Source organism: Lutra lutra, chromosome 7 (assembly GCF_902655055.1).
Source record: "Lutra lutra chromosome 7, mLutLut1.2, whole genome shotgun sequence".
NCBI classification, from domain to species: Eukaryota; Metazoa; Chordata; class Mammalia; order Carnivora; family Mustelidae; genus Lutra; species Lutra lutra.
The window spans coordinates 4,990,811-5,128,189 of record NC_062284.1 but is presented as its reverse complement, the minus strand read 5'-3'; the positions used below and the strand labels follow the sequence as shown (position 1 = coordinate 5,128,189).

The 137,379-nt window shown below is 45.7% G+C and overlaps 1 protein-coding gene and 2 long non-coding RNA genes across 5 annotated transcripts; 2 read left to right on the top strand and 1 right to left on the bottom strand.

Annotated features, from left to right (window-relative positions):
• Window positions 1–29,475: 29,475 nt before the first annotated feature.
• On the top strand, window positions 29,476–32,099 carry LOC125103776 (uncharacterized). Its single transcript, XR_007128493.1, has 3 exons — window positions 29,476–30,093; window positions 30,377–30,489; window positions 31,949–32,099. It is a non-coding gene; the product is annotated as an uncharacterized LOC125103776 (long non-coding RNA).
• Window positions 32,100–32,916: 817 nt separating this feature from the next.
• LOC125103777 (uncharacterized) lies at window positions 32,917–35,007 on the top strand. Its single transcript, XR_007128494.1, has 3 exons — window positions 32,917–32,993; window positions 33,784–33,789; window positions 34,375–35,007. It is a non-coding gene; the product is annotated as an uncharacterized LOC125103777 (long non-coding RNA).
• A 1,198-nt stretch (window positions 35,008–36,205) lies between these two features.
• Window positions 36,206–127,434, bottom strand: BLM (BLM RecQ like helicase). 3 transcript variants are annotated; one of them, XM_047735604.1, is made up of 22 exons: window positions 127,347–127,434; window positions 98,575–98,676; window positions 96,961–97,661; window positions 95,504–95,663; window positions 92,963–93,084; window positions 89,354–89,486; window positions 88,156–88,856; window positions 85,878–86,069; window positions 84,403–84,521; window positions 83,413–83,526; window positions 80,193–80,291; window positions 79,843–79,991; window positions 68,761–68,867; window positions 66,306–66,466; window positions 60,213–60,408; window positions 57,432–57,622; window positions 53,344–53,491; window positions 45,652–45,851; window positions 44,960–45,152; window positions 41,839–41,961; window positions 39,566–39,767; window positions 36,206–36,568 (listed from the first exon to the last, which is right to left on the bottom strand). In XM_047735604.1, the coding sequence occupies exons 2-22, from the start codon at window positions 98,670–98,672 to the stop codon at window positions 36,391–36,393; spliced, it is 4,287 nt and encodes a 1,428-aa protein (XP_047591560.1). In that variant the 5' UTR covers window positions 98,673–98,676; window positions 127,347–127,434; the 3' UTR covers window positions 36,206–36,390. The 3 variants fall into 3 exon arrangements, with proteins under 3 accessions (XP_047591560.1, XP_047591562.1, XP_047591563.1); XM_047735606.1 differs by lacking the exon at window positions 127,347–127,434 and adding an exon at window positions 126,823–127,329; XM_047735607.1 differs by lacking the exons at window positions 44,960–45,152; window positions 45,652–45,851; window positions 127,347–127,434.
• Between the last annotated feature and the right edge of the window lie 9,945 nt (window positions 127,435–137,379).

The window sequence follows — 137,379 nt, the reverse complement described above, 5'->3', positions numbered from 1 at the left end:
CAGAGACCAGAACTCGGAACCCTTGGCTCGGGCTGCCAAGGGCTTGAGGAGGTACTCCGAGCTCAGTGTCGGTTGCATTGCGTGGGAGCCGGCCCTCTCTTTCCCGAACCCTCACGACTGCCCCATTCCTGAGCCAGGAATTTGGGCATGACCCAGTTAAGTGTCCCGGGGTGACCGACCTGGGGCAGCTCCCCCTGAGGTCGGACCTCAGCGAGCGGGGCACACCTTCCCAAGGCCTACAGTTAGAGGAGTCACGACTGTTTGCATCTATATAGACAGGTGGATAAGCTGAACCAGCAGCCCACGCCTTTTCCTTTAAAAAAAAAACAAAAAAAAACCACCAACCACGGCCCCGCCCGGGGGCAATCACTTTAGGTTACCTCCTTCTTAAATACATTATTTAATTCACATAATCCTTCCAAGCCGACATTATTAATCCCATTTTACAGATAAGGAAACTGAGGAGCACAAAGTTAAATAATTTGCCCAAGGCCCCCCACCTAGCAGGCCTCAGAGCTGGAGAGATCTGGGGTTTTGGCAGAACCTGATCCAAGCTACTTGCTGTATACCAACGGGCTCCTCTCCCTCCCTGGGTCCCTGCCCTAGAAAACGTCTGTGCTACTTGGCTGAGGCCACCACTGCTTGAGCTGAGAAAGAAAAGAGGGGAAATGTGGCCAAGAGCTCCCGGGGTTCGGTTATTCCAAGGTCGTAGAGCAGTCTCTGCCCATCCTTTCCTGCGCCCCGTGAGACTACCTTGTGCACAGTCCTATCCTTGGCGTCCTTAAACGGAGGGGGAGGGGGGGTTGATGACAAAACCCGAACACCGCCCAGCGCTCACCAGGAGCCAGGAGCTATTCTCGGCTGTTTTCCACGTGTTATTTCTCCCTCCCCACAAACCCCACCAGGTGGGTACAATACATTCTCCTTTGGCACCTTTTATGTAGCACTGTCTACATTTTACAGAAGAAACGGAGGCCCAGAGAGGTCAAGTAATATCCCTAACGTCACTAGGTGGCAAGTCAGCTGGTAAGCCCGGTTCAGACCCCCGTGGCCCTATTTCACACCCCACCACCTTAGACAAGTTACTCCATTCTGAGAGCCTCCGCTGGCTCCTCAGTAAAGTGGAGATGGTCCTCATGGAATGCGACGAGGTACCACTGGGACACCCTTTCAGATGCTGCAGAAACTGGAAACTCTGGTTAGGATGCGGGGTCCCGAAAGTCGGGCTGGGAGCTAAGTCTGGTTTGTTCCCGCTTGGGGTGGGAACTTCCCTCATGAGAAGCTGAGACTCCTAGGGGCCACCCTGGGGTAGCCCCATTTGGGAGAACAATGCCTGTGCAGTCAGACTGAGGCAGGAAGTGAGTCATGGTTCTTCCTCAGTCTATGAGCAAGAGAACCCCATTGAGAGGAAATTGGGACAGGGCTAGCCCCACCTTAGGCTTGGAGTCCCCCACATGTCCTCTGGCCTAGACATAAGGCCAGCGCAGAAAGAGAGCAAGACTGGCAGCCTCCAGGTGCCCCACCCTTCCCGGAGGCTGGCCCCAGGGGTGCCACCGTGGTCTCAGGAGCGGGAGGGGCTCGCCCTGTCTCAGATGGCTGCCACCCCAGAGCGGCCGGCCTCTCCCATCCTGCCTTTGGCAGGAAGTGCGATTCCTTTAGCCGTGTGGCTCAGAGGTGCATCACTTGGGGGGAGGAGGGGGGAGAGGACCGATCGAGTGAGCAGCTGCCCTTGCTTTGCCCAGACCATCTTTACCTCTCTCCCTCTCCCACTGGGGAGTTTCACGTAAAATCAATCGTATTTTACAACAGGCCTCTTGGCGAAAACCAATATGGAAGCCACTCTCCTTGCGACGCCTCCCTCCGGAGAGGAGAGAATCCCACCTTGCCACAGCTGGGGACAAGTTAGCCAACTTCTTCCTTTATCTCCCCCAAACAAGGCCTGGGGGCATGTATTGTTCTCTTGATCCCGCCCAAACATTTCCCTGAGGCCTTAACGCCTGAGGGAGCGAAGTTGCCCCTGAAGCCCGGTCCCCCGCTGACCGAGGGCCTTTAGAGCCCAGGGCTCTCTGGAGCGGGTTATCAGTTTTACACAGCCGTGGGGAAGATGGTAGCAGCGCGTGACAGAAGCCCCGAGCAGGAAGGCCTGGGAGGGGCGGGTAAGAGCGGGGCCTGATGGGTAAGGCCTGAGGGATGAAGGGGCTGTGAAAGGGGGTTCCCACCTTCCCAGCAAGGCTCATGGAGGAAGGCTGCAGCCAGCCAGGCCTCTCTTTACCTTCAAATTGGGGGGCAAGGCTCCTGAGGGCAACCACCATCCTGTGGCTCCGTCCACCCCGGTGCTCCCATGTCCCGAGTGCTCCGGGTGGTCCACTTCTCCCCAAATCTCCTCCCCGCTTTCGGGCACCTCAGAGCCCTCCACAGCAGCACCCACACCTGGTTTTAATCAAACCCGTCCGTGCATGCACAGAAGGGCCCCTGACAAAATCTAACGGATACTTTCTCTGAGAGGGTGGGATTTGGAGAGTTTTAGTTTTCTTCCTTTTTGCTTACCTGTGTTTTCCGGAATGTCTACAGTAACTTTTCTAATAAAATAATTAAACCTTGAAGTCATGCAAAATTGAATAAAGCACGCCCATACTTCACCAGCTAGCGCCTGAACACCCGGGGTCCATCCTGAGCGCAGCCAGGCTCCTCCTATCTGGTCTCAGGGCAGGGCCTATCCAGTTCTGGCTAAACCACTTTGGGAAAACCTCCTTTATATGACAGTCAAACAGGGTGTCTGTGGGTGGGGGGAGGAGCCAGAAATGATTGGGTGCTGATATCTGGTCATGCTGGGACAGGATCGCAGCACAGCCAGCCCTCCTCATTTTCCCACTTATTGGGGTGGGTCTGTGCTTACCTTTGCCTTATGGCTCTGCCACGTCCCCAAGTCACTTACCGGTTTAATGGCTTCCCTCTGCCCACTTTGTGTCTTCTTCCTTGTCCTCAGTGCCCAGCCAGTGTCACCCATAGCTGGGCGCCTGACAGGTGCTTTGGGTGCAGTCTTGCCTGGCAGACATTCATTGAGCACCTGCTGTATGCGGGAGCCCTGGTGCCTAAGCGCGGAGTCCCTTAGAGCTTGTCCTCAGGAAGCCAGCGACTGCCTCTGCTGGGGTTGGAAGGACCTGCCTGTGAGGATACCAGTGTCCCTGGAAATCTGCACCCTCCCACGGCCTCGCAGCTCCAACAAACCCCCGCCCTTCCTTCTCCCTCTTGACCCAGAAAAGTAAGACAGTCCATTTTCATCTTTTTTTTTTTTTTTGAAAGATTTTATTTATTTGACGGAGAGAGAAAGAGAGAGCACAAGCAGGGAGAGCCGGAGAGGGAGAAGCAGGCTCCCTAGTGAGCAAGGAACCCCAAGCAGGGCTCCGTCCCAGGACCCTGGGATCATGACCCGAGCCGAATGCCCAGCGCTTCACCAACTGAGCCACCCCGGCGCCCCGAAAAAAGTCCATTTTCATGACTTCTTGTTGAGTTTTCCAATCAGTTTGTCAGCATCAGCACTATTGACCCCTCAGGCCACTGGATCATTCTTTTTTTGTGGAGCCTGTCCTGTGTATTGTAGGATATTTAGCACTACGTCCCAGGGGCACCACCACCCAACCGTGACAACCATAAAAAAAAATTCCCCAGACATTGCCTAATGTCCCCTGGGGGGCGGAGGCCAGAGTCACACCCAGCAGAGAGCCACTGGTCCGGAGTTCGGTAAGGGAATGGCGCAGGAGGCAGCAGGAATTGTCTGCTGGAACCATGCACCCAGACACCTGGCAGTGAGGGAGGAAACTGCCAAGCCCCGTGGCAAACAGCCCTCTGTGTCTCTACAGCATCTCCTCAGTAACACTCGGATAACACCGAACCCAGGTAAGGAACAATTCCAGGAATCGCACTAAGGTCAGGGAGACAGCTTTGCCTTAAATGTGTATTTAGAAAGCAGATTGGTAGCAGCTTGGGGAAGAGGGACCAGGAGGGGTGGGAGGAAGCGTTGGGAGTGACAGACAGCCTTCGTGATCTCGATGGGGTGGAGGGTTTCATGGGTGTGCACGGATGTCAAAACAGATCAGGTGGAACCCTTTAAACCCGAGCGGTTCAGAGTGCGTCAATCATATCTCGATTGATCTGTTTTTAAAATGTACTTGTTTAAACTCATAGTGCTTGGAAGGTATTATTTGGAAAACTTACGAACATGCGCTAGCCTATTTCTTGACTGTGACCGATACATGGGGGTCCTTAAGGTCAGTGTGGTACTTGAGAAGAAAACAGAAGAAGAGAAGATGATCATGGGCCTCATGGCTGGCCTCAGAAAGGAGGGAAAGCCGGCGTGAAGCCAGGAGCGCCCGGCCCCCCTCAGGGGAAGCACTGGAGTTCTGCCCTTGTACGATGCTATCAAAGCAATGTGTTTGGAACCGTATTATCAGGGGCTTGGGGAAACGAGATGACAAATGTGGTGCTGGCTGCCAGGAAGGAAATACATGATTCTGGACCTTACAGGCTCTTCCACTAACTTTAATCCCTAAAACAAACATCTCTGGGGAGAAAGTCAGTTAATACTGGAGGAGGGCGGGTGCTCTTGCTCCATGGCACGGTACACCCGGGGAGCAGAGAACCCTCACGGGGGCCACCTGCCCATTAAAGGCCCCAGCGCTAGTGCCTGGGGCAGGGGGTGCACTTGGCCGAGCAGGGTGCTGGAGAGGCCCAGGAGGGAGAGCCATTGCCAACAATGAGGGGCTTCAAGAGCTTTTCCGCTGGTGGAGACCTCCAACCATGGTTCTCGAGACCCGTGTGAGGTGGGGAGCACGGAGAGAACTCAGGGTGAGGCTAAGGTATTGGGACCATGAAACCCTGTTTGTGAAGGGTTGATTGTACACCTCATGCATCTGTTCCTTGGACCTTGACTGAGCACCTGGTGGGCACAGGACCTCCTCCAGTGCTCCTGTCGTGGTAAGAGAAGCCGATAGCAGGTGGGTAAGCCAGGTTACAAGAGAAGTTCAGATCACCATTAAGTACAGCATAAATAATAAAGAGGGTAATGTAGTGCTTGGGGGAGGGTGACAGCTGCTGTCCCTAGGGTAGTCAGGGAAGGCTTCTTGGAGGAGGTGATACTGGAACTGAAGCTAAGAAGGAGGCAGTGCTGTGGAGATCTGGAGAGAGGACGTCCCAGGCCAAGGAAACCAGGAGGTCACAGGTCTGGGCGTGAGCTCGTGTGCTTGGAAAGCAGACTCTTCTTGGTGTGGTGGGAGCAGCCAGAGCTGAAGAGATGGGATGGGAGTGTGGTCAGAGTTAGGCCATGGAGCACCGTGGCAGGCCAGTCAGGGTGTTGAACTGAATTCTCAGAGCATTGGACAGTTTTTGGAAAATGTTACTAATTTGACTTTTTGCAAGGTTCTCTGACTATGGTGGGGAGAAGATATGTAGGGGGTAAGAGGGGGAGCCCCACAAAAGCCCTATGCGGGAGGCATCGTTAGCGACCCTCCCATATTCCCTGTAGGTAGGAAACTGCTTTGGGGAAGCTGAGTATGTTCATCGCTTGGTCAGAGGGTCTGTAGGCTGGGAAAGATGGGGTGTCACTCATCACCTTGAGAAGCCACACCCCTGCAGGCCCAGAGTTGGCCAGAGTTGCCAGGCTGAGGGTCCCATGACCTCGCTGCTCGGGTGCACTCAGGTACGTCTTCCAAAACCTATGCGGCGTCCTACGCAGGCGTCCAAGCAAGTGACTGGGCAGCAAGGGTTGCTCTGAGCGAATGCCTGGAAGTCCCAGGGCACTCGTTCGCTGATTCCGTGACGGGGCTAAGCACCTTCTGCTGATTGCTTCATTTATGGCTCAGAACACGAGGCAGGCTCTGGGAGTAGCCCCGTTTTACAGATTCAGAAACTGAGCCCTGTTTTACAGATTCAGAAACTCCCGGCTTGCTGGGAGTCACAGTCAGGAAGAGGGAGACCCTCACTATGAAGCTGGGGACCCGTCATGGAAAGCCCACATGCTTAAACCACTCAGCTCTCTGCTTCTAGAAGAGGCTGAACCACGACTGCATTGCAAGCCAGTTCCCTCGGGCGACGTGGCACAGGCTGTTGGGCTGAGGTTCACGTTTGACTCTTCCCTGGACAAGGCCCGCTGGCCTGTATCCTCCCAGAAGTCCATGTTGCCGTTTCTGGAACGTGTGTCCCGTGGTGCCGCTGCCTCACCCCCACACACACCTTGCGAGAGGCCTTCCAGGTGTGCTGGTTGTCCGTCCAGATCCCGCTCTGCAGGCCCCCAGGGCAGATCACATCACCTCCTGGGGCCTCAGTTCCCTCCTCTGTAAAACAGGATAAAGATCTACCCCGCCGCGTCAGGTGATGCCTGAAAAGTTCTCGGCTGGCACCTGGCCTGAATCGATTGCCTCTGCGATTAAGTGGCTTCCTCCTTCCTTCCGAAGCAGGAATGCTTTCCCGATGCTCCCACACTGGCCTAAAACCAGGCTTTCCGGCACGAAATTTCTGTCCTCACTGCAGCTCACTGGGGTGGTCAGACTTTTTTTTTTCCTAGACAGGAGAGTTGCTAGCCTCCTTGCACTGCTGTCTGTGCTCAAAGCAGTCTTGGTGTGGCCTGGTCCCTAGGTGGTCCCCGAGGTGACTTGTACCTATTCTGCAAGCTACCTGCTCCTTTGACCTCTAATCTCTGAGGTCAGAGACTGGCAGGTCCTGACTTGTTCACATCATGACACACAGGAGACGTGGGCAGCCCGCCGTGGTGAATGGACCATGGACCGGGCTGGTTGGGGCTGGTGGGGCCTTGCTGGCAGGTGCTTCTCCGGATCCCTGCTTGGTGGCTGGGGGCTGCAGAGGCCATTTTAGGCACACTAGAGGACAGGGCTCTCTACAGGGCACCTGGCGGGCTGGCCACATGGGGGACAGGTGGGTACACCCCATCTCCCAGCACCAGCCACAGCATTGTGCTTTCTGGGCTCGCTCATCTGAGAGTCCTGCCAGGGCTAATCTTCCTGACCTTCTCATTGTTTAGACAGAAGAAATACTTCTAGATAGTATTCTAGGAAGAGAGTTCTCCCAGGAAGCAATAGGGCTGTTTATCAGCAACAATGAGCCTCCAGTCAGAGCTTCGTGCGTTCCCTCTACGGGAGAAAGACCCCCGCAGCCTCCCCAGTGCTGCTTGAGGAACACTACTGTTGTTCTGTTAGGTACACGTTCCTTGTCACACTTCTTACCCAGCCATCCACCCAGAATGATTGGAAGGTCAACACTATACGGAAAAAGATGCCTAAAGCCATCGTAGCTCTGCCCCTTCTGTTGGCCCCCTGCTACACCTGAGCACCAATTTTTACCAGATCTGACTTATCCTTCCAGAAAGAAAGAAAAAAATACATATATACATACACATAGACATTTATCTTTCTCTCCATGTATCTTCTTAAACTCCCCCTTCTTATCAAAAGGTAACATATAACAATTTGTTTTTGGCACCTGGGTGACTCAGTCCGTTAGGCCTCTGCCTTCGGCTCAGGTCATGATCCCGGGATCGTGGGATCGAGCCCCACATCGGGCTCTTTGCTCAGCGGGGAGTCTGCTTCTCCTCCTCCCTCTGCCTGCTGCTCCCCCTGCTTGCGCTCGCTCGCTGTCAAATAAATAAATACAATCTTAAAAAAAAAAAGAATTTGTCTTTTTACTTAGCAATACATTCTGGAGAAACTCACGTAATAAATACAAACAAAACTATGAACCCCCGTACAGTTCAAAATGAACATTCGTCTAAAGGGAAGGCTGATGCTGTTTGGCTGAAACCAATCACCGCTCGTGGGGTCGGGGGAACCCACCAATGGGAGCAGCGCTCCTTCGGCGTCTGAGATCCCGACGGGTGCACCGCGTGGATGACTCAGTGCTCCCACCACTTTTCTCTATTTGAATTACTGCAATACTTCTGTTTACACAGTGGGCTGTTACATCATTTGGCCTTCACTTGGCTTCAACGCATCATTTACGCATTAAATCCGCCTCTGTTCTTTTCTTGTTAGCCAGCAGCAATTAAAAAGGACTGCTTGATGCCAACACAATCATAAACACGAATGCAAACTCGGGCAGTGAAATCCTGTGTCAACAGGAGATTGTAAGGTGGTCAGGCCGACAGTAATGATGATGAAGATAACCGTAATGGCCAACCCTTGCCGAGTACTTGCATTGTGTTCGTGAAGCTGAATGCTTCACACGCGGGGTCAGACGTAATCCTCTTGAAAGGAAGCATACCCATTTCAGAGATGAGAACGTTTGGTCCTACAGGGCTGAGACAACTTGCTCAGGGTCACATACATGGACAGCAGACAGTGAACCCACATCACTGATCCCAGTGACCATTCTAAGGGCTGGTGGCTGGGGCAGGGACCTTACTGAGCTCTCTGACATCAGATCCTGGCCATAACTGGTCACCTTGGCCAGGACTTGCTGGGCTGGGCTAGGCAGGATATACAGGGGCTGGGGTAGAGGGCAAAGGGGGAACATGGAGGTCACAGTCCCTGGTGGGACCTGGACTCCCAAGGGACCCTCTTCCCGAAGTCCTGGGTGAAAAAAGTGTGCTGAGCCTGTGATCCGACCTCCTGGCTCTTGGTATCAAAGCAAATAAACACAAGCCAAAAATACCATTTAGAAGAAAACGATCTACGCCCGTGACTGTAACAATGACATGTTGTCAGGTCCTGGCAGACGACTGAGAGTTCTAAATGTTCCTGCAGAGTCCCTGGCCAGCTCTGCCAGGCTGGGGCCGGGCTCGCGCCGGGCAGGGGCTGGGCAGTACTTCAGATAAAAGTGCAGATTCTTGGCCATCACCTCCCCATGGCCTTCTCTTTACCCTGACTCCTGCTCTGCCTCGCTTCACCTCCTACCCCCTCTCCTGCCACACTGCGTGTTTGTTCTTTCCCTGTCCTGGGCCTGACCTTGCTCCCTGCAGCTCTGGGTCCAGGAGAGAGGGTGGTCAGGTGGGCCTGGAGCCAGAAGCCTCCGCCCAAGCCTAGGGACCAGACCACAGGGCATGTCTGAGCTGCACAGGCTTCCTGGCAATGGGCAGAGATAGTCTGATGCAGAAGAGGATGACCCAGGGCAGTCCCCTCCCCAGTGGCTACCCTGGGGTGGGTGGGGCTTTGGTCTTGAGGGATCAGGACAGTGTGGGACAAGCAGGCTTCTGGGGCTGACTCCCTGGAAGGTTCACATGACAAATGCTCGGGGCCTCTCCATGTCTAGGTATTTCCGCTGTCTCCTAAAAACTCTTCCCTGGTGAGGGGCCTGGGAGGCACTCCCAGGCCCAAGGCAGCCAGGGAGGGTACCATTCCATGCCCATCTTTGCACCTTTCCTCAGATCCAGGCCTGAGAACATAGACACCCTCTCCCAGCCCCAGCTAGGCCCAAGGAAGCCCAGCCTTATTTGGTTTCCATTTTCCTACATCAATACAATTGCTTATAAAAACTAAGTTACCCTGTCTCTTTGGCTCCATGTGATGTACCAAGCATTGCTGGAGTTCCAGAAATGCTGGTCCCGTTGTCAGTTCCCAGTGTGGTCTTCACTTGGTTCGCCATGATTGGATCTGGGTATTCTTTTTATCTGGGCTGGAGCTTCTACTAGAATCCAACCCATTCCTACTTACAAAAATTTGGCTTCCTGCATTACCAAAGCCATATGTCTGCAAGAACCATCTACTCTACCCCAGGGCCTTCCTGACCCCATCTCATCTCCCATAGTTCTCTACCTGGCTCATCTGACTCCAGCACTCTAGCCTCTCTATTTCTCGGTCCCTCCAATAGCATGCCTACCTCAGGACCTTTGCAGTGGCCATTCTACCTGGATTTCTCTGGCAAAACACCCATGTGACCTGGCTTGGTCATCTTGCTCAGGACTTGGCTCGAATGTCGCCTTTACTACCTATAGTATGTTAAAATGCAAATGTAACACTCCCATCCCCCTTTCCTTGCTTCATTTTTGCTTCATAGTACTTTTCACATGGGACAGACTCTGTGTTCTTTTTACATAATTGTTTGTTGCCTTTTCCCCCCTCTGGACTGTCAGATCTACGAGGGCGGGATTTTTGCCTGTTTTGTTCACTGCTTGTCCCCAGTGGCTACAACAGTACGGGCATGTAGTAGGCATATTAATTTGTTGAAGGAATGGGTTCACTGTAGGAAACTTAAATCTACATAAATACACAAGGAAGAAATAAAAGATGCCTAGAATTTCCAATCCTTCCAAAGGAGCTCCTCATCTTTGGAGGCATTTAAGTGGAAACTGGGCATCCATTTGGCGAGGAGTTGTAAAGGGATGTGGGCACTGGGTGGAGGTGGGACTCCTACTCTCAGGAATATTTTGGGGGATCCTGCAAAATGCTCTCCACCACTCGAAGGCATTCTCTCTGCAATTTAGAGCCACTGAGCAGCACAGGACTTTCCCTTCAGTCCTTCCTCAGCACTGGGTGGGGAGCCCTATGACCCAGAAGGCTTGGGGAACAGGGTGGAGTGGAATCACCTATCACAGCCAAACAAGACTATCACAGGAGGAAATGCAACAAAGACCTGTGAAACCGTGACAAAGGTGCAGCAAAGCCAACCTTTGTCGGGCCATATCCCCACATTGCCAGACACGTCCCAAACACCAGCCACAACATCTGGAGTTCCATCATTAGAGAGACCTAAGTCTCTGCTTTTAAAATGCACTCCTGGGGGGGCCTGGCTGGCTCAGTTGGTTATGTATCTGCCTTCGGCTCAGGTCATAATCCCAGGGTTCTGGGATCGAGCCCCACATCAGGCTCTCTGCTCAGTGGGGAGTCTGCTTCTCCCTCTCCCTCTCTCTGCCTCTATCAAATAAATAAAATCTTAAAAAAAAAATGCACTTCCTGGAGGGTCAGGCATTCCTCCACATCGGCCACGTAAACAAGGTCCGAGTTTGCATGTCAGCCCTGAACGGGTCCTAAGGCAGTGTGAGATTTGGCCATGTGGGTGTTTAGAAGCAGGGGCACTGCCAGGAAAGAGAGCAGACTGCAAGCCCTGTGCTCCAGGACAGGAGTCCCCAGAATCAAAGAGCTCAAAGACAGCAGCATGACCTCACAGGTCAACCCCAGTGCAGGTACTGGAGCAAGTTGTCTGGGGCAGGAAGTGGCTATGAGAGGCAGGAACCAGTGCAAAATCCCCTCTCAACAGCTGCGTAATTTCTCCAAGGAGCCTGTCTTCACAGAAATGGGGTTACTGGGGCACGTCACCTGTGGGGAGCGCTTGGGGAACTCCTTGAAGGCTCACTTGGGACAAGACACTTGGGGGACCACAGGTATGGCAAATGCACATCACGCGTGCTACCACTTCTTTATCCTTGCCCATGGCAGACATTACTAATCCATCACCACACAGCTGTGGAATCCTTCTCTCTGCGGTGTTCCAGACAGTCACTGCTAATCTATCGGCACTCACACGCGAGGTGAAATGTGATGGCTATCGCTGGTGGAAGGGCCATCTGGAAGGGGGTTGATGGGGGGCAAAAGAAATGTCTTCACCATTCCTGCCCTTCAAGAATCATGGGGTTAGGATTCCTCAGATGAGGAAATCAAGGCTCAGGGAGGGAGGGAGACCTGGCCAAGGTTATGTTGGACTTCAGTGGGGAGAGGTGGGTCTGGAGCTCCAGTCTCCCCGCTCCTCACCTGGAAGCTGTCACCTGTGACTGGACAGTTGGCTCAGGAGACAGAGACATGCATATGTCCCCAGTGCCCATGTGCCCAGTGGAAAAAGCCGTTCTACCTCTACATGTCAACAAGGGCAGAGAATGTGAAATCCCAGGGTGCTTGGGTTGACCTCATAAAATTTGGACTTTCTGGGCTCCATGAGTCAGCGGGGCAGCAGTGGGTAGATGTTGGGGAGGCCCTGTGCCCGGAACATGGCTGCTGTCCAGATAGGTCCATTGGAGCCTTAGTCCCTGGTCTGTATCCAGGGCAAACTCCCCAGTAGCCTCAGGCAGAAGGAGGGGGGCCCAGTCCAGGGGACAAGCCTGCTTTAGGACGATCCCCGTCCTGGGCAGGCCGTCTCTGCTCCCTTGGCCTCAGACACCTGATCCATCCGTGAGGAAGCTGACCCGTGACTTCACTTTGCTGAGGCTCAGTTTCCTCATCCATTAAATGGGGATAATGATACCTCTCTGATGGGATGTCACAAGAAAGGGATGAACTAACGCTGTAAAGTGCTTGGCTCAGTGCCCTGCACACAGCAGGTGCAGAGGGAGGGCCGCTGCCATCACCTGAGGACGTTTCTGGCTGCCAGAGTCCAGCCTGTGACCCACACCTGCCTGTGGGAAACAGGCCATCTCACGTCGGCTCTGCGCTCACCAGAACTCACACACCTTGGCCAAGCTTGGAGGGTGAGAAAATGGATTTCTCCTGCATTTTGAAAGGGCAAGAGGGAAGTCAGTGCCCTCTGTCTGCAGAGCAGCCCAGGAGTCCCCAAACAGCTGCCCCAGTTGCCCATGTTTTGTGGCGGGAGCTGTAGACAGGGGGCCCCTTTCATTCCCAGAGGGAACTCCCCATGGTGCCCATTGGCTGGGGACTAGGCAGGCAGATCAGTGACTCTCCTGCTTGGAAACCAGTTCTGGCAAAGAGAGGGTGTCACTCTGCCTACCTCTGGCTTCCCAAGAGCCCATCCTCAGTGACCTCAGCTCACCTGTTCCCACCCACATCACACAGGTGATGCTGGGGGACCGGGTCCTTGGTGCCAATGGGTGGGAGAAGGAAGAGCGGGCTTTGCCTTGTCTCTAATGTTTGAAAACACGAAAGTGGCCCATATTATAAAAGAAAAGGGCCTTGTTATAAAACAGCACGTGCCCATGGAGTTTACATGTGCACACTGAGCCACAACTAGAGGGAAAGACAAGGAGAGGCTGAGAGCGGTTGTCCAAGGTGGGGACTGGAGGATTTTTAGTTTCTTCCTTGGGCCTTTCAAGCTTTGTAACTATGAACACAATTACTTTTATCATCAGAACAGTAACAACAAACCCCATTCCTGTTAAATGATGACCACGAAGCCTATGGTTTAGGGCTCCGTGGCAAGCCGAGGGCAGACTTCCTCGAGCCACCCCACCCCGCCCCCACGTAGCTGGTGACCCTCAGGCAGGAGCAGGACTCCCCCCCCCCCCCCCCCCCCCCCCAGCAATAGTGAGATCTGGTCTGGCCCTCAGGCTGCTGGGAGGATACCTCCTCCCTCCTGCTCCGGAATCAGATCCAACCCTCTCAGGTCCCCCAGTCCTGAAGGTGGCAAAGGTCCTGCCAGCCGTTGGGGGTGGGAGTGGGTGGGCGGAGCTCTGGGTTTGGCCACACCCCCAGGGGGCCCGACTCCCTGCCTGCCGGGAACCAGGCCAGGCGGAAGGACCCGATGGCAGGCACCAGTGACGTTTCCTCCACTTCCTTTAACCTGCCCCACTGCGTGTGCTGCTGAGTCAGGGTCCCTTTGGGGACTGACCAAAGGATGTGACATGACACAGCAGGATGTGGCGATGCTCTGGGCCGTCCCCGGGGGCTGGGCAAGAAGGCCCAAGGAAAATGAGATTGAGAGCAGAGACATGAGGCGCCTGGGTGGCTCTGTCGTTGGGCGACTGCCTTCGCCTCAGGTCATGATCATGGGGTTCCTGGATGGAGCCCCGCGCCGGGCTCCCTGTTTAGCGAGAAGTCTGCTTCTCCTTCAGCCGCTCCCCTCCCCGCCCACTGCTCTCTCCCTCTCTAATACTTAAAATCTTAAAAAAAAAAAAAAAAAAAAAAAAAAAAGAGCAGAGATATTGTGTGTCCCCATCCATAGGACCACCTCCCCGTTCCAGAGCTGGATTTCTGCGGTGTCTCCTCTTGGACCTTGGCCACAGGCCTGCGTGCTTCCCATGCCCCTAGCAGCCCCCTGTGAGGTGTGGTAGTGGTAAACGCCAGCCCACGTCTCCAGCGCTCCCTGTTTCATCGCTTCTACTCTAGAGACCTCAAGAGCTTGGGAGGTTTTCAACGGGAGAAAGATGCTCTTGGCATTGTGGGGGATAATTCTTCATATACAATTGTTCCCTGTGTTGCAGCGGCCCCCTTCCACTAGATGCCCAATCACAGGGCCGTCCTGACATGTCCCCCTGACCCTACATTTCCAAACACCCCCTAGACGCTTAACCGACGGAGCCACCCAAGTGTCCCATGAAGAGATTTTCTGAGAAGGGACAAAGATCCTCTGTCCAAGCTCCCAAACCAACACCAGCAAGCACACACATCTGGGCTTTTCCAGGATCACGGTTTTCTGCAAGAACTACTGAGTGTTGGGTCCTTGGTTACCTGAAGACTAACGCATTCCTAACATCTACACGTGGGGAAGCAACGATACAGAGACTGAGTCACTCACCTGAGGTCCCTCGCCTGGTAAGGAGCAGAGGCAAGATTCACACCCGGACGGTCTGGGTCCAGAGGCCCCACACGTAACCACTGAGCTAGGTGGACTCTAAGTGCCCTGGGACTTTGACCTGAATGCACTTTCCTTCCCTTGAGGGGAAGTTTCATTCCCTCCATCAGATTCTCAAAGGGTTCACGATTGAATAAGAGCCCTCCTCCCTTTATGTTTTCATCCCACTCATTTTACAGGTAATAAAAGGTAACCCCCAGGGGCACCTGGGTGGCTCAGTGGGTTAAGCCTCTGCCTTTGGCTCAGGTCATGATCCCAGCGTCCTGGGATTGAGCCCCACATTGGGCTCTCTGCTCAGCAGGGAGCCTGCTTCCCGCCCCCCCTGCCTGCCTCTTTGCCTACTTGTGACCTCTGTCTGTCAAATAAATAAACAAAATCTTAAAAAAAAAAAAAGAAAAAAAAAGGTAACCCCCAAGAAGGAGAGTGTCTTGCCACATTGATGACCAAGCTGAGATGATCAGTGGGCCTCGCCCACTATTCTGTCCCCTCCCCCTGCTCCTTCCTTACAAAGGCTAGGACGGGTGCAGTAGCCTCCCCGTGGGCCTCCCTGCCTCTTGGCCCACGGCCTGACAAGCTCCTACTCAATGCTTGATGTTACTCTGCCCCAACTCATTCCAGCTCGAAATACTAGTATTTTCTTATGTCTACTGTCTAAAGATGGTCACAGAAGTCTTTTCAGTCCAATGTGGTATGAAACCTTGCTGTGTTCCCACAGAAGGTGGAGGCCATTTCCCCTCTCCTTGAACCTCAACAGGCCTTTGTGGCGGCCTTCCTGAAGCCGCTGTGGGTGGCAAGGGCTGCTAAGGCTACGGCCTCCCTCTCCCCTCCAGTCTCTCCTGACCTTTGAACCCACTGTCATGGTGCAAGGACGTCCCTGTCTGGGTCCTGCAGAAGCTCCGGCCAATGCCAATCCAAGATCTCTGCTGATCGATCAGCTCACGGTGGTGAACAGCCCTCTGGATTCCAGCCTCTGCCCTAAATCTTCCAGCTGAGTCCCCAGGTATGGTAGGGCAGGCACGGCTGTCCCCTCCGGTGGGCCCTGTCCAAATTCTTGAGGCCGGTTATAGTTGTTACTTCCTTGAATGGGAGAACCCTACCAACTTGGGCTCGGGAGCCATGGGGGCTGCTGGATGCTCTGGAGTAGGGGAGCACAGTAACCACCACCAAGCTGGCTGAGAGCGGAGAGGGGGCTTCCCGATCTCCTCCCCTAGCTATGTCTGAAGCTGGGGTCCGCATCTGGTAGGGGCAGTTTTTTTTTTTTTTTTGAAGGAGAAAGAAAGGCAGAGGCAGAGGGAGAGGGAGAAGCAGGCTCCCTGCCCAGCATGATCCCAGAACCCTGAGATCATGACCTGAGCCAAAGGCAGACATTTAACTGAGTGACCCAGGCGCCCCTTTTATTTGTTTCTTTTACCTTTTGCCAGTCTGATGGGGGAGACAGAATATTTTACTGTTGTTTTAATTTGCATTTCTCTGAAACCAGCAAGGGAGAGCCTCTTTTCTTACATGGTCCTTGGTCTTAAGTGTTTCTTTTCCTGTGAGGTGTTCGCTCACAACTTACACTGAATTTTCTGTTGGGTTGGTTCGTCTTTTTGATTTGCAAAAGTCCTTTACATATTCTGGAAGCTAATCTGCTACTGGTTGTATATATGGCAAATACCGCCTCCAAGACTGTGGACATATCTTATCGTCTCGGTTATAGTATATTTTGTTGAAGATTTGAATGTACATGTTATCAGGCTCATTAAATATTTTCCTTTACAGCTGTACCTGGGATAGTCTTCCTTATTAAGAGGCACCATGGGACTTTCCAAGTTGCTGGCTGTGTCCCATTTCTTGGCTTTAGTGCTGGGTGCAAAGCTGGGTTCGCTTTGGGAAATTTTATTGACCTTGGACATAGGACATGCACTTTCCTTTATTCATGTTGTAACTTACAAAAAGTTTATTTAAAAAGAGAAATCATGGGGCGCCTGGGTGGCTCAGATGGCTAAGTGTCTGCTTTCAACTCCAGTTGTGATCCCAGGGTCTTGGGATCGAGCCCCACATCGGGCTTCCTGGTCAGCGGGGAGCCTGCTTCTCCCTCTCCAGCTTCCTCGACTGTGCTTTCTCTTGCTATCAAATAAATAAATAAAACCTTAAAAAGAAAAGAAAAGAAAAGAATTCATTCCTTACCCTGAGGTGATAAAAACATTCTGCTAGATTTTCTTCCAAATGTATTACACTTTCGTTATTCACAGGTAAACCTTGAATCTACCCGCAGGTGTGCACGTGGTGTTAGGTGGGATCTAATTTTACTCTCTCCGTATGGATGACCACTTGTCCCGACGCCATTTATCAAACTCTCTTCCCCACGTGAGTGATGCCTCTCTGTCGCGTAGCGAGTTCTCCTTTACACACAGTTGTACTTCTGTGCCCTTCTTCAGTTCCCTTCATCTCTTCGTAGCCTGAAGCCAAAGCTGGTGGGCTTCTTTTCTTTAAAAAGCTTTGCTCTGGGGGCGCCTCGGTGGCTCAGTGGGTTAAAGCCTCTGCCTTCGGCCCAGGTCATGGTACCGAGGTCCTGGGATCGAGCCCCGCGTCGGGCTGTCTGCTCCGCAGGGAGCCTGCTTCATCTTCTCTCTCTCTCTCTCTGCCTGCCTCTCTGCCTACTTGTGATCTCTGTCTGTCAAATAAATAAATAAAATCTTTAAAAAAATAAATAAATAAATAAAAATAAAAAGCTTTGCTCTGCAGTAGGATCCAGAGGAGGACGGAGAAGGCAGGAGATGGTGTGGTCGGAAAGATGCCGTGACCACGTCCCCCTGAGGAGTGGAGCGTGGCTGCTATGGGAGCCAAGCCAGTGGTTGGGGGGGGGGCTGGGAAGTGGGCTGAGGTCAGCGTGCAGTGGAGATAAGGAGGACAGGATTTGCTGTGGATCAGAAAAATTAGAATGGAAGGGGACTCCTTGGTTTTCGGGCAGAGGCTGGCCGTGCCATTTGCCGAGCTGGGAAGGCCTGGGGTGAAGCTGACAGGTAGGCCCTCGAGAGAGAGTCCTGATAAGTGACTGAGTGAAGGCGGGAGGGGTGGGGGTAAGGGTCGTCCCGTCCCACTGACCTTTGCATCCTCCAGGAGGCTGAAGGACTGCCCTCCTGGGCAACTGCGGTAGGATCCCCAAGCAGGGCTGTCATTGCTGTGGGAGGAGAGGGACATCTTCCTTGCCCGGGTGCTGGTCCCTCCCCTACAAATCCTGGCTCAGGGCCAGGCCTTCCAGGCTTCTGGTCCCAGGACACTGGTTCTTGGAAGTCTTCCAGTCCCACGGGAGGCCTGGGGAAGGACAGAAGCAGGCCCTGTGGGGTTGGCTTTGTCACCTGCCTCCCTGCTCGGTTACACATGGCCTGGGTGCATCTCGTGGTATTTTGGGAGCCTGTGCTATTTGCCGGGACGGAGCAAGGATCCCTGGGCTTCACCTGGGTGTGATGGAAGCATGTTGGTGGAAAAGCTGATGGCCTCTGGCCTCCTCTGCTCCTGGGTGGGGGCTCAGACCTGGGCGTTTTCGACCAGATCATTGCTCTGTTTACAGTCTGCTGCTGGCTCATCAACCCCAGCTGTTATGAAAACACCTTTAGTTCATAGAACGTGGAAATTGCATCTGAGCGCTCCAGCTGAGTCATTTCTCTGAGCATGCCTTCAGCTTGGGCAACATTTTTGGCCAGGCCTGGGGCGGGGCTCTGTGTGGGTCTGGGTTAAGCCTGTGGACAGCCCCAGGTGGCCTGGAAGCTCCACTCAAACCCCAGAGCCCGAGCTTTGTTCAGCGAATTGAGGCCCATTTTAAGTCCCTTCTTTGTTTTGTCACCAGGGTGGCTGAGGAGGAGGAAGGGACCCCTGGGGTCTCAAGTCTCCAGACAACTGGTGGGGGGGTGGTATGCAGAGCGAGGAGGCCTGGCATGGAGGGGAGGGGTAGGGAGAAGCTAGGCTGGTGGGGGAGAAGGCCAGGCTGGGCCTGGAGCCGGTCTTGTCCGAGGGCCTGCGAGCCCTTGGCCTGAGGCACTGTCCCTCCAACCACAACCCTGGCCAGAGGTGACCTTCCAACTGGGGCCCAGCATGACTTTGGGACAGGAAGGAGGAAGGAGGGCGGTACAGAAGAAACCGGTGTTTACTAAGCACCTACTTCATGCCAAGCCCTTGGCTAGCTCATTCTTCAGCCTCGTGCCTGATCCAAGAACCTTGGCCCCTCGCCAGCTGCAGGCCCTTGGGCCCGAGTGTTCTGTCCTCATCTGCCTTATCTTCCTCATTCGGCCTCAGCTGTTGTGATGGTCAAGCGAGATGGTACAAAGACAAGTGAATAAATGGGTTTTTACAGTGACACGGCTCCCATTTACTGAGTAGGCGCTCTCTTGGGCTCCAAGCTGCAGGTTTTTCTTGCAGAAACTCATGGAACCCTCCCAGCAACCATGAGGGGAGTTCTTTTTTTAGTCCCATTTTACAGATGAGGAAATGGAGGTGCAGAAACATAGGGTCACCTATGGAAGGCCGCGGGCGCTCGGACACAGGCAATAGGAATTTATGTGACCCTGCAGAAACCCAGGCAGTTGGATTAAGCGGGTCTTTCTCAATGTGAATTCTCCAGAACCCTCATCTTTCCTTCATTTTTTTTTTTTTAAAGATTTTTTATTTATTTATTTGACAGAGATAGAGCACAAGCAGGCAGAGAGGCAGGCAGAGAGAGAGGAGGAAGCAGGCTCCCTGCTGAGCAGAGAGCCCGATGCGGGGCTCGATCCCAGGACCCTGAGATCATGACCTGAGCCGAAGGCAGCGGCTTAACCCACTGAGCCACCCAGGCGCCCCATCTTTCCTTCATTTTAAAAAAGTTACCTCACCGGGGTACCTTGGCAGCTCAGCCGGTAAAGCGTCTGCCTTCAGTGAAGGTTGTGATTCCGGAGTCCTGGGATCAAGTCCCGGGTTCAACTCCCAGCTTAGCGAGGAGCCTGGGTCTCCCTCTGCTCCGACCCCCCTGCTCGTTCTCTCGCTTCCTCCCAAATAAATAAAATCTTCTAAAAAACTAAAAAGTTGCTTCACTATCAGATAAGCATGAAAAACACTGGAACACTGCGTGCTCCTTCTAAGACATTCACTGGGAACGTTGATAGAGCAAAGGTTCTCGGAAGTGCTGCGGTTAAAAGGGAAAAAGACAACCGGTTTGTGTTTAACCCAACATTTCTGAGCTTGTTTGCTCTCAAAGCCTTATTTCTGAGGAGCCCTTATTAACCTCAGGCTTGAGGCCTACACATTCCGCCAGCCTGCATGCAGGCCTTGGGCTGTCTTATGGGGGCAGCCCACGGGCCACCCCGGTTCCAGAGCCCTGTGTCTCTCCTTTGTTCAATCATTTCGTTCACCTATGCCACATGCTTTCACTTCTTTTTATTTTTTTAAAGAGTTTATTTATTTGAGAGAGAAAGAATGAGCAGGGAGCCGGGGAGAGGGAGAAGCAGACTCCCCACTGAGCAAGGAGCCCAAAGCAGGACTCGATCCCAGGACCTGGGGATCATGACCTGGCTTAACTGACTGAGCCCCCCAGGCGCCCCCGCCTTGACTACGCACTGGCACGATGGGACATAAAGACGTGACTTTGGCTTTAAGAATCTTGTTAGACTGACAGGGGAGACAGGACAGTGTGATCAGAAGTTCAAGGGCCTGGGGAGCCCCAGTGGACGGCACCTACCTGCTATGGGAGCCAGGGGCGGGGGCACCTCCTGGACAGGAAGTGGGCTCAGTTTCCAGGTGAAGGACGTTGGGTGGTCAGGTCAGGGTTGCAGGAAAACGGTGTACATCCCTGGAAAAGCGAGGCGTTGGTTATCTAGACTCTAGGGGACACCTCTTGGATTATCTGATTCCATTCTAATCGGGCTATTTTACAACTCTGCAAGTTGTAGATAAGTAATGCAAAACCATTCTTATCTATAGACCTGCAGACTCCGAATTGTCCTGCAGAAGCCAGCGGGCCTCCCCCTCCCCGCTTTTGCCTTCATTTGCACATTCCTGATCAATAAATGCCTCTGTTCTTCAGATTCTCTTGTGAACTGGTGAGACCATGTGCCTGGTTCCCTCACTGATTTAGGGTTTAATAAACTTTTTTTTTTTTTTAAAGATTTTATTTATTTGACACAGGGAGAGAGGGACAGAGAGAGAGAGAGAGAGAGAGAGAGAGAGAGCGCACAAGCAGGGGGAGCTGCAGAGAGACAGAAGGAAAAGCAGGCTCCCCGCTGAGCAGGGAGCCCAACATGGGGCTCCCTCTGAGGACCCTGGGATCATGACTGGAGCCGAAGGTGGACACTTATTAACCAACTGAGCCCCCCAGGTGCCCCGGAGTTTCATCAACTTTACCACATGTTCATTCTTAAATGACAGTCATGATTCCACCTCTTAAGAGGGTAACAGTAAGGGGCGCCTGAGTGGCTCAGTTGTTAAGCAGCTGCCTTCAGCTCAGGTCATCATCGTAGGGTCCTGGGATGGAGCCCCGCATCGGAAGCCTGCTTCTCCCTCTCCCACTCCCTCTGCTTGTGTTCCCTCTCTCGCTGTCTCTGTCAAATAAATAAATAAAATCTTAAAAAAAAAAAAAAAAAAAAAAAGAGGAAGACAGTAAGAGGCTCCTGGGCAGAGAGACGCATAGGCTAAGACCTGGCTTTGCTCTCGGCACCAGGCCATGCGGAGCAGGTGCCCTGCGTCCTTGTCACAGCGGACCGCCACGAGCTGCCGAGATGGGCTAAGTTTTCAGGCCCCACTCGCAAAGGGTGGAGGCGAGGGGTGAGATGAAAGGCGCGGGGGTTTGGCTGTCAGGTGATGTGGGCATGCCACTGGGGGCTGCTGCACTTGGTGTCACCTTGACTGGTGTGTCTGCAATGGAGCTAGCACATCTCTGATGCTGCTGCTGAGGCCGGTGAGAAGCCCTGAGGGAGCCCCTCTGCTCCCCAAGATCTGCTTCCTTGTTGGGATTTGCACGACCACCTACCTGGCCAGCCCAGCTGTGTACCTTCTGCCGCTGGAGCTGGAGCCCAGCATGGGCCTCTGGCCCAAAACAAACAAACAAACAAACAAACAAAAAACAAAACCCCAAACAACCAACCCACCAGCCAAGCCCTGCAAAAGGTTGCCTGGTGGGGTTCCCGGGCAGTCCATGGGGGATCCACTCTGGGGAGCCTGCTGGCTCTGCAGGGAGTGTTTGCATCCATCCCCGGTGAGGGGCCCTCCTTGAACCCACACCCTCCTCATGTAAGGCCCAGCATCCCACCCGTGGGGCCTTGAAGAGCCCTTGGAGGGTTTCTCCTACACAAGGGCAGAGGGCGCCCTGCTTGGCTTAGCAAACGGCTGGAAGTAACGTGCGTGTCCAGCAGTGGGGGATCAGTGAGCCTGAGCACCCATTCAGTGGAGTCCCCGGAGCTCTTAAAAAGACGAGGTTCCCCGGAGGGTTCTCACAAGGGAGGGGCAGCTCCTGCGCCCCACTATGCAGGCACTAGCCCATCCCCCACCCCAGCCAGGCACCCCATGTTCTTCAGAGCACCCCTGCTTGGTGTCACTCCGGCCCTGGCCGGAGGAGTGAGGTGGAAGATGGAAGACTGCGAGCCTGCTGGGCCTACCAGTCCCGGCTGTGTGGCCTGGAGTGACCCCCACACCACTCTTGGCCTCAGTGTCCGCCTCTGTGCAGTGGAGACGACTTAATAACCTCCCAGGTGAGGCGAGCACCTGGCCTGCAAAGCGGGTGTTCAGTAAAGGGGACTATGACTTGAGTCTTGCCTAGTGGGAGCCCTACAGGGCTGCAGAGCAGGGGCAGAGCCAGGAGTCGTCTGCCGCGGAGCCATGCCCTGCCTGTCACATGCTCTGTGTGAGGGTTACGGGTGTTGAGCTGTGGCTCCCCAGCCGCCCACACAGCAGACGACGTGCCCCTGAGAGGAAGAGTTCATGCCAGTGTTTCTGAGGGAGGAGACGCATCAGGTGACATGGTGGTTGACAGCCGCAGCCCTCACCCTCGCCTGCCCTGAGATTCAGGGGGCCTGCCAGCGGTGGGGGTGACCTCAGCTCCCCCACTGGCGCTGCAGTCGCTCGCTCCGTGAAGGGATGGGGTGATCTGGGGCAGCTCTGCGGGAGCTGGTGGACACTGTGGGGGCGGCATCTCCCGAGGCTCTGGGGGACGTGGAGGTCCGGGTTGGAAGTGGTGGGGGGCTGAGAAGGGAGCTTCCCCCGGCTGTCCCGAATGCATGACCCCACGGCCCCCACAGACCTTTAGCTGGCTCCACAAAACCTAGACTTCCTTTCCAGCTAACATTTTAGTCCTTTCCTTCCCTTACTGACTTGGGTGATTCTTCTTTTCACTTCCCCCTCCTTCTTTACACTCTTTGTCATTCTTTTAAAAACCTTAAAAATGCAAACTATGTTCTTTATTTCTTTCAAGGACCCCATGAGGAAGACTCTACTGTGTCCCTATTTTTCAGATGAGGAAACAGCCAAGTGAGGACAAGGGCCCTGCTGGTAAGAGGTGAAGGGCCAGACTCACTCGTGTACCTTCCTGCCTCCAGTTGCCGGGCCCTCGCAGGTCACTGGGCTGCAGGAATGAGCAGAGCCACGTTGGCCCTTGGGGAGCTCACAGCTGGTGGCAGGGGCCTGAGCTGTGGGGTTGGGAGTATGTCAGGGAAGGCTTCCAGAGGAGGAGACCTGGGATCTGGGGTGAGGGAAGGAGGCTGGGAAAGGGATTCTGGTGATGGAGAAAGCATGTGCAAAGGCCCAGTGGTGTGGGAAAGGGAGCTTAGGCCAGTGGGGCTAGGGTGAGGGTGCAAGTGGAAAAGGGCAAGAGTCAGGGTTCCGCTCAGAGGAGGGGAGAGTAGATGAGGGTGATGGACTCAGATGGGGCTCAGGGGCCTCCAAGGCTGAATGGAGGCGGGCCTTGACTGGCAGGTGTGTCCCAGACACTTGTCAGGGCTGGGCTGAGCCCCCAGCTGCCTGGGTCCAGTGCCAGCTAGAATGAGCCTCTGTTAGGACATCTGGGTGACTCAGTCAGTTAAGCGTCTGCCTTCGGCTCAGGTCATGATCCCAGGGTCCTGGATGGAGTGCCACATCAGGCTCTTCGCTCAGCAGGGAACCTGTTTCTCCCTCTGCCCCTCCCCCATTTGGTGTCTCTCTCTCTCTCTCTCTCTCTCTATTCTCTCTGACAGATAAATAAAATCTAAAAAAAAAAAAAAAGAATGTTGATCTGTCTTATGGGCTTAGGATCCCACACCAGGGACAGGAAGACAAGCTCAAGGATTCTTCCAGGCAAGAGAGGCTGAATTCCTTGGGGAGTGGCTCCCCTTTTCAGCTCTTCGCAGGATTCAGCTGCCTGGGTTGGGACCTGCAGAGACCCTGGGTCGTCACATTGCTTCCTGAAAACCTTATTCATACTAAAGTGTCAATGGCTCCAATGAAAGGTAGCAGTGCTCGACTCTGGTTGTCTAGAATCATCTGATGTGCATGCGCTTTTACAAAAATAACACTTGCTCATTCTCAAAAAACCAAAATGAGTGATACAAGAAAGTAAAAAGGAAGCAGCAACCAGCGCATCCCCATTAGAAAGCCAGCTTCCTGAGGACAGGGTCGTGTGTGTTCTCTGCTGTCCTCCCAGCACCTAGAACTTCCTGGCACAGAGCGGCTGCTTAATACAGCCCACTGCCCAGGGTTCACATTGGGGGGATGTCATCTATACACAGAGAACTTTGGAGGGGTAAAGAGGGGCCAGTGGACGGACAGGTAAATAGGCCCAAATACTTTTTTTTTTTTTTTTAAGATTATTTATTTATTTATTTGACAGAGAGAGATCACAAGCAGGCAGAGAGGCAGGCAGAGAGAGAGGAGGAAGCAGGTTCTCCGCTGAGCAGAGAGCCCGATGCGGGGCTCGATCCCAGGACCCTGAGATCATGATCTGAGCCGAAGGCAGCGGCTTAACCCGCTGAGCCACCCAGGCGCCCCCCCCCCTTTTTTTTTTTAGGTCCAAATACTTTTAAAAGATGGGATTGTACCACACCTGCTAGATTTAAAACTAAAAGTAATTTTACTTGAAGGAAAAAACCCACTGCTGTAAAAACTGCTGAATCTTAGATAAATTTTTACTTTTCCCAGAGGTATTTGTTCATGATGAACTTGTTTCATGTTAAGAAAAAAGATGATGAGGGCGCCTGGGTGGCTCAGTGCCACCTGAAGCCTCTGCCTTCAGCTCGGGTCATGATCTCGGGGTCCTGGGATGGAGCCCCACATCTGGCTCTCTGCTCTGTGGGGAGCCTGTTTCCTCCTCTCACCCTGCCTGCCTCTCTGCCTACTTGTGATCTCTGTCAGATAAATAAAATAAAATCTTAAAAAAAAAATGATGAAATTCATCAAGAGACTGGAGTCTTGGGGGGAAAACAAGAAATGCTTCCCTTGGGCAGGTGCCCTCCTTCCTCGGGATGAGAAGGTGATCACCTGCCTTACCGGTCTTCACTCCGTTCCTGACTATGACTCTACTATTTTCTCTTTGGCATGGTTTCTAACACTTCGATTCTGCTCTGCAGCCACAGTTCTCCTAGTATCTCAACTTAGTCCTGTATTTCAATGGATTCCATCCCCCTTTTTTTAAAGCACATTTTGTCCTCGGGGTTTTGCATCAGGAGGTTATCTCCTGGTTATACCAGGAAAAGAGGAGAAAGACTTTGAAATGGCACCCCTGCCCCTGAAAACAGCCTACAGCGGGGAGGAGGTCCTGTAGTTAGGAACCTGTGCCTTTTGTCATTTTGGAGCAAGCTGAAGTTGTAGAAAACTTAGGACAATGCAAATGGTTCTTGTTCAGAGACACGAGGACAGATTCCGTGCGGGGGAATGCTGCGGACAGCTGCCCCATGGCTCGTCAGTTTCATTCACGGACGCACATTCATTTCCGGACCCCTTAGCTGCCTGTTTGCGTGTACTTGTTCTAATTATTTAACGAGTTAAATAAAGTTTTTGATATGTGTTCATTTTATATTGTAGGAGAGTCATGATTTTACCCTTAAAAAAAAATGGTTCCTTTTAACTTTCAGCTAGGTTTTCATTGCTGAATAGTTGTGTGTGTGTGTTTTCAAAAGAAGGCTCAAGGGTGCTGTTTTCTCTGATCCTTTCCATGTTGTCTATAAATCTGAACCACCTCAGTGGGTGCAATATTCTTGGTTTCCCCCTTTCCACACAACTTTGAAGACTAAGCTCCCTTGTCTTCTGGAATTGAATGTTGCTGGGGAAAAATGAAAGGCCAGATTGATTTTTTTCTCCCCTTGTTCATGAGTTGGGTTTTCCTCCTGGGTGCCTGAACACTTGTTTTCTCTGTTCTGAAAGTTCAGTAACTCAGCGCAAGTCGGTATGTTCCTGAGGGCGGTTACCCTGAATCCGTCTTGTGCCTTCTCCGTCTCTAAATATTCTTAGGCTTTAGCAGTTGGATCATCTACTTCAGGGAGCCAACCCCTCTCAGGCTGGAGGCTCTGGGCTCCATCATGACCATCTTCTCTGAGTTCACCTTTCTCTCTGTGCTATGGGTTTGCTTTTTAGATGTACGTGCTATGCTGTGACTCGGTTTCTCAGATGTGCCGTGGTGCTCCTTGGGTCCTCCCGCCTGCAAGCTCCATCGGCGTGTCCTGATGTGGTTTCTTGACTGTCTCTTCTCGGTGCTTTTCTTATATTGGGTTCGGATTCTCAAGAACTTTCCTCTGTCCTGGGGCTGCTGGTCTCAGGGAAGCTGCCTTTGATCGTCGGTGCCTGCTCTCTTTCAGCTTTCATGCCCTCATGTGATTTCCTTCCCCTTCCCGGCAGTTGGCAGGGTGGTCTGGCAAGTTTGTTTCATCTGTGTGGTTCGCTGAGCACGTCCTGCGGTCATCCTACTTGCAGCTGTAACACGGGAAGCAGCCTGCGTCCCCCCAGGACATCTGTGAGGGCTGAGTGGTTTTCAGCTCCCTTTTCAGGAGCCCGAGGGTGTGGGGACAGAGTCCTCTATGGAGGCTGCCTGGCTGGAGGCTACGCGCCTTGTCTCTGCTGCCGTCCCCTACGCTCTCTACACCCAGACCCCCGCTCTGCCCAGCTAGGATGGTGTCCTTGACCTACCACGGGGCAGCCCGGGGTCCCTGGAGGATCCTAGAGGCCATGGCTGTGGAGACTCTTCTTGGTTTGTTGGCCATTCTTTTCATAAACTATTTGTCCTGTTACTCATTTCATCTGTACAGCATAGGGGAGCCCGATCTGTCCCCTCGCTCTGCCCCCCAAGGACTGAGTTCCTCTCCTATGCAGTGTCCAAAAAAACGCCAGTGTCCAGGTCCTGCTGCACAGAGACCCTGAGAAAGGCTGCTCCTGTGGGTCTGCGTGGGACCTCTGCCCCCACCCGCTGTGGTGGGGGTGTCTAGACCTGGGAGCGAGAACTGCTGAGTTACCTACCAGGGTCATTTGCATTTTGGTCACATTAAAGGAAGACAGCTCAGATTATGTGAAATCACGTGGCTCTGAACGGTTCAGTTTTGGAATGTCTAAGTGGGCGGGCAAATTGGATCATTTGCTCTATTGGTGAGGCCTCGGAGGCCCAGAAAGCAGAAGTGACTGGCCCAAGGTCATACAGCAAGCCAGCGATAGACAGGTCTGAAGAACTGGAAATGGCAACCCCAGATGTGGGGCCTGGGGATCAGGGTAGCCCACCTCTGAGGGCAGGAAGGTCTTTGTCAGTGGGACGAGGAGGCCCCCCTTCCCAATTCCTGGCCTCGCAGAGAGGAAATGGTTATGGCCCTGGTCCTGGGGAACTGTGGTCACGACCTTCCTTGGGGGAGGGTGGCTGCCCCAGGAGGCCTGCTAGCAAATCCCAACCCTCCTGGAAGGAGTGGCCCTGCTTCCTCTCATACCTGCCCTCACCACATCCCCCATGCTGTCCTGACAGCTGTGCTTTCAGCGCAAGCCAAGGGCCCTGGTGAGGACCTGGGGCCAGATGGCAGGTAGAGTGGGCCTGGTAAGGAAGCAGTGACGGAAAAGGCAGGGAATCTGGGATTAGTGCCGGAGAGGGCTCGGGTCAGGCCCTTCTGAGAGAGTCCCCTATCTGCCAGGGGAAGGGGGTGCCAGAGCAGTCAGGGCCCTAATTGGGCCGTGCAGCTTAGTGTTCTGACCAGGGGCTGGGCCAGGACCCTCAGGGTGGTCAGACGGAGCCGCTCAGCGTATCCTGGCTATCTGACAGCCCCTGGCTCTGTGCTTGCCGCACCCCACCAGCCTGCTGGTGTCGGGCAGCCCAAGGAGAAGCCGGGGACCACCCCCTTACTCCTTCCGTGGCCCTCCACGGCTCAGCTGGCTCAGGAAAACAACAGGACCCTCTCCACAGGGTTGGGGCGAGGATTAATTCCTGCAAAGGCACACAGGAAGAAAGGCTCTCCGTAACGGAGCCACCGAGCCCAAAATAGATCCGTTCCACAAGGTAACAAGAAATATTTCACTGGAGTTTTTGTGAGGTGATGGGGAAAAGGAATCTCACTGTTCGCCACAGAGCTGCAATTTAATTTCTCTCTGGGGCCATTTCTGATCTTTCTCTGCTAAATCGCGCCCCTCCTCCTCCTTTCCTACCCCCCCACCTACTCCCAGCGGCCCTTCTTCCGTGCAGTCCCAGTGCTTTCACCGGGAGAAGGGAGCTGACGGCGGCCCCCCAACTGTGTCCCGGGGAGGGTGTGAATCATGACAATGGCTGCAGCTGGCGCCAGGCTCTGGCAAGTACACGGTGGGGACTCTTTGGGCCCCACCAGACACAGGAGGACCCGGGGAGGGAGTGCCAACTCTGGCCTCAAACTCAGGCGCCCAGGCCCCAGCTGCTTCCACAGCGGACTCTGAACACGTTCCACCCCCCACTCGTGGGCTTCTGGGCTCTTCACGGCAACCCCGGGAGGAAGACCGGCCAGGCAGCCACTGCCAATTCTGGCCCCAAGGAATCCCATTTTCGGATGAGGAAGCAAGACCAGGAGAAGCCGACGAACACAGGCCCCAAACACCCCCTTCACGTCTGAGGGTGCGGCCGCCCAGTCATCCCAGCTGCTGGGTCTGTGAGGGGAGCAGGCCCGGCCGCCTTCCGCAGGGCCCATCCCCCGGAGACGGCCGCAGCCCACCTTGTTATTAGAGCCAACTGTCTTCACACATTTTTGCCTGCGATTAACCTCCTTCTTTGCTCTCACCATTTTGCTGTGTTGCTGTCACCATTCTCCTCCCACTTTGGAGGAAGCCTGGCTCTCAGGGAAGGTCAGGCGGGGCTGAGGGGTTGGCTTGGGGGAGGCCCTGTGTGTTCCCCGAGTGGCGTAGTGTCCAGGCAGCCTGGCGAGGATGTCACCCTCTCCAAATCAGGTCTCTTAAACTGTCAGGCGTGCTGGCCCCTTGGACAACCTAATGAGAGTAGTGACCTCTTTCCCAGAAATCCACGCAGACTCCCAAATAAAAACTTACAAGTTGGGAGTCGATACGTCCTCTGCCATCTCTCCTCACGTTTCCCCGGGGCTCCTGGTCTAGATGAAGGCCCCCTACGTTACGGGGTGCTCTCTGCCAATCTTCAAAACCCCAGAATCTGGATGCTTATGATGCTTGGATGGCTGGGGGTGGCCATGCCTGAGGCAGACATCTCTGGGAGAGAACAATTTTATGAGAGGATTAGGCTGAGAATGGCTGACCCCACTGAGTGAGAACGAGGTCCACATATGTCGCCAGTCAACTCTGGCACGGAGAGGCCACATACAAGTAGATAGAGGGGATCTTTGCTGGAATGAGAACTACCCACATCCAGCGAGGGCCAGCCACCGGGCTGCACACGCTCACGTGTTTTTGCCATCTCCCTAACCACCAATACCACCGGGCCTCATTATTCTGATCTCTCTGAGGCAAAGGAAAGTTCAGTTAAGTTACTCGAGGTCATGCAATATATTGACCCAACCGGAGGCCTTTGACCTCAACTCCTCTGACCCAGGAAGCTGTGACAAGTTGTCCTTCCTGTGAGCTGGGGACGTGCACAGCCAGGGGAGGCCGGCGTGCTCTGTTCTGAGACAACTCTGTCCTCAGCTCTGCTGGATCCTCTTGGGTCTGGGCAAAGAGAGCAGGCGCCAAGTAAACACCCGAAATGGCGTTTCTGGAAAGCCTCTGTAACACACTGGCGCCCCGGCCCCCGTGTCTAAGAGTCCCCGATGGACCGTATCACGAAGTGGCATGAACTCCGCTCTCAGGCAAACTTGGCCAGTAATGTGATCCCAGTTGACCCCACAGGCTGGCAAGGCCTGGGAAATGTCAGCTTACACTTGTTCCCACCATTTCCGAGGGGGTTCCCTTTGCACCCGGTGCGCTCTGCACAGCGCCCACTGGGAATGGCGGGTCTGTGGCGGCTTCCCGGCTGTAGAGCCACAGGTGAAGGGGCACTTCGGCGTTGGAAGGGGCTGCAGAGGCTGGCTCTCTCGTGACCCCTGCAAAGGGCTCCCCCTGAGCAAGGCTGTCCCTCTGTCACCTTCTTAAACCCCCTCTGGACGGTTCTGTCCCACCTGATAGGCTCGCTCAGCATCGTAGATGGAGGGAGCTTCGTCATCGCCAGAAAGCAAGGGTGAAAGAGGAGAAGGCCCTGGCCAAGGCCCAGAACTCAAATTCGCAGCAGCCCAGGTTTATATCCACCCTGGGGACTGACCCTTTCCTCTACCTGAGGCCAGGGGATCTCAAAATGCGGGTTGCGGGGGAGGCTGGCGGCATCAGTGTCACGGGGGCGCTCGTCAGGACTGCAGACCTTCGGGCCCAGCCCTCATCTTCTGAAGCAGAAGCGCTTTGCACCAGCCGGTAGAGATGCCAGAGCCGAGAGCCACCACCCTAGGCCTCTGCCTTCTCGGCTACCCCGTGGAGCCCTACACAGGCGGGAAGGACTCAAGTTTGAATTCCCGCCCCTCCCCAGAACCTTCCCCACACGTCACAACTCCAGACACGTCGCAGAGAATAGGGAGCTGGAAACAGAGGCCGGTGATGGTACGAATCTTCGCACATGGCAGAGGAAGCATCTCCAGATCAGTAAACGTGGAAATCTGCTCGCTCTCGGATAACCAGAAACGTCGGCAAACACACACGACAGGGGACCCCCCCTAAGCAGGTGACCCAGCCCAGGGTGCTTGTCCCCTTGAAGTGAGGAGGGCAGTCAGGGGGAGAAGAAGGGTCACTTTCTTCTCAGAAGCAGGTTCGCGGGCTGGCTCTGTGATCCTCTCACCCTTCCCAGAAGGTGAGGAAAAGAGAGCCAGTGGGGCTGGAGGAGCCCTGGGACCCCTGGCCTGAGAGCTAGGCAGGTTTTCAGCCTCCCTCCCCGTCCAAGTCCAAAGCCACTGGCGCCAGCTGGCCCAGTGGGGCCCACTGCCTGTTCCTAGTCCACAGGGGTTCCTACCCCACAGCCCTTCTGGAGCAAAGCTAAACCCAAGGTGGCTGAGTGGCTGTGTCCTTGCTTTGATTATAAAAATGATACAGAGCTTGTTGTAAAAGTCAATCAGTTCAGCAAAGTAAAAATGACCACAGTCCTGCCACTTTTACTGTTTTGGTCAGCAACCTTCACACAATCTCTCTCTCTCTCTCTCTCTAGTAGCCGTGCTGTTCTTGTAGCCTGCTTTTAAGAAAAGGAAAGCTGACGTTTACAAGCTGCATGGCCACCGAGCCCTCCCCCTGGGGCCTGGGGTTCCGGGGAGGGTAGGTGGGGCAGCAGGGACTCACAGGGAGGTGGGGGCACCCTCATGCTCCCCAGCAACCGCTGTGGGTGACTCCCCAGGCCCATGAGCAGTGCGTTCACCACATGCTCTTCCATAAAACATAACTTAGCACAGAGCTAGATTTTTTTTTGTGCAGGGGTGTGTGTGGCCTTTGAGGGAACACTCGCCGAGCTTGGGGGAGGCGGCGTGGGCAACAGAGAGGACACAGGCGCACGCACATCCCTCACACCCCGCACAGCGGGGGAGATCCCGAGCCCAGGGGCCCTAAGCGGACCCTCCAGGCAACAGTGACCTCCTGCCGGGGAGCGGTGGGGACTGCTGGAGTCACGCACACATGTGACCATCTCTCTGGGGTGTCATCAGAGCATGTCAACAGCCTCTGCCCATTTCCCCGCCTTGGCTGGTGGGATCGGTCTGCTCCTGTCACCTGTGACCCTGAAAGTTGCCACGGTCTCCCCCTGTATGAGCAAAGGCCTACTGCCTGTCTGTGGGCGTCCAGCTCACCCGCTCTGATCTTTCCTAACCCCGTGGTCAGGGCTATTTTTCTAACACTCACATCAGATCATCGCTCTCTCCTGCTTCAGCACCTTGCCTGGGCTCAAGCCCGCACTCCTTGGCTGGGATTGTGTGGGCCGGCGTCTCTACCTCCCCCGGCCTGTCCTGAACCCCGGGGAGGCCCCCAAACCGCCGTGCTCTGTCACACCTCCAGCCCTCACCTTCATGGTTCCCTTTGGCCTGGGGTCTCCTTCTCTTGTTCTAAATTCTTCCTCATTTTTCAGGGCTTCAACTTCCCTTCTCGTGCTCCCAAAACTGGACTAGGCCTCCCTGGGGGCTCCCCCGGCACCCCACATACTGCTCTGTTCTCCTCCTCCTGGGGCACGAGGGATTTTGTCTCCCTCGATGACTGAAGTTTGCTGACGGCTGGGGCCATGCCCGAGTCTGGGGTTCCGGGCAGCTCGGGTTTGCGGAGTAGGGGACCACAGTGGAGCACATCGCCACTGTGGCACACAGGGACCCGGGGTTTCCTTTATTGTGTGGATGAGAAACGGAGGCTCAGAGAAGCCACGGAGCACACAAAGGTCACTCACCTAGCGTGGCAGGCGCTGGGTGGCTTTGGCTGGGTGCCGAGGAGCCGGCGGTGACAGAGGGACTGCAGTCCCCGTGTTCGCGGTGCACGTGCAGACAGTGAGTCGCAGCAGGGCTCGTGTGGGCGACTTCTCTCTGGCACTAACTGTTAAACCACAGCCGCCACAGACGTTCGCGCTTCTGTCTTGAGGTTAGAAGGGTTCCAGCCTCCCGAGGGTCACGAGAGGCGCGAGGTCCCTCACTGGGGAGGCCCAAGGGTGCTGGGTATGGGCAGCACTCCAGCCGGAGGTCTTGGTTTCCGAGACGCACTTCCTTCCTGGCTGGGATCAGTCTCATGGCTGTTCTTCAGACCCTTTCTAAATCTGCGAAGGTCAGCTGGGTCAGGGTTCTCAGCTCACTGCCCTGCCTTCCACTCTAGGGTTCGCTGCTCTGGCTTCTGCCCCATGGAGGGAGTTCTCTCTGCAGGAGGCAGGGACCTGCGTGCTCTGCTCTGACCCAGAGCTGGGCAAAGGGCCAGGGTCTGACCTTTGTGGGGCCTCAAGGCTCCTGGCAGGGACTGGGGACATGTGCTGGGACAGGCTGACGCCTGTGGCCTGTGTGTATGCCAGGCCCTGTGTGGGACCCAAAGGGATGGAGGCCCTGTGGGGTGAACTCCAGCATCCTGAGTAGCCCTAGGGGTCATCCGAGTCACCGATGGTCGCCAGTGGTCACTGAACCTTCTGTGGGATGGTGGAAGCTGTGAGGACACCAAGAAACCCAGCCTCAGGTCCCCATCCCTGCTTGAGGGATGCCTCCCCTCTCCAGGGTTCTGTGGCCTCAAGTCTGGACTTCTGTCTACTCTCTCACCCTGTCCTCCCCCAACAACTAGGAGAATAAGGACCCAGCAGCCACCCCAACCATGGTGGGGTCTTGTTCCCTCTCCCCTCTCCTCCCACTGCAGAGAACACAGGTCTGGTGAGGAAAGCCAGTCTGGGGGTGAGAAGAACAGAACGAGTGCTTTTTGGAAAGCAGGAGCTTTCTCAAAGCCAGGGGTGCAGCAGTTCTAGCGGTGCTGCCCAGCTGCAGATGCTGAAGCCATGCCTCCCAGCGAGAGAGTGTCTGGTCATGGCTGGATTCCCCTGAGCACGTCGCACCAGCTGGCTTGTCCAAACCATCTATGAGGCCACATGGGGGCTGTAGCAGCTGCACTGAGGGAGCAGTGGCCGCTGGAGGCTCTTGGGGACTCCACCCTGCCTTCACAATGGGCCCACAAGGCCATGGTCTCTCCGCCCAGATGTTTCTGCCAGGGTGGGAGCCCAAGGCTGGAGACCTATGAGACCCACCCGAGGGTAGGTGGGCCTCAGGGGCTGGGAGCAGCTCCAAGTCACAGGAAAACAGTTTCTTAAGAAGAGCAAGGGGGCCTGGACCACAGCCTCTACTTCCTCTTCTCCTGTTCTGGAGAAAAACCGCAGCTCAGCTGTGCTGGCTGATAATTCTGCAGCCCTATCCCTGGGGCTTGCCCCCAGGGGTCTGATGTTCCAGCTGGTAGTGGCAGGTGGCCCCTGGGGCTTTAGATGGAAAGATGGGGTTGAGAGAGGAGGCTGGATTGTCCAGGAAAAAGCACGGACCTGGATTCCTTACAGCCTATTACCTAAACTGGAGCACTTGCAGGAATGCAAGGGAGCGCTCTGGATTACTACACCAGGACGGCAAATACAGACAGGGACTTGTCAGGGCAAACCAGGATGGACCTTACCCTACTTATCACCACTTCCTAGCTGTGTGGATTTGGGCAATTACATAACCTCTCTGAATTGTGGTTTCTGCATAAAAAAGGCTAATATGTGCCTGCCTCCCAGGGCTGTTGGGAGGGATTAAAGGAATTAATTAAATTATGTGAAAATTCCTGGAACAGCCCTTGGCAGAGAGTGGGTTCTACAGGTCTGTTCTCTTTCTGTGAAGAAGTGGGGTCCCTGTCCTTAAAAGTAAGCAAGGACCGGTCAGCTTGTTGAGTCCTCATGGTGGGACAGGAGTCAGACTCTAATCCTTCCTGTGTCCTCCACGGGGCTGGTGGGGAAGGCGGTAGAGCCCCAGACCCCTCCCACGCCCCCCACCCCCAGGCCTTCCTGTACCTCGCGAGGATGGGCCAGCGAAAGGTCCTAGGCTGGAACTCTGGTAGACTCGTCTCCCACCTTCCTTCTGCGCCATGGTAATTTCTGTGCACGGAAACCCCAGGAGGGCCCGGTGGCTTTGCTGTCACTGGCTCTCTCTGGCTGCCAGGGGCACACAAAAAAAGTCCTTGTGCTTCTGTTGTCCTGAGATTACCCCACGTGGATGCCACAGCATTCTACCCCTAACCCCCTCCCCCCACCCCTCCGGCAGGGCCATCTGAGAAGGCTGGAGGCTGAGATGGAGGAGGCCACTTTTATTTTCTGTGCCTGTTCCTGGGGCCCGATGAACTGACCAGAACCTGTTCCAATCCAGAATTTCTAAAAAGAAGTGGCTGTGGGGCCCTGCTCTGCCACTGGACCCTGTGCTGGCCTCAGGTTCCCGCTGTGAGGTGGGGTTGGGGTTCGGGTTAGAGTTAGGGTCAGAGTCAGCTCTGTCCCCCTCAGCACCCCACTCCTGTGGCTCCTTGTGCACCACCCTTCTCTGCCCCCTGGCGCTGGAGGCCCCTGGAGATAGTGGTCTCCAGGATCTGGGCAGAAGAGGCCTCTCAGTAAAGGAACTACTGAGGCCAGAACCAGGAAATGATCCAATGTCTCTGGGCAGAGCCCCCCCCCCCCCCCGCCCCCCTGTGCCCCTAAGTCGAAGCTGCCACATGTTGAAGGATGTGACCTCCTGCCAGATGTCCTCATGCATCGCTAACACTCCCAGGTGACTCTGTGCCCGGGACACTGTCCCAGCAGCCTCAGCCACAGGCTACTTTGTCCTGTGTCCTTTCCTCACCCAGACAAGTTTCTTCTGGCGAGTCAGAGCTTGCTGGGAAGATGGGTTCTGTGAAAAGGTCAGCTCTGGAAGGTATCTTGAGAGAACAGGGCACAGCGCTCAGCAGACTCCCGTCCGGCCAGCCTCCTCCACTCAGTGTGGAGCCCAAAGCCCCAGGTGACAGACGTGGACATGGACAGAAGATGGTGTGCAGCTAAGGGCTGCCCCTCACGGTGGGTGCAGGCTCCACGCGGCACTGAGCCTGTGGGCAGAGGCCACAGGGCTTCCAGCCACATCCCACTGCGGGAACTTCCACCAGGGCAGGGCCTCCTGTGTTCCACTCTCCTGACTGAGGTCCAGGAGAGAAGTGGGACGCCAAACAGGTCACCAAGGTTACTTACAGCTAAGAGGCGACAGGTCTCAAAAAATGAGGTACTAGGGCTCCAAAAAGAGGTGCTAAAATCCCACGTTAAGACTCTCTGGCCCATCAGCCTATACGCGGAAGGTCTTCAAAAGTGAGGCCTCCCTAGTATTAACTGTAAACAGCTCCTATAGTCTCACCAGTCAAATGTTTGGCCATTCTCCTGTTGGCCCCAGATTTGGGGATATTATCCAGTGTTGACAACTTAAGAGACAGAAGAATGGCATCTCATTGTTCTAATTTATATTTGTAACTGGGGAGACTGGGCGTTTTTCACATATTTGTGGGCCATTTGTACTTCTTCTGGGAAGAGCCTGTCACAGCCTCTGTTCATTTTCTACCCAGCTCGTTTCTTCTTTTTCTTAAATGATTGATACAGGTACTCTGTATTATGGATATTAATTCTTTGTCAGATATTTTTCTGTTTTCTCTGTCATTTGTCTTTTAATTTTGTTTATGTCACCTTCTGCACAGTTTTACAGTTTCACCATGTCCCATGCGTGTCTCTTCCTGCGGCTTCTGTGTTTCATGTCGTGCTTAGAATTTCTCTCACTGAGATGATTCAGCTGCTGCTTCAGACGTTCTGAGAAACGACAGCCACAAGGCTTGCAGCGGCAGCAAATCATGCTTATTCAAAAGAAAACGTTTATTTTAAAAATAAGAACTGTCACCCTAAGCATTTATTTAAATATTAATAGTTACGGGTAAAAATTATAAATGGTCTAACAAAACTAACAGCTTTATGGTCACAGATGGTGAGATGCTGACAAACAAGAAATAAGATCTATGTACATTGAGATCTGGTTGTTATGAGAATGCATACGAAGGCTTAAGAAAAGGTCTATTTATAGGCTTTGGTGGAGCCATAATCCCCAATCTTCTAGGGGCTCCTGATGCTGCTTGAGAACCAGGCACAGATGAATAGGGTCCAAATACGTTGGAGGATCTACTTTTAGAAGATGTCCTTCTGCATGCGGCGGACCCCCTAAAAGGTGACAAAGAAAATCAAAAGGTTAAGTAAAATTAGAAGTGAACAATCTTCTTGCTCTCAACCTGCGCTGAACTCTATCATCAGTCTGTGATTTTCCTCGCTCTTCCGCATCTCTGTGCACTTCTGCCTACAAATGCCCCTAAGTTTCCTTTACGGTTCAAGGAATAAAGGACTGCTGCCCTTCGCACAATTTTGTTCTCAATTTGTCTCCTTAAAATGGCAAGGGCTGTTTCTTAATCTGGGGACTTGAGACGGACCCCCTGTTCCTGCTCTCCACCCCCACTGCTCACAGCTAATGATGAGACACTTCCCTCTGGACAACAGAGCCCAGATCCACAGTCCTCGATCTATTATGACCAGGTGAGGAGGTGAGAATACCTTGATTTAAGGTCCCAGATGCTCAGACAACAGACACTGTGGAATTACAGTGCTGGCGCAGCTAAGAGAAAGGTAGCTTTGTGGGTGAGTAGGGAGCAGTGGCAGAGCACAGGAGGAACCTCACAGCCAACCCCCTAGCGCAGGGAAGGTGGCCCACGTAGCTCAATGGAGAGGCACTCGGATCTGGCGCGTGTTGTAGGGCCACGCTGCCAGCAGCTCACTCTCTGGCCCACTCTCCTCTCCCAATTGCTGCCTTTAAAACCAGCTAAGAAGCCCGGCCACAGCCTGTGACAAAGTCCTGCCAGCACCTCACTTCCCTTACTGACCTGAAGATACCAGCTCTTTTCTCCCCGCTAAGGAAACGCAAGGGAAGAGCCACAGGGCCAGCATCTTACAAGGAAAATAGGAGAAGCCCCTCCAGACTGCGAGGGTTACTCCCCATGGTTTGTAACCAGCCAAGTCAGTGCCCAGAGGTAATCCCTGCAAGTGATCTTCCCCATCTCTGAATAGGGAGGCCAGGGTCTCAGGGCCACCGTCTGGTTAAAGGCATTCTGCTGGCCCACGGGGAAGAGCGCTTTTTCAACATTTTTATCTCCTGCTTGAGGGCAATACCAGGCAGAGAAGCAGCCTTCAATTTCCCTGCGCTGATTTCCTGCTGAGAAATTAAGCCCTGAGCGAAAACCTAATGTTTACGCCAGCAGCATCTGCCAGCAGCGGTCCCTGCCGCAGCCGGGCCATCCGAGAGCCCAGAACACAACAGGTTCATTGTGTGTTAGTGGGAAGATGTAAAGCTCAGAGGGCGGGTCGGGGAGTTAAGGTTTCTGGCACGCGGCCACGGAATTCTGGGGCTGAGCAGACTCTCAGCCAGGTGAGCAGCCTGGAAGCTGTGGGAAACCGTGCCCGTGGTTCAGTGGCAACGACGGGTAGAAGAGGCTGCTACAAGGGGTCAAAAAAAAAAAAAAAAAAAAAGGTTACAAAACCCCCTGGTTTTGGTCAGAAGGGATTAGGAAAGAATCTCATTGTAGACACGCAGGCTAATTAACAACCAGCATTCAAATTGGTACTGGCATTTGGAGAAGTGTGAGTTTTACTACTTCTTCCTAGATTAGGTTCTAACCCAGAGGGCGAAGTGCTTCACTCTGAAAAACAGAAGTTGGAAAAACTGCAAAGGGAGCCAAGGGCAATGAACACTGAAATATGGTGGGTTCTGCTCGAACAAGTAAGAATGGGAGGATCAGAACTGTGTGTGAGGGAGCTCCGTGGATAATGTGCAGAAATGAAAGGACTCCGGGCAGGTGTGGGTGAGCCAGAGGCTGGTCCTACCTGGGAAATTGAGACCCGGCTGGGAAAAGCCTCACAAAAGCCTTCCCCAGGCCAGGCCTCAGCTACCTCATCATAAACTCCAGGGGACTGGACCAGACGCCTTTTAAATCCCCCTCCCACTCTGTGAGCTCCTGACCAAGTGAGTATTTCCCAAAAGAGAGGAATAAATGAGGAAAATGAGAAAATGTCCCCACTGAAGAACATCTGCTGGTCACTTGCGCACTAAAAACCACAAAATGAAACTAACATTTACTAATGCCTTTAATTTCTGTACCCTGGCAGAAGGATTAGCACATACAAGATGCTTGTTTATGGACTTAACAAGAAAATGACAATTTGGTAACATTTGCCTTCCTTTTTCTTCCCCCACTCGATTTTTGTTTTTTATCACCCAGAAGGAAAAGAGGTAGAAAAACTGCGAAAGAAAAACACAATAGCTTGCAAAAGTTTGCTGAGGACTTGCTTCCTTTCTCCTGTAAGCATTTCCGTTACATTATGTGGTTACTTGGGGAGCCACATTCTCTAGGCTGACGGGGTGGTCCCGATCCTGCCAGACCTTGCTCACCTAAAGGGCACGGGCAGTGCAATTATGAAGACAAAAGAAGTTCTGCACAGATCATCGGCCAGGACCTGACAGGGCCTCGTGCCCCGCCAGCATGCAGGGAGCACCCCAAAGCCACCGCATCCCAGCCCTGCGGCCAGGCCAAGGTGGGAGACGGGAGGTGGGGGCCATTCACACAGCCCCTGGAGGCCTGGCTTAACTGACCTTCTCGTTTGGTCTTCGCAGCTACCCTGCACAGGCTGGGAGGTCGGTTCTCCCAGGTCTCACCGCAGGGCCGGGAGCTTTGGCAGGGAGTGTGCGGGGCCGCAGGTGCCGCAGCAGAGAAAGCAGAGTGTAGCAGTACAATGGGATCATAAAATCAATGGGGAAACAAAACCCTTTGTTTACTCAGCTAGTATAGGATTCATAACATTTTAGGTGGAAAAGAACCTTAAGGAGAGTGATTATAAAGAAAAAAACTCTTTTTTTCAAAGGTAATGTCAAAACTGGAGACATTTTTGCAAAGTAGAAAACTTGAGTGATAATCAACTTAGGAGTAGAGATTTTAAAAATCTAAAACAAATGTTTCTGTTTTGGATTCAGTCTTAGTCATTACTCCATTAACTAGAGAGGCAACATTTAACAATGACTTATTTTAATAATGCTTCAGAGCAAACCGGAGCCATGGGGCTTTTGTACTCTCCTCCCCAATGCACCCACCGCCCCATGGCCCATGGGGCAGGACCTACCCTTTGGTCTTGGAGCCACCAAAGCCAGTTTTCCTCCTCTTAGGCCTTTGGGAGGCTGACATCCTCTTCCTCTTTCTTTCATTTTTGGTTTTATTCGTAAAGTAGTGAGAAGATATGGGTGTTTCCTCATCAAACTCCTCGGGGCCGTTTTTTCCGGTGCCCCTGCTGCTGCCCGGGCTTCTCCGCAGGGAACCGTCATCAGCTACAAGTGGACAGTGCAGATGTTTGTCCCTGATGGTGCGCTGGCCCAGGCGCCATGACGGTCCATGGGGAGGACCACCACCAGGGGCGCAGTTGGGCTGATACCCGGCTGCTTTCCTGGGGGCCTCCTGCCACCTGGGTTCAGTAATTCCACAAGAATGGAAGATTTCTTGATGTCAGGGGACTCTGCCAGAGTCCTCAATGGAATTTTACTTTTAAAGTGACAAGATCAGAATTTATTAAAGAAACCTATGATAATCTCCCTTTTTTAAAGTAAGCTCTATGCCCAATGTGGGGCCTGAACTCACAGCCCTAAGACCAAGAGTCACATGTTCCATCGCCTGAGTCAGCCAGGCACCCCAGAAATTTGTAAAAGTTTAACTTAACTAAGGACATCAGGTGTGGCTCATACTCTGTTGTAAACGGCCTGTGTCCCTGTTATCGTTTGGGAGTTAATCCTGTGAAGCTCTTTGAAAAGTATAGAGGCATATAAAAGACAATTTTATTTATAATTTAACACATCTTGAAAAAAAGAAGAGCCCAATATAAGAGAAACATTACAGACTATGCTCTGTACCTCATTCTTGAACAACAGTTATGCAGTAAAAGTGTGCCAGAAAATCCTAGGCCCTATTATACTCTTCAAAGACAAAAAAATGCTTCTTTATGTTATGGTTGGGAACGTATCACATACTCTGCAGGAAATGGGTTGGTACAAAAGCACTAGTTTGCAAAGGAGGTGGTAATTTCCATGAGGTACTGGCACCCTAAGGCACCTAAAAAGCAGGAAATCTTCCCCTGGGTCATGGGGACCCCAGCTCCATTCTCCCAAGGAAGGTATTTCCCGGCTGGTCCGGCTCCCCCTCGGGCTACCCGCCTGCCTGGCGGGAAGGGGTCTAAGCTGTGGGACTCCAGAGTCAGTCCAACACTGGTTCACACGGGGAGCTGTCATCCTGTCATCCTAGCTGTGGGACTTGGCACTAAAAAGGCTGTGAAATGGGGTGTTGTGAGGACGGAATGATACAAAACAGGCAAAGCTCTTGGCACGGTGTCTGTCCCTCAGTAAGTGGGAGCGATCGTCACCACACTGTGGGCTGTTTCCACAGAGTAGCCCGTCTTATGTGGGCAAAAATCCCCTCCCAAACAAGTTACTACACTAAACAAATGTTAAGTTCCTACCAATATTCAAAGCAAGGCTCTTAATGGAATAATTACCACACAGAGGAATTTATAAAAACCTCGCTTTTCAGCATTTTGTTAATGGGTAAAAAATGGAGGAGGAGGGACAGAACTTGAAAGAAATGTGCACTCATTCCTCATTCTGCTTATCTTTCCCATCAGCCTTGGGAAGAAACCCCTGCTGTCTATTACACAAACAGAAGAATCATTGAACTTGGCCCGTCTGTTGTGCCCTACTGCAGGGCAATATGTGGGAGGAGGGCATGGGACCTCGAATCTCCTACAGGAGCTCCGTCTTGAGCTTCTCATGGTTCATGCTGTCTGTAGCTCAGTAAGGGGCTCACAGTGAGGGGCTCCACGACTGGCCCACTGTAACCTACGGGACTGTCTGCTAGTGATGCGCTCACTTGGGCAGATTCTCTCTGATAACGATGATTATCTAGCATTCCAATTGCACATTCATTTTCCCAAAACATTTAAACTCCACTCTTAAATTTTATCTTTAGACATGCTTGTCAGATAACATGTCCCTCCCACAGATAAGGAAACCAAGCACAAAGAAAGTTACTTGTGGCCTGCCATGGCTAGCAGAGTCCAGACTGGATTCCCTGGGCACTTGCCTTAACAGAACTGGAGCTCCTGGGCCCAAAGGTCCTCCTCTGGGTCCTACTAGCAGGTCGAGTCACTGGCCTTCCTGGGGGGCAAGGCTAAGAGCCAGTGTCCTCCAAGAGTTGCCTGGCACAGCACAGGGGCTGCTCTGCACTTGAACGTCAGTGTGACAAGGTGGAGGAAGCGTTAACACAATCCAGAAACCACAAAAGTCTAATCCGGTGGGATGCATTGCTTAACATTCAAACGGGTTTCTAGAAAACACAGTTAGTTGTATACCGTACCTGGCAATGTCCACTCAGAGTACTTCTGTAATACTGAAATCACTTCGGCACCATATTTTTCCAGTTTATCTTCAGTAACACCATCAATCTGAAGCAAAACCTCAGGATCAGAAGATAAAGATTCTGTGCATGGGCATAAAATTAGGAATTTAAATTACCACCCATAGAAAACCCACTGAATTCACGCTCATTCACTCATTCAGCACATGCCTGTGAAGCGCCAACTAACTGCAGGGCACCAGGCACACGGGCCAATTTTCTAACCGGCAGTTGGCGCCAACAGAGGCAGGCGACAGGCCCTGAGGACGGGAGCCCATCATGCAATTGCAGCAGCAGAGGCGCTAAGTCAGGGCAGAGGGGGGCAGACAGAGAAGGGTGTGTGTGGGGGGGACTGGAGGCGGGTACCTGTGCTACGTGTCTCAGAGTTTAACCAGACTTTTGCTCCCGCCCGCTGTTCTCACAACAAAGACTTGTCTAACTGCCATGCTGATGCTCCCTGTTTTCGGAGAACACCCACATTTGTCTTTCCAGCTCCGACTGCTCCCCGGCACTCCAGACATGGATCTCCTCTTCCAGAAGCCCATAACTGAATTCATACTCCACCCCCAACCCAAACCCGTGCTTCCTCCAGTCTCTCTGCCATGTGGTTCAGGTGAAGCAAGTCCTCGGAGGGGAACAAGTGGGCCATTAAGAGTCCTCCGCATACAGATGGCCCATCAGTCTTGCAGCTAGACAAGCCTGTCGTTTTAAAGATCGCTCTGGCTGCCGCATGGAAAATGACCTGTCAGGCAGGGAGGAAACTGACCAGGCAGGAGCCCCTGCGGGAGCAGGCCAGGATGCGGGAACTACAGTCGGGCAGGGCACGTGGACGGAAGAGAGATCCACATTTCAGAGGCTGGGTCTGGGGGATTTGTCGAGGCACTGGCTCTGGGGAGTGAGGAAGTGACAATTCCTACTCTTTGAGCAAATAAAGGGCAGATCTCAAATCTGTAGTTTTCACATTAATTTCTGTGTTTAGAGGAAAATGAAGAGACCTATGGGACAGACCAGTAGGTTTATGGAGGGTTAATGGAAGATGACGTTGGGCAGGCAGGCAGAAATCTGTCCCTCTTCGAGAAACTGGTGGCGTTTCAGCGGACATTGTGGAAGATTAAATGTGTCTCCTGTTCCTATCCGGAGTTAGAGACCAGGCAGGCAACTCACTAATAGCCTAGGCACAAAATGCTGTATTTCCTTGATTCTAAGACATGCACTGCTCCACGCTGTGCCATTCCCAAGGTCCAGATGTGTCCGACAGGGGCCGCTGGCCAAACAGCTGCCCCCACCCGTGTGCGTGAGGCCTCGTCCTGGCTGGCCATGCTGTGGGGGCCTCAGCAGTATCCGGGTGCCCCACGCAATGTTGGCCAGAAGATTAGACTGAGGACACTGGAGCAGTGACCGTGATGCAGAAAAGCACAGGGTCACGGGGAAGGGATTTGGCATGAATAAAGCAGGTATCTGCAAAAGGCCACGATTCCGTGAGCCACAACCAAGTGCTTAACAGGACCTGAAAAGGATGCCCACAGCCAATGGGGCAGCAGGACATCTGCATCCCGGAGAGCTGTGCGGCCTCCCGCGGATGCTTTCTGGCACCCTTGGAGAAACGCCACCATCACATCAGAGCAGCTAACTGGCGGATTTGGTTAAATTGCTGGGGAGAAGAGTGGAGTACGCTAAAAAGGCTGTGTCACTAGCACTCTCAACGACACAAGGGAGGGGCGCCTGGGTGGCTCAGTGGGTTAAAGCCTTTGCCTTCGGCTCAGGTCATGATTCCAGGGTCCTGGGATCGAGCCCCACATTGGGCTCTCTGCTCGGCGGGGAGCCTGCTTCCCCCTCCCTCTCTCTCTACCTGCCTCTCTGCCTACTTATGATCTCTGTCTGTCAAATAGATAAATAAAATCTTAAAAAAAAAAAAAAAAAACACAAGGGAAAGACATGTATAGCCAAGGCCACAAATGGTTCCCAAGAGTCAGGTTTTGGATATGAATTTCTCTAAGTACCTAAATCAACTTGCTATGATTTTATGTGATTTTTATAACGCACAGAGTTATATACAATAAGAAATCTGTATTTAAGTTAATCAGAAACAATTCTTTCCATAAAAGCACTGTGTCACTGTTTAATTAGCACAATTTTTTCTCTCTTAATAGTCCACAAAATAGCGGTCTCGGAAAACAGACAGCATCTCAGAGCTGATGAGACGCTGTGATGACCCAGGGTGGTAGGAATGGGAACAGAAGAGAGAGGAGGTGTGGATCAGGAGATTTTATGACAGAAGAATGCAGAAGGCAATGTGTACATTAATCAGTCAACTATGTGAGGGACTTATTTTACTTCCCAGGGGCTTTCTTATTAGGATTCTGGGTGGAGCTGTCAGAAGCTATAGAAATGACTGTGGTCGTAATAAATAGCTATGGAAATAACTCAGGTCAGCTGAACTCAAGATAAGCAGTGTGCCAGATCTGGGTTCAAAGAAGCATGAAACATAATGTCTTTTCATAAGGAATGTAGCTCCTCATTGCACAGACATTCGTACTTAACATAGCCAAACATCATCAAAGCAGGCAGATAATGAAGACAAAAATCAATGAGTGACAGCAGGTATTAGAGATTACAATTATCCACATCCTAACATCCAGCATTAGAGGGAGAAGTATAAAATTAAAATTATACTGTGTGTCCAAATAACACAGTACTGTATATGTCTTATTATTATTATCATTTAAAGATTTTATTTGCTTGTCAAAGAGAGACAGCACAAGCTGGGGGAGCAGAGGCAGAGGGAGAAGCAGGCTCCCTGATGACCGGGGGCCTGATGCAGGACTCGATCCCAGAATCCTGGGATGGTGACCTGAGCTGAAGGCAGCAGCTTAACTCACTGAGCCACCCAGGTACCCCACTGTATGTATCTTAAAGACCATATTTCATCTCAAGTTTAAGTTGCTTCTTTGAGCTTTCAATTTAGAAATTAAATAAAAATAATGAAAATAAACTGAGCTAGATCGATGCTCTTAAAAAGTTCCTTAGCCAGATTAACTTTTGGCTTATTAATTCATGCCACGTAACAGAAGACCATACGTACCTGCAAGCTTCTTGAGAGTGACAGTATTAAAGATATTAAAGTAGTGGACACCAAAAACTTTTCCCAGAGATTTGCAGACTTCGGTCAGTTCTCCAAGACACTTCTTCACCACCTCTTCCCTTTGAGATATCTTTGCCTCTAAAGCTTTCTGTTTTTTCACACTGGTGGAATTTTCTGTTTCCATAAAGTCTACCTTTGTAAGAGAGAAAGTGATCGCAGGAGTGGGTACACGCGCACTTGTATCCAAATAAAAGCTTCATTTAATTCTTACTTGCATTTGCATGGATTTTTTGGGTTTCTTTTCTTTCTTTCTTTTCTTTTCTTTTTTTTTTTTGGTATTTCTGTTATGCCAAGCAGCTATAGCAAACGCCTCAGTAACAGGGGCTGTGGATTCCTCATCTTTCCATCCCCAGTGCCTGGCACAGACCAGCTTCTGATAAATGTTTACCTAATCAACGTATGATGATTCAGAGACCGGACGACCCGACGGAATTTGCTCTGACAGGTACTAATTACTTGGGTTCGATTTTAAGCTCTTTCCAAATTAAGAGGAACAGAGTACATTCATGTAGGACAGTATATATAAATTCAGTATCCATAAGCTTTGGAGAAGACCCTCTAATTTGCAGTAATATATTTTTGCCTACTCACTGTAAGATAATTAAATAAAATAAACATTTAAAATATCCTACCTTTAAATGCCCATTTAGGACAGTTTGGGCTTTATTTCCTGGCATCACATAGGCAATAGGTTGGTCATTGGCATTGATATATAAGTCTTCATCCAAAATCTTGTCAAGTATCAATTTTTTAAAAAGTCTTTCAGCATTGTGTCGTGAATAAGTAGATCCCTTTCCAAATATCCCCGACTGAATTTTTGCACTCTTACTCCCTGGTAAGAAGGCCCAAGGAGTTAGATTAGTAAATGTAGGTACGTCAGAAGCCTCCAGTAGGAGAGGCTGAAAAAGTCATTTATGGACAGGTCTGGATAAATGGAGTGGATAATCTGTGCCACAGGAAAACCCATGGCACAAACATACCCATTTCCATAAAGTGAGAATATCTGAGTAGAACTCTAAAATTTCTATGGTTATATATACTTTTCCTCATCTTTTTATAACACACATTGAACAAAAACAGCAGCAAAATAAAGCTTATCATTTTAGGATGTTGCACTTACAATTTCTAAAATTACATTAGAGCAAAGAAATCAGAGAGGGTTACATAAACTCAAAGCACTTCGTAACTCTGTGCTACATTAGGATAATGGTGCATTACTGATCTCCTTACGGAAAAATTTGGACATTTTCACAAATGCTATCTCTGGTCCTGTACTGAAAGTAACACTTGTGTGCAGTCCAATTATTTAAGCCCATACTTTCTGTGACCCTCACGGGAGAAGCCTTGATAGAGTGTAAGACAAAAACACATCACTCCAGGAGACTGCCCTCCTTCCTTCCTCTTCCTACTGGCTGAAAGCACCGCACTGGCCTGGATATCTGGTCTCCTATCCAATCTGCTGTAATTATTAATGTCTTCATTGTAAACATAACTTCATTACAGCAATCTACTTAAGAAGCCTCTTGACGCTGATTATAATCGGAATTAACAGTTACTCTGTAAAGCTTTAGTTCTATTTTAAGAGTTCCAAATAATTACATTATTGTAAATGTCAGATGGCTTCTGGTCATCTATGCCCCATGATTCAAGGTTTCCTTCCTTCAAGTGGTTTGAATCCCTGAAACGTCCCATCACAGGACCAGCCCTAGAGCTGGCAGTAACTAAGAAAGCTGGAAAAATAAATAAACAAAAAAAAAAGTGCATGTGTGTGGGGGGGAGCTGCTTGTGAGTTTGAGCCCCAAACTGGTTGTAAAGATCACTAAAATAAATAAACAAACAAACAAACAAATAAATGTAAAAAAAAAAAAGCTAAACACAATCTTCTTAACATGAAAGAGCTAGTGAGGAACTAGGTATGCCAGAACAATGTTTGATTCAGTAATCTTCCTGGGAATCTACATGAAACGAGCAATCACAGGTGCAGCTGAAGGTGTATTTAAAAGGCTATTTATCACATCATCATGTGTAACAGAAAAACATGTCCTTAAATAAGACTAAATACAGCTCATCAATATGATAAAATATAAATTACTAAAAGCTAGAATAAAAAAGTTAAATAATGCTTGTATCTTGTTATGTAGAAATGATATAAATTATATGTACAGTACGATAAATATGTGATTGTGAATAAATACACATTAAAATATTAGCGCTTTTTTCTGGAGTTACTTGTATTTTCTACATATTGCAATGTGGAGTGATCACGCATCACTCTTATAATACATTATTTTATCTGCAACCCTTTGTTCCTCCTGACCCTGAAAGAGGTCCAAACTCAAAGGCAAGAATCCAGACGGGGGGGCGCCTGGGTGGCTCAGTCAGGTAAGTGTCTGCCTTCATCTCAGGTCATGATCTCAGGGTCCTGGGGAGTCCTGGGATCCAGCCTCACATGGGTTTTGTGCTCAGCAGGGAGTTTGCTTCTCCCTCTCTCTTTGTCCCTCCCCCGGCTCATGCTGTCTCTCTCAAATAAATACAATCCTAAAAGCAAAACAAAACAAAACGCCCTGGTGGCTCAGTTGGTTGAGTGTCTGCCTTTGGCTCAGGTTATGATCCCGGGTCCTGGGATGGAGCCCGGAGTTGGCCAGAGTTGGACACCTTGCTGGGAGCCTGCTTCTCCCTCTCCCTCTGCCCCTCCTCAGCTCATGCTCATGCTCTCTCTCTCTCTGATAAAATCTTAAAAAAAAAAAAATTCAGAAAGGGAAGGCCAACACTAACAGTTGCTTTTGCCTGGAGGAAAGAGCAGATCCAGAAGGAAGAGTTGAGGAACTGAGTAAACCACATTCCTACACCAGTCTAGGCTATTAATGTTTTAAAAAAGAAATGCACCTATTAATTGCTTTATCTATTTTTTAAATTAAAAAAAGGCATGTACATGGGAAAAATAAAATGTAGTACAGAAAGGTTTAGGATGAAAACCAACATTCCTCTGTCCCATCCTTCTTCCCTCCCCCATCCTCCACTCTTCTGGAAAGCAATCATGTTTTTTGTTTTTTTTTTTTAATTTTAATTTTTAGTAATCTCAAGCCCCAATGTGGGGCTTGAACTCATGACCCTGAGATCCAGAGTTGTGCTCTTCCTGGGGTGCCTGGGTGGCTCAGCGGGTTAAGTGTCCAATTTCGGCTTAGGTCATGATCCCAGGGTCCTGGGACTGAGCCCCACATTGGGATCCCTCCTCTGTGGGGAGCCTGCTTCTCACTCTGCCTGCTGCTTCCCTGCTTGTACTCTCTCTTCTCTGTCAAATAAAACCTTAAAAAATATATCAATCTATATCTATCTATATATGAATATATGAGTTGTGCTCTTCCCTATTGAGCCAGTTGGGTGCCCAAAGGCAGTAATTTTTTTTTTTAAGATTTTATTTATTTGAGAGAGAGAGAGAGAGCGAGCACATGAGCATGGTGCGCAGGCAAGGCCAAAAGCGTGGGGAGAAGCAGAGGGGGATGGAAAGCAAGAAGGAAAGACTCCCTAGCAGACTCAGGAGCTCATCTCAGGGCCCTGAGATCAGGACCTGAACGGAAACAAAGAGTCATGTGCCTAACCAGCTGAGCCAGCCAGGCACCCTGGCAGAGTTCTGTTTTGTTTTTGTTTTTGTTTTTTTTTTTAAAGATTTTATTTGTGAAAGAGAGAGAGAGAGAAAGAGAGCACAAGCAGGGGAGTGGTAGGCAGAGGGAGAAGCAGGCTCCCCCCTGAGCAAGAAGCCACACACGGGACTTGATCCCAGGACGCTGGGATCAAGACCTGAGCCAAAGGCAGACGCTTAGCTACTGGGTCACCCAGGCATCCCCAGAGTCCAGTTTTTTTTATTTATTTATTTATTTATTTATTTATTTTAAATATTTTTTTAATTTATTCATTTGACAGAGAGAGAGAGATCACAAGTAGGCAGAGAGGCAGGCAGAGAGAGGAGGAAGCAGGCTCACTGCCGAGCAGGGAGCCGGATGCGGGGCTCGATCCCAGGACCCTGAGATCATGACCTGAGCCGAAGGCAGAGGCTTAACCCACTGAGCCACCCAGGCGCACCCAGAGTCCTGTTTTAAATAGCTTTTGTTTTCAGCTCTTCCCGTGGCCACCTCCACAAGGAACGCAAACCCTTGCTGTCACTCCCCCAGCCAGCTCTACTGCCTGCCATTTACCCATGACCCCCTACCCCGCTATGAAAGATGAGGCTTCATCTCATTGACACTACTCCCTACACTTCACCTCGACCCAAACTTGGCTAGTTATATAATATGGGTTAATCAACTGATGATTTTGTAACTTTATTTTTATTTATTTTTAAAAGATTTTATTTATCTGACAGAGAAAGAGAGAGAGAGCACAAACAGGGGAAGTGGCAAGCAGAGGGAGAGGGGGAAGTAGGCTCCCTTCCAAGCAAGGAGCTTGATACAGGGCTCGATCCCAGGACCCTGGGATCATGACCCAAGCCAAAGGTAGATGCTCCACCCAGATGACCCTATTTTGTAACTTTAGACAGAACTTCTGGTTCCTCTCTACCTTTTACATAAGAGGTTATTAGCACCCCCAAGCCTTCCGAGTGCTCCCCCTTTTGTTTATTGTACCTTTATTTTTACATCATTAAGATGAACACATCTTGTCTTGTTCCCTAAACGTATTTCAGTCCATAAGGTTGCCTGTAACTGTTGCAGTTTGTCAGCAGTGTTTATGATACATTTCCTTCCCTATTTAGAAGGTCCTGATTCCTGTGTAACCCTCAAGAGAATGTCTACCGCACCCAGACGACTGGATTGCTTTCGGATGCTTATCAATTACTCAAAATTGTATAACAACTTCCCTTGTTTTACATTTGACCTTGGCTCTCTTTGTATAATCTTTCCCATGGAATTTCTAAATGCCTTTCTCCTTCTGTTGAGAATTAACATTTGCATTCTTTACTGTCATAAAAAAAATTCATTTCTTATTCCTTCTCACATTGCTTGGGACCTGTTTTTCTTGACTTTGTTAAAACCTGCACAGACTGCTTACTGGACCTGCTGCATACCCCTGGATCCGGGCCTCCTTCTCCCTGGACCCATGGGTCAGCTCCTCCGTTTATGGTATCACTTTCTTTGCCTTCTGGGCTCTAGTCACTGATATTAATCACAGGTCTGGCTTTGGTTTCTTTTTTCCAAAGTTTTCAGGATTATCTCGGAAGGGGTCCAGAATATGCCACTGTGGCATAAAAATTATTTTGAGCAGAAGGCATTTGAGTTCCTGAAACCTCTTATCTGCAATAAAAAAGCAGACCTCCCCCAACCCCCCCCCCCCCACACCAATTGTCATAAATTCTCTCCCTGGGAGCAACCGAAGAAGACTGATTCTTACTTATCATCGGAGATGAGAAGTCTCCATACCATTCCTAAACACTGTAACAAAACTATCCTATCTCCCTCTCATCTATTCTCCTAAGGGCCCTTATCTTTCTAAAAAACCATTTGTTTTCCCATAAGTGTTCTTCTCCCCCTCCGTTTCCATTATTGACATGGTATATAAGCCTCAATTTTAATTGGCCCTTTTAGTCACATTTTTATGAAATCTGTGTTTTGTCAGTTTAACTCACAGGCCCCCAACCACTAAATCTAACAGGATGGAGGAAGTGTTTTTCCTCCCCAACTTCATTTTATTCTTGTTATTCTCAAATCTCATAAAGCATCTCCTTCGGCATTCAGTGGACGTTTTAATCTGAAGGTCTTTTTCTCTTTCACTCAGAGAAATTTTCTCTTATCACTGATTTGATAACTCCATCTCTTTATTTTCTAATTCAAAAATTTTGTCAGATTTCACATCTCCTAAGAACTAACCTATATTTTTCCTTATATTTTCCATATATCTTTTTGCTCAGGTCTTAGAAAACTGACATTACCTTTCAACATTTCCACTAAACTTACTTTGTCAATCATTAAACAAAATTTTTTTTTAAAGATTCTATTTATTTATTTGAGAGAGAGAGAGAGCACAAACCAGGAAGTGAGGCAGAGGGAGAGGGAGCAGCAGGCTCCCCACTGAGCAAGGAGCCCGATATGGGGCTCAAACCCAGGACCCTGGGATCATGACCTAAACTGAAGGAGGATAGTTAACCGACTGAGCCACGGAGGTGCTCCAATCATTTAAAATTTTTAACAGCTCTTGGAACGCCTGACTGGCTTAGTCGGAGGAGCCTGTGACTCCTGATCTCAGGGTTGTGAGTTTGAGCCCCATGTTGGATGCAGAAATTACTTAAAAATAAAAAATTAAAGAGATGAATAAATAAAAATTTTAATAGTTCTTTCTCATCCTTTGTTTCTTTTCGGTAACATTCTATTGTTACTGAAGTCTTGGTGAAGATTCTAAATTAGGAGTTTCTCCTCTATGCCTCCTAAAGCTACTGCTTACTTTCTAAATTTTCTTTATCCCCAGGGTCAAATATTTACTTGGTTTCTCTTGGTTGTCGAGTTGTACTTAACCTTCAGGGATCAGGTTAAACTTTTAAGGTGGATTTCCTCTGTTATTTAAAAAAAATGTTTTTTAAAGATTTTATTTACTTATTTGGGAGAGAGAGAAGTATGAGTGCACGGTGGGGAGGAACAAAGGGAGAGAGAATCTCACGCAGACTCCCCACTGAGCTCAGAGCCCGACACGGGGCTCAATCTCATGACCCTGAATTCATGACCTGAACCGAAACCAAGAGTCAGATGCTTAACTGACTGAGCCACCCAGGTGCTCTTCCTCTGTTATTTTCTCTCTATTTCCCCTCAAATTCCTCCCCTGAATGGGAATATTCAGGTTTGCTTTAGGGTGAGTGGGTGGGCTAGGTGGTCCCCAAATGCTACTTAGGGGTTCTGGCCCCTAACTCAGCTGCCAGTCTATTCCTCACAGCGTTCATTTTTGTTCTAGAGTCAATTCCAGGCTGGCATTTGATGTAGTTCTTTCCTCCTATTTCTGGCTCCCCTGCTTTCTTCACTCCTATCCCCTGGACCTGTAGACTCACTCTGAGGCCTGATAACGCAGTCCTGCCTGGTCAAGCACCGCGCCCCCGCCATGATTCTCACTCTACATTCATTCTGCAGGTGTCTTATTGTATTTCATTCCACTTGTCACCATGTTTCTATTTCCTAAAAGATTTGAAATATCTTGAATCTGGTGATGTCTCTCTCTGGTTCTCTATGCCTCAATGAAGTGAATCCCCATTTTGTTTCCTATTATTTAAATAGGGCCTCTAACAAACAAAGAAGAAGGTATCCTTTTGCCCAAGCTGCCATCTGGACCTGGAAGTCACTTAACAGGTAATTTTCTTTTTTATTTTTTTTTTAAAGATTTTATTTATCTATTTGACAGACAGAGACCACAAGCTGGCAGAAAGGCAGGCAAAGAGAGAGAGGGAGAGAGAGGGAGAGGGAGCCTGCTGGCTCCCCGCTGAGCAGAGAACCCGATGCGGGGCTCGATCCCAGGACCCTGGGATTATGACCCGAGCCGAAGGCAGAGGCTTTAACCCACTGAGCCACCCAGGCGCCCCTCAACAGGTAATTTTCCAAGCAAGTTATATTTCACTCATTCCAATGAAATTGTATATGCTTTAATATTTTCTTTGTATTTATTATTACTATTATCTTTATAGTCGTATAGTTGACATACAATATTTCATCAGTTTCAGGTGTACAACACAGTGATTCAACAATTCTGTACGTTATGTATGCTCAGCAGTCATGTTATCACAATGTCACTGATGACATTTCCTATCCTGTCCTTCTCATTCCCATGACATATTCATTTTATAACTGTAAGTTTGTACCTCTTAATCCCCTTCATCCATTGTGCCCCATTATTTGCTTTTCTGAATGTGAAAACCTCACCTTAGGAACATATAAGTTCTATACAAACAATTGGTATAATTCATTAAAGTTAACTTTCTTTCATTACTCGAAAAAGTTTTATTCTGAAATCTTTAATTTCTATAAGAAGACAGGCAAGAGAGATTTTTTCTATGTACTTGTGATAAATTCTTTAGATGTTCAATTTTATTTTTTTATTATTTTTTTTTTTTAAGATTTTATTTATTTGTCAGAGAGAGAGGGAGAGAGAGAGAGAGCACAGGCAGACAGAATGGCAGGCAGAGGAAGAGGTAGAAGCAGGCTCCCCGCTGAGCAGGGAGCCTGATGCGGGGCTCAATCCCAGGACTCTGGGATTGTGACCTGAGCCAAAGGCAGATGCTTAACAGACTGAGCCACCCAGGTGCCTCTAGATGTTCAATTTTAATTACTATAACTCAAACAATAAAAAAGATGACTTACCCAAGAAAATGTCGACCAGCATGTTCATAGTAAATCTCCCAGAAGGACCTATGTGGTTTTTATTTCTTGTTCCTTGTGATGAACTATGTTCTTGAACAAATCTTACAATATTTTTTACATCATCGGTCACATCTCTTGTCTTATAATCCTGTGAGTAAGAAGAGATTACCTTCTGCTGTAATTAAGATGATACTGAGATCACTAGGGTTTCATACTACGATAGTCTCATAACAAACCATTTCCAGACCAAAACCAAGATCCAAACCCAAACTTCAGATGTTCTTTCTATTCTAAGCTCTTACGTTAACATTGTGTCTAGGACATTAGCACGACCACATCTATGTCATTATTGGGTTACAGACATACATCTCAGTCTTTCAATTGCCCAACAGCATGCTGTGGGGAGGAATATCCTTTCTCCCTTTTCAAGCCCTTCACACCCTCTAGATCAGTGCTCTCTTACTTGGATGGTGATTCCTGGGATAAAAACACTGTCCAACCATGCAAATCTGGGAGTTCTGACCGCTTATGGGGCTTGATCGCTTATGGGGTGTCACAGTCAACCCTTTTAATGATCTCCTGTTAGTTTCCTTTTTCCTTCTCCTCACTGGTCTGCAAACTCTGCTTACTTTTTAAAGCCCCCATTACTGTATGATCTGTCTGCTTTCTTTTAGCCTAGATCTCCAAACTAGCAATACTAACCAGCCACTGTTCTAAAAAGCAGCATTATGCTTCTGGCCTCCATCTACGTAGCCTCCTCACGGTCTAACCCTTGTTCTTCTGCTATAATCCCACAACCTCAAGACTCACAGGTTTCCTGTCTTATCCTAACAGCTGGTAGTGACTCTGAGACTCTATCCAGAACCATCATGAAACAGTGCTCTGTCATTCTCTCCGACACCATCCCTGCCCTAATTCTTGGTGACTCAGGGGACAGATGATCCTCCCATCTTGGCCTCTGGCATCTTGATCTCCTCTCCCCCAGTAACCCCATCTTCCACATATGCCAGCCACTCCCTTGATCACACCTACCACCTTGGACTCACTAAAATCAGCATCCCCTTCATTCTCTGAATGCCCCTTCATGCCATCTTGTATATTCTGATTCCAACAGCCCAGTGGGCCTTCCTATCTTCTCATTCCCATCCTTGGATGCTCCCCTAAGTCAGCTTGGATTCCACAGCCCCTCATTACAATACTACCTCTCATGGGCCTTCAGCTTTGCCCTTAGGTCCATTCATCCCATTCATTGCTTGATGATACACTCAAGATTCAACTCTTCACCACTCTGTGCCTAAACCTTGGCAGCTGACCTTGGCTGGAGACACAAACAACCATGCTGAAAGTGTGTACTTTCAACAAATGGTCACAGACCTCAAGTGGGCCCTCCAAGCGGCCGGGTAATCATCACACATCCTTGGTCTCGCACTCCTCCGTCCTAGACAGGAGTCAGCACCCTATGGCTCATGAGCTGGATGCCTGTTTCTGTACGTCAAATTGTACTGGAACACAGCCATGGAAAATCGATGTAGTTATTGTTTATGTCTGCTTTTGGGCTAAAAGAGCAGAGTTGAGTACTTGAGACAGAGCTCGTGATTCTAAGGCCCCCGAAGCCTAACTATGCACTCTGGCCCTTTAGATAAGGTTTGCTGACCGCTGTCCCAGATGACCCGACTACTTCACTTTCTCCTTTCTCTTCAGTTCCCGCTCTCGTCCTGACTGTCAGCTGACAACCTGGCCTGCTACTTCACTGGGAAACCTGAAACAACCACAAGAGAGCTTTCGCAAACTTCCCTCACACCTATCACCAGCAAACGTCCACAGTCCTCTCCGTCCTCGTGCTTAGAGAAGAACTCTCTCGGTTCCTGCCTGAAGGCAATCTCCAGACTCGCACACTAGATCCCTCTCCCCACCGCCCCTGCCTATCCAAGGACGTTGCTTCAGCGGCTCTCCCCATCCCTTACACATCAGCTTTCCATCCTCTGCAGGTGCGTTCCTACCAGCACTAACAGATGTTACTTCTCCTGTCTTTTCCTGACTCCCCCTCCCCGCCAGCTGCTGTTACACTTCTCTGATCATCCTTGAAGCAAAACTTGAAAAAGTTCTGTATATTCATATATATATGAAAGCCTGCAGGTTTGTCCCTCTCTATTGGACCTGTCAGACAACTCCATCCACGCTTCCTGCTGAAGCCAGTGGTGTCTTCTGGGCTCCTTCCCTACTCAGCTTAGTGGCAGCACTGGAGCCATGAGCACTCCCTCCTCCCTGAAACGCTTCCTGTACGGATTTCTGATCTTCCCCTTACCTTGCTAATTCTTTCTTGGTCTCCTTTCCTAGTCCCTCCTCTTCTCCTTAATCTCTTAATGTCCTGGAACTCGGTCACTCGGTTTTCTTTTCTTTGGTCTAACCTTATACTCACGAAGATTTCATCTGCTCTTATGGATACCATCTGCATGCCAACCACTCCCGAACTGGTAGGTACCACAAGCCCCTTTTCAGAATTTCTGAAAAAACTAACAGATTTATCTAACTCAAAACACCCCAGACTGAACTGATCTGGCCTGCCAAACGGCTATCCCCAAGCCTTGTTGCCGAGGGTCAGTCACACCACCCCTCCAGCTGCGGCTCTGGCCGGCCACTTCCTTTCCCCCAACTGACTTTTAGCCCTGCTCGGCCACACGGGCTCCCTTTGCTATCCCTCAAATGCACAGGCATGCCCCCCACATCTGGGAGCCAAGAATGCCCATGTCCAGGGAATGGCTCAGCTAAGTCCCTTTTCAGGTGTCCGTGGCTCAGGCAGGCTGCATCTCTGTGAGGAGACTTCCCCGGGGCCAGCACACCTGGTCCTGCTCCCGGCATCCCACTCACTGCGCCAGGCTCCCACACCGCTGTGCTTCCCGTGCCCTTACACTGTCCGTACTCAGCCTCCCTCCGTGGGAATGTAAGCCCACAAGGGCAGGGATCTTTTTATTCTGTTCAGGGATGCATCCCAATCTCCTAGAACAGAGCCTGCCACACAGCAGGCACTCAAGAAACGTTTGTTAAACAAGAACGGATACTGATCAGCAACGTCCAAGTAGCACCGGCTACGAATCCGCAGACCCAACCCTTTGCGTTGCCTAGTGCCGCAGACGTCTGTGACTGTGCTCATCACGTGACCTCTGTGACTGCGCTCATCAGCGCCGTGTCTGTCCCCGTCCAGTTTATGAACAGGCTGCTCTTTTGTGAGTCCCCAGTAACTTGCACAGACATTTCAAATAATGTATCGAATATGAAAATACTCTGTAAACTGTAAAGGACGGAGACATTAGAACACAGAATTACCATGAGAGGTAAAATTAAGTACCTAATGACTGAATTTAACTTCTCATGGTTATTTTTAGGGCAGACAAATTGCCATTATTTCTTCACAGTTTTTTTTTTTTTTTAAGGATTTTATTTATTTATTTGACAGAGATCACAAGTAGGCAGAGAGGCAGGCAGAGAGAGAGGAGGAAGCAGGCTCCCCGCCGAGTCGAGAGCCCGATTCGGGGCTCGATCCCAGGACCCTGGGATCATGACCTGAGCCGAAGGCAGAGGCTTTAACCCACTGAGCCAGGCGCCCCAATTCTTCATAGTTTTTAAACAACCAATTTATAGTATAACGTAATTGACCTGATTCAAACACATAGTATATTATGTGTTTTATATATATATATATATATATAGTTATATAGTTATTATAATTCTTCAGAATAAGAACTTCAAATATATATTGGGATTTGAATCTAAATATTCTCCTGCCCATGTTGGATCTTTTTGGATATTTACAGATGAATGATACTTCTAAAATATCCTATTGTACACATATATAACCTCAATATTTGGGATGGGTCCAGGGTATTTTTTATAGGCTTCTAATTCAAAAGCTATTCCACAGAATTACTATTAAATGTTTCTATTCCAAATTACCATGGGGAGGAAGCCACCTTTCCCTGATTTAGTCCCCGAGGGCCCACTTAAGGTAACCTAACTTGTATCTAACTTTGCCAAATTAAAGTCTTGGCAATTTCCTGAATCACAAGGAACTTAAAACTTTCTTATTTTACCTTTGTTTTGCAGCAGTTATCACAAGAAACATCTGGGTATTTCTTACAAAAATCAGGATTAAATCCATTTTCACCAAAGTAAGCCAAAAGCTGTATTCTCCTGCATTCTGTTATATTTTCACAGTAATGCACCATACTGTACAAATTATTGAAGTGAGTCTCTCTGGTATGATGGTTTCCATCTTTTTCCACTAAAAAAGGTAAAGAACAAAATAAAAATACTTATTAGAGTAGGAAAACAAGAAAATAACACAGAAATATTTGGAATAGATTCATATAACTTTAAATACTAATTGAAATAAAATTACTAATAGCACCATATATCATACGACATCATTCTATATTATGACAAATCGTGTATTTATGTTTATCCCTCATATTTTTAGTTTTATAGGAATAAATGAAGACTGTCACCAGGAGTAGCTGAAAAAATTTTCCGAATCTTCATGATTCCCAATGATGAAGATGTGAATCAAATTTACTGTATTTATCAGATAAGCACGCCGGCTCAGCTGGACGTTCGAAGTCAGCAGAGCAAAGCAACCATGGCAGTGGGCCAGGAGCCCACCCCCCCGCCCGGTGCCTGGGATCAGAGCAGTTATGGCAGCGGTTCCAAAGCCACGTGCCAAGGAGCCCCGGGGTGCTGCAGTGAACTCATGGGGGTGCTGGCAGGGTATTTTAAATTTAAGGGAAACACAGCAATATTTGAACACCATACAAACTGCCACTCTGAGGTCATGCTGCCTATACTCCTTCCAATGCCATCTCTGTGAAACTGAAGTTTTGGCAGTTGCTGTGATAAATACAAGAACCTCCAGAAAAATCCATGTGAAACAGGAAATAAGGGTGGCAGTGTCTAATCTAATTTCAAGGTTTGAGAATCACATGCACATACTTTCCGTTTGTAAGCAATCTGAGGTTCGTTAAAAATTGAAAATAAAATTTTTTTCTATTTTGTGAGTATTCCTTTTTTTTATGTTGCTAAGTGTTTAAAACTTAAATGCTTATTGAATTATTTGGATCTAACTTAATATAGGCTCTGTTTAAAAACACAAATGGTCATGCTAAGTTGTTGTGTTTTTTTTTGAAGACTTTATTTGACAGAAAGAGACACAGTGAGAGAGGGAACACAAGCAGGGGGAGTGAGAGAGGGAGAAGCAGGCCTCCCGCTGAGCGGGGAGCCCGATTCGGGGCTTGATCCCAGGACCTTGGGATCATGACCTGAGCCGAAGACAGACGCTTAATGACTGAGCCACCCAGGTGCCCCATGTCACACTAAGTTTTAAAGTCTCACTTTTTTCACTGAAAATCATCTTTATTATTATATTTTTTAAGATTTATTTGAGAGAGAGAGAGAGAAAGAGCACGTGTGCGTGAGCATGAGAGGGAGAAAGGCAGGGTCTAATTGAGCAGCAGACTCCCCGCTGAGCAAGGAGCCCGATTTGGGGCTCAATCCCAGGACCCTTGGGACCATGACCTGAGCTGAAGGCAGAGGCTTAACTGAGCCATCCAGGCGCTCTCACTGAGAATCATCTTAGTAGAGTGCAAGGGACATGGGCTTTGGAGGTTAGACAGACCTGGGCCCCATCAGGGCTCCGTGACCTACTGGCTCTACATCTGCTGTGCTCCTGTGTAAAATGAGGACAGTAACAGTAGTACCTGTGAGGCCTGTTGTGAAGACTGGATGAAGGGATGTAATCAAGCAGTTAAGACAGTGCATACAGTAGGTGCTAAACAACGTCATCTATCTACCCCGGATCCGCACTCCCCCTGGCCCCCCAGTCCTACCACTACTGCTGCTCATCAGCGCTCTTGGAGGCAAGTTACAAAACCTTAAAGAAACTCCCTTTCACCATGGGGTGAACGCCATCTTGAAAACCAGGGATGACGGGCACAAAAGGTCATCGGATATTCGGCACAGTGCCTGGTTAAGTGTCATACCCCATGTACAGTGCCTGTGGCAGGATCCATTCTGAAGTGGTCTCAAAATAGCAAATTTATTTAGGAAATGTACTTAACTATCACGACTTAGTAGAAAAATGGGCAAAGGGCACAATAAGATTCTATAATATGAATTCACTTTAACCTGGCAAGTCTAGGTCCGGAAATTTATCCTAGATAGACAGCGGCACAAATGCCCAAAGATATGTGCAACAGGTGCTCAGCACCGCGCTTCTGATAACCGCACAGAACAGCAAACAGTCAAGGTCTCTCGTCCAAGAGGACTGGGTAAACGGACATGGAATGCTATGCAGTCGAACTACACATATCAGTCGGATTCTTAATTACATCCTAGTGTAGACTGAAAACAAACTATATGTCTACATATAATATAATCCCAAGCACAAATGGCAAAATATATGCATTTGGCAGGGATAAACACCTAATACAGGATATTGCTTCTCTCTGATGGGCGAGTGGACGGCTGAGGGAGGAGAGGGATATATGGGGGGGGGGGTATTTCTGAACCCGGTGGTATGTGAGGGTTTGTTCTTTTTCCCATTCGTTTCTGCATGTTTGAAATACAAGTTACATGCAAGCATGCACGGAGAGGTTGGATCTAGAAGGCTACACAGGAAGCCAAGAGCTGGAGTGACTTTCTAGGGCCAGACTGTGTGCAAGGCATGGTCTGGACATTTTCCACTGTGTCCATGTCTACATACACACGTCCACACCATTTGAATTTTACATGACAATCCTGTGTAACGCTCGTATAACTATTTAAAGAAAGCCAGCAGCGGACGCTCCCGGGAGACCGCAGGGGCCCGGGGCTCGGCTTACTCAGGATGAGTCTCTTCAGCCGGGTCACGTCGTGGTAGGTGTAGAAGAGCAGGCAGTGCGACGTCTCCCCATCTCTCCCAGCTCTGCCGGACTCCTGGTAGTAGCCCTCCACAGATTTAGGGAGAGACGCGTGGATCACGAACCGCACGTCGGGTTTGTCGATCCCCATTCCAAATGCTATTGTTGCACAGATAACCTGAGGAAAGAGTACATGCCTCTTAGGCTCAGAACAGATGGAAAGGGACATTTTAGTAACAGGCGCCTTGAAAAGCTCTATCCTCCGCTTTAAAGTGTACTCTATCCCGCAATCTAGTATCCTAACTTGGTCTCATTATTGAGGATGACTAATGTGAGGTCTTCCTATGGATAATCTGCAATCCTAGGAAAGTCCGAGAAGGTGAAGAAGAGCTCGCGGCGGCAGGTACTTTCTCGTGGGATCTGGCATCATGGAAGGGGCCAGAGTCAAGAGCCATCATGTCTTGGGGGGATGGCCAGTGCTTGCTCTCTTCTGTTGCTGATATGGAGGCATGACGGCACTGTCACAAACGAGCGTTCCCAGGACTTTCGCTCCCAGATGTCACCAATGCCAGCTTTTCTGATGCTTTGGGGACAATGGCATTCTCATCTGCCCCCGTGCTTACCATCTGTGCTCCCAGTGGGAGCAGCTGACGGATCACACACGGGCTCCTTTTCCTCAACAGCTGATTTCAAAGGAAAAACTTGTGAAATTTTTCTTGGAACTCACGTGGGTAAAAGTCTGAGAGGTGCTTCTACTACAAAAAATACTGCAGACTGCGGTATTGGCCTATGCAAATTACTTAGGACAGGAAAGGTGACAGTTAAATTTCAGGAGCTTCATAAATCCGCTTTTAGTTAAAAAAAAAATCATTTTCAAGAAGATCCATTTCAGTTGCAAATATAGGACTTATTAACCCAGACAAAACCATTACATCTCCAGTTTTATTATAGAAATAAAGCTGCAAGACACCCTCCCCCCCACCCCCCCCCGTTCAAGAAAATAAATAGCGGCTGCAAGAACGTATTTCAAAAGCAGCGGAACTACCTGGCAGCCAGACTGAGGCTGAGGACATGGTCTCGGTGACCGAGGACGAGGGTGAGCAAGTGCAGGCCATGGAGAACATGGCCAGCAAACAGGCGTGCTTGGTGGCACTGGGAATGGCTGTGGCCTCATCAGCCCTCTAAATTTATGGCACTTTGATGGAAGGAAGTGTCCTTGGAAAAGAGAAAGTCTCCTGGAGCCTCTAGTGGTGGAGAGCAGGTGGAGAGGCTGTGCAGGGAGGTGAGGCAGCCGGCAGGCCTGCTGCGTTCCAAGAAGTGGGGGTGCGGGTGCGGCTCCCCTGTTCGGGTGCAGAGTGCGGGCTCCAAGTGAGGTGACCCCAATGCCAACACCCCCTCTTAAAGCCTTTACTTCTATGTCACTGGGAAAACTGGCTTAGTCAAGCTGTTACTTCCTTATTTCTGTGATGCTTTTGAAACTTCAGACTATAATAATGTCTTTGTGGAGAAAAACAATGAGGTTTTAGTCTATCTTACAAGTCTAACAAGATCAAGGTTGTCCAGTGACTGTATAATTATACCTTGACTGTGAGGATTAGTCAGTCTGAAAACAGAAACAAAAACGCACCCATTTTCTTAAACTATTTTTGATCAAAGTGTTTTATGTACATATATACAGATATGTATATATGTGTGCATGGCTATTACAGAACATTTATACTATATGTAAAGATTTAAAGAACTTGAAAAGAACTGGCTTTTTTCCTTTTTTCTCATTTATTTTTCTATTCAAAAAATTTTTTAAAGATTTACGTATTTTTTTTTGAGAGAGCTAGAGAAAGCAGTGGGGAGGGACAGAAAGTGAGTATCTGCACTGAGCACAGAGCCCAATGTGGGGCTCGATCCCAAGACCCCAATATCACGACCCGAGAGCCAAAACCAAGAGTCAGACGCTTAACTGACTGAGCCACCCAGGTGTTCCTCAATTTTCTTTTCTATAGCTGAGATTTCACACATTTAGGTTCCATTTGTCCCTACGTTTCTCTATCCCTGGCATCTGAACATTTTCATATCATTATGAAATTCTTCATAAACCATTTTCTTTAAGATTTACTAAAAAAAAAAAAAAAGATTTTATTTACTTATTTGAGAGAGAGTGGAGAGAAAGTATGAGAGGAGGCTCAGAGGGAGACACAGACTTCCCACTAAGCAGGGAGCCCAGTGTGGGGCTTGATTCCTGGACTCCAGGATCATGACCTGAGCCAAAGGCAGAGAGAGGCTTAACCAACTGAGCCACCAGGCACCCGCTTCATAAACCCATTTTCTTTCTTTCTTTTTTTTTTTTTTAAGATTTTATTTATTTGACAGAGATCACAAGGAGGCAGAGAGGCAGGCAGAGAGAGGAGGAAGCAGGCTCCCCGCTGAGCAGAGAGCCCAACTCGGGGCTGGATCCCAGGACCCTGGGATCATGATGGGAGCCGAAGGCAGAGGCTTTAACCCACTGAGCCACCCAGGAGCCCCATAAACCATTTTCAACGCCAGGAATTCATTATAATGTACCCAGTCACTCTCTCAGGACATTCAGGCTACTTACTATTAAGAATAACGCTATCAGGGCACCTGGGGGGGCTCAGTGATTAAGCGTCTGCCTTTAGCTCAGGTCACCATCCTGGAGTCCTGGGATCTTGGAGTCCTGGGATCGAGCCCCACATTAGGCTCCCTGCTCAGCGGGAAGCCTGCTTCTTCTCCCTCTCCTATTCCTCCTGCTGTGTTCCCTCTCTCGTTGTCTCTTTCAAATGAATAAATAAAATCTTAAAAAAAAAGATAACGCTATCATACAGTCAATGACACTGTAATTACTTCGTATGGTTCTAAGTGGTTGGTACAATTATGGCAGGCATTTCATAATGCAGAGTTGTCAGGTCACTCTGCTGTGTACCTGAAAGTAACATAATATTGTATACACCAGGTATACTTCAATTACAAAAAGCCCCAAAACCCATACAAACACTGATGTAAATTCCACGCATGCGTTTCAGATCTGAGGCTCCTGAACGGTCTGCCATATTCTTTTCCAGAAAGGCTCTCAGGAGCATTGCAGGAAATCATCTCTTAGAGCACTGTCCCCCACAGTTAATAAAAGTTTGCTAATACAGAGGTGAAAATGGTCTCTCACTAATTTGTTTGGATTCCTTTAATAATTAGCAGAGTTGCACAGTGAAAAACAATTCTACTTAGCCTTTTGTGGCTCCTTCTTTTCGACGTCTCTTGATAGCCTGGGGTAATTTACTATTTGAGACTTATGTTTTTCTCATTGAAGTTTTGGGATATTTTATTTGCAGAAGACATTATTTCCTTAGTTATTTGTTCTTTGCTATTGCCTTTAATTTTGTTCGACATAGAAGTGTTTAGTTATTTAGATTTTTAATCTTTCGAGCTCTTTTTAAGCTTAGGCTCTCTTCCAGCCAGAGTTCATACATTTAAAAATACCAATATTTTTACTTACCTGTGATTCATTTTGATAGGAAGATCCAAAACGATTCCCCCCCAGCAGGTAAGCGTACCACTAGTTGGATCATCCTCCTTTCCTCATTATTTTTTTTTTCTTTTTTTTTTTTTTAGAGGAGGAAGCAGGCTCCCTGCTGAGCAGAAAGCCCGACTCGGGGCTCGAACCCAGGACCCGGGATCATGACCCGAGCCGAAGGCAGCGGCTCAACCCACCGAGCCACCCAGGTGCCCCTCCTCATTATTTTTCAACATCATCCTTGCCACATACTGTTTTTACCTTTTTTATTTTTTAAAAAATTTATTTATTTATTTCAGGAGAATCTCAAGCAGACTCCGCCCTGTGTACGGAGCCCTATTTGGGGCTTGATCTCATGATCAAGAAACCCAAGAGTTGGATGCTCAACTGACTGTGCCAACCAGGTACTCCGTTTTATATGTCTTCCTGTCTAATTCTGGATTTCTGTGTCACTGATCTGCCTGTAATGGACTGCAAAGCCAGTGTTCATGTGTTTTCATTTTCCTCCAAAATTCGTTCAGTTACTTTAACATGAATATTCTTCCAGGCAAACTTTAGAAAAAGTTTATCAAAGGAAAAAAAAAAAACCCCACACTGGAATTTTGCTTCGTGCAATATACAAATTAGTGAAGACTGGCATCTGTGATTACTTGACTCAAGATACGCTGGTGATACATTTCTGGATGTGATCTATCTGAAAGTGCCTTTCTGTTGTGCCCAACATCTGTGACAATGAGCTGGCTGTGAATCCTTCAATCCCAAGCTTTCCTCCTTTGATTCTGAAGACAGTGTGTTCCTGCTTTTACTATTTAATCAGACGGTCTCAGGCCTGCCTGCTTTTTATAGAGCACCCTACCTCTGTATCTTTGTGCGGATCATTTCTCTCAGCTCTCCGTAAACCAAAGTGGTGAACTATGTCCACATGTATGTTTTCCCCCAGTGACTCTGAGATAATGCTTTTAAATTTGTTAAATATTTGTTATAGATTCATTTGGAACACATCAGACTACTGTATCTGCTTCAGCCATCCTCGTTTCTTTCTTGGATACAATGATTATTCTTAGGCTGACATTTTCAAGTTACTCACTACCTCACTGATGCAGATGTCTGTACTGAGTTGAACCATTTGTGTCTTGATAATGATTCTACTTGTTTTTTGCCTTTTGTGCATTTTCTTATCTAGATAAACTGCATTTTTAAAAAAAATTTGTGCCTTCCTCTTAGCTTGTGATCTTCTTATGGCAAAGTACTTCTAGTTCATATATGCTGAGTATTCTGACACCTTTCCAAGGACAGTAGGCTAATATCCTCTAAGATTTTCTCCTGTTTTTTGTTACAAAATAATTTTGAGAGATATTTTTCCCTTGAATCTTCGGGATAATTTCTCTTTTTGTTAATTGAAAACTTCACAGGCTAAAAAAAAGTTATTAGCTGTTTTTCTCAAATTCATCCTTGTATTTAGAGAGATCTATCCAACACTGGCACCTGTCACCGTACAGGAAGCCTAGAGTGTTCTTAGCTTCCTCCCTCTTGATCCATGTGGGTGACAAATCTATCACCTCAGAAATCTCAACTCAATTAGTTATTAGGGAAATGCAAATTAAAATCACAATGAGATGTCACTTCACATCCCCCAGGATAGATATAGTAAAAAAATAAAGTAAAATAAAATAAAAAGTAGAAATAAGACAGAGGCACTGGAACCTCATACATCACTGGTAGAAATGTAAAATTCTGTAGCTGCTTTGGAAAACAGTTTGGTAGCTCCTCAAAAAGTTAAACAGAGAGTTACCATATGACTAAGCAATTCCACTCTTAGGTATCTATCTGAGAGAACTGAAAACATGTTCATACAAACACATGTACACAGATGTTCACAGAAGCATTATTCCCAATAGCCAGAAAGCAGGTGCAACTCTATGTCTACCAACTGATGAATGGGTAACAAACGAGGATACAGCCATACCATGCGATGCTATCCGGAGCCAAAGATAAATGAAGGACTGATACATGCTACAACAAGATACACAATGTCTTGAAAACATTATGCTAAGTAAGAGAAATGAGTCACAAAAGAACCCATAATGTGTCATTTCATTTATACGAAATGCCCAGAACAGGAAAATCTATACAGACAGATTAGCAGTGGTTCCACTAGTGGCTGCAGGGTACTGGGGAGTGGCTGCTAAATCGTACGGAGTTTCTTTTTGGGATGATGAAATATTCTGGAATTAGACAGTGATGAAGCTTGCACAACCTTGTGAATACACCAAAAACCACTGACTTGTAAACTCTGAAAGGGTGAATTTTAACTTGTAATAAATTTAACTTTAATAATAAATTTAACTTGTAATAAATTACAACTAAATAAAAAAAAATTTTTTTAAGAAAGAAAAAGCAACTTAAGAAAGCCTTAAAATGATCTGTTTTTAAATTTCAGTCTTATTTTGATGTTTGCTGTCTTTAAAGTAAAAACAGTTCTCATCTGGCATGTGCAAGTTTGTTCATATATGAAAAAAGATGACTTCCTTTGTTTATTCCAAAAACGTTACCTGGCAGCCGTCCTGATTAACCCACTTGTGCTGTACTTCGTCCCTGGCAGAGTCACTGAGGCCAGCGTGATACGCAAGAGCAGCAAGACCATCTTTCTGTAAAGTGTCCGCCATGGTGTCACATTCCCGCCTGGAGAGGCAGTAGATTATCCCAGAGTCATCTGCCAAGAAACCAAAACGGTATCGAGACATGAGAGCCTTTAACATAAATAACAACACAATTTTCGTTATGTTCTTCTTCTTCTTCTTTTTTTTTAAGATTTTATTTAATTATTTGAGAGAGAAAGAGCATGAGAGAGAGCATGAGAGGAGAGAGGTCAGTGGGAGAAGCAGACTCCCTGATGAGCAGGGAGCCCGATGTGGGACTCGATCCCGGGACTCCAGAATCATGACCTGAGCTGAAGGCAGTTGCCCAACCAACTGAACCACCCAGGCGCCCATTCTTTTTTTTTTTTTTTTTAAAGTAGACTCCACATCCAGTGTGGAGCCCAGTGCGGGGCTCAAACCCACGGCCCTGAGATCAAGTGCCAAACTGAGATCCAAGAGTGGGATGCTCAACCAACTGAGCCACCCAGGTGCCCTCATTATGTTCTTAGAAATACACAAACCATAAGCAGATCTTCACAGTCTACTTATAATGGGGCGGGGTCACACAGGTAGAGTAATTCAAGCAAGGAGCTCATGTGTACTGGAAACCACAAGACGTGACCTTTTGTTCTGTCCCCCGAATGACTCCTGGGGTGGACCTGCAGGAAGCCTGGGCTCTACTTCACATGGGCTATAAAATGGGCGGGCACCTTACATGAACGCTGCGGAAAGCGTGTAGCAGTATGTATCAGTCTTACAAATTCTCCGAGCTTTTGATTCAGTTTCCTTCTAGGAAACTAATCTAGGAAATAAAGTGGTACAGGACTTCTACGAACAGTTTTGTTTCTCCTTTTGAAAATTAGAAAAATCTTAATGGACAACATTAGGAAATTAGCAAAGGAATTATGAAATAAGATATACTGAAACTTTTTAAGTGAATTCCAAATTCTTTTAAAAACCCATGAAAATGCTCAAGATATAAAACAGGTTAAGGGTAGAAAAACTGTAGACACAGTATGCTAATGGAAAGAAAAATGCACACAAATGCTGGAAGGAAATAAACCCCTAACGGTAATGGTGACTTGCCTGGAAGTAAGGTTTATCTTTTGCTTCTTTCTTCTTGTTGCTTTCTCGGTTCTCTTCGTGAGCACGTGTTATATGTACTTTTATGAGAATCACAAAATGAAAGATATGAAAGAAAAAGTCCTCGCTCGCGGCAGAGCCAAAGGTACAGACAGACATGCTAACCATCTATGTTCTCTGCCCGGGAGAAGGAGGCTTAGGAGGGAGAATGTGGATGACTTCTTGGTCTATCCCCCATCATCGTTTGATTTGTTCAAATACATATACTCATTTTTTTAAGACTTTTTGTTAATGTGCTCTCTAGGGCACCTGGGTGGCTCAGTTGGTTAAACGTTTGCCTTTGGTTCAGGTCACAATGCCAGGGTCCTGGGAACAAGCCCTACATTGCACTCCCTGCTCAGCAGGCAGCCTGCTTCTCCCTCTGCCTCCCTCCTCCCCTCTGCTTGTGCTCTCTCTCAAATAAGTAAATCTTAAAAAAAAAAAAAAAAAAAAAAAAGTGATTTTCACACCCAGCGTGGGGCTCAAACTCACAACCCCAAGATCATGAGTCACTTGCTCCAACGGAGCCAGCCAGGTGCCCCACAAACATGTATACTGGTTTTGTTTTTTTTTTAAACATTTTTAAAAAGATTATTTATTTATTTATTTGACAGACAGAGATCACAAGTAGGCAGAGAGGCAAGCAGAGAGAGAGAGAGAGAGGAGGAAGCAGGCTCCCTGCAGAGCAGAGAGCCCGATGTGGGGCTCGATCCCAGGACCCTGGGATCATGACCTGAACCGAAGGCAGAGGCTTTAACCCACTGAGCCACCCAGACACCCCTGTATACTAGTTTTTAAAAAATGAAACAGAGGTGGTTAACTTGGTTAACAGAAACACCTCTCTATGGGGAAGTAGAAAAGGGGTTACGTGCAAAACCACCAGGCATTTGAGGATCTCATTTTAGTTAACAGAACTCAGAGGCACTCTTGGGAGAAGGCCATAACACAGAAAGCGGTGTAATTCATACCAACAGAAGCCAGAGAAGAGACACTGAAATCGTGAAGTATAACACGGGTGTGTAGGAGGGAATATTTCATATACTTTTTTCTTAGGGTTTATTGTTATCAAACCAAATGTGATTTTATAATTTCCAGGATCGAGAGAGTTGCAATATTCTGTTCTATAAATAGCTAGTTAGTGCTATTATAACAAGGAATGTTTAATATGCACACTGATATATTCTATTGTGGTACTAAAAAGACATTTATTACTTCTAGACATAATCTGTCACATGGCTGTACTCACGTGGGTGATGCTTTCTGATCCATTCTAAGCAATCAAATGCCACCTTCTTGGGTTTTTTCGGTAACACGTAGTATTTCAGATTATGTCTATTAAAGCTCATGCTGAACCTAGAAGTCCCAAACATAAAATTTTGTTATTATAAGAAAATATAGTTTTAGCCACCTTCACACATTGAAAACTGCTTTTCCACTTTGCCAACCCAATTACCAAGCCATCCCAAGCTGAACACGGTCACTGGCAGCTTGCCTATCAGAACCCCGGAACGGAAGTCAGGTGAAGGGCTCGCGGACAGAACGGGGATAAGGAGCGAATGTGTATGGACGAGATGACAAGGAGTCAGGAGGGCTGTAGAAGAGAATGTGTAGAAAGACAGGTGAGTCGGAAGCAGAGTCGCCAGGATGAGGTTGACAAGCAGAGACAGATAAAACATTCCAAAGATTAAGAAAATCAGAGAAAACACACATTTCAGGCTATCGGTGTCCCCAAGTTTTGACTGCGTATGTGAAGAGCTGATGGCAGGGTGCTAGTGGGAGCTAGCACACCCACATCATGGGTCACTGTCCTCTGCTTTGTGCCCCAGAGGGGATGTGGCTGACTCGGAGATGGACATGCTCCTCTTCTGCTGGCCCTCTGCTCTGGCTGGCCCCCTTCCTCCCTCCCGCTTCCTTAGGGAGCTTTTCCTCATTCCTTCATCTCTTGTGTTTCAGTCTCTTCCACTGCGGCCGGCACCTCACCTCTTTCCTTCCCTCCAGTATTAAGTTTCTCAGAAGACACTTACACCCCCAAACAACTAACCACACATCCAATTTCGATTCTTGGCACCTCCATTCTGGCCTCTGCTGTTACCATTCCACCCACATTTTTCTATCTAGGCTTTTAAAACTAAATACGGGCGTCTGGGTGGCTCGGTTGGTTAAGCGTCTGCCTTTAGCTCAGGTCATGCTCTCAGGGTCCTGGGATCCAGTCCTGCATTGGGCTCCCCACTCAGCAGAAAGCCTGCTTCTCCCTCTGCCTGCAGTTCCCCCTGCTTGTGCTCCCTCTCTCTGTCAAATAAATAAATAAATAAAATTAAAACAAACAAGCAAAAAACACCTAAAGAAAGGTGAGGGGATTGTTACAGGGTCCTTGGCCCTGCAAAGACCCCCATCCCAACCCCTGGCTCTGACATCTCCACAGGAAGGAGAGGTAACAGTTAAGGTCAGGGCATAAAGACAGTCCGTGCCTGTGTTGATGGAAGAAAAGAAAGAGACTGTAACTATAATAACCCATGGTTAAGGAGGATGCCTACGGACGGGGGCTGGGGATCAGAGGGAAGTACGATGGGGAATAAAACAACTTGCTTTCTGTCTTTGTCCCTGAATCCAAGCTGGTTGGGTCCAGGTTTGCTGCCAGCGGCAGGATACACTCATTTGGTTTGAGGACAGAAGAATGCCTTGTGTGTGGAGGGCAGCGTCCGTGTGAATGGACTGCGACGCAAGTCAGAAGGCCACGCAACGCTGTGGTCATGTTCTTGCCGAGTGCGGGGAGCGCACTGGTCTTGGTGAAGACCTCACTCTGACCTCTCCATCACTCCGCGCTGTTGGCCAGCCTCACAAAAACCCGCTACGAGCACCGACATGTTACAGTCCACAGACTTGCCCCCACCATGCTCCTCTAACTTGTCTCCTTATCTTCTTCCTTTGCTTACTCCTTGAGTGGTCCCGGGACCACTCCCCAATGTCCAGCTCTTCTTTTCTCCCCCACATCACCTTCTTTCGGGACTTCACTTGCCAGTTTAAGCAGCACCCAGTCCCATCCCCATCTGTCCCAACTTCTGCCCCTGCCACCCCGCTTAGACCTTAGCGTTCTAAACCACAGTCCAACTTCTTTATAAATCTGTGCCTGAAATGGGGGTATGTGTACCCAAGGGGTTCACAAAGACTTTCTAAAGTTACATGAGCAAAGATAGCTGTAGAGGAATCAACTGGCAGATTCTCTGTTTTCACGTGGACTTTCTGCGTCGGGCTCTGTGCTCAGTGAGGAGTCTGCTTGTCCTTCTCCCTCTGCTCTTCACCTCCCCCACACTATCTCTCTATCTCTTAAATAAATGAATAAATAAATAATCTTTAAAAAGAGAGTGTGCATGCACAAGCAGGGGTGGAGGGAGGGAAGAGGAAAAGAGAGAATCTTAAGCAGGCTCCACACTGAGTGTGGAGCCCGATGCTGGGCTCGATCCCACGACTCTGAGATCGTGACCTGAGCTGAAGTCAAGAGTCCAGTGCTCAAACGACTGAGCCACCCAGGTGCCCCTGAAACTTTCTTTAATCAAAGTACCAGAAACCCTTGGTAGGGCTTCATGTCTTTTAAGGGTTTTACATAGTTCTGTTGGGAGTAAAGTGTGACACGAGACATGAAGTACGCTGATGTTTGGTGGGATATTCTGATTTCAGACACACCGAGAGCAAAGTGGTGGCAGTGGAGATGCTTTTCACCTTATGATGCTGCTTCTTGCAGAGCTGGCTACTGTCACAGGAGTCCTTGCTCTAAGAGTCTTGTGAGACGTCTGCTAACCAACACTTTGAAACCATCCCTCTTATGCTATTTATATGCACAAAACACTGAGAGCTCTCTTCTAGGGCTGGAAATGGCAGAGGAACACGTAGCGGATTGTGGCAAGAAAAGGCAGTAGAAAAAAGACTGATTCGTCTATGGACTATTTCGATCAATCGTTCTCAGTCAATTATTTACAATCACTGTTGCAGCAAAGGAAACCACAGTCCTGACAGGATGATGGCATAAAAAGAACTGCCCAGGTATACAAATGATGTAGATGGTCTTTTTTTTTTTTTTTTTTAAAGATTTTATTTATTTGACAGAGAGAGACACAGCGAGAGAGGGAACACAAGCAGACAGGAGTGGGAAAGGGAGAAGCAGACTTCCCACTGAGCAGGGAGTCCAATGCAGGGCTCGATCCCAGGACCCTGTGATCATGACCTGAGACAAAGGGAGACGCTTAACGACTGAGCCACCCAGGCGCCCTGATGTAGCTGGTCTTAAAAATCAGTTGAGTTACTTTGGGCTTAGGTTGGGAATGGTGCATGAGTCTCTCTACCCATACAAACACTGAAATGACTATAGACAAGAATGGCCTGTTACCTTTCCCTACATTTTACATCATGTTTTAATTTCAGAACAATGTCTTATGTATTTAAAAAAAAAAAAGTCTGGGTCAAAAAGGAGACCACAACAAGTGCAGGTAGCATAAGAACCCACGACTCTGCTCGTGGGGATGGGAAACAGTATGGCTCCTTTGGAAACACCTGGCAATTCAGCAGAAGGTGAAAAACAGTCACCCAACAAGTACGCACTTCCACTCTTATGTGAATGCCCACAAGAAGGGAAGGAGGAGGTCCACACAAAACCCTGTGTGTGAAAATATATTTCAGCATTAGTCATAAGAGCCCCAAATGGAAACAACCTAGATACTCACTAAAAAATAAAATGGGCCACACCCATACAATGGAATATTATTCAGCAATAAACTTTGAAAACATCATGTTAAGTGGAAGAAGCCAGTTACAGAAGACCACGGGTCAGATGATTTCATTTGTATGAGATAGCCAAAACAGGCAAGTCTACAGAAGGCAGACTAGTGGTTGCAGGCAGGCATGTGGGGGAGGGGGAGTGACTACTACTGGACTTGGGTGTTTTTGCAGGGTGAGGAAGACATTCCAAAATTGATTGTGGTGATGGTCACACAACTCACTAAAGCCCACTGAACTGTACCCTTTAAACAGGTGAATTGTATGGTACATGGATTACATCTCAATAAAGCAGTTATCAAAAACTGACACATCATCTGAAAAATTTCTAATATTTGTGTCATAATTTAAAAAAAAAAAACACCTTAGGGATGCCTGGGTGGCTCAGTCAGTTAAGCTTCTGCCTTCAGCTCAGGTCATGATCCCAGGGTCCTAGGATCGAGTCCCACATCAGGCTCCTTGGTCAACCGGGAGTCGGCTTCTCCCTCTGCCTGCTGCTCCCCATGCTTGTATGTGCGCGTTCTCTCTCTCTCTCTGGCACATAAATAAATAAAATCTTTTAAAAAACCACCTTAGAAATGTTACCTAATTACCTTAGTCAAACAAATTACTAAAAATAATAAAATGACATGACATTAGGAAATAAAATTACCGATCTCAAACTCAAAACCACAACAGATCTCTTCACTACAAAAGGCCCACTGAACCCCAGCACATGGACCAGGTTGTACACAGTTTGCTACATTGAGAATGTCAGCAGTTGCTTAGAGTTTGTCTTACCTGTTCTGTTGGAAAATAGGATGTTTGGAATTAACAAATATTTTTCTTTTAAGATAAAAACATAAGCAGGGAGAGTGGGAGAGGGAGAAGCAGGCTTCCGGCTGAGCAGGAAGCCCGACGCGGGGCTCGATCCCACAGGAGAAGGGGAACATGGGGAGTGACCATGAACGAGTACCAGGTTTCTTTCTGGGGTGATGAAAATGTTCTATGCTTAGATTTGGGGGATGGCTGGATAACTCTGTGAAGACAAAAAAAACCCCTGAATGCTAACCTTTAAATGGTTGAATTTTATGATGTGTCATTTATCTCCCTCTCTCTCTTTTTTTAAGTAGGCTCATGCCCAATGTGGGGCTCAAACTCACCACCTGGAGATCAAGGGTCTCAATCTACCGACTAAGCGAGCCAGGCACCCAAATTGTATCTCTTTATTGATAAATAAATATCTTATTTTAAAGATTTTTTTTTTTTTTTTTTTTTGACAGACAGAGATCACAAGTAGGCAGAGAGGCAGGCAGAGGGAGAGAGAGGAGAAAGCAGGCTCCCTGCTGAGCAGAGAGCCCGATGCGGGGCTCGATCCCAGGACTCTGGGATCATGACCTGAGCCGAAGGCAGAGGCTTTAACCCACTGAGCCACCCAGGCGCCCCTAAATATCTTATTTTAAAAATAAAGATCTTATTTTTAAAAAAGCTTGAGACTCCAAGGTAACTTCACTTAGGGAGCACTTTATCAGTTGACATTAACATGGTAACTATGATTAGGTCTAGGGTGTCAAACTCATATGTCATTTTAAGTGATGTGTCAGGAAATGGAATCAATTTGTGCTCAGCTCTTGTTGCTTCTGAAACTGAGATAGTTGTCATGGGGATGTGTACCACACAGTTTACGTGGATTGAGAAAGTCAGAATTTTCCTTTTAAATAAATGAAAGTAAGTTTAATTTAGGTGATGGGTTTGGCAACAAACGCTGGCTTGGCCAACCAAGTTATATAGAAGTCACGTCCCAGTATTTGAAAGAGCTAACTGGTAGCCACAAAATTTTGATAAAACTATTATTTAAAAGCATATCCCACAATAAAAATACCTTAGATTTATAATATGTAATATAGTAATAATATTATAATATATTAATTATATATTAATATAAAATATCAATTATATTTGTTATATAATATAAATTATATATAATGTTAAAAATGTTTCAGCAAAGTGTACTGAAACTAACAGCATTTTGATTTCCCCAACTCTTCTGAATGTAAAGGATACAAGATGTATTTCAGTGAAAGAGGAACAAGAATACTGATTGATTGACTGATTGATTAATTGGTGGGGGAGAGGCAGACGGAGAGAGAATTTCCAGTAGGCTCCATGCTCAGCGCAGAGCCTGATGTGGGGTTCAAACTCACAACCCTGAGATCATGACCTGAGCCAAAACCAAGAGCTGGATGCTTAACCTACTGAGCCACTCAGGCGCCCAGGAACAAGAATATTTAATGGTCATTAGAAAAGTCCTGGTAAAGTATTTTTTTATAGCATGTTTCCCAGAAAAAGTAAAGTGAGTAACTAATGATCTGACTTATTTTTGCCAGTCAAGTAGTTTACAATTCTTCACTTTCCACAAAATTGAAAGGATTTGAGTTGTCAGCTGACAGATCATTAAAAATAATTTTTGATGACAGAGCATTATGTAATTTTGGCATATACGTCAGGAAAAATTCAAATAATTGAGTGTTACTGTTATAATAAATGCTTTCCATTCCCATCTACATGTTTTTGTGAGCAACGGTTCTCAATGCTCACATTCTATAAAAATAAGAAATACGAGCTGTTTTGATTTGTCAAAACAAATGTTGTATCAGCTAGCTGAAAGAAGTCCTATCTCATAAAATTACACATTCCCAATCAAAATGTATGCTAAAATTTGAAAAATATGGTTAAACTATTCTGACCAGTTATATAAACTAATGATTATAATAGTTCGATCTGGAAGAAAATTTTGGTATGGGAAATTTAAAAAAACAACTTTTAATTTATGCATCTATTTTCTTGCAGGTAAGTATAGTAGATTAACCAACAAGACTTCATGCATAAAAATATACTGCCTTAGGATAAAAATCTGTGGGGAAACTGAAAGAGAAATAGGAGTTCACAGAGAAAAAGGAAAGATGTGAACTATCTGTTAAAGAAAATTTTGAAGATAAAGTTAACAATTTTTAATGTGTTTTTTAAGTGAGAGAAAGGAGGTACAAAATTTCCATTATATTTATATTCTACTGGAGACATTTAAAAGGGCCAAGTAACAATTTTATTTAAAAAATGTTATTTACCACAGATCACATTCTCTTTACTTAAAACTCATGCTGAAAAATTTCTGGTGTTAGGTTAGAAACACACAAGGGGTATGGTTTTCCAAAATCCTTTCAGGAGGCCCCTATGACCACAAAAAGCAGGAAGACTGAGGCCATGACCATCCCCACCCACCCCTTAAACATCCCCCGTACCACTGAGCTAAAAATCAAATTCATTACCCACTCCTCCACCCCTGCTCCCTTCCTGCACGTCCAATTATGGTCAGTGGCGGTGGTCACCCGCACCAGAAACTGTACACAGAAACTTCCACGATGTCTGCCTTTCTTACGCCATCAGTCTCCTGGATTCAGCTGTGTCTTCCCTCCACCCGGTCCCCTGTATCCTCTGCTGCTGCCACCATCGTCACCATCTCCTAGAACGCTCGGGGCTGTCTGGCCTCCGATCTCTCATTCCTCTGCTCTACCTTCTGTTTCACTGCCAGCATGATCACTCTACCGTAGGGTTCAGGTCAAGCCACTTCCAGCCACGCTGCCCACAGGACGAAGTCCAGACACTTTATCATCGCAAAATGCAAGATCCCCGCGACTGGGCGTCGACCTGCCTGCCCAGGGCCAGCCCTTCTCCAGGTCTCTCCACTCACCCCATGAATTATCATCCGTTCCTTGGAACCAATTTGTACTTTGATGCCCAAAACTCCAGCCCCGAATCCTCACTCTCCACCCGTGAAAGTGCCATCCTCACCACTTCAACCCACAAGGATGAGTATAACCAAAGAGGCACACGGTAACACGAGTTGGAGCAGACAGGGAGAAACCACAACCCTCACACATTGCATGCTGCCGCTGCTCTGGAAAACCGCCTGCAGTTTGCATGGCCCGATGACGCCCCTGCCGGACAGATGTCCCTGAGAAACGAAAGCCCCTATGTGACAACTTAGACACAAAGGCTCATGTAAGTATTCCTAAGTATAACAGCCACAAAATGGAAACAACTCAAAATGCCACCACATGATAAATGAATGAATAAAATGCAGAGCGTACACATACGATGGCGTATTTTTTGTCACTGAAACAGAATGAAGTACTGTCGCACGCTGTGACGCAGATGAACTGTGGACACGTGCGCTACGTGAGAGGCCAGCCACAGCAGGCCACGTCCTGTAAAATTCTGTTTTGTTTTGTTTTTCTTTTCTGAAGACTTTATTTATTTATTTGACACAGAAAAAGAGATCACAAGTAGGCAGAGAAAGAGGGGGAAGCAGGCTCCCCACTGAGCAGAGAGCCTGATGTGGGACTCGATCCCAGGACCCTGAGATCACGACCTGAGCCGAAGGCAGAGGATTAACCCACTGAGCCACAGAGGCACTCCTAAAATTCTGTTTATATGAAATGCCCAGTTTAGGCAAAAATATATAAAGACACGAAGTAGATCAGTGGTTGTCTAGGTCTGGGGAAGTGGGGGGATAGTTGGAACTGCTAATGGGTATGGAGTTTCTTTTAAGGGAGACAGAAATGTTCTAAAAGTAGGGGTGGGATTGCACAACACTGTGAATTCACTAAAAAAAAAAAAATCCTAGAATTGCACACTTTAAAAAGGTGCATTTTGGGACGCCTGGGTGGCTCAGTTGGTTAAGTGGCTGCCTTCGGCTCAGGTCATAATTCCAGCATCCTGGGATTGAGTCCCACATCGGGCTCCTTGTTTGGCAGGGAGCCTGCTTCTCCCTCTGCCTCTGCCTGCCACTCTGTCTGCCTGTGCTCGCTCTCGCTTCTCTCTCTATGACAAATAAATAAATAAAATCTTTAGAAAAAAAAAAAAGGTGCATTTTAAGGTATGTAAACTATATCTCAATGTAGCTGCTTACAAAAAAGACTCCTCAGCCTAAAAAGCCTGCTTCCCATATAAAACCCCATCCGACCCCTCCTCATTAACAACCAGTTGTTATTTTGGGTTATCGTCAGTCTTGCCTTCCTGAGTTCCTGCAGTCATAATTTACATCTCTAATTACCACTTACTTCATTCTGCAACTTATTAAAAAGTATTTAAAGGGTTCTGAAACCAGACTGTTTGGGTTTAAGTCCTCCCTCCATCATTTGCAAAGCATATGACCTTGTTCAAGTTACTTCTCTGTGCCTCTGTTTCCTCATTCCAAAGTGAGGAAAATAGGAGTACTTACCTCATAAGCCTTTTGGGTGGAGAAATGAGTTCATATACATAAAAGGTCAAGAATAGTGCCTGGAACATCCTATAGGCTAAAAATGTAACTGTCAGCTCCTGCTACTACCGTATTACGCTACACTGTTGTATCAGCTGTCTATAAGTCTGTCTCCTCTTTCTCAGTTTATATTTTAAGGTCCTAAGGAAAAGGAATAAAATCTCTATTTTATTATCTACCCTCGTGTTTCCCAAAGAAGAAGAAGATCAGCACAGAGCAGCTGTAAGAGAGGAACACGTGGGCCAGGCTCCAACCCTAGGGAGACCTGCCTTCACCTGCCCATGACACAGCAGCAGCTGGGTAAATTTAATCCAAACAAGGGCCGATTGGCAAAAGAGATCAGGAAAAAAATGTACCAGAAAGAGTCTGTTAAAATCTTTTACTTCCACTAAGAGATTTAAACTCTCCCAAATATAGAAATACCAAATATATTAAGGAATCAACAGAGTTGCCCAAATTTTCATATTTTACCCACATTTACCAAAATTCCTCCATATGTTCCATTTATTCATTCTCACTGAGTGCCAATTATGCACAGGGTGCCACATGCTAGACTCAGGAAATGTACAATCTATTGCTTTTCCAGGCTGATCTCCTCACATGACTAGGAAAAGATTTTTAAAGGTGTCTGTCTCTGAATGCATATGAGCAATGTTTACTCAAACAAAAGCGACAAATTCCGTACTTAGAAAAAATTATTCAAAAGGTGAACTGAATTTATATAATTTCTTTTAACTATGTGCATTTGGTAATTAATATGACTGGCCTAAAAGAAGGAGTAGACTGCATCTGGCATAAATTTAATGGAAAAAAGCTAAAAACATTGCCTATTAAAAAGAAAGGCTCCCACAGATCAGTGCAGTACTTACAGAAGTGAATTTCTAGCATGTAGGTTATTCACTAGAACCTAAAGCATAATATGACACTTAAATATAATGTTATGAAGTATATCAATTATGGAAGCGAAATCTCCCCCACCCCCAAATTCTACACAAACACCCTTCTGCATGTGGGATTAAAGTAGAATATTCCGGGCGCCTGGGTGGCTCAGTGGGTTAAGCCGCTGCCTTCGGCTCAGGTCATGATCTCAGGGTCCTGGGATCGAGTCCCGCATCGGGCTCTCTGCTCAGCAGGAAGCCTGCTTCCCCCTCTCCTCTCTCTCTGCCTTCCTCTCCGTCTACTTGTGATCTCTCTCTGTCAAATAAATAAATAAAAATCTAAAAAAAAAAAAATAAAAAAAAAATAAAGTAGAATATTCCATTTCAAATTTTGGGATTTCACAGAGAAAATTCTGAGGACTCAAAAATTTGTGCACTCAAGAATGCCAGTTTAATCTGCAAAGGTCCCTGTAGCTGTCTTAATCTCATGCTCCCCCATATCCTTCATGTGGCACTTTCGGTTCTTCCTGTAACCTGCAGAACGAGGCTGCTGTTTTTACTGACAATACTTAGAGAGCCAGCTTACGGTCTGTATTTCCAAATGAACAAAAGGCGTGCCTTAACCCTTCACTCCAACACTTCAGTCATTTCTTCAGGCATTCCTCAAACTCAAAGCACCCCTGATAAATTAGAAGGGAGAAGTATTTTCACTGGCACACAGCAGCTGTTGAGTAAGTATCTGCTGAGCGAGTGAATCTATCAGAGAGAGAATGTACCCGCCTCTACCAACTCATGGGAAGAACAATCCAGTACAACCCAGATATGCGAGGCTACTCCTTTATAGCAGTTTCTGTTACGAGTAATTATGGATTTGGTGGCAAGAAGAAGCACTTTGCTGTTGAGATGAAAACAAAGTATAAAAGCTGTTACACATCCTTTCTGGATGGGTTTCAGCATCTTGGATTAAGTGGCTCTTCAGGGGAAAACGACAGAGCAGGGTCATCTGTTCACTTCCTGATGTACGCTCTAGGATGTACAGGAGCCGGAATCAGATAAACACAAGCTAATTTGCTCCTGGGACCTCCTAGAGTTATCAGGTACAGCGCATACTTTATCCCTACTTCCAAAATAGCTATGCAGATAGAGCTTTAATTTTAGTAAGGAAAAAGCCAGTAGGGCTTGGTTCCCATATTTCGCTGCACACTGGAGTCACTTGGGGACTTTTTAGAAACATAACGGCTCCCAGCCCCCCAAATTCTGATCTAAATGACAGAGTGCAATCTGTGCCTCGGGGTTTTCAAAGCTCAGTCTGTGATTCTCCTGTGCAGCAATCCGGGAATCACTGCCCCCGGGGTGTTTTAATTCAGGACTTTCAGCAACTTACACCTGAGGCTGGAGAATCTTCAGCTGAGTGAGGATGTCCTTCTGTACCCTGGGGTTAGCTGTGGCGGTAAGGGCCATCACTGGAACAGAAGGGAACTTCTGGCGAAGCATATTCATTCTTTTGTAATCTTGGCGGAAATCATGTCCCCACTAGTTGGAAAAAAAAAAATACTGCTTTTCAGACTGTCTGGATCTTCCTTACATAAAGAGAAAACACTGCTCACTGTACTGAGAACCACTGTATTCTTCAGCGAGCTAGAAGAGTAAGTTACCGATTTCCCTCTATTCTGAAAATACATATCCTATTGGTAGTATGTATTGAGATTTCAAGTCACATAAACCAGTATTTACCTGACTGACACAATGTGCTTCATCAATGACAAAACGTGCCAAGAGCTTCCTCTCATACAGATTCTCCAGCGTGGAAATCAGTCTATTACTTGCACAGACCTAGAGCAGAAATGTATTCATGAGAGATCTGAAAACATTTAAACACCACATCACCTTAAGGGCTCTGTTGTCTTTAAGTTTCACTACAACGTAAGCTGTATTAAAACCTCCATATAGGGGCGCCTGGGTGGCTCAGTGGGTTAAGCCTCTGCCTTCGGCTCAGGTCATGATCTCAGGGTCCTGGGATCGAGCCCCGCATCGGGCTCTCTGCTCAGCGGGGAGTCTGCTTCCTCCTCTCTCTCTACCTGCCTCTCTGCCTGCTTGTGATCTCTCTCTGTCAAATAAATAAATAAAATCTTTAAAAAAAAAATAAATAAAACCTCCATATAAAAGAAGTTCTTACTTCAATGTATGAAGAAAATTGGCAGAAGTAATAGAAAATTCTGAATGAGACCCTCTAGAATATTCACCCCCATTTAGCAAGCAATTATGTATTAGGTCAGTGGTTCTAAAGCATTTTTTCTGCCTCAATATACCTGAGGTTCACCACACATTTATGCTGGTAACAGGGTTACAGATGTATGTTGTGGGAGGGCATGCTATTTGGGGGGTGGCGACACTTGTATGTATGTATGTATTTCATGGTTCTGTCTATACAGGGCCTAGAAGCAATGATGTCCCAGTGGCAATGGCAAAACCTGGCATCCATATCTAGACAGGGACATGTCAAAAGGACACAGAAACAGTGAGTTGGAACTCTTCTACCAGCCAAATCTAGGACAATTAGAACATCCAAATAAACAATGAGAACTGATGATAGCCCCCTGACAAATTAAGAACCCATCACTTTAAGTTGATATAAATATAGAAGTAGATAAAAGGGAAAGCTCTTCATCATAAGAGAACGCCAGCTAAGTCAGAAAAATCATCATTTGGCATCCATTATAGTAAACACTGACAGGGAGTCATCAATGGATGATAAAAACTCTCTTGGGTAAGTCTGATGAGTAACAGGATACTTACCCAGTCTCAGAGTATCCCACAGCAGCATACCCGCCAATTGCAAAAGCCAAAATGTACCTTTATTTTTGTAATTATTATAGTAATCGCAACGAAGACAAAAAAGGGAATTTTGTAGTGGAGAAACTGGACAGACATCACCTCAACCAAGTGATCAAAGTTAACTAACAAGACCGGTAACAGAAGGAACAGACATCCGGTGCCTCCCACTCGGATGCGAGAACATGTCACCACCTCTGTGATACTCCTGCCAAGACGAGTAACATCAACCTCATCATGAGAAAACAGAAGATACATTCGAATTGAGGGACAGTCCTTAAAACAATTGGCCTTTACTCTTCACAATTTGTCAAAATCATGAGAGACAGAAAAACCTTAAAGAGACATGACAACCGAATGCAATGCATAATCCAGGATCTTCTTTTGCTATAAAGGACATTACTGGGACAACTAGTGAGACTGGAATGAGGTTTACCGATTAAGCCATTGTACTGTATCAGTAAAAATTTTCTCATTTTAATGATTGTTCTGAGGTTATGCAAGAGAATTTGTTTTATTTATTTATTTTTAAAGACTTTATTTATTTGACACAGAGAGAGAGAACACAAGCAGGGGGAGCAGCAGGCAGAGCGAGAGGCAGGCTCCTCGCTAAGCAGAGAGCCTGATGCGGTGTCCATCCCAGGACCTCAGGATCATGACCTGAGCCAAAGGCAGATGCTTAACTGACTGAGCCACCCAGGCACCCTGGAATTTGTTTTTAGGAAATGCACAGTGAAGTATTTAGGGTTGAAAGGGAGAGCATGTCTGCAACCTACTCTCAACTATTTTAGGAAAAAAGTAAAGAGAGAGAACAATAAAGCAGTTACAATGAAGTGTTACCATTAGGGTTTCAGGGTAAAAGTAATACAGGAATTCTTGTACTATACTGCGTATCAGAAATTATGTCAATGACTCAGTCGGTTGGGTGGCTCAGTTGGCTAAGAGTCTGCCTTTGGCTCAGGTCATGATCCTAGGGTCCTGGGACTGAGTCCCACTGAGCAGGCTCCCTGCTCAGTGGGGAGTCTGCTTCTCCCTCTCCCCCTCCCCCCTGCTCGTGCTCTCCCTCAAATAAATAAATAAATAAAATCTTTATTAAAAAAGATTATGTCAAGAATCTAAAAATATTATGTATTCTAGTGGGCTTTAATGAGATAATAGAAAAATATACTGGTCTCTGCTTCCAGTTCCTGGCACAGAGCTCTTGAAACCTTTGTAATTTGCTAACTGATAAGAACAGAAGCCTCCCTGGTTCTAATATTTGTCTCTGACCCCATCCTTGATGCAGGGCTCCTAAAGCCCTTCTAAATTCTTAAGTGTTAAAAACAGCAGGAGCATCTTTTGTTCTGGGGCAGTGATTCTGGGTGAGGGCTGCTCACCAGAGAGACCGAGCCACGATCAGAAGCCTGGAATTCTCAGGAGCACCCCATCCTGCAGAGAGGGGAGAGGGGCTGGAAATGATCTTGCCGACATGAGGCAGCCATAAAACCCCCAGAGTTGGGGGTTTGGCGGGCTTCCAGGTTGGTGAACATGTCCACATGTGGAGGGTCAGGCATCCCAGCGCCACGAGGACAGAAGCTCTTGCGCTCGGGACCAACCTAGTCCCTGTCCTGTGTCTCCCTCCTCTGGCGGTTCATCTGCATCCTTTATCACATCCCATAATAAGCTGGTAAATGTGAAGTGTTCCCTTGAGTACTGCGGGCCGCTCTAGTACACCAATCGAACCTGAGGAGGGGGGTCATGGGAACCTCTGATTTGTTAGCCACATCGGACAGAAGTTATGGGTAACCTGGGGACCTTCAACTTGCTGCTGGCATCTAAAGAAGGGTGGGAACCATCTTGAGGGGCCAAGCTCTTAACCCATGGGATCGGATGCTATCTCCATGCAGACACCGTCAGCATGGAGTGACACTGAGGGACCCCCTGCTGGGGTCACAGAGAGCTGCTCAGAACGAGGAAAAAGTCCACACATTTGGTCACCAGGATTGAAAACACTCTATGTGATGGTAGAGGAGAAAACAAGAGGGGGGAAGACTGGGTTTTTCCCTCCTCAGGAGGCAGACTTGGGCTGTTTTTCTAACACAGCTTTAATACCATATTTTAAAATAACAGTATCAATACATACCTTCTCTGGAGTGACATACAGAAGTTTTATAATTGGGTCTTTCTTGGATAATTGCAGGTAAATACTTGTGGCTTCTGAGTCAGTCTTATCACCAGTCAGATAGGTAGCTGGGATCTAAGCACAAAAGTAGCAAACTTAAGCACAGACGTATCCTCAGTCTCTATAAATGTTTCAGAAGTCATATATCAAAACTGGGTCAAAGGGAAGACAATCTCAGTGCAGTGGAAGTAAGTAGTTAGCATATATTTAAAAAAAAAAAAGAACTTAGCCTTAACTCAAAATATTCCCATTATTTATTTCCTTCTCTTTTATCCCCTTTTCTTTACTGCTTTTGCTTTTCATATCTATAAATAAGATAAATATGAATTCAGTACCCAAGAGTGCCGCGTCCTGACGTATGGCTCATTTTAGTTTGGGCAAAGGTATCTCCAGCGTTTTAAAGCTCAGGGATGATGAGAGTAGCATCAGGCCTGATGGGCCACAGGGGATGGGCACTGCATAAACACATTCTTTGGAAGAAAAATCAAACCAGCGGTCTTATTGAGGGGTGGGAGCTCATAACCTTGAAAAATCAGGATTTGGCAGAATACATTCATATACGTTCTTAACCTCGGCCAAGAGGAAAAAGGACGCCCGTGTGGGGGTGCTCCTGTGTACGCATTTTAAGATGTGAAGAGAGTGGGAACTGTGGTGATCTCGCAGTAATAAGAAAAGAAATCCGTTCATATTAGTAAAAGAAATTCACATCAGGAAAATATAGGTTAAAGGTTCTTGCTAAATTACATTTTTCTAGAATAAAATCAGACTGAACTACAGAAGGTTATCTGTATTGGAATTTTCAAAGACTTGTACAACTTAATGAAACTGCTGTGCTTTATGTTTGCAACTCACAAACTACTTTATGAAAAAGGTTACTCAGAGTACTGAAATACAATTATTTTTATGTCTTTATTAGTATTTTTTATTGTAATTGGTAGCATTTTAACTTACATCCAAGGAAGTCAGCTTTTGGACTTGATCTACTATGAGTGATCTCAAGGGAGAAATGACAATTGTGACGCCAGGAGAGACACAGGCAGGGAGCTGGTAACACAGACTTTTACCACCTCCTGAAAGGACAAAACCCCCCCCGCAAAACCTGTCAGGTTCAATCTTGAGAGCATGAAGGCAAAAGTTACGAACTAAATCATACAGTAATATTTAAAAGCAATCAACTAATAGGACACCAAGTGACATTCGGCACCGTGCCAACAATTTGCCATATCTGAATGATATTTAGACAATTTAAATATTTAGACAATTTAAATGTGTGAAAATTACCTTTTAGGCCATCTCGTGTAGGCTTACATGAATGCAAAAGCACGAATCAGGGCAGGGAACTTAGAGGCAATAGAATTGCTTTAAAAATCTACTTGGGAAATCCAAACACTGTAAAAGGGGTGTTCTATCACAGTGTTAGGATGAAAATAATTACCTGGTATAACATTTAATTTTTAAAGACTTAAAATGTGATAAAATATACATCACTTAGGACCATGGTTTAACACTTCTTAGATGATCAGAAAACACTTGTAGGATCTTACTTTTTTAAACTAGCATGAACCTGTCAAACGCTAAATACCCACGCTTTGACTCCCGTACTCTTATCAATAAGGGAATGTTCCCAATATTCCTTTGAGATAAAAGAAGGGTAGAACTACACTGGGGTATACTAACAGAATATGAAGAAAAAGACACCCTGAGACGTACCCCCGTCTCTCCGTGTAACTCGAATTCAAAATGGTAAGACAATCAATACACGTTAAATGCTACCGAAAATGATCCGTCTCTAATTTTCAACTCTCCCACGTCCACTGATAGTAGAAGCCTGTGCCAGGCGTTTCTAAGACTTTGTTTTTGGTTCTGAACTATACATCACATTCTACTTCTTTACCTATGGCTAAACGCTTTTCGTCGGATGGTCACGACATTCTGTGAAGTAGGTGCTTTACTGTCATCCTCACCGGACACAGGAGGCAGCTGGCACGTGGGCTGAAGGGCCTTGCTCAAGGTCACGCTGTGAGTAAGTGGCAGGGCTGCATGCTGAGGCCAGGCCATCGCTCCAGAGCTAAAGATCTTAACCACCCTTCAACACTACACTGAACCAAATAAAGTGCCAGAGGCGGGCAAGGCCTCTGACAGTAATTTTTTAAGTGCCAGACTAATTTAGACTTAAAGAAAGAGAGAGAGAGAAATTCTAGATTGACTGAACACAACAAGCTCTGAGTTGAAAATCTTAAAGGGCCATTAGCGCTATCACGTCGACAGAGGACATGAGGTAGTACACTTTCTCACTACCGCGCGGGAGATCTAGAGGTCCCTTCATGATGGAATTACTGTGTGGGTGTGCATTTTATTTCTATTAAAGGACTTTCATTTAACATCTGCCAATGGACTCCTGCCAATTGACATCTAAAAATACGTACCAGTGGGCATTAAGATAAAACAGTCTTCACCCAGCAGCGCAGCATTGATCGCCTCTAGCTGATTAGTTCTAAAATTATGCAGGCCAAATTTTTTATGAAAAATCTTCATCATTTCTTTTGTATGAGGAAAACTAAGACTTCGGAAACGCTCATGTTTCAGATTTCTGGATGCTAAATCTTGTGCCGACTTGTCTGAGAAAACAATCGATGTTAAGAAAAATCAGCACGTTATTGTTAACAAGTCAGTTTCAGCCCTTACCCCATGCCACACAAAATCAAAGGCAAACATATCCCTGCAGCACATCTTTCTTTAACCACTTATCAGGGTTTCATCCCTGCCAAATGTCAAAGCCGCCAGAAACTTCCTGAGGCCAAATTCCAGTCTCTTCCTTGATCGTTCTGCAGCGTCCACCACTAACTATTTCATTTATTCCCTTCTTCCTCCTCTCCTGACCTTCAAGACAATCATGGGGTTTCTACTCAAATTCTCTCTCCAAGCTCCACTTCCTCCACCTGCCCCTTATACGTGGGAGTCTTTGCAGATGCTTGGGACTTTTAGCCATTCTTGCTTTGGAATTCTCAGTCCTCTGATCTTAGTCCCCACCGATACCTGCCTAAGTTCCGGTCCTGGGCACGTCTCCAGATGTCTGCAAGACATTTCCACCTGAATGGCTTACCAACACTTTAAGCTCCACAAGTCTTAAAATAGCCCTCCTCAGCTTTTCTCCCAATCTGCTCTGCCTCCTGACTCCCCTGCTCTGCTAATGGTGTCATAGATTTCTCAGTCACCGGGTCTGAAACCTTGGCGGCATCTCGGCTTCCCCGGCTCTCCTTCCGCCGTGTCTCTCACATCCACCCCCCCACCCCCGCCCCGCTCGGCTTCTTGCTCTGCAGCCCTGCTCTCCCAGCCCCGGTTCGGCACGCAGAACAAGGGGTGCTCACGCCAGCTCTGGCAGTCTCTCTAATCCCAACACTTGACTGTCTCAAAGATAATTGCGAACATCAAGGATGACACACTCTAACGTGCTACAAAAATAAATCCATTAATGGTTATTCTAAAGGTCAACAGCATAACTGTTAAGAACAACCTCCGTGGTATTAAGTCATCAATGGCAAAAATAGGGAAGGCTGTACTTTATAAAACCTTACACATAGAAACTTGTTTCAGTTAAAAAACACTTGGCAATGACTTTACAGAGTTGATGTAACGTTTTAAAATTAATCTTGGCTTCTCTCTGCAGCCTTTCCAGTGGTTAATTGCACTTCTCAACAAATTTCTACTAAACTATGAGTTTCAGGAGGACAGGGACTACTCGTTACTCACCTATGACCAGAACCCGGCACAGAATAGGGCCTGAAGTGCGCACGCCATAAGTGTTTGTTGAATGAATTAAAAGGATTTTAGGCCCAAAGAAATAATTTGGTTTTTTTTTTTTTTTTTTAAGAGAGAGAGAGAGCAGGGCGCCTGGGTGGCTCAGTGGGTTAAAGCCTCTGCCTTCGGCTCAGGTCGTGATCCCAGGATCCTGGGATCGAGCCCCACATCGGGCTCTCTGCTCAGCGGGGAGCCTGCTTCCTCCTCTCTGCCTGCCTCTCTGCCTACTTGTGATCTCTGTCTGTCAAATAAATAAATAAAATCTTCAAAAAAAAAAAAGAAAGAGAGAGAGAGAGAGCATAAGGAAGAGGAGCCCGATATGGGGCTCAATCTCAGGACCATGGGATCATGACTTGCGTTGAAGGCAGATGCTTAACCGCCTGAGCCACCCAGGTGTCCAAGAAATAATTTGTCTTAAGAAATTTCTGACTTCATGTCTTTCTTAGAATGTCCTGCATTTTAATATTTTAAGACAGAAAACATGATTCTCTACTTTGTAAATTGATCAGTTCTCATTAATTCAAAGTTCTAAAAATACACACACAGTTTTAATATATAAATTTAGCCTTGATTTTACTCATCCCCCAAATCATTAAAAACTTGGTCCTCATGAGCTTTATTGTTCTAGGGACTAAAAAACGTTAATTTAAAGGCAAAGCACATTTGTAATGACTTTAGAGCTTTACTACAATAGGTCAGAATTAGTCATTTTATAAAACAGCTGCTACGGAGACAAAGGAGCAAATGCTTTTGAAATTGTGATCTGTAACTTGTGTCATCAGCAGGAATTTGCATAGAAACAATGTACTTTTCAGGCAAGGATGATGTGCTATCGATTCTCTTACACAACTCCGATTCTGACAGTTATGTTTTCATATAAAATATAAGCATTTATTTTAAACTTACCAGTGTACTTCTGAATTGACTCTGAGTTTTTATTTTGAGCAGCAGATGCCACTGGAAGACAGTTTGTCTTGGCTGAAGAACTTCTTTCTGATACTGGCTTAACGGGCCGACCTTCCTTAATAGGTTGACAGGCAGCCGTGGAAGATTTGCTGGCCGCTAAACTATGCATAATATTTTCCCAGTCATCATCATCATCATCAAAGCCATCTATGTCAAAACTGTCAATATCACAGGCAGCCTGGAATTCTCTTTCTAAGTCATTTATTGGAGCAGCGCATTTATTCTGATCTTTCACAGCCGTGCTTGTGAGAACATTTCCTGGGAAGTAAGAGGTTTCATTTCTTTTTTCTACCCTTGGTGTGTCAGCCCAGTTGCTACTTACAAAGGACTTCTGTAAATGGGGGTTGAATAACGGTCTTTCAGAGGGATTCTTCGTGGTGGCTGTGAATCCTGTCTTTCCTGGGGTAGCAGCCACTAAACACTCCCTAGCGGAACTGGGATGCGAGGGAAGGTGTGGAAAATTTAACTCCTTAACAGAACTCCCTGTAGGACAGGAGTCGCCCTTTGGAAAAGCGCTGGGAGCAGAAACAGAAGCCATATCCTCCACAGGGTTCCCACGTGAAGCAGGCCTGCGTCTCCACCAGGAAACAAGAATACTGGCATCACTTGTATTAAAGTCGGCTTCAGCTAGGAGCTTCCTTCTGAAGAGGAAATAGAACACCACATGAAATGTGAGGCCACACAAGTCTGTCTTTAGTGGCGAAACAGATCCTCTTTTCCTCCGTCTTGAAAATGTGAATATAAATGCTAAGGGGGCAGTTTGAAAAGGTAAATAAATTTATTTTTTTTAAGGTTTAAAAAAAAAAAAAGATTTATTTATTTATTTGACAGAGATCACAAGTAGGCAGAGAGGCAGGCAGAGAGAGAGAGAGAGGAGGAAGCAGGCTCCCCGCTGAGCAGAGAGCCTGATGCGGGGCTCGATCCCAGGACCCCGGGATCATGACCTGAGCCGAAGGCAGAGGCTTTAACCCACTGCGCCACCCAGGTGCCCCGAAAAGGTAAATAAATTTAAAACAGAACAATGACAATTATCCTATTCAATTTCCTGGCCAGAATGCTTGGAAATTCTGCCCCTTATGTTCTGACTTATGTTGGTTGAAATGTAATCAGATATATACCAGAAGAAAACGTTAGATACCTTATGTCCCGCTGCTGATGCAGTTCATTCCCACAATCCAGAGCTTTCAGTTCGTGGTCAGGAATAGTATCGACTAACTTACAGATCTGGTCCATCACATGAATAAGCTGCTGCTGCACACTTGTCTGTCTAGCTATAAAGTGTCATTTTGTTAATATTTTTCCTTGAGCAAAGATTTAAAATTATGACAGTCATGCACGTAAAATTGGTAGTAGTTTAACAACAAAATTATAAACTACCATATATTGCCCTATTCTCTACCTGTGAAATAATCTGAAATTGTGTTATCTGTACTCTATATCATGAGAGCCCAAAACTGTGTTATCATCATCTCATTTCATGTTAGTTTTCAATTATTTCTCTTAGGGTAATCAATGCCATTGTAAGATGCAAAGGGTTATCAGTTTACTATCGTTTTTCACTAACGGCAGGGGTAAATCTCACCACGCCCATACATGGGGTCGTACAGGGCCAGCCAGGCAAAAGCCCCACCCCGCCTGTAGTCCCGGGCTGCCCTGCACCCACACTTCCTTCAAAGGAACAACACAGCACTAAGACTTTCTCTTTCTCTTTTCTCTTTTTAAGGCCCCAACCTCAGTGGGCATCTGATATAAGGCAGCTCAAAGAGAATTAGGTCTGGGAGTTTTTTGATCAGAAAAAATGATTTCTCTTTTCAATAAGCTGGATAGGCTGCTGGTGGCTGCCCCTGCCGCCACCCCGGGAAACAAAGTTTGAAAATAAGCCCCACACAAGGGAAAGGGGAAAACAGAAAAAGAAAGGAGCAGGGGACTGAGATGGGGACAGAAGGTGGGGGAGAGGGGAGGAGACAGGTGTGAGAGAAAAAAGTGCCTGAAGACGATGTTTGCACATCAGAATCCAGCCAGACCACTCCACATTTTTAAAATTTATGTTATAGAACTAAGAAAAAGAATGTCAAAGGAGATAATACTTTAAATGAAGGAAGAAAAGAAAGGGTCATGGGTAGCAATGGGAAGCCAGGAAGATGCCTACTCCACCCCGAGGGCCTAAGGGATGTGGAAGAAATGAATGGTTGAGGCGGGCTGCCGAGGAAACTATTCTCAGGAGACAATCCAAGAGCTAACAGAAGAAAATGGTCAGGGAAGAGAATGAGGCTACCAGAAAATCACTGGAAGAGGGCAGCCCATTATAATGTCCAAAGGGCAGGAGGGAGAGGGAAAGTGGACAGGGGTGGGGGGGGGGAGCAGGGGGACAAGTGTCTATGTCAGAATGAGTTGGGAAACATGGACTTTTCCTGGTGACCGGCATGGATCAGGACGTGAGGTCAAAGATGGCGAAGTGGAATTGCCGAATCCCTGTTTTGCCTGTTTTCTCTACACAGAGAACGGGTATCAGATTGGAAAGAGGAGAACGAACAATCATCTGAACCAAATGAAAGCCAAGACAGGCTCAGAGAGAGATACAGGTATTGAAAAGGAGCTCAAGTCTTCTTGTCTAGACAGATTACACCTCAGAATACAAAGGAAACCTGCAAAGAAGATCCCGCTGATATGCAAGGCATCCAGTGAACAGGACAGTTGATGGAAGAGCAAAACAGGCAAACATTGTTCTAATTTTCAAAAAAATGCTAAACAGACTGCCAAAAGCTACAGGCTGGTGCTTTGGATGTTAATTCAAGGCAAAATTCTAGAACATGTTATCAAATGTCAAATGCTTTGTGAGCTCTAAGAAGGAGAGGAAACAACTATAGAGTTAGCAAAAGTTCATATAAATAAATCAGTAATCTTAATGTATTTCCTTCTTTGAAGGGATCACGAGACTGGCAGATAACAACAGCTACCATTTATCGAAGGCCGACAGTACACTGGGCCCTTCACCATGAATCCTGACACCCAACAAGGTAGATGTTACTCTTTTCATTTAGCAGAAGAAACTGAGGTTCAGAGAAGCTTCACTGATTTTCCACAGTCTCCCAGCCAGGAGCAGGAGGGGATAGGTTCGTACCTTGAGACCGTATCACTCTGGAGCCTGTGTGTTGTCATGACCGCTCCTCCCCCCGGTTCCCCTTGCCACCTCAGACCCTGAACCCGTGGAGTCCTGTGAGTCTTCTGTAGCCCCAAGGGCCAGGGAGAGAAGCACGGTCTCACAGCAGGTTTGTGACAACATGATGTTGGCTGAGAGGGAGACCTTTGATGACATGCTGTCCTTGCTCCCGGCCTGGCCCACCATTGCCTCAGTGAGACCAGGCCGCATAGGCAGCAGAGTGTGCGGCCACACGTGTAAACCCGGGAGCCTACACATCACTGGGTTTCAAGCCCTGCTCTGTTGTCTAATTCTGTGAGCCCATGTAGTCCTAGTTAACACTTCTGTGCCTCGGTTTTCTTATTTGTAAAATGGGGAGAAGAGACACTACCTTAAAGGGCCGCTGAGAGGATGAAGTTAGTAGCATAAAAGGTCTAGAAGAGCACCTAGGACATCAGGTGTCTCAGGGACATCTCTAACAATAAACCTAGACACCAAAATAAAGAAAATGAAATTGGGAGGTTGTAGGCTGTGCACATACCCAATATGCGTGCCTGTGCACACACCCCACGCATGTGCACACGCTACACACGTGTGACATGCCCACAATACACACACACACGTGCACACACATACCACTGCCCATGTGCATGCACATACACACACACACACAGCCTGCAAGAACAGAACCCATCAAAAAAGACCAGAACGTGTTACAGAAATATTCAGGGAATGAAAGAGCTCTTGGAAGATGGCTGATTAAAAGGAAAAACCCCACAGATGAGTTAAAGATAAAATCTGGTAAATCTCCCAGAAAGCAGAGAAGCAAGAGATGGAAAATGGAAAATAGAAAAGATAACTCATGAAAGCCTAATACCCAAATAACAGAAGTTCCAGGAAGAGTGAAAGAAAAAACAGACAGAAAAAGAAAAGACAAAGAAATAAGACCAGAAAACTTTCCAGGATAGAAGGACACAGACCTCAGGACTGATAGAGCCCCCGAGAAATAGAAATCAGGAGAGGAAAAGGAGGCTGCCGCTTTCCAAAGTCTTGTAGTACAGCTGCATTATTTTTATTGATATTGAATAGAAAGCTTGAAAATGAATTGGAAACAAATCAAACAGAAAGTACTAAACTTTGCACGGACGTCAAGTCATAAACCCAGAGTACAAATGAGGGAAGTCAGGAGGATGAAGGTCTAGAAACCAGTATCTATAAAGAAGAGTTAAAAGACCTAATAATATTTAGCCCTTAAAGGAAAAGGAATGGGGGGTGGCGGGGAGGAAAAGCTTCTAGGAGCTTTAGACTTATCTCACAAGGATTAAAGTTCCAGGAAGGCAAATTCTGGCTCAACGTGAGAAAAAACTTTCTAACAGGTTGTGTTTTCACCATAGAGAATATAAGGATTATCTTGCAGGAACATGAGTTTCTGAATTATTCGAGCAAATGCTAGCTAACCAGCGCCTAGGGGTGGTTCGATGTTAGAGCTGAGGAACTGCAAGGTTGCCATCTCACGCTAGACAGCCACAGGTTAAAAAAATACAACTGTACTTTGTTTTCCAATGTTACGTGGTTAAAATATGTGCTATGTTAAAATAGTTTTTGTACCATCACAGTCTGTGCTGGTCTCTTGATCAGGGGGCTGCGTCGTCATCCCCTCAGGTGTTGGCAAGTCCTCGGATGTGCTAGGATCACCTTTTGTGTCAGAAGTGTCAAGGTCCTTTAACATACTGCAAATTGAAAAACATAAAACCAACCTCAGTACAGACTTAGACCAAGTGTGTAATTTTTCCTCTCATGTTTTTCCACAACTGGAATACAATACCTAACAGAAAAGAAAAACATGGTTTTTTATCTCCTCTATTCTAGAACCTCTTTGGCTGGCCTTCAAAGACTCCCATCCTCTGGCCCCGAGAGACCTTTTCAATTTTACCCCCAATTATGTCCTTTTGGTAACCCTGTGTGGTGTAATGGGCACGACTTACATTCCTCACAGGAGCCCAGTGTGGTCTACTTGGTCTACCTGAGGGATTCTGCCTTGCTCTCCTCTCAATTTGGAAAACCACTGTCCAATCTCTTATGACAATTTATCATTTTATACAAAAATTATTAACACATATAAACACAGTCAGCCTGACTAGAAGTTACAAAATAAATGACCACTAAAATCAGTGTTAAGAGAGAATACCATGGAAATCCAAACAAAGATAACACTTTCTGGAACCTGAGAAGGCTTTGCCAAGGAGGGAGATTTGAGGAAGCTTTGAATGATAGGTATGGGAAAAGTAACACCATGAGAGACAAAGGATAACTCCCTTTACTTGATATCAACTGTACTTGCCTAAAGCAGGATTTTGGAATGCAATCTTCTAACTTAATTGAGCAGTGATAAATAACCATACTTTACATAGTCTTAAAAACTGATAATTAAAGAAAAGGCCTTATATTTTTAGCAACATTTTCCAGATTGTTGGTTTGTCTCATCTGCCTCATGGGAGCTTAGGGTTATCATAGGGGCGTAACGGGAGATAGAAACGAAGAGGTAATGTGGGGCCTGAAGATAGAGGACTTTGAGGGCTGGCTCGAGAGGTTCAGGCACACAGGAGATACACAAACACCTCTCTCTTTTCTGTTATACATTATCTGATGACTGCACCTCTGAAATTAATCCAGAAGTCACAACAGTGTTTTAAAACAATATCAAATACAAAAGAAAATTTATGTGTGTGCTGCACGAAGTAAGAGTATCATTTGTGAAAATTCCATTTCAGTTTTAAAATATATACAAATATGTATTTGAGATTGCAATGGAAAATATATAGAGAGAATCTACCTTGGGAATAACCTTGGAAATAAGCATTTTCCAACTGCTAAAAATCTAGGTAAAGTTAACCATGGCATGACAACTCAATAAATTACATAGCCATTAAAAAGAATAAAAATAAAGATTACCTAGCAATATGGAAAAATGTTTCAAGAATGTTAAGAGAAAAGCAGAACCAGAAATTATAGATACATGTCGATTATAGCGATGCAAAAATCACACACATATGCAGACAGTATCAAAACGTAACATGAAACAGAACGTCTGGGTTTTTGGAACTGCAAGACTAATAAGCATCCTGGGAAGCTGTCTGGAAGGTCATAGGTGCAACATACACTTTTTTAATAAGCAGGAAAAACCCGAGATGTTCAGTAGGAATCAGTATGGTCCAGGAGATAGCCCCACACTGGACCCTAGTCCATGTGCCATCAACTGTATCACCCCAGGCAACCCCCCCCCCGAGTTCACGCTACATGAACTCCTGCTCAGTTCTTGTACTTTCAATAATTCTGTCCTGATTTCTCTGGGAAGCGAGCAGAGGACAGCTCCTACAGTTTATTAGTTTTGTCATCAATAGCGATCACGCTCTGACCTTTTCCTCCTCCTTAAACAGCCTAACCCACCTGTTAAAACACAACCCCAGAGAAAGGAGGCCACACAGGCGAGCATCTCCTTCCTGCCTGCCTTCCTTAATTAAGGTGGGATCCTAGAGGGGCATGTTTCTCATCAAAACACTGGTTACCAATACAGTAAATACTCCGCCACTCGACCGGTCTGGGCTGGGTCAGAGATGGAGGTAAGACTGACTACTGGTATTTTCAGCTATTGATGGGTTATGCGTACCACCTCTTTCTCCCACAATACTGCCAATTAGCCACAATCATGTCACTGATTTACTGAAGTTCAGTGAATGGCAAATAAAACGGCCAATTCTATCCTGCACGGTAAAGAGAAAAGGAAAGGAAAGGAAAGAACGGGACATATTATTTACTAAGTCACTTCCCAAATAAGGAGTTAGTTTTGTGTCATTTCAGGACTAGGAGTTTGAAAATACAGTATTTTTAGGAATATATTCCACACGTCAAAATCAACTAAATAAAACTGGAGGTCCCATGTAATTAATCATAGTGTGACTTTACAGCTATAGAATACCACCAATTAAATAAAATGTGTAAATAGGGATTTTTAATGCTTTCATGCAGATATAAAACTTTGCAGAAGCATGGAATGCAACTATACAGAAATGATCGTACCTAGCTAAACAGAATTACTTCAGATATCCCAGAAATAAGCAATAATGTTCACTGAGTAACTCGCTGTTTTACCTGAAACATTTTAAAGAGGAAGAAGAGGCAGAGATCATTTCTTCTTCCGGAGAAGGTGGAACAAAGTCTGTATCGTAATCATCCTCGTCAAGCTCAATACATGGAGACCTCTCGACCGAAAGGAATTCTGTTTCTTCCAAGTTCTTCTTTTCAGTACTATCTAAAGTAAAGCCGTGGACAGACACAGGTTACTTTCATCGCTCCTGAGACAGAGAGCACAGGCCAGGACCCCCAGGGGGGTGCCAGCACTGCCCGTGCGCCCTCCCTCTGCACGGCCGTGCGGGGGTTTCCTCATCAGTAAGGACTGAGTCACCTGGCCCAAGTCTAATGGATGCGGGAATGAGGCTGACGATCCGCTTACGATTTGCATGATGGTCTCCAGTTCAATTAGGAAACCCCAACTCAGTATCAGCACCTCTGTTTTCCTATTTTTCACTCATATTTCAGTAAGAGGGAAGGATAATAAATGAGTCTGATAATCGTACAAACACTGTACAAACACTGTACAAACAAAGGCACCCTAGTTACTGAAGTCTCCACATTCAGTGTCCCTCTCTTGACTGTGTGGGATTATAATGCCCAGTGGTTGCTCGTCAGTTTACCTCTGACCCCATTTTCTCTTCATAAACAGCCTCGCATTTGATCAGACTCCATCGCCTCTCACCCCCTAGAAACCTGATGGAATTCAGGTGTTTATTTATTTATTTTTAAATTTTACTTTATTTATTTATTTATTTATTAAAAAAATTTTTTTAAAGATTTTATTTATTTGACAGAGATCACAAGTAGGCAGAGAGGCAGGCAGAGAGAGAGGGGGAAGCAGGCTCCCTGCTGAGCAGAGAGCCCGATGCGGGGCTCGATCCCAGGACCCCAAGATCATGACCTGAGCCGAAGGCAGAGGCTTCAACCCACTGAGGCACCCAGGCGCCCCGGAATTCAGGTGTTCAGAAGTGTCAGCCTCACATTTACCACCACTTCATAGGGCGGTTTGTTTCCACACATGGCTAATCTCAGCTGTGAGCTTCTGGACACCTAAAACCTAGGAGACCTGAACAGAGAATGATGTGAATGTCATCGGGAATAGCTTATTGGCATATTCAGATCACGTCATACATCCACAGTCAGTGGGAGCACGCGATAAAGGAATTATAATGAAAAGTCTTAGCTTCACATCCCAGTTCTGCCACGAGCTAGGCAACGGGGCATTAAGAAACCATTTAACCTCCATGGACCTTATAGAGCTATCCTTGGTGTTTATGCAAAAATTATGTCAGCAGAATAAAATCTTTCATGTCATCCATGGGTCCCGCATCAAGAAGTGGCCAACAGACTGTGCAGCAGGTCCCTCCACAGAGCCCAAGGACAAAGGCTGGATCTATTTGCTATTGTTCCCAGTGCCAGCTTTGAATAAATTAATACAGTCAATATACTGAAAGGGGATAAAACATCATTTTTACCTCTTTCTTCTCCCAAATGAGTTTTTGAAGGTTGACTCTCCTGAGCACCGCCAGGTATAAGGTCTTCAGGACCGGGGTCATCGTCAATGCAAATCACATCGTTACTGAACCATTCCGAGTCGTTGTTCTGTTTCTTAGTCAAACACGCCTGCTTGCTTTCAGAGGAGGATAGAGTCAAATCAGCCTTTACTGTATTTGCTCCGGGAAGCTGCGCTTTCAAAACATTTCTCTTAGACTTTTTCGATTTCTGAGCAGTGCTTACTCTCACAAAGTGATTTCTGCATGGCGTGACAAATGCTTTTGAATTTCCAGAAGTATCAAAGTCATCCATATCATCCCAATCATTGATGGTAACAAAAGAATCTGATGAAGAACTAAATTCTAATTTCTTGAAAGTAGCATTACTGGATTTTTTTACAATCGGTGTGTTCTGGGTGTTACATAAAACTCCCTGTGGAACTTGCAGCACATCTGGCAATAATGATTTTGAAACAGCTCTCCTGGTTTGCTGTCCTGCTGGAGCATTTCTGAAGTCGCTGGGACTTGTCTGCTGACTTGCTGTGAGGGGCGGTGGTCCACTGAAGGAAAAGGCCTCAGCAACATTAACATCTTTATCATTTAAGGCAGATGTTTTCGCTACTGAGACACTAGTGACAGATACATTGTTGGCCAATGTTACTTTCTTCTTAAAAGTGAAACCTCTGAAACATAATTGAAAAACAAAATTGAAAAACTGAATTAGACTGGTTAGTTTTAACAAACCCACCAATTACAGAAAACTCTAAAATCTGTTACTGATTTACACAGCAACTCCTTCACTGTATCACAAATGAGCAAAGAATCTATCTCCCTCTCTGGTTTTGAAATTTATATGGTAACTTCAATTATACTTTGTTCCGATCTTTCCAATTTAGAAGCTAATTATTCAGTTTTGAGAGTGTCCAGGCCTATTTCATAGGCAGGTCGTCCTTAATGAGTAGCGCCTCCAGCGGGAGGGGACAGCATAAATAGAAAAAGAGAAGAGACGCAAGTGTAGTGACTTCTTGTCTCTCTGACACATGGTCTATGGGGAAGAGAAGTGACGACTGACAGGCTACACTGGAATCTGAAGGACAAGTGAAAGGGGTAAGTGTTCTGGATGTCTGCTGGCCTTGGTGACATGAAGTTCAATGGTAACTTTAAAGTCCAGCTCCCAGAACAGTTGGTGAAGTTCTAGAAATTATTATTAAATGTCATAAGGAATTTGGAGTCTAGCTCAGAGGAGAGAACACAACTGGAGAGCTACACTGTCCTTATAAACTTTCTGGAAATGGCTATAAAATTATATTAAAATATTAAAATACCCATTTTCCCCAAATTTATAAGAAGATTCAATATTCATTCATCCTACAGATATTTACTGAGCAAGCATCATGTGCCAGGAACCAGGCAAAGGTACTGAACATTTATTACCTGGAGCTCCTAATGCATGTGCAACTGGTAATTTGCAAAGTGGGAAGATCACTGACCCCTCAGCTTCATTTCCTCATCTGCACAGTAAAAGGGTTGAAAGGGAAGGTATTTCATTTGTATGATACTGTGGGTCAGTGCCTGTATGGGAGCCAAAATACTTACGAAGGTTTCGGTTTTGAAGGGCTTAACTTATTACTAAGTTTTCTGGCTGAATGGCGTTCCAGTTGCTCCTGTAGATTATTCTGGGGAACAGCAGCCATGATCCTAAACAGTGAGGAAAAGAACTTATCAGTGGAGTTATATACTTTGGATTAATCAATGTACTTTGGATTAATTAATCCCTCCTTTGGGGGGAGGGTGGGGCGTGGAGCACTGTTCCAACTGTGCTCAGTTAGGGGTTTTTTTGGTCAATAAATTGCTCTGACATTTTTTCACAAGTGGTGGTATTTGAACTATATAACCTTTAACTCACTTGAAGGCTCAGTTAAACCGCAAAATGACCTGGTTTCCCTCAATGCTAAAATAAGCACAAAAGATATCAGACAAGAGATTATTTGTGAAGGATCTGGAGAAAAACAGGATAGGGCTTGGGCTTGAAGAATAAATGGAAGCTGGATGGGGGTGAAGTGGGAGTGAACGAGGAAAGCACACGGAAAACCCCAAGAAGAGATGAGCAGAAAGAGGACCTTCCCCGAGCACCTTCATACCCCTGGTGGGACAAGTGGGGTATTGCTGGATACCGCTCATGATAACACACAGCCTCAGTCCCCTGAAGGTTCCTGAGGCCGAAGGAAGACAGGAGAGCTAGAGTCCATGCACAGGCAAAAATTCTCCTTCAGGCTGGCAGTTACAATCCCCTTTCCCATTCCATCCTGACCAGAGGTCTACTTTTATGCCATGTACCTTAAGAGGAAGGGTCGACTGCACTACATGATATTCATGGAAATACAAAGTTTTACAGAACTCATATTCTACTCACTGATTATTAAAATAATCTGTTTAACAGCTGTTTTACTTGACTTTTTAAAGTTTATTTATTTTAGTCATCTCTACATCCAATGTGGGGCTCAAGATCCAAAGTCATACTCCTCTAAGCCAGCCAGGCATCCCTATTTTACTTTAAATAGTAGTAAAAACAATCTGGAAGAAATGGAATTGTATTCAATTGAGAAATTTCCATTTGTCCAGCTTGATGAAGATGATTATGATATAAATTTTGTTCCCTGTTCTCCAGAAGGAATGATTTCTGCCTCTTCTTCCTTGTTAATACACTTTAAGTAAAATAGCTAATTAATAAACACTGAATAATTCACACTGATAATGTGAATTATATCTTAATAAAGTTGTGACCAAAATAATCATAAAAAAGTAGACAGAAGGGTTATAATGAACTCCTACATATCCGTCACACAGTCTCAACAGTTTATCAACTTGCCCAATATAATTTCACTGGACATATATCCCGGTGTCCTCACTTTACCATTCTGGAAATTAACCTCCTCAAATAATGTATTTTAATCCTGTTGTCCCTTCTTTATTCATTACCTGGAATATTTCTATCAAGGGACATCTCCTCTGATCTACTATTTTGCTACCTAGTACGGTACAGTTCACACAGGAAAGACAGGATAAATGTTAGATTCTTTCCTTTATTTGTTAATTTTCAAATCAATGACTTGATTTTCTAATAACCCGCAATGATGGTCAAATTTTTTCCCAGTATTATAAGCTCACAGGTTAAACATATTAGGTACATCTTAGTCCAATAGTTATCATCCTCGTTGATTGTCCAATTATTTCATGTTTGGCCAGTGGGAGTCTCCGAAGTCCTTTTACATATAACCTTCATAGTCTTGGCGAGCTCCCTTGCTCTCTCTCTTTTTTTTTTTTTTTAATTTATTTGACAGAGAGAGAGAGATCACAAGTAGGCAGAGAGAGGCAGAGAGAGAGGAAGGGAAGCAGGCTCCCCGCCTAGCAGAGAGCCCGATGTGGGGCTCGATCCCAGAACCCTGGGATCATGACCTGAGCCGAAGGCAGAGGCTTTAACCCACTGAGCCACCCAGGTGCCCCTCCCTTGCTCTCTTGAATGAAAAGATATTCCAGGCTAATCTTGTGTATTTTTTGCCCCAGACTTAGAATCAGCCATTTCCCCCAAAGAGTCCTGATTTTTTTCATGAAGAATATGTTAAGACCACAGCCTCCACGTGTCCAAAGGCATCTACCTATTTTGTCCCAATGTGGGCCTTGAGCTCACAACTCCAAGATCAAAAGTCGCACAAGTCCTATGCTCTGACTGAGCCTACCAGAAGCCCTGGCACCCCCCAGTTTTATATCCAGTTAAAAAGATTGGTCTTTGGTTGAAATATGCTCTCTCCAAGGTCCACCCAGTGTGGAAATCCTCTGCAGTAGAAATGAGAAAGAGTGAAGTCACACTGCCGCGTCTCAGCATTTCAACCTTTGCAGCTGATACAGAGGCAGAGGCACACAGACCTTTATCCTTAAGACACTAAGCAGAACAAAATGGTCCACGGCATCATTACAGAACTTTCCCCCACATTCCTTCTAAGTTTTTATAGCTTTTATCTTATCCCTCTATGAATTTTCCATGTCTTATTCATTTTTGCATCAAAAGCAGCCATGGTACTCTTTTTTTAAGATTTTATTTATTTATTTGACAGAGAGAGTTCACAAGTAGGCAGAGAGGCAGGCAGAGAGAGGAAGGGAAGCAGGCTCCCTGCCGAGCAGAGAGCCCGATGCGGGTCTCGATCCCAGGACCCTGGGATCACGACCTGAGCCTAAGGCAGAGGCTTTAACCCACTGAGCCACCGAGGCGCCCCACAGCCATGGTACTCTTAAGATTTCCAACATTACTCCACAGCATGATGACATGTGTACTTAGTCATCTCAATAGTACAAACGTTTGATTAAATACTTCATAACTCTAGTGACACATTATGGATTCATAGTTAGCATGCAGTCGGCCTGAAACCTGGGGCACTCTTCCCTATTTTTAAGCAACACAACATTGTGGTTATTCCCAGAGGGCAGCATCCTCTAGCCAGAGATATATCCCAAAGCATGGCAGCAAGCACACAATTTTCTTTTCTTTCTATTACGTTCACAATTTTCTACTCAATATTCTTCAGTGGGAATGCTCTTAAGAAGTTGGGTGAGTGCTGAGAAGCAAGGAAGTGTCTTCTTTGTGCCTACTCCATTAAAACATTAAAATTGACACACAAAAAATTGTTCACTAACAACAGCAAAGATTAGTGATATAAAATTAAAGAAGGAAAATAAACTGAACACAGAGACCAGTGAAAAGTTTCACAATACCAAAGAAGAGCAACTAAACGATGAGCCCAGAAAACTTCTGAATTAGGCTCCCCACAGGAATCGCAAGTGTAATTTGGAAAATGATCAACAATTTTCTCTCACTTGCGGAGGGAAATCATTCTTAAGCCACTGTATTAAGCAAAACACTGATTCAAAAATATGAAAAAATTTGCTGAATGGAACAAAGTAAACCACAAGACCATATCCACGCACAGAAAGAACAAGCCAGTGAAAAGAAGGAATGAGAGGATGAGAACAATCCAGAGCTAGAATACAAAACATATACCCAGTAAAAGAGACTTGTTCAAATATTTGTAAATTAAAAAAACCAATGGCAAAAAATAAATGATTAAAGGGGCCCTATCTGAACAGTATCTTGAATAACAAAAATAGTTTAGGAGGACCTTTATTTAACAAGCATGTTGTGATACTAAGAAGTAGTCTAATGACATTAAACTAAAAGGAAAAAAAAAGTTAAGTAATCTCTATACCCAACAGGGGGCTCAAACTCACAACCCTGAGATCAAGAGTTGCATGCTTGGGGCGCCTGGGTGGCTCAGTGGGTTAAGCCTCTGCCTTCGGCTCAGGTCATGATCCCAGGGTCCTGGGATCGAGCCCCACGTCGGGCTCTCTCCTTGGTGGGGAGCCTGCTTCTCCCTCTCTCTCTGCCTGCCTCTCCACCTACTTGTGATCTCTATCTCTCTCTCTCTGTCAAATAAACAAATAAAATCTTAAAAAAAAAAAAAAAAAAAAAAAAAAAGACTTGCATGCTTCATTGACTAAGCCAGTCAGGCGCCCCTAAAAGGAAAAATTAAAAAGATCCAAGCAACTCTCATTCACTTGTGACAAGAAGGGAAGTATCTTCTTGGAGTTTGTTTTTTTGTTTTTCTTAAGATTTATTTATTTGCTAGAGAGAGAGAGAGAGAATAGGAGAGTTAGTGGGGGTGGGGAACAGAGGGAGAGAGAATTTCAAGCAGATTCCACACTGAGTGTGGAGCCTGATGGGGTGCTCGATTTCACAACCCTGAGATCATGACCTGAGCCCCAACCAAGAGTCGGATGCTCGGCTGACTGCGCCACGCAGGTGCCCAGAGTTTTAACATGGTAAAGGACACGCCTATTTCCCAAACTGGCTGTTAAGAAGTGTTCACATTGATGGGGCTCTGTGCTCAGTAGGGAGTCCGTTTCTCTTGCTCTGCCCTTCCCCCAGCTTGCACACACGTGCACATTCTTTCCCTCTAAAATAAATCTTCAAAAAAAGAGAAATGTTCAAATAGCAACAATGACTTTAAAAACACAAATTTAGGCAGACACAAGCAGTGGCTTGCAGACTCTGTGTTCCTGCTTTGCCAGGAAACTGCAAAAGCTCTTGTGCCGGTGAAGCAGAATTTCTTAAGAATGTAAGGGGTGGAGAAGAGAACACCTATGATGGCTATGAAGGCCCTGATGCCATGAATGTCTAATTCATGTCTTCAGATGATCATGTAGTTACTGTGGTAAGAGAACATGTGCTAACATCCAGAACAATAAAAGCCACGTTGTGTGGCCCGAGTCAGTCTGCTGAGAATGAGACTACTGAGGTCAATTTCATGTGTGCTATCAAAGTTATGCTTGGGGGCGCCTGGGGGGCTCAGTCGGTTAGGCATCTGACTTGATTTTGGCTCAGGTCGTGATCTCGGTGTCGTGAGACAGCCCCACATGGGGCTTTGCACTGGGCATGGAACCTGCTTGGGATTCTCTCTCTCCCTCTGCCCTTACCACCCACCTCTCTTTAGAAAAAAAGTACATGTGTATTTTACCTACAAGATTCACTACAGGCCACCCAGGCGCCCCCCTCCGCCTTTTTTTAAAGGCAGAATTCCTTTTCTTTCAAATAAATGAGACTAAAATTACTATTCTGGGATCTATCACAATCAGTATTACCTTCTCTCTAGGTCAAGCTTTTCTTTTCTTTTTGTTCTCTTAGGATGGCTACCTCAGGACACAGGGAGAGACTGGCCAAAAAGACTGCTCTTAAGAAACTCAGGGGGGCGCCTGGGTGGCTCAGTGGGTTGAGGCCTCTGCCTTAGGCTCAGGTCATGATCCCAGGGTCCTGGGATCCAGCCCCGCATCCGGCTCTCTGCTCAGCGGGGAGCCTGCTTCCCCACACCTCTGCCTGCCTCTCTGCCTACTTGTGATCTCTCTCTGTCAAATAAATAAATAAAATCTTAAAAAAAAAAAAAAGGCTGCATAATATTTTTTCGAACAGAAGGACCATAATACAGTTAAGCAGCCTCCCTACGTTTCCAGTATGTTCTCTCTTCCTGTCTTCTATCTATCTGCCTGCCACTCTACCTACTTGTGATCTCTGTCTGTCAAATAAATAAAATCTTAAAAAAAAAAAAAAAAAAAAAAAAGAAACTCAGGGCCAACTAACATTCAGGTATGTCTTGCTCTGTTTCCAGTTTTGTGCTGGACGTGTAGGTTTCAGGGGTGGGCTCCACTTGGTTACTGTTCAAAGGGAGGAACTACCTTTCCTGGGGTGAAAGTGAGGGCCAATCATAACCTTACAAACCTCAACTTCACCTCCACGCACACCAAGGATAAGCAACACTCTCTCTAAACAAACATCAAGCAAACACAATTTCTAGACGAAGAGAGACTTTTGAATAGGATTTCATAAATATATGTTTTCTTCATTTATTGTCATACATAGTTTATCTTCTGGGAAGAGGCATATCTGTGTTAGTTACCTAAGAAAAGCAGAGCTGTCAAAATGTGGAATCCGACTACATCCCACAAGAAAGGGAAATTTATTAATTACTGGGTATCAGGTGGTTGTCAGGTCCATTTTCCCAAAGATCTTCCATATCGCTATTTTTATTACAAAGGTTTTAATTATCTCTCTCTTTAATATCCACAGTAAAAATGTATTTAATTCTCCATCTTTTAGACTTTTATTTAACTTCCAGTTATATTTAATAAGTAAAATTAAAACAATGGATAAGAGCTATAAAAAGAACCTACACATTATATCAAAGACTCCAAGGCAAAGGGAATAAATAGTCATTGCAGAATGATTAAAAAGCCCAAACTATACTCAATCTCTATGACCCAAATAACACAGCAAGAAAGTGAATAAAGCTAAAACTGTTAAAAATGCAAGGAGAAATAATGGAAAGAAACAGAATTGTGAGGAAATCAGCATCACTTTACTACAAAACACAAAGACCAGTGGAAATGAGAAATGTACTAAGAACCCAGCTTCTTTGGTCAATTCTGCCACAAATTCACCGTGTGGCTTGGAGGAACATCCTCATTTGTAAAATAAGGAGGTTGGGTTGGACAGTATCTGTGTTTCCTTCTAAAATTAGTCTTCTATGATTCCAGAACTAAATGGTAACTGGCAGGAATAAAATGAGAAGTAGAGAATATAATCCTTTAAAAAATGTTGATTAGCAATTTAAAAAGCTGTCAAAGAAACAATACACATAAAAAAGTAGAGATTACATAGTTTCAATTTGGAGGCACAAGTTAATAAAAACAAATGAACAGGGGCACTGGGGTGGCTCAGTTGTTAAGCATCTGCCTTGGGCTCAGGTCATGATCCCAGAGTCCTGGGATTGAGCCCCACAACAGGCTCCAGGCTCGGCAGAAAGCCTGCTTCTCCCCCTCCCACTCCCCCTGCTTGTGTTCCCTCTCTCGTTGTGTCTCTATCAAATAAATAAATAAAATATTTTTTAAAAAATTTAAAAAAAACACAAATTAATAAGGAAAATAAAAGTAAAATTTAGAAAGTTTAAATTATGGTCTAAATAAAACAACTGGAACTGAAGAAAAATCTCAGTATTATAGAATGATACTATTTTTTTTAAAGATTTTATTTATTTATTTGACAGACAGAGATCACAAGTAGGCAGAGAGGCAGGCAGAGAGAGAGAGAGAAGGGGAAGCAGGCTCCCCGCTGAGCAGAGAGCCCAATGCGGGGCTCGATCCCAGGACCCTGGGATCATGACCTGAGCCGAAGGCAGAGGCTTTAACCCACTGAGCCACCCAGGCGCCCCTAGAATGATACTATTTTTAAACAGTGAAAATTAAAACACTATATACTGAACTCTTAGTTGGCAGTGGTTTTTAGTTTTTAGCATTTTAGGTCATAGATTCTGATAACAATCTGCTGGAAGTAATGGACCCTCTGTCCAGAAAAATGAACGCAATTTTGTAAAAAGTTTCAGGTGGTTCTGAGTCCCACCAGAAGCGCATAGCCCTTGCTAAGAATCTCCTTTATCTGAATATGACTGAAGGAGAGGAAAACAAGGAACTAATTATACACTAATCTTAGAAAAAGCACAGAATAAGAATTCAAACAAAAATTTTTAAAAGATTTTATTTATTTATCTGAGAGAGAGAGAGAGAGAGCACAAGCAGGGGGAGCAGCAGAGGGAGAGGGAGAAGCAGGCTGTCCACTGAGCAGGGAGACTGACGTGGGGCTCAATCCCATGATCCTGGGATCATGACCTGAGCCAAAGGCAGATGCTTAACTACCTGAGCCACCCACGCACCCCTAAAAAAAATGGATGAAATGAAAGCCAATAAAGAAAAATTAGGGGAACTGACACAGCCAAGAAGTTGTTTCTAGAGCACAATAAAGGGACAAATTGTTTCTAGAGCACAATAAAGGGACAAATAAGTAAAACAAAATATGAAAGGACAAAGTAAAATATAAAAAAAGAAATAAAACATAAAGGGAAACAAACACTAAGTACCAAAGTATGAGAGTTGATATGAAAAATCTAAATTAAATGGACTTTTCATTAAAATAGAGATGTCATCAATACTGATATAATAGGAAACCAAAATGAACAGTCAAAACCAAAAAGAACTATAAAGTTTCTCTAAAGAGCACCAAATTCATTCTAAAACACGAGCAAGGTCTTGACCCTAAAGACCCTAAAACATCGTAAGAACCAAGTAAGAAACTTAAATTCATGCTCACCAACCTCAAATGGGCCTGCAGCTCTGCGGGCAAAAAAAGTACAGTTCTCTGGCCAATCTACTCTCACCTTACTTGTCCTCAAACTTCTTACTCCTCTCTCTCAGCAGATGACTTCCTTTCAACATGACAGAGAACAGAGAAAAGACCACAGGAAACTTCCTCACCTTTCTGCTGCCAAACATGCAAGCTCCCCCTTTATGTGGATCCAGCCTACTCTCTTTGACAAGGTCAAGTTCTCTACCTGAACCCTCAGGTCCCCTACACATCCTCCATCTTCCCCAAAACCTTATTCTGTTTATTACTTGTTTTTCTCCTTCCTGTATAATTAGTTCATCCTTCTCAACTGGCATCCCTTTACCTTCAAAACATGTGAGAGCCTCTCCCTTTCAGGAAAGAAAACTCCAAAACACGATGCTTATAGAACTCTGTATCTCCTTTCCTATAGAGCCAAACTTTTTTCTTTTTAATTATTTTATTTATTTATTTATTTATTTATTTATTTGAGAGCGAAAGCTCACACAAGGGAGGAGCAGAGAGAGAGGGACAAGCAGACTCCTGGCTAAGCGTGGAGCCCAACATGGTGCTCAACCCCAAAACCCTGAGATCATGATGTGAGCTGAAATCAAGAGTTGGACGCTTGACCGAATGAGCCCTTCACTCACCACTCACCTTCATTCTCCATTTTCTCACTCTCAACCACTCTTTTCCTCATATAAATCTGGCTTCTACCCTGACCACAATGCTAAAACCCTTAATAGGGCCACCGATGATCTCTATGTTACTTAATCCAACAGTTTTTTTCGAACCTTCTCTTTCCTAACCTCTAAGTATATGACGTAGTTGATTACATGCTCCTTCTTGAAACAGGAGCCTTCTATCAGACCCTCTTGACACAGTTTACTCCTACTCATCCTTCAACATGTCAAGTGAATCATTACTTCTTTAAGGAACTACATAGAGTTACAACGTACTGCAGTTACAGGAACTGCAGTTCTTATAGTTGTAACTCTACGTACATTTAAAGAATTATTTGATTGGTTATTTCTTCTACTAGATTATAAGTACAATGCAAAGATTGGGCCCTTATTGATTTCATAACCCACAGCATCTCTAAATACCTAGTACTTAGCTAAAACTTATTAAATGAAAGGATAAAATCAATTTTAAAGAATATAGAAAGGATGGCTCAAAAGGACTTAATTATTTTAAAGATTTATTTACTTGAGAGAGAGAGAGAGAGAATGAGAGAGAGTGTACATATGTGCACAGGGTGGGGGGGGTGGAGCAGAGAGAGGGGGAGAGAGAAATTCAAGCCAACTTGGCTCGGAGCATGGAGCCCAATGCACGGCTCAATCTCACAACCCTGAGATCATGACCCGAGCCGAAACTAAGAGGCACTTAATCAACTGTAGCTCCCAGGCATCCCTCAAAAGACCTTTAACTGTGATCAACTATGCCTTATCCCAGAAATGTAAAGCTGGTTTAACATTAAGTAAAATCATTAATATGATATGTCATCTTAATAAAAATCAGTATGATCAGATCAATAGACTTTAAAAAATACATTTCTACCGGGGTCAAACATACATGCAGTAAAGTACACTGATCTTAAATGTACGTCTCAATATAGTTTTACTTACATACTCAACTATATAAATGACATTCAAAACATAGTATAGAACATTTCTAACACTGCGATATGCCTTCTTGTCCCCTTTCCCAGTTAATTTATTCCAGATTAACCACTTTCTTACTCTATTACCAATGATTAGTTTTGCCTCTTCTTGAACTTCTTCATCCATATATATAGAATTATAGAGTACATATTACCAATGCATTTTTGAAAAGCCATCTGATAAAACTCAAACCATTTCTAATAGGTAGACTAAACCACAGAATTAGAAGTTAAAATTAAGGCCCATACTTATATTTTACAATAGGAGTGAATCCATTAAACACAGGGACAAAAGACAAGGCCGTTCTCTTATTTTCTCTCTCATACAGGACATTTTGCCAATGCGAAAATATTCAAAAAAGAAAATTCTAGAAGAGATGAGAGTATCATTACATGCAGACAATATGATTATATACTAACACAATGCAAAGAAAATCAGTCATAACAATACATAATTAAAACTTCAGCGAAGTGGTTAAATAAAAGACAAGTAGAAATCCACAGAAGTCAAGTGCATTCTCGTGTAGTGGTAATAACTAACTAGAAAATACAATTTTTAAAAAGCATTCAGTTAACAATAGCAACGAAAAGTACTAAACTACCAATTAACCTAACAAAAGACATATATCTTCATGATATAAAGAAAATGACCAAATATCACTGGGAGAAATAAAGAAAATTTTGAAAAAATATTTCATAGACAAAAGTTTCATATTCTTCAATGAAAGGTTTAAATATCATTAAGATAATAGTTTTTGATAAGTTAATTCATGAGTTTAACAAAATTTCAATGAAAACACCACAAGAATACTTCATAAAACTCAATAAAAATGCTTCTAAAGTTCATTTGACAAAAGCATAAGACAAGAATATGAAATAACATTGGGGAAATACAATTATGTTAACTATAACAGGAATTTAAATGGCATGGTACACATCTTAAAAAAGAATAACCTAGGGGTGCCTAGTTGGTTAGGTGACTGGCTTCATTCAGGTTATGAACCTGGAGTCCCAGGATCAAGCCCCACATCCAGCTCCTTGCTCAGTAGGGAGTCTGCTTCTCCCTATGACACTCTCCCCTCTCATGCTCACTCTCTCTCTCAAGTAAATAAAATCTTTTTTTTTTTTTTAAGATTTTATTTATTTATTTGACAGACAGAGATCACAAGTAGGCAGAGAGGCAGGCAGAGAGAGAGGAAGGGAAGCAGGCTCCCTGCTGAGCAGAGAGCCCGATGCGGGACTCGATCCCAGGACCCTGAGATCATGACCTGAGCCGAAGGCAGCGGCTTAACCCACTTAGCCACCCAGGCGCCCCAAGTAAATAAAATCTTAAGGAAAAAAAGAAAAAGAAAAAGAAAAACCCTAGTCTCTAAAACATAATGTTTAACGTGTGGTGAGAGAAACATAACAAAATGGGGAAATAATGAGTATTTAACAAGCGTTATTGGAGTATTCAGCAAGCAATATACTCTAGTTCAGGAGCTGGCAAACTACAACTCACTGGCCAAACCTGGCCTGCAGCCAATTTCTGTAAGCAACGTTTTACTGACACGCGATCATACTTGTTTGTTTCCATACTACCTATGACAGCTTTAACACCATAGTTGGGTAGTTGTGACAGAGACTATCTGGCCTGCAAAGCCTAAAATATTTACTATCTGGCCCTTTATAGAAAAGGTTTGTTGACAGTTGCTCTAGATTGGTGTTGGGTAAAAAAAGGAATAATTAAATACATCAAATCTATGACAAGAAGTTAAAAAAATTATCAGGCCAAAATCTAAACAAAAGTGGGCAACCAGAGAGTCATGGAAAGCTCTGAAATTGCTTTTGTCCTAAGACAGATGTCTCATCCTGAGAATATGGACATCAATTTTGATAGCCTTGGAGGGAAAAGATGGACAGAATGAGAGTTAAGGCCTAACCAGAGTGGGAAATGTTCCCCTATAAAACCAGCACCTGCAATGGCTATACGATTTGGGAAAACGTAAACCAAAATTAAACTCTATTTCTATCCCTTGGTGTCTATAAGCGAAGAGAAGGGAACAGCTGCTGAGGGACTAAGTGGGACAGACCCTGAGACCACAAGCCCAAAAATATTTTCGAATCAATTTTTACACTTGAATAATTTCTTAAAACTTCAAGTCATGAATTTAGATTAAAGTGATCCTAACTCCAGAACACCTGGCAGAAGCAAATGCAAAAACATCCCTGGAGAAATATACCTTTATCTTAGGGCTTAAATAATTCCCATAAATAATTCTTCAAGACAATGCGTAGCAAACACAGACAAAAATAGCCAAGCACACAAGGAAACAGGGCACCAGAAATGAGAACTAGTTGTAATAGAAAAACAGTTCAGCAGTATTAGGCATGAAAGTGTAAAGCAATTGCCCTTATTATGTTTAGAAAAATAAAAAATGAGTTTGGAAGTATCTGCAGTAAACAGAAAACTATAAAAATGATCTTGCCAAGAGAACTTCTAAAAATGAGAAATACAATAACCAAAATTAAGAATTAAATGAATGGATTTACCAGTACATTACACACAACTAAAGAGATAATTAGTAAATGGGAGGGAAAATCACAAGAAAGTGTCCAGGATCAGTTTCCAGGGATTTCTCACATTCCTACATGGTCCAAGCCTACTGAGCAAAGGACATGTTAAATCTTTGGCAGCTAGGGGCACCTGGGTGGCTCAGTGGGTTAAGCCTCTGCCTTCAGCTCAGGTCATGATCTCAGGGTCCTGGGATCGAGCCCCGCATCGGGCTCTCAGCTCAGCAGGGAGCCTGCTTCCTCCTCTCTCTGCCTGCCTCTCTGCCTACTTGTGATCTCTCTCTCTGTCAAATAAATAAATAAAATCTTAAAAAAAAAAAAATCTTTGGCAGCTAGACATAGTGTGTCCCTCCAGAGAGAGCTGGAGTCACACCTCCCCAGAAACAACCCACAGTAGTAAAGACAAAGTCCCTGGAGACATTTCCTTACATTTCAGGGTCACAAACCTTAAGGCACCTTCTCCATCTCACCCAGGGCAGATTTGCCTACATCCTAGGGTAACGAGTAATCTCTCTGGAGGGAAGGACGTGCAGTGTGTCAGCAACCCTTCCTTAACTGTTCAGAGTCTCTGAATTTTGGAGTTCCTTTTCTGTGATGCACTAACTTGTATATACGAACAGTATCACCTTGCCCTTATCACCTCACCCTGTGGGAATTAGGGCAGGGGGAACTGATGCAAGATATTGCTGGCTGTGTTTGCTACAATAACTTGTCTTTATCTCTGATCCAGGGGTCTTGGGTCTCGACAGTACCTATGCAAATGTGCACGTATGTGTGTATAAAAACCTGTGACAGGCTAACTTCCTAGTTTAAAAGAAGGACAAAATCTAAGATCCTTCATGGTTTCTGACTTAACAAATGCATACGCAGAGAGATAAACAGGTAGAAAATATGAGAAGTTAGAAGACATGGAAGATACAGTCAGAAACTATTATAGAAATTAAACAGAAATCTAGTCCCAGAAAGAGGAGAAACTGGGGCAGAACTAATACTTCAAAAGGTAACAGCTGGGAAGTTTCCAGAATCAAAGACAAGAATCTTCAGATTCAAGAATGCAGACAAATTCTGAGCAGGACAGATAAAAAAGAAATCCACATCACATTATATCATTGTACAACATTTGAACAGAAAATTGATCTCTTCAGCACAAATGAAAATCAGGAGGCAGCAGAATGGTATTTTCCATGTGCTCATAGAAAATAACCTAGAACTCTTTTCCCAGCAAAAATGTCCCTCAAAAACTGAGACTGAATTGTATTCTTTAAAAGGATGAATTTTGTGATATGTGAATTACATCTCAGTAAAGCTGTTACTTTTAAACTGACTATAACAAAAGCAGTGGATAATAAGTGTTGAGGATGCAGAGAAATCGGAACACTCATACACTGCTATTGAGAGTACAAAATGGTGCAGCTGTGTTGGAAAAGTCTGGCAGTATTTCAAAAGCCTAAACAGAGCGATTTCACTCCTAGATATATACTCAAAAGGATGGAAAACATAGATTCAAACAAATACTTGTACCTGAATGTTCACAGAGGCATTATTCGCAATAGCCAGAAAGTAGAAACAACCCAAATGGCCATCCACTGACAAATGGAAAAATAAAACATGTGTGTCCCTGTGATGAAATATTATTTGGTCATACAAAGGAACACAGTACTGACCCATGCTTCAATAATGATGAACCTTGAAATACTATGCTAAGGGATAAGAAACCAGTCACAAAAAAAGGCATATGGTATGATTCCAATTATATGAAATGTACAGAATAAGCAAAGCTGTATAAAGAAAGTAGGTTAGTGCTTGCCTGGGGATGGGGATGATGATCAGATTGGGGGGTGACAGCAAGGGGTGTGGAGGTTCTCTTTGGGTTGAGGAAAATATTCTGAAATCAGCTGTGACAATGGCTACACAAGTCTATGAATATAGTAAGAGCCACTGAGTTGTATTCTTTAAATGGGTGAATTTTACGTTTTGTGAATTATACCTCAAAGTTGTCATAAAAGAAACACAAGGTAAAATAAAAACACTTTCAGATCATCAGAACCAATAGGTTTCCACCAGCCACTCTCATTAAATGAGATTCCGAAGAAGGTACTTCAGGTAGTAGAAAAGTGAGCCTATCTGGAAGTTCTAGATGATAACTGGAACTATCATCTAGATAATTGATAGATGATATCAAGGAAGGAAGTCAAGACCATGGTAAATATGTGGCTAAATCCATGGAAGCCTTGACTGTGCAAAGCAACAATAATGTCTTGCAGGGCTGAAATAAATCGTTAAAATATCCATCAATAATGACACATAAGTGAGGTAAAGAGAGTTAATGTGCTCCAAGGCCTCTGTGTTGTAAGGGGTGTATGGTGTTGTTTAGCTTTACACTTTGAGAAGACAAATGTGCATGCTGCACTGTCTAGGTAACCACTGAAGAATAAAAATAGAATGACTTAAAACTCTTGATTTCAGCTCAGGTCATGATCTCAGGGCAGCCCCGCCTTAGACTCCATGCTCAGCAGGGAGTCTACTTGGGATTCTCTTCCTCTCCCTTGCCCGCCCCCCCACCCCGCATGCTTTCTCCCTCTCAAATAAACCTTTAAGAAAAGCTATAAGAAAGGAGAGAAAAGGGAAAATGTAATACAAAGTACAAAATAAGTTGGTAGTAGATTTAAATCCAAATATTTGTTAGTTACAATAAATATAAATTGACCACTCTGGCTGAAGATTATCAATCTGAACTTAAACAATGAAATCTAACTACTGTATCTGCTGTTTGTCAGAGACATGTCTGAAACACTAGGTGTACAGAAAGGCTGAAAGTAAGATGAAAAAAGATATGTAAAAACTCACCAGGAGCAAGCTGAGACTGCTATATTAATACCAGACAAAATAGTTTCTTAAGACAGAAAGCCTTACTAGAGATGAAGAGGGTTATAGTAGAATGATAAATTCTGGGGCACCTGGGTGGCTCAGTCATTAAGCGTCTGCCTTCGGGTCAGGTCATGATCTCAGGGTCCTGGGATAGAGCCCCGCATTAGGCTTCCTGCTCAGCAGGAAGCCTGCTTCTCCCTCTCCCTTCTCCTGCCCTCCCCCCACTCCCTGCTTCTGTTCCCTCTCTGTCTCTCTCTCTGTCAAATAAATAAAATCTTAAAAAAAAAAAATTCAATTCACTAGAAAGATATAAAACTTTAGATCTGTACGGCCCATGAAGTATCTGCAAAATACATGAAACACAACTGATAAAATTATAAGAAAAAGACTATAATTATAGATTTAAAATTAGCTCAGTAATTGACAGAATAAGTAACTAAACAATCAGTAACCACCCAGATCTGAATAACACAACCTTTACAACTACAAAATGTGCATTCTTTTTTTTTAAAAGTTACATATTCTTTTTTTTTTTTTTTAAGATTTTATCCATTTATTTGTCAGAGAGAGAGAGGGAGAGAGAGCAAGCACAGGCAGACAGAACAGCAGGCAGAGGCAGAGGGAGAAGCAGGCTCCACTGATGAGCAAGGAGCCCGATGTGGGACTCGATCCCAGGACGCTGGGATCATGACCTGAGCCGAAGGCAGCTGCTTAACCAACTGAGCCATCCAGGCGTCCCCAAAATGTGCATTCTTTTCAAGAACAGATGCCTATAGAAGCTGACCATGTACTAGGCTATAAGGCAAGTCTCAACAATTTCAGTGGATTGAAGTCACAAGATGTTCTCCAACCAAATTAATTATGCCAGATATCAATAATAAGGTAATTAGAAAAAGTAATTGTTTTAGTATCCATTGATGATTCAGGCCTGAAGAAATAATAGTGTGATAGTAAACAGCAGAATTGTGCAATGATGGTTTTCATAACCCCATCCATCAGTCTTTGTAGTGGGCACCATCATTCAGTAGCTGGCATTTGACTGTAAAGAACTTTCCCTTCTCAACCCTATTTGCTTTTTATCAGGAAGGATTCTTAATGTATATGGTGGGTTGTCATCCATTACTGACATTATTTCCACGCGTAAATGCTTTCATATTTGATTAGTGGGAATGGAGCTCCTTAAAGCTGGCTCCTGTATCCTTTTTTATTTTTAACTGTGCTAAATTACATGTAATATAAAATTTACCATCTTAATCATTTTTAAGCATTGGTTCAGTGGAATAAAGTATACTCACATTGTCGTGCAACCAATTGCCAGAACTTTCTCATCTTGCAAAACTGAAACACTGTACCTGTTAAACAATAACTCTCTACTTCCCTATCCCCAGCCCCTAACAATCACCATTCTTTTTGTGTCTATGAATTTGACTGCTTTAGTGGACCCATACAATGTTTGTCTTTTTGTGAATGGCTTATTTCACTTAGTATATTGTCTTCAAGGTTTATTCATGCTGTAGCATGTGTCAGAATTTCCTTCCTTTTCAAAGCTTAGTGACATTCTATTGTATGGATCGAACACATTTTGTTTATCCATTTTTCTGTCCATGGACATTTGGGTTGTTTCCACTTTTTGGTTATTGTGAATAATGTTGCTGTGAACATGTGTGTACAAATATCTCTGAAACCCTGCTTTCAATTTCAATTCTTTTGGGTCTATACCGGGAGTGAAATTCCTGTATCCTATAGTAATTCTATTATTTTTAATTTTTGAGGAATAGCCATACTATGTTCTACAGTGGCTATACCATTCTACATTCCCACCAACAGGGCACAATTTCTCCACATCCTCACCAACCAAGTTATTTTCTGTTTTGTTTTTTATAGTAACCATCTTAGTGAGTGTGAGATATTTTGTGTTTTCAGTTTGCATTTCTCTAATAAATTAGTGATGTCGAGCATCTTTTCATGTGTTTTTGCTCGTGTATCTTTTTTGACAAAATGTCCACTCAAATCCTTTGCCCACTTTTTCTTTCTTTTTTTAAATTTTATTTTTTTATTTTAATTTTTTTATAAACATGTAATGTATTATTAGCCCCAGGGGTACAGGTCTGTGAATTGCCAGGTTTACACACTTCACAGCACTCACCATATCACACACCCTCCCCCAATGTCCATAACCCTCCACCCTCTCCATACCCCCCTCCCCCCTGCCACCCTCAGTTTGTTTTGTGACATTCAGCGTCTCTTATGGTTTGTCTCTCTCCCGATCTCATCTTGTTTCATTTATTCTTTTCCTACCCCCTAAACCCCCCATATTGCATCTCTACTTCCTCATGTCAGGGAGATCATAGAATAGTTGTCTTTCTCTGACTGACTTATTTCACTAAGCATAATACCCTCTAGTTCCATTCACGTCATCGCAAATGGCAAGATTTCATTTTTTTGATGGCTGCATAGTATTCCATTGTATATATATATACCACTTCTTCTTTATCCATTCATCTGTTGATGGACATTAGGTTCTTTCCCTAGTTTGGCTATTGTGGACATTGCTGCTATAAACATTCAGGTGCACGTGCCCCTTTGGATCACTACATTTGTATCTTTAGGGTAAATACCCAATAGTGCAATTGCTGGGGTCGTAAGGTAGCTCTATTTTCAACTTTTTGAGGAAGCTCCATGATGTTTTCCAGAGCGGTTGCACCAGCCTGCATTCCCACCAACAGTGTAGGAGGGTTCCCCTTTCTCCACATCCTTGCCAGCATCTGTCATTTCCTGACTTGTTAATTTTAGCCATTCTGACTGGTGTGAGGTAGTATCTCACTGTGGTTTTGATTTGTATTTCCCTGATGCCAAGTGATGTGGAGCACTTTTTCATGTGTCTGTTGGCCATCTGGATGTCTTCTTTGCAGAAATGTCTGTTCACATCCTCTGCCCATTTCTTGATTGGATTCTTTATTCTTTGGGTGTTGAGTTTGCTAAGCTCTTTATAGATTTTGGATACTAGCCCTTTATCTGATATGTCATTTGCAAATATCTTCTCCCATTCTGTCAGTTGTCTTTTGGTTTTGTTAACTGCTTCCTTTGCTGTTCCTCTGCCCACTTTTAACCGGGTTTTTATTTGTTTGTTTTAAGAAACTGTAAGAGTTCTTCATTCTGGACTAGGGGAAGGGGAGCAGGAAGGAGGCAATACAAATGGGCATGAGGAAACTTTTGGGAAAGATGAATAGGTTAATGAACCCGAATATAGTGATGATATCTCCTATCAAAACTAATCCAGTTGTACACTTCACAGGGACACCTGCATGGCTCAGCTGGATGAGCAACTGAATCCCAACTTCGGCTCAGTTCATGACTGCTGGGTCATGGGATTGAGCCCCACGTTGGGGTCCATGATTAGCGCAGAGTCAGCCTGGGATTCTCTCCCTCTCCCTCCACCCCACCCCTGCAAAAAACTGTACATTCTACACATACACAATTTACTGTAGATCAATAAAGCTGCTTTTAAAAACATAAAACCCAAAGATATCTAGAAGACTGAAAAGTTTGGGGGAAATTTTATTTCACTTTAGCCCTTCAACAACTAAAGACAGATGACTAAACCAATAAGTGTAAGAATAAAAAGTTAACTAATAAAGAATTTGGAAGTTTTCTTTCATTTCCTATGCTCTGAAACAATGTACTTAGCACTGGGATTATGTGGACTCAAAAAATTTTCAATAAAATTTCTCTGTGAAACCATTTAGATCTGGTGGTTTTTTTTGGTGTGTGTTCAATGGGACAGTTCTTTCATAACCTTATTCTATGAAAATTGAGTGATTTAACTTCCAATCTTTGCTGGCGTCAATTTTGGTAAATTGTATTTTCCTAAATAATTTTCCATTTCATTTGAATTTTCAAAACCATTTAACACAGAAGTATGCAAATTAATATTATTAACATTTTTTTCCACTTGTTATTTTGTATTTGTGATTTCTCCTAATGCTCTTAACTTAGCAATTAGCTTATCTGGTTTGTTAAATGGTTTGAGATCTAAGATTGTGATTTCTCAATCAGATGTTTCTCTGTTCTCCATCTCATTAACCTCTGCTTTTATCTTTATTGCTTTTTATTCTCTTGTGCTTTCTTTTGTTTTACTTTGTTCTTTTTCTAATTTTCTAAGTTTGGAATTTATTTCATTTATTTCCCTTCGTGAATTGTAAGACAATAACCCCCCCCCAACCACTACTTTATATGTATCTTACAGAATCTAATATTGTGTTTTCATTTAATTAATTTTCAGGAATCTTTTATTTCAATTTGCAGTTCCCCTGCATCCAAGAGTTCTTTTAATTGAGGGTTTCATTTTCCATATAGACCAGTCTTTTGTTTTTTTAAAATTTCATTTTAAATTTCTAGTTTTGCTGTATAGTGATAAGGACTGTTTCTAATATTTCTACTTTAGAGAAATTACCAATCTTTTCTTTGCAACCTAACATATGAACTATTTTTATGAATGCAAATGTATACTTAAGAAGATAGACCATGAAGGGACGCCTGGGTGGCTCAGTGGGTTAAGCGGCTGCCTTCAGCTTGGGTCGTGATCCCAGGGTCCTGGGATAGAGTCCGCATGGGTTCTCCTTGCTCGGCAGGGAGCCTGCTTCTCTCTCTGCCTCTGCCTGCCTCTCTGCCTGCTTGTGTGCTCTCGCTCTCTCTCCTTCTCTCTGACAAATAAATAAATAAGATACTAAAAAAAAAAAGATCATTTTAGATCATGCGAGACTTGGGTGCCTCAGTTGGTTAAGCGTCCAACTCTTGCTTTTGGCTCAGGTCATGATCTCACGGTTCTGAAACTGAGCCCGGGCTTGGGCCCTGCGTTCAGTTTGGAGTCTGCCTGTCTCTCTCTCCATGGTCCTTCCCTTGCCCCCACCCCCATTCCTCTCTTCGAATAAATAAATAAATAATCTTTTAAAAAAGAGGGGGGCGCCTGGGTGGCTCAGTGGGTTAAGCTTCTGCCTTTGGCTCAGGTCATGATCCCAGGGTCCTGGGATGGAGCCCCACATCGGGCTCTCTGCTCAGCAGGGAGCCTGATTCCCCCCCTCTCTCTGCCTGCCTCTCTGCCTACTGTGATCTCTCTCTGTCAATTAAGTAAATAAAATCTTAAAAAAAAAAGAGCATTAGGGCACCTGGGTGGCTCAGTGGGTTAAAGCCTCTGCCTTCAGCTCAGGTCATGATCCCAGGGTCCTGGGATCGAGCCCCGCATCGGGCTCTCTGCTCTGCAGGAAGCCTGCTTCCTCCTCTCTCTGACTGCCTCTCTGCCTACTTGTAATCTCTGTCTGTCAAATAAATAAATAAAATCTTTAAAAAAAAAAAAAAAGAGCATTATGGTACTAATCCTGCAACTTTTCCAAAGATTTTTAATTTTTCAAAGTAAAAGAAAAAAAAATACAGGAAATCTCCATGTTTAAAAATAAATATAAATAAACTGTACATCAAATAAGATATCACAATGAGAACTAGATATATTTGGAACTGAAAAATAACAAAAGTCCATATATAAAAATATGAAATGCAACTAAAGAGGCAGTGACCAGGAAATGTAGAGCCATACTGTCAGAAAAGGAGGCAGAAAGTTAGTGAACAGAAAGCATCTATCCAATTTAGTTACAAAATGGAAAACAAACTAAGCCTAATGAGAATAGAAAGGAGAAAATTATAAACAACTAAAAATAATAAACAAATGCTAGAGAGGCTCAATAAGCAAAAAGTTTGTTTTGTGAAAAGATTTACCAAAAACAAGAGAAAAGACACAAATCGGTAACAGGACTGAAAGAAGAGACTTAATTACATATACCATTTACATTAAAATATCATAATAGATCCTGAACATTGTGCCAATAAACTTTTTTATAAAAATTAAGTTATCAAAAGTCACTCAAAAAGAAACAGAAGGGGCGCCAGGGGGCTCTGTTGGTTAAGTGTCTGCCTTTGGCTCAGGTCATGATCCTGGAGGCCCAGGATCAAGCCCCACATTGGCTTCCCTACTCAGCAGGGAGTCTACTTCTCCCTCTCACTCTCCATCTGTGTGCATGTTCTCTCTCTCAAATAAATAAAACCTTAAAAAAAAAAACAACAGGGGCGCCTGGGTGGCTCAGTGGGTTGGGCCGCTGCCTTCAGCTCAGGTCATGATCTCAGGGTCCTGGGATCTAGTCCCACATCGGGCTCTCTGCTCAGCAGGGAGCCTGCTTCCCTCTCTCTCTCTGCCTGCCTCTCTGTCTACTTGTGATCTCTGTCTGCCAAATAAATAAATAAAATCTGAAAAAAAAAAAACAAAAACAAAAACAAAAACAAAAAACACAACAACCAGAAAACCTGATAGCCTTATAGCCACTTAAAGCAAATATCTATGGTTAAGACTTGCTCTGCCAGACACATAAGGACTTAATAAAAAACTTGTTTAAAACCATAACAGTGATGCGGTGCCTGGGTAGCTTAGTAAATTTGAGTGTCTGACTCTTGATTTCAGCTCAGGTCATGATCTCAGGGTCATGAGATTGAGACCCACATTGTGCTCTGCGCTGAGCATGGAGCCTGCTTGAGATTCTTTTTCCCTCTCCCTTTGCTCCTCCCCATGCTTGTAGGTGCTCTCTCTGTCTCCCAAAAAAAAAAAAAAAAAGCAGTGATGATGTAATAAGGACAGGCAGGAAGACGAGTGGAAGAGTAAAAGAACCCAGAAACAAACCCATACACAGACAAATTATAATAATTTATGACACTTATCACTGCAGAACATTAGAGAATCAATCTTTCTGATGGTTGGTGTTGGGACACTGGATAGCTACATGGAAAAGAAATGAAGTTTAAACCCTACTTCATTCACTCCATACACACAAATCACTTTCATTCTTTTTTTTTTTTTTTTTAAGATTTTATTTATTTATTTGACAGAGCGAGATCACAGTAGGCAGAGAGGCAGGCAGAGAGAGAGAGAGAGGGAAGCAGGCTCCCTGCTGAGCAGAGAGCCCAATGGGGGACTGGATCCCAGGACCCTGAGATTATGACCTGAGCCAAAGGCAGCAGCCCAACCCACTGAGCCACCCAGGTGCCCCACAAATCACTTTCAAGTGAACTGCAGATCTAAATGTAAAGGGCAAAACAATAAAGTTTCTGGGGGCACCTGAGTGGCTCAGTCAGTTAAATGTCTACCTTTGGCTCAGGTCATGATCCCAAAGGATCAAGCCCCACATCAGGCTCTCCACTCACGGGGGAGTCTGCTTATCCCTCTCCCTCTGCCCCTCTCCCGCATGTGCATGCGCTCTCACTTTCTCTCTCAAGCAAATAAACAAAATCTTAAAAAAAAAAATAAAGTTTCTGCTGAATAATATAGAATAACTTTATACCTTCTCAGAGATTTCTCAGATAAGATACAAAAAGCACTAACAAAAAAGAAAAAGACCACAAAATTGAATTACACCTTTTTAAAAAAAAATTAACATACAACGTATTATTTGCCCCAAGGGTACAAGTCTGTGAGAATTACATCTTAATTTAAGAATCTTTTTATGTGTCAAATAGCCTAAAAGAGCATCAAGACTTTTGAGACAAGTGAATGTAAAGAAAAGCAAGGTAATGATCACACGAAAGTCAGGATGAAGGTTGTCTTTGGGGTACAGGATGAGACGGGGCAGACATCCTCTGAGGGTGTTAGCTATGTGCTTTGCTATTTCTTATCTGAGACAAAAGTACAGGGGTATTCGCTTTGACAAATATGAGCAGAAAGCTCATATTCTGAGCTTTGACAAATATGTCATTAAGCTATTTCAGGGGTCCCCAGACCACCCTCTCACGTTCAGTGGTTCACTGAACAACTTCCAGGACTCAGCATACAATAAGTACTACTCGCAGCTAAGATTTACTGTAGCAACAGAGAGCAGGGACACACAGCCAGATCAGCAAGGGGAAAAGGCGTACCAGGCAGAGCTTGTAGGACCCTGCTCTCTACCTGCCATGAGAGCACACTCTCGCTCAGGGAAGATGCACCATTTCTGCCCCTGGAAACCTGCCGGAGATGCAAAATCAAGGGTTTTTACTGGGGGTTGGTCACAAAGGAACCCTCTGTCCACCAAAAATGTGGACTCTCAGAATGAAAGCAGATGTTAGTGTCCCAGGTAGGCAAAACAACCATATTGGCTTAGGAAACGTTTCAAAAGCTAAGTTCCCATTCACCAGCCAAGAACCAATCTTGCAAGGAGGTCCTTCTAAAGAGAAGTCTCGGGCCTACTGTGCTAACTCATTCCTACACAGCTTATACAGATGTTTTTTGCACTTTTACCTATGGCATTTCATAATAAAAGATGCTTAACAATGGTAGACTACCATATTTAAAATCTATGTTCAAAAGCCACAGAGACGACATTTGCATTATTTATACCTGACAAATTAGTAGGGTTTGAGATGTTTAAACAATTCCTACAAAGTAATGAGATAAAGCAAGATGGCTGCTAAGAAAGACAAAAAACTCTTACAGACACTTCACACTTTACTTTAAGGAAACAGTCCATAAACACAACACGGAGCTCACCTTTACTAATAATCCAGGGAATTGAAACCACAAGAAAATACTACTATACAAATACCTACTAAATACGCAAAAATTACAAGACAATATCAAATATTAGCAAGAATGTGGGGCAAAGGAAAGTCTCACACATTGGTAGGAGGGAGTGCAACCACCTTTGAAAACAATTTGGCCTTATAAAGTATAAGGTACACACATTCTTCGGCCCAGTAGTTCTCTGAGTTACATATACAAACTTGTGAACATGTGCACCAGGGCGTATGTACAAGAACATTCACAACGACATCAACAGCCAAAACCTGAAAACAATCCAAATGCCATCAAAAGCAGGATAGGTAAAAACAAACAAATAGGGAGCCTGCGTGGCTCAGCAGGTTAAGTCTCTGCCTTCAGCTCAGGTCATGATCTTGGGGTCCTGGGATCGAGTCCCGCATCGGGCTCTCTGCTCAGCGGGGAGCCTGCTTCCCCCTCTCTCTCTGCCTGCTTGTGATCTCTGTCTGTCAAATAAGTAAATAAAATCTTTAAACAAACAAACAGAAAACCCACAACAAAACCCAAAACACCAGGACAGATGCTGTGGCACAATCACATAATCAATCACATAAATAAATACAGCAATAACATAAATTTTTATTAAACATTATTTTAAAAATTTAAAAAAACCTGTATCCACAATATGGAAGAATCTCACAAATATAATGTCAAACCAAATAAGACAAAGGAGAGTACATACATCAACTATAGATCTCAAAACCAGGTAAAACTGAACTACGTTACCCAAGGATGCACACATCGGTTAAACTATGAAGACAAGATCATCATCACAAAATCAGAATAGTTCTCTCTAGTGCGGGGAGAAGGAGACTGCTTAAGAGGGAAGTCACACTCCAGGGGCACCAGGAATACCCTATTTCTTGATCGGTTTGATGGTTATGTGTAATTATTATTTTATAATCATATTTATGTTTACATGATTTAGTTAATTAAACTTTATAATTTTTAAACTTTGCAATTTTAAAATAATTAGTCTTTAAATTGTATATATACATATACTATGTACTTCCTAAGATACTATGTATCCTCTTTCTCAAAAAATTTCTTTGAGAGGGGCACTGGGTGGCTCAGTTGGTTAAGCATTTGACTCTTGGTTTCAGCTCAGGTTATGATTTCAGGGTCATGAGATCGAGCCCCAAATCAGGCTCTGTGCTCAACTTGGACTCTGCTTAGGATTCTCTCCCCCACCTCCTTTTGCCCTTCACTGCCACGCACAAGTTCTTTCTCTCTAAAATAAATAAAATCCTTTTAAAAAATTTCTGTGAGAAATGAAAGTTGGCAAAAACAAAGAATTAGTATTAAAAACATACAAAGAGGGGCACCTGGGTGGCTCAGTGGGTTAAGCCTCTGCCTTCGGCTCTGGTCATGATCTCAGGGTCCTGGGATCAAGCCTGGCTCTCTGCTCAGTGGGGAGTCTGCTTCCCCCTCTCTCTGCCTGCCTCTCTGCCTACCTGAGATCTGTCAAATAAATTTTTTTTAAAAATCTTAAAAAAAAAAAAAACAAACATACAAAGAACACCAAAGTTCCCATGAACAAATGATCAGAGAGTATAAACACACAGTTCACCAGACTACACAGACACTGAATAAACTTATGGGAAAACATTTTCTTTTCTAAGAATTAATAGCACGAAGTAACACTGCATACTGATTAAACCAAAGAGTGCAATACTGCGATAATTTATAAGATAAATCACAATCATGAAGACCTAGTAGCTACATGGGAGTACTTTAATATCGGAAAAACAAAAGAGTAAATTATGAGTACCTTATGCTTACAGCTAAGAAATCTGTATAGCTAAAATTTGGAAAGGGCCCATGACAAAGGAAAATAGCTGATATGGTTGAAAGCCAGAATTATGGGTGTAATATTTTCCTTGCCAGAATTATGGGTGTAATATTTTCCTTGATACTGTGAATGGGTTTCATTAAGATACAGGAATTTTTAAACAAAGTAAATCTAATAGTTCCTTGCAATTGTAGAGAACAAAGTCCGTATGGCATAACCCCACGACCTTCCACAAGCTGACTTCAGCATGTGTTTTTCACCCCATGCCAGGCACCATTCTGGGCACTGGAGTAGAGGCAGGCAAGACCCAATTACTCCCCTAAATGAGCTTCTAGGCCGGCAGGAAATGGACATGTCAACAAGTAATTACAACTCAATGAAGTAAGTCCCACAAAACGTTTCTTTCTTTTTTTTTTTTTTTTTTTAAGATTTTATTTATTTATTTGACAGAGAGAGATCACAAGTAGGCAGAGAGGCCGGCAGAGAGAGAGGGAAGCAGGCTCCTCGCAGAGCAGAGAGCCCGATACGGGGCTCGATCCCAGGACCCTGAGATCATGACCTGAGCCGAAGGCAGAGGCTTTAACCCACTGAGCCACCCAGGCGCCCCAAAACGTCTCTTCTTTTAAAAGTCTGTGACTTACCCCAGAAACAGACTCATAAATACGGAGAACAAACTGATGGCTAACAGAGGAGGGGTCTGGGAACGGGCAAGATGGGTGAAGGGGAATGGGAGGTCCAGGCTTCTAGGCAGGGAATGAACAAGTCACGGGGATGAAAGGTACAGCGCAGGGCATAGAGTCAATGGTATCGTAGTGGCTTTGGGCGGTGACAGGTGGTAGCTACACTTGCAGCAAGCACCGCATGCAGTCTAGAGCTGTCAAATCACTACGTTGTACACCTGAAACGAAGGTAACATTCTGTGCCATCTATACTTCAATTTAAAAAACAAAATGGGCCACTGTGGAGGTGGGGGCAGGTCTATAGCTTCCCAGGTGAAGGAAAAACTCAGGGAAATCAGAGAAGCTTTCAAAAGAATACTGAACTGGGTCTTGAAGGGCAGGTGTACAGTCCCAGACAGGGTGGGGGGGGGTGAAGGGTGTCCATTGCGTATTTGTGCCAAGTGAACAGCAGGTACTTGGAGAAGGAGAAGGCTAAGACATGCTCCCGGCAATGGCGAACCACTAGGGCTTTTAGCATTCCATTCCCGGGTACTTTGCAATTACTTCGGGCCTCTTTGTTCTATCCTTTCTTCCATTAAAAGAAGTACATAAAAGTATATACAGAGAATAGGTATTATATGTTGGAATAAGTGTGTATTTAGTTAAAACTAGTATGAAAAATATAATCGTTTAATTTTAATATATATTTAACCTTACATATTTCAAACATACAAAAAAAAAATGATACCCATGTACTCCCCAACCAAATTTAAGAAGTCAAATTCTGTCCTACTCTCTTTCAAAGGCATAAAGTACTTCAAATATATTTCAAATCCCTCCCACTCCTCTTATCTCCTTCCCTTCTCCCTCCTTCACAGATACTACTGACTATCCCCAACTGGACGCATATGATTTCTCTGGATATTGGACTTTCACTACACACCTAACACCACGGACTTTGTGTAGTTTTTAAATTCTGGGTTTTCTTATCAGTTAAAAAAAAAAAAAGAAAAGAAAAGAAAAAAAGAAATAGAACGATGGGCACCTGGGTGGCTCATCTTAAGAAAGAAAGAAAGAAAGAAAGAAAGAAATAGAACGAATATGGTGGCTATCATGGTGATCCGCACTGAAAAGAACTCGAGACCCAGAAATTTTGTTCCCTCTCAGACTATAAGCTACCTTCCAACAGCCGCCTGGCTAACAAAACTTTGGTTCAATTTAGTTCTATCTACATTCCCCCTATGCAACACTTCTGCCTCCCTTCCTTCCCAATTTCTTTTTTTCTTTAAAGATTTTATTTATTTATTTGACAGAGAGAGATCACAAGTAGGCAGAGAGGCAGGCAGAGAGAGGGGAAGGGACACAGACTCCCCGCTGGGCAGAGAGCCCGATGCGATGCGGGGCTCGACCCCAGGACCCCGGGATCATGACCTGAGCAGAAGAAGGCAGAGGCTTTAACCCACCGAGCCACCCAGGCACCCCGCAATGTCTGACATCTACCCCAGTCTCTGCCGTTACTGCCCCTGAACCCTGACGGGACACAGAAATGCTACTTGTCTGCACTGGTGGTACCAGGAGCTGGCGTGTGCCTCCCCCATCTCAGCCCGTTAAATGTCCAAAATGCTGAGTAACCTGAGGGCAGTGAGGGGTACGGGAGGAAGTCTGGTGTGGAAGACGCCTTGGAGTCAGGCAGCTCTTTTAACACAGGGACAAACTATTGGTGCTTCAGAGTCTCCTCGTCAAAAGGAGGGCAGTTTTACCTACTTGGGGTAACGGTGATAACAGAACCCTTACTCCGTACCAAATACTCCCTGAAGCATTCATTGGCTACATGAAGCCATTTAATCCTAACGAAACCTCCAGGATGTGGAAGAGATGATTTCCGCCTTAAGACAGGGACACCGAGACAGAGTTTAAATGACGAGTGGATGGTCACGGGGTTCGTACCGGGAAAGCCGGGATTGGACCCAGGCAATGCGACGCAGCCTGTGTCCTCAAGCACTCCCCTTCGCGGAGGTGCTGTGGAGCCACACTTGTAAGATAATGGGTCCCGAGCACGTGACACGCAGCGCACCCAAAACCCCGGAGCCCAGCGCGTGCCCGTGGAAGACCCAGGAAGAGGACGAGCTTTGGTCTTGGGGGGCAGGTGGGGAGTGCCAGGGGTCTGGGCTGGAACCCCGGTAGGCACCGGCGCACAGAACCAAACACCGTGGATGCTGGGCCGGCTCTCCCACCGAGGCCCGGGGCGGCCCTGGCCCCACCCCCGCGCCTCTGTGCGCGGGTCTGCGAACACGCGTGCTTTTCGGCTCTCCTCTCAGGCTACTGGCAGCGACCGAGCACGGCTCCGCGGGCCGCGCCGAACCAGAGCGGGCAACGGAGGAACCTTCGAGCCTTCCTCTTCGGCCCGGGGACCGGGTCGCGGGAGCTGGGCTAGGCCTGTCCGCCCATAAGTCCGAGCGCGCCGCACTCACCTGTCCCGCAGGCTCGCAGCGGGCGGTAACTGGGTCCAAACTCCCCGCGCCGCCTCCTCAGCCCCCGCGCCCAGAGCCAGCTCACTTCGCGCCGGAAGCCGGCCGATCCCGATTGGCTGCTTCCTGAGGGAACCGACCAATGCCGTCGCCCCATGGCACCTGTCCCCGCCCCTGGGGCGGGGGCGTTCCCAACGCCCAATCAGCGTCCGGAAGTCGGGGGTCACGTGACCACAATTAACCCCCGGGCTTCCGGTACTCTCGGGATCTTCGTGTTCCCTGTATTTCTTATTGGTGGAGGCTTTAAAGAAGACGGCCTCCTGAAACCGAGAGCTGGGGCGGGAGTGAAAACCCCCGGAGTTTGAGAGGAGCCCGAGACTTGGCAGTTTCCACAGACCAAGCCCAGGCTCTTACCCAATGTTTTTGTGAGGCTTTGGCGGATTCTCCCCTCCACCTCCTTGTAACGCTGGCCTCTGCCCCATCCTAGCTTGCGCGAGCTACACGTTGTCATCGACCGGGAAAGGGGTCGCAAACTCAGGTGCTTCGGGGGACGTGTGCGCTCCCCGAGTGCGAAGCCACGCTGCTGTTTCCGCTGAGTGTTGCCACGCCGGACTGCGGGCCCTGTGATGCCAGATGTTTTTTCCTACCCCGCTTTCCCCTTCCCTCTTTTCCTCCCTCCCCTTTCTTTCTTCTTTTCTCTAAGAAAAATTGAAAATGTGTTTATGTGAAATCTGCCGATTTTAAAATGCTACAAAAATAACACGCTGCAGTCAAACAAAACACACGGGGAAAAGCAAAAGCAGGTTTTTAATAGTGAGAAGGCCAAATAGCAGGATAGAGAATAAGTACAAGGTATGAAAAATCTGGAGAGCTCCGAACACTCAGACTCAAGGGTACTACCCAGAATGGTAAGTAGGATCGTCTCAGAACTCAATGAAGGGTGACACTCAGCTGAAATCGCCTGGGCCACACACTGCCTGAATTTTCCTTTAGCTTTTTTCTTGCCTTTCACATTTCTGCTTTCCCTAGTGCCAGGCATTGTGCTGAGCTCTTGAGAACTTTCTCAGGGAGCGCACAGGACGTTAGACTTGCACGTCGGTGGCAAAAGCGATAGGAACGCTGATCGATGTTTTGGGAGCACCCAGGAAGGACACGTACACAGATTGGCAGCGTTAGGTAAGACTGCGAGATGAGTGAGAGGTATGATTTGGTGGGAAAGGCCAGGGAACAGGAAAAACCACCGTAAGGGACCTTTGAGGAAATGTCAGGAAAATGAGCAACAGAGAGAGATGACAGGAGACAAAATAGGGACCAGATCTCAGTTTGGACTTCATCCTAAAGATAAATAGCAATTGTTGGAGGGATCTGGGGACAAGTGGGATAGGAGGAGGCTTGTTCACTAATTTTGTACATATGTGTATCTCCACCACCCAAATCAGGGTATATACCATTTCCAGCACCCAGTAGGATTCCCATGGGGAGCTTCCCATCTCTCTTGTGCCCCCAGCCATAAGCAGGTATCACATTGTATACTCCTCCACATCTGCCTTTTGTGGCTCAATGTAATGTCTGTGAGCTTCATGTATATTGAGTGTACCAGCGACTCATTCTTTTTATTACTATGTAATGTACAGAAAATTCATGAAAACTTTGAAATGGTCCCCAAAATATTCTTGTCCAATGAAAAATAAGGTGTTGCCTAGCACACACTCAGGGATATCGGATTCTATGCAGGCTCCACACCGTTCATTGTCTTTGATATAAAGAACTCTAAGGTTTTTTCAAGAAATGGTTCTTGTCTAGAAAAATGCAAATTGTGTCCAGTCGATTTCTTCAGTCCTGCCAGTTTTTCATCTATTTTTAAATATTTCATTATTTCTCATTTAATTATTGTTTATATGTGTGGTCCTTTGAATTTCCCTTTGAATCACTTGTACTATCTTTCTGGATCTCATTAAAGAGTTAAACCTTTGACATGTGTTTATTTTATATCTTTAAGAGAATCATGATTTGGGGTGCCTGGCTGGCTCAGTGGGTTAAGAGAATTATGATTATACTTGACTTTATAAAAATTATTCTTGGGGTGCCTGGGTGGCTCAGTGGGTTAAGCCTCTGCCTTTGGCTCAGGTCATGATCCCGGGGTCCTGGGATGGAGCCCCACATCGGGCTCCCTGCTCAGCAGGGAGTCTGCTTCTACCTCACTCTCTGCCTGCCTCTCTGTCTACTTGGGATCTCTCTCTGTCTGTCAAATAAATAAATAAAATCTTTAAAAAAATTATTCTTTAACACCAGTACGCTATTGTATGAGCATGCCACAGAGGGACATTAGCATTTTTTCCCCCAGTAGCTGTTATAAATAAAGCTGCTATGGACATTTTTGTGTTAAGTCTTTTGTGATTGTATGCATTACTTTTTCTTGGGTAAACAGTATCTAGGAATGGGATTTCTGGGCTATCGGGTAGAGACAGTCATGTTTCCAAAGTGGTTGGTATCATTTTATACTACCACTAACACTGTGTGACTGTCCCATTATCTGCATCCTTGCCAACACTGAAATTGCCAATCCTTTTCATTTTAGCTATCCTGCAGGGTGTGTAATGGTATCTCATTCATTGTTCTTCTTTTTTTTTCTTTTTTAAGGTTTTATTTATTTATTTTACAGAGAGAGAGAGAGAGAGAGAGAGATCACAAGTAGGCAGAGAGGCAGGCAGAGAGAGAGGGGGAAGCAGGCTCCCCGCTGGGTAGAGAGCGGGATGCGGGGCTCAATCCCAGGACTCTGAGATCATGACCTGAGCTGAAGGCAGAGCCCAACACTCTGAGCCACCCAGGTGCCCCTATTTTTGGTTTTCTAAAAAAATTTTATTTATTTGACAGAGAGAGAAAATGAGCAAGGGGGAGGAGCAAGAGGAGAGGAAGAATCAAGCCTCCTGCCCAGCAGGGAGCGTGATATGGGACTCTTCCCAGGATCATGACCTGAGCTTCAGCCACTTAATACCCAAGCGCCCACGCTGTTGTTTAGTGACCCATAGAAGGTTTTTCAGGAGGGAAGTAAGTTAAACGGCTTTCAGAAAGCTCTTTCTGGTCATTATGTGGAGATCGACATTTGTATGCCAGCGCTCACAGCGTGTCATTGATAATCGCCAAAAGGTGGAAACAAACCAGGTGTCCACCGGGAGATAAAGAAATATATACACGCAATGAGCATGCATCAGTCTCAAAAAGGAATGAAATTCTGACACACGTAACAATATGAACCCTGAAGACAGTACGTTAAATACAACCAGCCAGGTACAAAACAACCACTATTGTATGATCCCACTCATATCAGGTACCCAGAACTCAGAGACAGAAAGTGAGATGGTAGATACCAGACAGAATTTATGTTTGGGATGATGAAAAACTTCTGGAGATGAATGTTGGGGATAACAACCCCAACATAACACTGGATAACACTGTGAATGGAATGAATGTTAAATGAACTGTACACTTAAAATAGTGATGGTAAATTTTATGTCATATACACTTTTACCCATGTGCGCACGCGCACACACACACGGACACACAGATACACACACGAGCCTGGTATTCTGCATCTGAGTACTGAGCAGCAGCTCCTGTCTCAATTGTACCTGCAAAATTCTAATTCATGCAAGTGCCCGAATAAGGACATAGAAGATTTTATGAGTTAATGTTTCCTAAAAGGAGGAAGCACGCCTCACAGGGCCACATGGGGAAGCAACAGGTTTGGTCAGGATGCAGAGAGGAACAAGGGAAAGCCTAAGCCTGGGCCTTATTGGGGTGTGTGCAGGCAGGGCAGGGAAAATAGCTTAGGACTGGCTAGTGTGAATAGTGCTGGTGGGCTGTGGAGCACAGGGGATATTCCCAGATATCTAGTACCTGACCCTGAATGAATTTTGGCTGGGGGAAACACTGGAATGGTGTGTGAGAGTCAGAGAAGGAGGGGGCTCTGGTTACGGACTGGAGATTGGAGGCAGGGTTTGTAATAGGACTTTTATGCGCTGGAAAAAGCAAGATCACAGACTTTAGCTATTCATAGCTATTTAGCTATTTTGTCCTCAAAAGGACAAATACTGGATCAAAAAAACACACAGAACAGTTGGCCCGGTGGCTATCTAGCACCATTTCAGTGGAACTTTTGGGTGATGAGAGCAGAGACTTTCAGGAAGTAGGGCCCAAGTTCCTCCATACAACACGGAAACATTTTACTCTGAGTGTGAAATGGAGGGACAGGTGACGTATAAGACGTCCTTCTCGGCCAGCCCATAACCAGGTTTTCCATTTATACAACATTAGCCAAAACAAAAACGGGAAATTTTTGGAGTCTCTAACAATATTTTGGTGAAGTTTGTAAAATGTATTAAAAACACAAGTTTGACAATAATGTCTTGGTGTAATTCTCAGGTCAAGTGTATTTCTCAGCAGTTATGTTGCTGGAGGGTGTGAGCTGATATCTAGAAAAGCACAACGGATCTGGAAAGTCACAGACTCAAGGTCTGTGAGAGCCTCTATTTCCAGGAAAGCCCAGTGTGTAACCAGTTACTCGTTCGTTTTAATTGTGTGTTGCATGAGGCTAAGAGAGAGAGTTTCTTGTATCGTTACTCGTTCGTTTTAATTGTGTGTTGCATGAGGCTAAGAGAGAGAGTTTCTTGTATCACAAGCTCTTGGGCAACTTACAGCCATCACAAGTAGTCTAGAAACTCCAGGAGACAGTAAGAAGTTGCTGAAGATTCTACAATAGTGAAGGAGCTTCTGAGGGCACTGATGGGAGGGGCTGTTGATTTTAATTTGGAAGTAAAATCTGTAAATGAGGAATATGTCGCCACCAGCCCCAAAAGGACTAAAAGATATGGGACTTACATGTCTGCAAGGAGCGTGTCAATTGAGTTTCCTTGGAGAAGTATGTCATCGGTCATGGCATACCTGTGCTCCTGGAGGACGTGGGAAGATCTTGTCTGTGCTGGCTGCATGCGGTGGCGAAGCTGTTGAGGTTTCCCCAACCCCAGAAGAGGTCAGTTATGCTCCTTCAGGGGTAAAGGCGAAATGCAGCTGAGAAGCTGTTGGAACAGGCACTCGATATAACGTATTAGCCACATTTATAAGAGCAAAATATAAACCTATTGTTGATTGGATAGATTCAGTAATCTTAATAGTATTAGATATTGAATATCTAAAGACCCAATGGATGGGACCAGAGCACTCATGTCATAGTAATCCACCATGAGTGACCTGCTGAGGACTGATTATGAATGTCCTTCTAAAACTGATATGTGGAAGCCCCAACCCCCACCCTGATGGGATTTGGAGATAAGGCCTTTACAAAGATAACTAAGATTCAATGATGTCATAAGGGCATGCCCTGAATCCAATAAGACCCGTGGCATTACAAAAAGAAGAGGAGAGAGAGAGGGGAGAGAGATTTCTCTTCTCTGCACCACTAGAGGGAACGCCACGTGAGGACACAGCGAGAAGGCCCACAAGCCAGGCAGGAAGATAGGTTGGACCAGAAACTGAATCAACCGACACCTTGACCTTGGACTTCCCGGCTTTCACAACTGTGAGAAAATCAATTCCTGCTGATTAAATCACCCAGTCTGTGGTATTTGGTTATGACAACCCCAGCAAACGAATCCGGCACCCTTTACTTTGTCCAAGTTTAAGAACAGGCGAAATTAGGCTGTCAAACGGAGAAGCAGCAGGGATAATCACCCTTTTGTTAATTAGGTTTTATATAATAAGTTTTAATCCTCGAAGGCCCTGTTTTAACTTACATTGGGCTACAATAGCTATTTTAACTAAGGGGTCCGTGGAGTCCCATTGTACCAAGCCAATTTGAAAGTGCCAAAGATTTAGTTTTAATTTATTACTTGTTGTGTTAGAGTGTGTGCCCAGTGTGGGATATTTTTAGGACAATGGGTATTATGACTATGGGAAATTTAGGCAAAGCTATAGTTGAAGTGAGACATTCCTACTTCTTTTCTCTATCTTATACTTAGTTACTTTCTTAAGATTATAGCAGACACGATGTTTAAATATAGTGGAATCTCTAGATATAACTGTAATTTGAGCCCCAGTATTAAGACCATGAAGTTACGTCAATTGGTGCATTTTAGCAAATGCTAAAGTTAATTTAGAACTTGGGTTGCAGACACACAAAAGACAATCAGCACCATTTTTATCTTTGTTACATAAATTCTTCTGGTATATACATTGTCTGTACACAAATTTTGGATTTCCAATTGGGTCAAATTACTTTTTAGTTAGATGTTGTATGTACATATGTAATGTATCTATTACACATTTGTGTTAAAATATTGGGCAGACACATAATTTATTTAGTTACCTTTTATTTTCTCCCCCTGTATTTAGGCTTTGGTTTTGTTTTGTTCTTTTTTTCTCTGCCTACTGGTTTTCTCCTGTTTCAGGCTTCTAGCTGTCTGAAGCAGTGGTTTTTAGTTTCTGTCGCCGGCTGATGAGAGGAAAGAAGGAGGGGGAAGAGACCCCTGGTTCTAAGCAGCAGCTTCTCCCTGCCCACAGCCTACTCTGTCCCCTTCTTGCAAATCCCCCAATATACACCTGTTTTTCTCTTAAGAAAAATCTTTTAGAACAGTCAGATAGCTGTATCTCTAGGTGGGTAATGTTGCCCCCCCTTTTTCTGTCTCCTGTCTGTCCCTGACCATTCTGACCAACCCCCCTTTTTTGCTTTTGAGTGTTTATATGATAAAGTCCTAGTCTGAATACTTCCATCAGGATCTGGGGGGCATAGGAGCTGCCCCCTAGATGTCTGTTTCCTAGCCCTGGGTTGATTTAGAGCAGGGGAAATCCCGGCAAGCATTGTGGGGATTATATAAAGGAGGTGGCTGTGGGTACAGACTTGGGATGGGTTGGGGGGTTTGTAAAATGTCTTTCCAAGCTTGCAAAAGTGGATTGCAGGTGAGATGTAAACAACTTTGGCTGTTCCCTGGGCCCCGTGGTTAAGAGACATCAGAGACCAATACAGAATCCAGCAAAACAGAGTTTGAGCAGCCCTTCTGCGCCCTGAGGCGTTTTCCAAGAGGTCAGTGCTACTGGCTGTGTCCCCTCAGCCACACCTGTGTTAGGCATAACAACACAGTTTCCAGGCATGAAGGAGCCAACCCCCTGCCCCCAAACAACTCCAAAGACAATGAAACAGCATCTTTCGTAGTAGCAGATGTCTGTCATTTTTACCTTTCTGCTCGCAGCACCATGATACCCCTTTGGAGAGCCACCCCTCCAACTCCCAGCCCATGCCCATGACCTCTCAAGCCTAGCGCTCCAGAGGTGGTTACATGACTTCCACCTGGCCAGTCAGCATCTCCCACTATCTTGGTCCCCATGATTGGTTGAGGGATGGGCCTGGGATTCCAGCTAGTCCATTGCTAGAATGTACTGGGAGCCTGGCAGGTGCACCCTTTCTGGTGGGGCTGCTAGCCTGTTAGCGTGACATCTTGGAACCGGAACTGGGAGGGAAGCACCCGGTAGAGGAGGAGTGAGAACTAACTTGGGAAGAAACCACCACAGAGGAGAGTACAGGCGGGAGTGGGAAAGATACCGGTTCTGACTGGATTGTCCCATGCCCTGGATCCTGCTGGGAGGTCAAGTACATGAACTGGTAAGTTCCCTTTCAACTAAAAAAATACAAGGTGCAAACTGGGGAGCATAATATAAGATGGTTTGTGTAATAAAAGGGGGTGGTAGTGTTTATACGTATCTGCTTGCAAATGCATGTAATCTTTTCTGATAAGTAAGAAACAAATAATCAAGGATACCTATTATGGAATGGGAAGGGGGAAAGAATCATAGAAAGACTTCACTGTATATTTTTTAATATCTTTTGACATTTACACTTCTGAGAATGTTACCTATTCATAGTATTAAATACAGAATTCTAAAAATATAAAAACCAGAGTTTGCAATGGTATTTGATAAACTTTAGGAAGAACAAATCCTATTACATCAACTGTATTGAATTTTCAAAGTGTGTGTTAGTAAGATAAGTATATTTATATCCCTAACCACCCAGGAGTAAAGTAAAAAAAGAACAGTTAAGAGACCAGGTATGGGAGCGCCTGGGTGGCTCAGTGGGTTAAGCCTCTGCCTTAGGCTCAGGTCATGATCTCAGGGTCCTGGGATCAAGCCCCACATCAGGCTCTCTGCTCAGCAGGGAGTCTTCACCCAACCCCCATCCCCGCCTGCCTCTCTGTCTACTTGTGAGTTCTCTCTCTCTCTCTGTCAAATAAATAAAACCTTTAAAAAAAAAGAGAGAGAGACCAGGTATAGAGAAAGATCTTAATTAAATTTAAGGTTAGGGGTGCCTGGGGGGCTCAGGTCATGATCCCAGGGTCCTGAGATTGAGCCCCTGTGGGGTTCCCTGCTCAGCGGGGAGCCTGCTTCTCCCTCTGCCTCTGCCTCTCCCCTCTGCTTGTGCTCAAGCACGCACTCTCTCTCTCTTCCAAATAAATAAAACCTTTAAAAAAAATCTTAAATAAATAGGGGCACTGGGTGGCTCAGTTAGTTAACATCCGACCCTTGATCTCAGCTCAGGTCTTGATCTCAGGGTCATGAGTAGAAACCCTGTGCTGGGCTCCATGCCTTAAATAAATAAATAAACAACCGAATGAATTTAAGGTTATATATACATAGCCTGCCTTGTGTTATGTTTGCTGAGAAGATGCAAGAAGCTTTTTGAGATATCCAGTGATAACTGCAAAGTTCTTCCAGAATATTCAGTGTTACCCACAAGGAACTTCTGTCTCTGAGTAGGATATAGTAGGTATCAGTAGGTCATCATTCCTGCTACAATGATTGGGTGGGGGAGGGGGTGGAAAGGATAAACTTCAAAAATCATATTTTTAAAGACATCACAGAGCAGTGGAAGCAGAGAAGGAAGAGCCCTTTCTAGGGGAGTTGGGATCATTCGTCCTTTTTTCCTGGGTCATTTGTGAAGTCTGGGCATAGGCTAAAGATTGGGCTTGGTTTACACTGAACTGTTGAGGCCACTCAGACTATTGTTATAGGCTAGAATCTAGATATGAGGTTCTTTACCCCTTGGGATATTTGGTAAGTGCTAGAGTAGATTGCGGGGAAGGTTGGGGGGGGAGGGGTGGGGCTGTCTGGGGCTTGGGCTGGAAAGACAGAGTAAGATCTGCCGTCTCTTCGTGTGTGAAAGGTCGAGTTCTGCTAGGGAAGGGCCTGCGACAGACATAAGGCAGGACTCATTCTCAAGATAATTAAAAACAGACATGGACGAGTCTAATTAAAGATGCAACTCACTCCAACTCAGCTCAATTCCTGATTGGATTGAGGCATCATCCCTTGGGGCTATGTTGCCTTACAGAGGATGGGTAAACTCTGCAGGAGAAAATATGATTACCTTCAACTTCTGTGGTTCTTTCATACACAATATTTGGCATATAGTAGAAAATTACAAGTCATAGAAAAAACAGGTACAGTAGAACGTTCAGGTGGCCTCCCAAAGATGTGTGTGTCCTAATTCCTAGAACCTGTGGATGCAGAGACTTTGTGGATGTGGTTAAGGGTCTTGAGATGGAGAGAGGATCCTGGTTTATTGCGGGTGGGGTGCTGATAAACGCACAAGGGTTCCATTGAGAGTGAGGCAGGAGGGTCAGGGTCAGTAGGCAGAGATGTGAGGCAGCCAGAAGCTGGAGTTATGTGATGAAGAGGTCCCAAGTCAAGGAACGCAGGTGGTCCCTAGAAGCTGGAAAAGACAAAGAAATGGATTCTTTCCGGAGACTCTAGAAGGAGCCAGCAATGCCAACACCTTCACTTTAGCCCAGTGAGACTGCTGGACTTCTGACCTCCGGAACCAGAAGATAATAAATCAGTATTGTCCTGGATCACTAAATTTGTGGTTATTTATTACAGCAGCAATAGGAAAACTAATACAGCAGGGCAGTGTGACAGATAATCAAGAGAGAAAAAAAAGACAATAAAAGTAGACCCACACCTGATCTGGATGTTAAGGATTTAAAATAAC

Bases quoted from the DNA above. Each gene is read 5' to 3' on its own strand.
- BLM (XM_047735604.1), bottom strand. From the start codon at position 98,672: ATGGCTGCTGTTCCCCAGAATAATCTACAGGAGCAACTGGAACGCCAT. The intron at 95,664-96,960 runs GTAAAAATGATG...GCTTTACTTTAG, and splicing joins TCATTTGGGAGAAGAAAGAG to ATAGTACTGAAAAGAAGAAC. The intron at 39,768-41,838 runs GTACGGTATACA...GTCCACTTGTAG, and splicing joins CTCTGAGTGGACATTGCCAG to CTGATGACGGTTCCCTGCGG.